Consider the following 144,179-nt stretch of genomic DNA (forward strand, 5'->3'; position numbering starts at 1 on the left):
CTTATCCAAGGTTGATTTGCCATTTCATGAACATTATGTGTTCGAGAAGATTTCGAAGAAACTATTTCCTAAAGCAGCTAAGTCTAAGGGCCCACTAAAGATAATCCATTCAGATATCTGTAGACCCTTCAATGTACATGCCAAAAATCGATGTCAATATTTTGTCACTTTCATTGACGACTACTCGCACTATGGATATGTGTATCTCATCTCACACAAATCTAAGGCTTTTGATTATTTTCTTAAATATAAAGCCGAGGTGGAAAATCAGCTTGAGAAAAAGATTAAAATCCTTCGATCTGATAGAGGTGGCGAGTATGCATTTGAAACGTTTAAATTATATTGTGAAAATGTTGGAATTATTCGGCAATACATAATGGCTTACACTCCACAACAAAATGGTGTTACAAAGATAGGGAATAAGACACTATTGGACATAGTTAGATCGATGATGGCATAAGACAATCTCTCTACCATATTCTAGGGAGACATACTATTAACAGTCATTTATGTCCTTAATAAAGTCCCATCCAAATCCATTCCTAAGACCCCATATGAGATGTGATCTAGGAGGATTCCTTCTCTAGCCAACCTACATCCTTGGGGATCTTTAAGATATGTTTTACTACCTACTCCGCATACAGGTAAACTTGATAGTAAAACCATTGAATGCGTGTTCATAAGGTACCCTATGCATTCAAAGGGATACGTTCTAGTTTATGAGGACCATGGACGATGAATTGAGATAAAATCTCGTGACGTGACCTTCGTTGAAGATAGATACCCCAGCTGAATGAAGCAAAAGTTTCCAATAGAACTTTTTGAAATACCCGATGTATCTCAAGAGAGTGGGAGTTCTGCTTCTCAAAATGATGATGCTTTTATAGTTCGTCAGGACAGTGAGAGGACATCTTAACAGGCTCCTGAGTTACGTCAAAGAGAAAGATGATTGATTCCCTGAAGGTACTTCAATATTGAGGGATAAACATTCTCTTGTGTTGCAATTGATGATGAACCTGATTCGTATCAGGATGCATCATTATCTTCTAACTCGGCCAATTGGGGTGAATGCTATGGAAGAAGCGATCGCTTCCATGGAAAAGAATAAAGTCTGAAAATTTTTTGATCTGCCTTCCAATTGCAAAACGATAGGTAATAAATAGGTACTAACGATCAAAAGAAAGGCAGATGGTACAGTGGACAAGTATAAAGCACGATTAGTTACTAAAGGTTTTACACAAAAAAAGGCATTAATTACGAGGAGACCTTTTCACTTGTTGCAAATTTCTCCTCAATCCGCATGATCTTATCCATTGTCACAAGTTTAAACTTAGAATTATATCAGATGAATGTAAAGACTACATTCTTAAATGGTGACTTGGATGAAGCGATATACATACAACAACCCATGGGTTATGTGGACAAAAAGCATCCAAAGAAAATCTGCAAGTTGTTAAAATCTATCTATAGGCTGAAGCAATCTTCAAGACAGTGGTACATAAGGTTTCACTTAGCCATCACTACTTTTGGATTCCTAATGAGTGAAAAATATCATTGTGTATATATGAAACAGTCTAGAAGATCTTTTCTGATACTATCTTTATATGTAGACGATATCCCGCTAGCTGGTATGACATGCAATTGTTGATATTGACTAAAGATTGGCTATTCTCAAACTTTGAGATGAAAAACCTCGGTAAAGCCAACTTTATTCTTGGGGTAAAAATCATCAAGGATTGCCTTAAGAAATTTTTATACTTGTCTCAAGCCACCTATATACAAAATATCTTAGAGTGATTTAGGATGGAAAATTCAAAAGCTGTTGAAACCCCTATGGATAAAGCTACCAAAGTTAGACAAGAAATCATGTACCCAGACTGAAGTCGAGAAATTGACTTTCTCTTCAATACCTTATGTAAGCGCAGTAAGGAGCTTAATGTATGCAATGCTTTGCACCAGACCGAATATTAGCTATTTAGTTGGGATAGTTAGCCATTATCGGAGTAACCCAGGACAGTCTCATTGGCAACCTGTCAAACATATATTCCATTATCTCAGAGGGACAAAAGACCTATTGTTGTGTTATGAAGACACAAGCCTCAAGCTCAAAGGATATTCTGATGCTGCTTGGGGTAATGACGCCAACAAGGAAAAGTCAACTTTAGGATATGTATTCTTACTCGAAGTAGGAGCTATCTCATGGTGAAGTAAGAAACAGACAGCCATAGTTCTTTCATCTATGGAGGCCGAGTACATTGCATGTTATGCTGCAATTCAGGAGTGTGTATGGGTTCTTAGATTTTTACTAGGTATATGTATTGGACCGAGCGTTCGTCAGCCTATATCACAACAGATAGACAGTACTTCTGTCATTGACTTGGCGAAGGACCCTAAACACCACCAGTCTAAGCACATTGAGATCAAGTATCATTACGTCCGCAATCAAGTGAGAGATAAGAAGGTTGCCCTCAACTACATTCCTACTAAGGACATGATGACTGATCCCATGACGAAACCTATAGCCAGAGATCTATTTCAGGTTTACGTCAGGTAGATGGGATTGAGGAAAGCTTGAGTGATGTACTTATTTTTGGTACCTTTGATCCTTCATTAATGAATAAAACATTTCATTTATTCAGTATTAAACGTTAATATAAACTACATATGTAGATCATCAGCATTTACCTTGAGATCATGTAGGATTTATATTTTTGTCGGCAGGCTGGTCACCCACTCGCATGGGTTGACCAACCTTGAATATACAAGAGAGGTACATTTGGGGTCATGTTCATACATTGAGGTATGGACTTTTCTTTATTGTGAATGATAATGGATAAGGATATGAGTGAGTCGTATCTGCCTACAATCTTAAAAAGATTGAAGATGATACTGATAAAGTCAAATAACGTAATCGTACCATTCCTTTTTCATGTGATCAATATTATGGGTTATGAGATGAGTCATACCACATGTAGAATGACCTGCATATTATAAACCCGACACGACATGGATTGTAGCCACATGCGACCTTTTACCTAAAGTTTGTTTTGATTCGATCTAATCGTTGCAACGTGCGAGTAGTCAGTCCCGTGGGTGACTCTCTATGTCCTTAGCTACCCTCCTCTTGTGTATAGGAGGATGAGATTGAGTGTCGCTACTTTAGTATACTATGACGAAATGTCCTTGATTGGCCAGACTCAATTACGCTACGAAAGTGGCTTGATTGATTCCAAATTACACATCTGCGTGGGGAAGATCCCGTGACAACTACACTAAGTTTCTAGAACTATAAATACGCACTTAAAGACTTATCTGCCAGTAGTATTGAGTTGTTTTTATTAGACTTTTGCAAATAATATTTTTTTCTTAAAAGCATATATACAAGTATTGCTTTAAATTGATTTTAGTTGAAGTTTGTGAAAAATCGAGTTTTTAGAATAACTCAATAAGTTAGATAAGTGCGTATGTTGGCCGATTACTCTAGATCAGGAGTTAACTCCATCCGGTGTGGTCATGCAGACTAGGATAGGCACTGCAATGCTTGGGTTATTGAGTATTAGTTAAGTGGTCACTTAATACTTAAACACTTGTGAGAATATTATGGTAATCCAGTTGGTCCCACGCCTCTGATTCTTTTGATCATGATGTTTGGTCTTTGATTGTTATTAGGTGAGTTAGATGGACAAATTTTTTGAATGCCTATCCTACTATATGATTGAGTGAGAGATGTTGGACATAAGCCTGTGGGGCCCACTGGTGTGCAATCACTAGTGGGTTGATCCCATGAGTTTAGGCCTCTTCCGGCTTCTTCCTTTCAATTAAGATTTCAAATTCAACTTTGAATTTGGTTTTAGATGAGAGATAGGGATAAGACCAAATAAATTCTGATCTCATCCAAACTCCCATTTTTACTATATAAAGGATGAGGCTCTCTTGTGAAAAAACATTAAGGAATAACGAGAGTAAAAAGAGAGGAATAGTGTATACAATAATTTGTCCATTTAGCTTGTCCTTGGGATGATCTAATCCATAGATCGTGATCTGGGTCCATCTATACTGTAGAATTATAGAAGCGAAGAGACCCATCTGCTCTAGTAGTAAATAGGTGGGTCATTGGATTTGGTGTGTTAATCTTCAACTTCGTGAAGGTTCCACATCGTGTAGACCGTCTGATGTTGAGGGCTCACACTTTCGCGCTTCCTAACAGAAATCATTCTGAGTGTTGAGTTGGGCTACGAGTTTTAGAACTATATGATGTTGGTTCTTTATCCGAAGATTCTTAGCTAAACCCTTGCAAGCTATAGAGGGGGAGTTTAGGGAGTGAGGCTCTTCACAGGTTCGTGTGTAACAAGATGGAAAACTAAAGCAAACCCACCACTGGTAGCTCACAGGATTAATCGGACACACTACAAGCAACTGAATGGAATTGCTAGGTATCGGGTTGGTTTAGTTAGGATCATGGTTTTCAGGCTCGGAGACTTGGATGACTTGTTCATTCTCGAGTTGGGAGGTGTATTGGTGTGACCATTTCCAAGGATTGTGTTTAAAAATTAAAAAAAAAGAGGTTACAATAGCGATGTGATTTGTTATGCGGTACAAGGCTGTAACGCCTATTGTGAAAAAAAAAAGGCCCATGATGGACCTGTAACAGTTATAATAGGTCGATATGGACGTGATACATTATTTTCCTTTAAAAAAATTTAATCGTTACAGCCATTATAGCCCATACCCTAACGGCCACCATTACTGTTGTTGAATAGCTTGCTAGCAAGTTGGGGTTGATGGTGACCTGTGGTATTGGATCGGAATGGGTAGTGCCAAATCTGAGTCAACTCATCGGAGTCACAAATGACTCAGACAAGTCTTAAAACCATGGTTAGGATTTTTCATCTATCATGTCCTACATTCTTAACCGTCTAATGAAATTTATTAATGAACAAATGTCGAGGAAGGAAGAGAATATCAACCAACTTCAAAGTGATTTACAAGAGTGTATGAAGGAGCTGACGATCATGAAGGGGATACTGTTGAAAGTGACGGAGGAGAGAGATTTGATGTGGGAGGAAGTTAAGTAGCACCGTGAGAATAACATGTTGCTGAACTACCAAGTGAACTCAATGAAGAAGAAGATGGAAGCTCTCGAAGACGATATGCTTATCAAGGAAGGCCAAATTACAATACTGAAAGACAGCATCGACAAGAGGCTGTTTGACATCCTCTATTCTTCTAAGTCTGTAAGAATTCACAACACTGCAACGAATTGATGATAAGAGGGATTAAAACCCGTGTTTGATTTTCGTAGATATATGTCTGTACAACTCGTGTTTGTTATGATTTTTCTTCCTTTGTTATTCTTAGGGGACAAGCGGAGTTGTAAATCAATGTCATTTGTCTAATACACATGAAGAATACAAACTATCATTATTTTGGGATGGAATTGTGAACTGTTATGTGGAAAATCTTATTTAGTTAGATTGCTTGGATTGGTTTGTAACGAAGTTTGGGATGATAGATGTAAGATGAATTTTCAAATCAGGTTTCTGTTGGGTAATGGAATTGTGAATTGTTATGTTGAAAATCTGATTTAGTTAGATTCACTACAAGAAAATTGGCTTTTAGCCACAATTTTTTAGTCTCAGTTCAAAAAATGGAGACTAAGTGTGCTTTTTAGTCTCGATTGCTAAGGAACCGAGGCTAAAAGTTTATTTTTTGCCTTGGTTACTAAGAAATTGAGTCTAAAAGTTTACTAGTTTGTCTTGGTTGGTGAGAATCCAAAACTAAAAGTCTATGATTTTGCTTTGGTTGGTGAGGAACTAAGGCTAAAAGTATAGTTTTTTGCCTCGATAAGAAATTGAGGCTAACAGTTCACTATTCTACCTCAGTTAGAGGCTAAAAATTTATCATTTCGACTTGGTTGGTGAGAATTTGAGGCTAAAACTTTGTCATTTTGCCTCAGTTGGTAAGAAACTGAGGTTAAAAATTTACTAGTAAGAAACTGAGGTTAAAAGTTCACTTTTTAGCCTTAGTTATTAGGAAATTGAGGCTGGAAGTCTACCATTTTGCCTCGGTCAGTGAAAAACTGAGGTTAAAAGTCTACAATTTTATCTCAGTTAATAAGAAACCGAGGCTTAAAGTGTACCATTTTGCCTCAATTGATGAGGAACTGAGGTTAGAAGTGTACCATTTTGCCTCAGTTGGTAGGAAATTGAGACTAAAAGTGTACTATGTTGCCTCAGTTAGTGGGGAACTGAGGCTAAAAGCGTACTATTTTGCCTCAGTTGGTGGGGAATTGAGGCTAAAAGTGTACCATTTTACCTCAGTTAGTAAATAACCAAGGTTAAATTTTCACTTTTTAGCCTTAGTTTTCAGGAAATTGAGGCTAAAAGTCTACCATTTCACCTTAGTTTGTGAGCAACTGATGCTAAAAATTTTCTATTTTGCCTCAATTTATAATAAATTGATGTTAAAAGTTCATTATTTTGCCTGGGCTCGGGTACACCTATTAAATTTCTCCAACAATTGGTTATAATTGATCATGAAAAATCTATAACTCATGAATCATGTTAATCAATCTGTAAGGTGCTTGACACAAAAAAGATCAAATGAGGGTATTTGGTTGTGGATATAAATCGGAGCTAAATTGCTACGGCTTTAATACATAGCTAAAAGAAACTATAGCTAAAGTGATCTTATGGTCTGAAAGGGGCTCAATGGGAGCCCACTGCAATGTGTACGCTTTATCTAAGCCATCTATCCTTTTTTATAGCCATTTTGTGGCATGGGCCCAAAAAAAGAGACATATTAAAGGTTCAAGTGGACCACACCATAGGAAACAGTGGAAATTAAGTACCTATTGTTGATTTGTGGTGTGATCCTGAGCGTTCGATCTGCCTCATTTTTTGGACGGTACCCTAAAAAAGTAGATTTCAAAATCAATGGGAGGAGTGGATAAATTGAGTCCGGATCCTCTGTTATCAGGTCAACAGAGAACTCCTGATACCCTAATTCTCATTGGTCCACGTCACCACTCATTAAAAAAATAAAAATAATAAAAAACAGCTTCGGACGCCAAACCATTAGGGTAACAGGAATTCTCTGTTGACCTGATAACAGAGGATCCCGACTCGGATAAATTACGTACATCACGATGGGCACACAGAGCCCCTGACATGACCGTCCGTCTCTACCTCTGCGTGGGGTATTACCCAATACGCGCCCATTCTTTGAGTGGATAAACCCACCATTTTCCTCTCAAATGGAAGTTTGGAAAAAACCCACCAAGCTCTCTTCCATCGGACTCTCTCTCTCTCTCTCTCAGGCTTCCATTCCAGTCTTCTTGAACAATCCAAGCCCTCTCAGGAAAATGCAGTCCTTCAATCTCTGATGGCATTTGAAGGAATGCATTTTCCTTCAATCTCTGATGGCATTTAATGGTTAAGGTTTTCTCTCGCGCCTCATGCTAAGGTTTTCAGCGCCTCTCTACCTCGATCGAAAATGCCGTCGCACAAGAACTTCCGCATCAAGAAGAAGCTGGCGAAGAAGATGAGTCAGAACAGGCCAATACCACAGGTACAACGCGAAGCGCAGGCACTGGCGCCGTACAAAGCTAGGGTTCTGAGGCCCTTGAAGGTTTTCCCTTTTTATATCGTCGAATTAGGGTTTTGATTTTTCGGTAAAAGACATGAAATCGCAATCTGTATGGTTTCTTTCTTCTATTACTCCTTTGATATTTGCAGGAAACGTGATGTAGACTGATTTTTCGGTAATGCGATTGCCAAAGGATGGAGTGAGATGTTGATGTATCGTTTATAGTTTCAATAGTTTCAGTATTTTTTATTAAAAAAAATCTCTGATGGCATTTTCATAAATTTCATAGCATTCCTCTGTCGTAGATCTTGTGCTAAATGCACGAACTGATTATCTTTAAAAAAAATTTAAAAATACATGATATCGTTAGGGCCTGTTTGGATGCCTGTAAGTTGGGTAAGTGGGAAGTGACTCACAGGGAAGTCAGTTACAGGTGGTGTTGGGGGAGAAAATTCACCTGTAAGTAACTTACAACCTGTAAGTCACTTACAGGCAAATCTACCAAAAAACTGCAGGGCGATGGGGGTGAGAAGTCACATCCCTGTAAGGGCCTGTTTGGATGCCTATAAGTTGGGTAAGTGGGAAGTTACTTATAGGGAAGTCACTTACAAGTGGTGTTTGGGGGAGAAAAATCACCTGTAAGTAACTTACAACCTATAAGTCACTTACAGGCAAATCTACCAAAAACTGCAGGGGGATGGGGGTGGGAAGTCACTTACAGGCTCAACGGTCAGGTTTTTAAAAAGAGGGGAAGAGGGAGAAACGCACCAACCCACCAAATCTCTCTCCGTCTCTGCAATCTCTCGCTGCAGTTACTGCCTTTCGTCTCTTCTCCTCCTAAAACGGTAGGGTTTCATCTACCCTTTTTTCCTCCTTTGAAAACGGGAGTGGTTTGACGTTACTCTATAAGGCACGCTGGCATCCAAACAGTCACTTATACGCACCTGCGTATTTTTTCACATGTGTCATGGGCCTCCAATCCGAATGGACCATGTGATGCAACATCCCATGAAACCGTCAGGGACTGTGGCCTGTGGTTGGTGATCCCGTAGATCGTTTATCTGGTTGGTCTCACTGTGGCCTGTGGTTGGTGATCCTGTGATGTACTCGCAGTGTTGGTGAATCTCTTAGATTGCACAGTTAGAATGCAAGTAATTTAACAATCTACATCAGTGTTTGTGAATCTCTTAGATCCTGAGCATCAAACTCCTCAGTAGAGAATGAGAAAAACTTTGATGATAGAGTGGGATTGATGATGCGCTGGCCCTTGGAAATTACATCAGATTGCACAGTTGGAATGCAAGTAATTTAATTACTAGATTTTCTATTAATGTTTTTAAATTTATTCTCAATGCTTAAATTGAGTTATTACTCCATATTATAGATTTTTTGAATTCGTGGGCCCACTTTTATAGCCCACTTGATGATTGTTTTAGCTTAATAATTATCTCAAATATTCATCTTGATGGGCTTAACAAAATAACATATTTGATCCCATGTTTTTTATATGATTATAACATTTTAGAACGATTCCCCAATCTAAGATATGCTCGATGTGAATATACAGCTTTCTACTTAAAAGTAACTTACAGGTTATCCAAACAGAAAAAGTAACTTACCTGTAAGTGACTTACAACTTACATCCAAACAGGTTACCTGTAAGTAACTTTCACCTGTAAGTGACTTACAGGTAAGTCACTTACAACTTAAAAGAACTTACAGGCATCCAAACAGGCCCTAAGCCACTTACAAGCTCAACGGTCGGATTTTTTAAAAGAGGGGAAGATGGAGAAACGCACTCTCCCTCTCTGCAATCTCTCTCCGTCTGCAACGACCGCCCTCTGTCTCTGCAATCTCTCTTTGTCTGAAACGACCGCCCTCCCTCTCTGCAATCTCTCTCTGTCTGCAACGACCTCCCTCCCTCTCAGCAATCTCTCTTTGTCTGCAACGACCACCCTCCCTCTCTACTCCTCCCCAAAACGGTAGGGTTTGATCGCAATGTTTCCTTTTCTGCTTTGAAAACGGGGGTGGATTAGGTGTTACTCGTACACATGCTCACCCGTGCACGTGTGCACGTGTGATCCTTTCCACACGTGTCATGGGACTCTAATCCGAATGGTTCATGTGATGAAACATCCCATTAAACCTCCCTAGGGACCAATTTTCACTCTGATCTAAAACTCCGGTGGGCCATAGAAAAGTGATATGAAAATCAAAGGAGAAAACTGTTTTCTTTTGCCATGGCCCACAAAAGTTTTGGATCAATGTAAAAGTTGAACCCTGTGGGTTTCATGGGATGATTCATCACGTGGACCATTCAGATTTTGGACTAACATAGCTTATTATGAGTTCTCAAAAAAGTTCTCACAAGAACTTGTGCCAACTGCACGGCTAAGCATTTTGATGGTAGGGGATCGGGTGCTGAGTAAACTCTGTGGGATCCACTGTGATTTATGTATTTGATCCACCCCATCCATCCATTTTAATAACAAACTCTGTGGATGGTTTAAAGTAAGACATGCCCAATGGTATATATACAATGGTACAATGTACACTCATTAGATGGCTGGTTTGTTTGATGGAGGTTACCTTTATTCATGATCCATTCATAGTGCACCAGAAATATGATCTGGATCACTAGAAGGTGGGTGCACCTACATCGTATGCTACTTACATATTGTGTTGCTGCTGTGGTTTGAGAACAAACTGCCAATTTACCTTTAAAAATTCATATGTTTTTTCCAAGTAAAAAACAGTACAGAACGAGTGTATACTCATTTTAGGATTATCCAAATCTCATGTGAACCCCACCACAGAAACAGTTGTGGCTAGTTTAATGAACCCATGGGCTGTTTGCCTATGGATTCTTTTTATGCATTTATTTATTAATATATTATGGTGGGCCGCACAAATCTTATCCTAAAATGCTCCCTTGGATTCTTTTAATGCATTTATTTTTTAATTTTTATTTAATTATTTTCATGCATTTGGATTCTAAAAATTGGATGATAATGATAATTCTGATTTTGTTATATATGGACCATTTATGCTTAGTGGTATGTATTTCATCCACTTTTATGGCCCACTTGATAATTAGTTTGGCCTAAGAATTAGCTTAAATATTTACTTTATGGGCTTAGTAAAATTACATATTTGATCCCATGCATTTTTATATGATCATAACATTTTGAAACAATTTCCTAATCTAAGTTCTGCTCGATGTGAATATACAATTTTTTACCTGTAAGTAACTTACGGGTTACCCAAACAGAAAAACTAACTTACCTGTAAGTGACTTACAGCTTACATCTAAACAGGTTACCTGTAAGTAACTTTCACCTGTAAGTGACTTACATGTAAGTCACTTACAACTTAAAAGAACTTATAGGCATCCAAACAGGCCCAGTGTTAGGGTTTTTTTAATTTATTGTTTTCCTTCTCATTTTATTTCTGGATGAATCATTTATTCATGAACTAGTAATTACTGATTCTCATGATATGAACTGTTTTGTGAATGTGCTTGAGACATGAGGATGATTGTAAGATTAGAAATAGGATGGGCATTCTGTCTAATGCTGCCATCTCTCCTCAACTAAGGTGAGTTGCTCTCTCTCCATGCCTTAGCAGATCACTCATGCTCTGAGGTTCTTTCCACCGAGTTTGAATTTCATATGCATTGTCATCAGCTAGGGTTCTTTTTTAGTAGAATATGATAACATTTTCAGGGTTTGGTGCTTGAACCCTGATTCATGGAGAACTTATTGAAGATTGGGATTTTTACCTGGATTTCTTAGTGTTTTTTTTTTGGCAGATTCATGGAATTTGTTCAGTTTGATTGAAAATTTTGTGCTTTTGTTTTTACTAAATTTTCATTTGTTTGGAAAATTATGAAAGATTTGGTTTTCAATTGTTTGGAAAATTGTTTAGGTCAGTTTGATTTTCATATTAGGATGGATGCATTGTATGGAAACATTAGACACTCTGAACAACTCACTGGTTACTATCCATTGTCTTCTCACACAGGTGGCCCACCTTATGGACTAGCTGGATTGTTATGCCACTGCATCAACTAAAGTGGTAGACACTCACATGGTTTTGTAGATATTGTTGCATAAGGAATATGATATTTATTTATTAACTATGAACATGAGGTGTTGTTGTGACTGCTTGTTGCTCTTTAATGCATTTATTTCTTTGTGATGTTTGTTGCTCTTAGAATCCAATGAGGTGTTCAATAGATTAGTACTTAACACAATGAACTTCCCATCATTTAACATTTCTATGCTTTTCCAAGTTGTGACTGCTATTAGAAGCTTGGCAGCCCACCTCTACGCTTGGCAAAAATATACTTTTAGTAGAACTGCATTTACTTGGAGGTGTTGACTCTATCTTCTTGCTCTTGGCTCCATATTTAGCTTGTATTAGATCTCATCTGTTAGGAGTTAGATTTTATCGGTTGTTGGCTGCTATTAGAAGCTTGTGGAGTTCGGGTTTTGGAATACTGAAAAACTGTGTTTGGAGTCTTAAAAGCATCAGTTTAACTGAATTGTAGACATAAATGTGTTGCCTGCAGTTTCATATGTTTTTCTCATAGTTTGTGTGTTTTCCTTATTTCAAATGCTTCTATCACTTCATTTTTCTTGCATTCTGCCTTTTGGTTTTGCACTTGGGATTGTTTCTGTTCTGCACATGAGTGTATAACAATGCACCCTGAATGCAAGTAACTATAGTCTGCTGTGAATGCAAAGATCAAATGGATCATACCACAGGAAACAGTGGGGATAATGATTTCCACCGTTAAAACCTTGCTAGGCCTCACAGTGATGTTTATTTGTCATCCAACCTGTTCAGAAGATCATACAGACATGGATGAACGGAAAACACAAATATAAGCTTTAAATTCTGTTGTTTCTAGCAAATTGATATGCTCTCTCTCTCTCTCTCTCTCTCTCTCTCTCAAGGAATAGGGGTATCAGCTGCAGCAGAAGAATGGGAACTGTAGGAGCACATCATTCAAGCTATGGCTGAAGTCCTGCAATTCGATGTTGATATGTCAGGTTAGCTTCCCCAATGTTATTAATTGAGGAAAGTGGGAAAATTTCAATGGCTCATGGTGTGATGTGGGGTCAAAGATGTACTGGGACATGTGGGCTGACTGTTGGGAGTCTCTTTTGGGGATACGGAAGTAGTTTATTCAGGATGTGATGTTGCAGATTTCATCCAAGTCAAAGGCAACTTCAACAAATTGAAATCTTTTGTGGTTAAGATCATTCCATGGGATCCATTGGGTCAGACTCTATGTTATTTATTGAGAGATAATTCCCATTACCTATTATCCTAGTTCTGTGTATGGTCCTCACATTGTATCTGTTGTGGCTATAGCTTGGGTTCTTCAATAAAATTGCTTCACCTTTTAAAGTGAAAAAATAACAATAAAATTATTGATAGGTGTTACAACAGCGACTGAATATTTGGATAATTTTAAAGGACTAATCAATTTGCTGCTATTCAACTTTCCCTATTAGACTCGGACAAGGTTGTCTTCTCACTGGTGTCTATGACACGCTCATTGTTGTCATTTTCTGTTCTGTCCTTTTCACTCCAGCATGAAGCTATATTTGGGAATTTGTCAGACTCACTGTTCATGTCACCTGTTGATCTTTTTTTTTTAGGTGAAATATCCAGAGCATCCATCATGTTGACCTTCTTTTTTTCTTTTTTCTTTTTTTTTTTTTTCTTTTTTTTCCCACCACCTGAATCTATATTCATGCGGGGAAAATTACAATTTCGGGCGGGCAACACAAAAAACAGCGCCACACCTATCATATATGCCCAACCAACTCAAACTAACTAATTGAAAGAAACAAAAACCCCTCAAACGACGCGACCCAGAGCTTTCAGTGACCTCGCAAAACTGCATAGTGAATTCCGCCATGAAAACTCCAGCAAGCACAACAAAATCTGCACAAAAGCTTCTAAGAGAAACACCAGGCAAACAAAACTCCAGCTCACTCCCTCGCATCCCAGCCACAGAGATCTTTCTAGCTCCTCTGCTACTCAGGCAACAATCAAAACCAATAGCCAGATGCTTCTACCTTGCCTGCATTAACAACTAAACACCTACACAAACAACCAACAGACAAGCCATCTGCAAGCGGCGATTTGAAACTGCCCAGCCATCCCACCCAAACCAGCCGCCTCTGAACACAATCTGCCACCTCACACCCAGCCACTAAACATGAGCCATGATTAAGCCAACAACAAAATCAAAGAACCTCCACCACCAAAAAGATAAAAGTAGGAACGGGGCCAGCAGCCGAAGCCTGGTGCAGTTAACAGCCTCTGCAAGACTACCCCCCAAACAGATTGCCATGACAAAGCAATCGACAGCAGCGATCAAGACTGAACCAGCAGCAGAGCCCGCAACCTTGTAGCAATAGAAGACCCTTTTTTTTTTCTTTTCGTTTTTTTCTTTTTGCATACACATGGTCTAGGACAATCTGTGACTACCTGAGAATGGATTACATGAATAACCTTGTCACCTGTTATCTTATGTCTTCTTTTTGTTACTCTGGTAGTACTTCATGGCCACGAGCATGACGGTGGACCAGGTGCTGTTCAGAATCAACTTTCTGCTCTATGCCACCTTTATTACCGAACCCTTCAGACATAAAAGACTAGCACTACCAATAAGGTTGTTTAATCTCTTATGTTACTTGGGGAGAATACTCAGGCCGTTGGATACTATCTGCTTGGTAGTGCTTGTTTTCTATGTTATCTCACCACCTTCTCATGTTGTATGTTGGATATAGTTCTTCAGCTATGAGTACTGTAGAGAGAAGTCTTTCGATGACCCATTTTTATACCTTTTATTTTATGCCCTTTTTTGCTGACAATGCCCTTTGGAAAACAAAGGATTTGCTCTCTGCTATTTAACGATGTTTTTGTGTAGGGTTTGTTATACTTTGTTTCTTGAAAGGAATTTGATGCTTGTGCGAAATCAAGAAGGACATCAGTGTATGTGATTAATTATTCTTCTTTTGGGTAAGTAGTTTCAGACTTTTTCTGTGCTGTTTTCTTGTTCATCTATGAAAAATGAAATAAATCAATGGGTTTCCTTATTCAGATACATTGTAGAAGCCCTGGAGATGTTGTTGATGCCCATGGCAAAAGATGGTACTGAGGCTCTTGGCTCAATGGGAAATGATGCTCCTTTGGCTGTGATGTCTAATGAAGAGAAACTTACATTTGAGTATTTCAAGCAGATGTTTGCTCAGGTTACAAACCCACCGATTGATCCGATTTGAGAGAAAATAGTCATGTCCATGGAGTACATGATCGATCGGTCCAGAAGAGGACCTTACTGAAACGGTTCATGTGGAAGGCTATGTGACAGTTCATGTGCATTTGCAGTTTGTTTTGGATACTTTAAATAGATTATTAATTGTTTTGTTGGTATTGTGCTGATTGTTGTCTTGATGAATGTTAAATGGGTGAAACATACACAGGTTCAGTCATTGGTTGATTATGATATTGTTAGCTTCGGTTGATAGAAACCAAGGCTAAAGATGGATTTAGTATCGGTTGGCATCAACTGAGGTGAAAAACTATATTTAGCCTCGGTTATTGAGAAATGAGGTTAAAAACTGAATTTAGCCTCGGTTGATTTCAAAAGAGGCTAAATTCATCTTTATTCTCGGTTTTGCCTTAGTTATCTAAATAGAGACTACAACTCCCGTAGCTAAAGGATTTAACCTTGATTGTTGAGAACCGAGGTTAAAAATAGTTTTAGCTTTGGTTGGAGGTAATTGAGGCTGAAATTTGGATTTAATCTCGATTGAAAACAATGGAGGTTAAAATTTTGATTAGCCTCGTTTCAAGATAACTAAAGCTAAAAAAGTTCTTTTAGCTTCACTTGAAGAACTGAGGTTATAAAAGCCTTTTTAGCCTTGGTTGCTAAAACCGAGGCTAAAGCCTTTAGCCATGGGGATTCCAACCTCGGTTAGGATAATTGAGGCAAAACTGAGGCTAAAAGCTTTAGCCTTAGTTTTTATCCTTTTTAGTTACAGTTTTGAACTGAGGTTGAAAATTCCTAACCTTAGGTTGGGTTGGATTGGGTTAGGGTTGACGTATAGGAACCTTGGGTTGGGCTAGTGTTGAGTACCAACCTAACCCAACCTGCCCGACTTTTAGCCCTAGCTTTAGGACCAAGCTACATCCAGCACCATTTATGGTTTTCACAGTTCGGGATGCCCAGCTCTATTGAACATGAAAGGAATATAATCGTAATTTGAGAACTACTTATATGCTAAGGTAATTGGAAATTTGGTCATTTCCCATCTATTAAACTAAATACTACAATTCAATCAAATATTGGTGATTAAAGGCAACCTTTAGTGTTGTTCTTCAAATTTACAATACTATTTTTTCTAGAGCTGATTGAAACTTCTAGAATTGCTTTTGAAAAATCTTATTTATAGCATGAGAGCTAAGTTGGGAAGATGCATGGAGTGGTGACTTGCCTCTTAATATTTCTTTCCTGACTAATGCTAGTTTGGCCTAGACTGTAGCATTATGATTGACAGATGTTATGAGACATGTGGTGAGTCAGCAATGTGGACTCCACCTTGTTGGCGCTTCTTTAGGGATGATGAGGTAGACGAGTACACCGCTCTCTTAGAGTGGTTTCATGCTTGTAGGCCTTAGATTGGTGAATGCGTTGATTTGGACTAGAGACAAGTCAACTTGTTGCTCTTCAATTGGATCCTTCTATGTCATGCTTCAGAAGGGTGGAGAGAATATAGGATAGATGACTCATATGTGGCACTAAGGGGTCCCTCTTATGAGTAGAAATAGAATTATGATGATCAACAATTTTCAAAAGCACTTTATAGTCATTCCAATGCTTAGTTCGGTTAACCATCTTCTTATTCATTACCCTTCTGCAAGCCAAGTATGAGCTTATGTTTTTTATTTATCTTGGCACCTTTTTGCAATGATCACTGTTCACAACCCCAAGTGTAGGGTCGCGATGCAGTAATAATCTTGGTGAGACCGAGGTCGAATCCACAGAGACTGAACTTGTGTATCTTCTAAAAGTAACGAGAAGTAGAACTAGAAGAAGATGAAAATCTAAATCTGAAATATTTGATAAAGTGATTTTGAATAAGGTAATTAAATCTTATAAATTTAAATGTGGTAACTAGGGTTTCCAAGGATCCACTTGTAGCAATTAGGAGGTTACGTTGCTTGATTCAAGGACACAACTGGAATCAGAGTCTTATCTTATCCAATTGGTAAGAAGAGATTTGTCAGATCTCTGAACTTTTCATGGATCTAATCATCAATGGATGAGAGTTGTGAGGATTTGGAAGTGATTGCATTACCTAACCATGCTCAGGAGACAAAGCAAACAATATGATTTACCAATCATACAACCAATTATAAGAGAATTATGAAGGTTAGGAAGGATTTCATTATCCTACCATGCCCAAGGGACAATGGTGAACAACAGGACTTACTAATTTCACAATCTAAATTTAGGAAAAGAAGATATTTCAAGCTATTGCAGATCTATTGTAATTTGTTACAACAAACCATTAAAAACTAAAAATATTCCTTCATAATCAAATTAGAATCCAAGAGAGTTCAACAAAACATGAATCAAAACCATGCAAACATCCCAATCACGCTACAAGCTTCACCTCTTAGCCCTAGCTAAGAGGTTTGGCCAACCATATACATGATTGAAGTAAGAACTCTTAAATAAAACATCAACTAAGGAAGAAGAAGAAAACTCTCGGACGGCGGCTCCACCCTTTTGCTCCACTCCTTAAACCCTAGAAGATGCCTAGGAACATCCTAGGGACCCTTATTTATAGTTTTGCAACTCCAACTTTCACACCGAGTTGGAAAAATTCAAAAACTGTCTCAAATTTTCGTAATTCATGTGTTGTTTGCGTAACCTTAGATTGGTCGAGGACAACCTTTGACTGGTCAAAGATGACGGGAATTTAAAGGATTTTGTTGCTGGAGTTCGAGTCGAGGAATCTTCGACTGGTCGAGCAGGATCCTTCGACTAGTCGAGGATGGACTTAAACTAGTCAAGGGATGCCGATTTTAGAGTTCCTTTTCTTCACTTCAAGTCTTCAATACTCTTCATTCCTCATTTGGTTTTCTTAGATCTTTGGCATGTGACTTCTTCATTCTTGGTCTCATAAGATCCATCATTGGCTTTGGTGATTTTTTAGTGTTAAATCCATGCTTTTAGCATCCTTTTCAATCAAAGCTCTTAAATTCACCTTGCAACACAAACATGATTAAAATAAAACATTAAGTATTATCATGTTCATAAAACCAAGTAATAAATGGGGGATAATATGCAATATTTGACCCTCAATAATCGCTGTAGTGTTGATTGGGTTGTATGTCATGTTTGAGATAACTATTGTAGAATGAGTGGGGAAGTAAGGAATGAGTGGAAAAGATGCAATTTCCATTTCAATCTTTGCTTGATTTCTTTGTTGTTTTGTTCATGACACTACCTCAACGCTTTTTTTTATATTATTATTTATTGAAATCTTTTTTTATCTTTCAAAAAAAAAAAAAAAAAAAAGGACAATCAAACTAAATGAAAGTAAGAATAGGTATTTTGAATATGGGTACATTATAGAGCCAACAATGGGCATGGTTAGCCATTTGGTTTTGAGCCTCGCTTACCCCACTTGAATGGGCTCAAGCCTGATTTTCAGCACCCCTAACCATGGATTTAACACTCGTTTAAGTAGCATTCGGTGCAAATGATCCAGTTCGACACCACCAATCCCCCTTCATCCTTGACTCAATGAGTCATTTGACTCAGAGTTGAGTAACGGAGTCATTTGACTATTATCGTCTACCGATTTTTAAGTCACTCTAAAATGAATTAGCTTCAGGCCCAATATACATCCAGTATCATTTATAGTTTTCATTCATATTTAATAAAAAGATTCAATTGTCAAGATTGTCTCAATAATCAAATTGCTAAAATATTTCAATATGCGTATTTGTTTATGGGCTTGTCCCATCCAATTCCGACCAATCATATGAACGGTATGGATCATTGAACTGTTATAATTGTGGTGGGACTTGTTTTGCAATACAAGGCTCTGTAGTGCCTATTCTGGGAAAAAAAAAAAAGCTGGTAACGGACCTGTAACGGCCACAATGGCCCATACCCTAACGACCATTGTTGCTGTTATTGAATAGCTTGCTAACCAAGTTGGGGTTGGCAGTGACCTGTGGTGGTATTGGATCAGATTGGGTAGTGCCGAATCTGGGTCGACTCGTCTGAGTTGCAAATGACTCGGACCAGTCTTAAAACCATGGTTAGGATTTTTCATCTATCATCTCCTGCATTCTTAACCATCGGATGAAATTTATTAATGAACAGATGTTAGGAAGGAAGAGATTATCAACCAACACCGAAGTGATTTACAAGAGTGAATGAAGAAGCTGACGATCGCGAAGGGGATACTGTCGAAAGTGATGGAGGAGAGAGATTTGATGTGGGAGGAAGTGAAGTAGCACCGTGAGAATAATATGCTGCTGAACTACGAAGTGAACTCAATGAAGAAGAAGATGGAAGCTCTCGAAGACAACGTGCTTATCAATGAAGGCCAAATTACAATACTGAAAGACAGCATCGACAAGAGGCCGTTGGACATCCTCTACTTTTCTAATTCAATGCAAGAATTCACAACACTGCAATGAACTGATGATAGGAGGGATTAAAACCAGTGTTTGATTTTTGTATATATATGTCTGTACAACTCGTGTTTGTTATGATTTTTCTTCCTTTGTTATTCTTAGGGGACATGCGAAGTTGTAAATCAATATCGTTTGTCTAATACACATGAAGAATACAAACTCACATTGTTTTGGGATAGAACTGTGAATTGTTATGTTGAAAATCTAATTTAGTTAGATTGCTTGGATTGGTTTTCAATGAAGTTTAGGAGGATAGATGTAAGATGGATTTTCAACAATCTGATTTAGTTAGATTGCTTGGATTGGTTTTTAATGAAGTTTAGGAGGATAGATGTAAGATGGATTTTCAACAATCTGATTTAGTTAGATTGCTTGGATTGGTTGTTAGATGTAAGATGGATTTTCAATTCAGGTTTCTGTTTGGCGTTTCCAACTGGGTTTTGCCTGACAGGCATTCTAGCTGAAATTTGAAGGTGTCCAGCCTTCTTAGGTGTTACCTTGGGGCCCACCTTGATGATGTGTTGTATATCCACGCGCCGTCCATCTGTTTTTCCAACTCATTTTAGGGGGTGGTCCCAAAAATTTAGCAGATTCAAATCTCAGATGGATCACACTACAGGAAATAGTGGTGATTGAATGCATACCATTAAAACTTCCCAAGGTCACTGTAAGTAGATCCATAATGTTTATTTTCCATCCTATCTGTGATAAGGTTAGTCAGACCTGGATGAAGGGACAAGATCAGCTTGATCCAAAACTTTGGTGGCCTGCAAAAAGTTTTTAAGGTCATTCACCACTTTTTCTAGTGGTGTGGTCCACTGGATCTTTGGATCTGCTTAATTTTTTGGGAAACGTCCTAAACTGAGCCGTAAAAATGGATGGGCTGTGTGGATATATAACACATTTATCAAGGTGGGCCCCACATGGTAGGGGTAACACCAGATTCGCCCCTGCCTTTAAGACGTGGACGTGTCACACTGGTGTGACTCGTCCGAGTTGACTTGGCATGGTTCGATGGAGAGAGAACACTTGTACTGACGCAGTTGGTAATAAGTGTGAGCTGGGGGTGACTCATGAGCCATACCGAGTCAACTCCGACACGATATGGTTCGGATTGAGAAAGAGATAACTTTGTATTATTTTGTATACTACGAAATTGGGCTCGGATTGGGTACTACTTTGTGGAGCCCGCTGATCTATATGTTTTATCCATGCCGTCCATCTATTTTGAAAGTTCATTTTAGGTCATGAGTCAAAAGAAGGAAGCAGTTCGAAGGGTCAAGAGGACCACACCACGTGAAACAGTGGGGATTGAACTCTTACCGTTGAAAACATTCTAAAGCCCACCGTGATGTTTATTTGCCACCCAACCTATTCATAACGTCATATAGACATGTATGAAGGTAAAACATAAATATCAGCTTGATTCGAAACCTCTGTGCCCCCGAGAAGTTTTCAACTGTAGGCTTTAAATCCTCACTGCTATATTTGGTGTGGTCCGTTTGAGTCTTCAATTTGTCTCAATTTTGAACTCGGGCCCTAAAATGATCTGTCAAAATAGATGGACGGTGTGGATAAAACATACAGATCACAGTGGGCCCCACAGAACTTCCGACATGACCGTCCGTGTCCAGATAGGTCCTGGTAGTACCGATCCGGTCTACTCGTCGGCGATAGTTTAAGAAACAAAAGCAAACATTTTCAGCTGTCCATTTATTTGGTCCACCGTGTTCCACTAGGCGAGTGGAATGGCCTAATTTCTAGGTCATGGCATTGATCAATGGAACCCACCTGATTGACGGCTCAGATCTCTAACACAAGCCATCGTGTGGATGGGTTGGGCTACAGGCGCGTCAGACTCGGACCAGCAATTGGATGTGCATCCGATTTAGAAGGCCAAAGTCCCTGTTTATTGGTAGCGGATTGGGTGGTGTGCCACACACTACGAAACTCGGTGGTGTAATGATGTCACCAAGTTCTATGGGTCCACACCGTCCATCTATTTTGATCATTTCAGGGCATGGGTCTAAATTTTTTAGATCTAAGCTGATAATTGGGTTTTCTCTTCATGCATGTATATGTGACCTTATGAACACGTTGGATGTCAAATAAACATCATGGAGTGTGCACGCTAGAGGGAGGATTTTCAAGGGATGAGATATCGACTCTCTTTTTTACTGATTGAATCGCTCAAAGGTTTTTATTTGGAGGTAAAAGAGTATTATATTTGATGAGAGTCGCCACTAACCAATTATTATTATCCTACCATTGGTTAGACCATGTAAAAACGTTTAGAATTGTGAACCTGAAAATCTTTAACCCTAGGATGACTTGTGAGTTTGCGTTTTAGATATTCCAAGGTACCGCAGTTATAGAAAGAGAAGGTATTAGGCACCCACTCTGTCTGTATAGGTGTATGGTCTTTACTTCCCAAGATCTGATTAAATTTTAAAGAATAAAACTAATTCTCATGTGCAGAAAATGTAATGTGATGAAATGACAATGGTGATTGATCGATTTGAATTTCCAATGGGTAAGATTCGATTATATCGGTAAGCTGCAGAGGATACGTTGGAAACGATCGAGTGTAGAGTGCATAATATGTACAAATGTGATGTATGAGATGATTGATGTTGTATCAATGTTATATTGATGTTTATGATAAAACGACGGCTATTTAGATTATATCGACAAACTGCAGAGCATATGCCCGCCATTCAGATACAAAAAAAAATGATGAAATGCAATATATATGACAAAACGATGGCTAATTGGCTAAGGTTTCTGGTGGATCTGTTCCGATTATATCGGTAGGCCTCAAAGCATACTATCGCTAGTTAGATATGAGAAAATAATGAAATGCAATATAATGATGATGTGTATAAGGAGCAAATGGTTTGAGAAGGGAATGAGTGTTGTATGATGCTAATGCTTTGCTTTGATGAAACTGATTGAAGCTTAAAATGTCGAATGGATGTAAGTATCGCAAGGCTAGATTCAGTGGCTCAGATTTCAACTTAGGTGGCTCAGGAGGTTTAAACTCTGGTTAGGCTAGGCTAGACAATAGTTGGGCTCTTTCTCTCACTCTCACTTCTCCTTGATGTAGGCTTGGCTAAATGGCTAAGTCTAAAGGATCTCTGGATAAAAAGGGATGCTTCTTAAATCTACTGGATGCTTGAAATGATAAGAGGAGGCTATAGTTTTCTGGTAATTGCTGATAATCTTAGGGGCAAAAGGTGGTTGAACGGTTATGATTGGCATCATCTCATGTGTTGGATGAAGTGATAAAATGATAATTTTGGGCAAGAAAATGGACATTTAGTAAATACACCTCAAACACACGCCTAGGGTTTGAAAAAGGTAGATTTCACATACTTAAGGGATGCTATCCCAAAGAGGGGGAGTGCCACATGACCGGTGGCAAGCTGGTTGCCACTGGCCCCCACTTGGACTTCCTGCTTTGCCAGATAGCCTCCTCCAAGCATGTGGATGCTCTGCTGTGAAAGTTGTTGCTTTGAGGTTTTGCATATTTCTCCGATTGGGCTTGGTTTTGGGCTTTAGTTCGAGTTTGATTTTGGACTTAAGCGGTGAGTTGACTAGATTGTTGAATTGGATAGGCTGACCAGATGAGTTGACTCAATGAGTTGACTAGGTGAGTTGACTCATCAAGCTAAATCAAGATTATAGGGTTTTAAGTTCCCAAGGTTTAGGGTTATGTTGATTGGGTTATCTTGCCTCGGTTGCACGAGTTAACTATATTGAGTTTAGAGTGTAGGATTAGGGTTATTAAGATTTAGACTTTTTGAATTAGTGTTTAGGATTGGGGTTTGGGTTGACCATCCATTCGTTCAAACTCAATCAACTTATCACCGTAGGTGAAGTGTTAGGAAGGTTTCAATAGTGGGTGTCATTGTCCCACTACTTTTTGTGGTGTTCTCCACTTGATCTTTTGACCTTCTTCATTTTTGAGCCAATGCCCTAGAATGATATGACAAAATGGATGGACGGTGTGGATATAACACATCCATCGTAGTGGGGCCAACTAACTTGATGACGTGAACACACCACCACTCGGTACACCACATAATCCGCTTCCCGATGTATCACATTTCAGTACGTTGGGATGTATACAACCTATCCGATACTACATTCTGACTCATCGGGAGGCCGGCAGGGAGTTCCTACGATACAAAGTCCTGCGTGGCCCATTATGATGTCCATGTGAAATCTAATCCGTCCATCAGTTTCAGCTTCTAATGTTAGGACGACAATCCAAAACTAAGGCAGATACAAGACCTGAGTGGGTCATAGCTTCAATGATCGGCACCGTTTAGGTGATGGGCCTATCCTTGGATGGAGGTGGTTGAAAGATCAAAACTTTTAAATTGTCATATTGACCTTTGGATTATCTGACCTTTTGTCTCTAAAAATGCACGGTGTACTAACCTTGCAATAATCAAATGGCTAAAATATTTCAAGATAAGATTTGTTTACGGGCTTGTCTCATCCCTTGTCGACACATCATATGAACGGTTTGGATCATTAAAAAGTACCTAATCAAACTGTCATAGTCCCCGTGTATCATATTTCAATACTGCCAGATGTATTCTACTAAAGCTCCTCTTCAATCTTGCAATACTTTCCTTTGTATTATACTGACCCAGGTAGTTCTCTTTCATCTGTACGTGCGGATTGCCGGTGAGCACAGTAGTTCTGGGAAGGTGTGTGGGGCCCAAAACGATTTCTATGAAAAATCCAATCCATCCATTTGTTTTTCAAGTCCACAATGGGACAGGATTATAAAAATTAGTCAGATCTAATACTCCTGCGGGCCACACCAAAAGAAACAGTGGGAATGGAACATACACTGTTGAAATCTTCCTGAAGCCGGACCATGATGTTTATATGCTATCCAAACTGTTCACGGGTTATTACCACTCAGATAAACCGTAGGCACAAATATCATCGTGATACAAAATTTCTGTGGCCCCCACAGTTTCCAATGGTGAGCATTCAATCCCCGCTGTTTTGTGTTGTGTAGCCCGAAGGAGTTTTGGATCTGCCTGGATTTTTATAATCCTATCCTATCGTGGTCTTGTAAAACTGATGGAGGGACTGGATTTATCATGAAAATCTCTGTGAGCCCCAGGCAGCTTCTGACTCCACGAATTTCCTGTGCAATCTGGAGGGGATTTGGTGCGGCCGCGCACTTACCCAACACTTTGTGACCCTGACTGTGGGGCCCACTTGATTATTGTGTTGCTGTGCACGCCTTCCACCCGTTTTTCCAGCTCATTATAGGGCATGAGCTCCAAAATGATGCAGAAACAAATTCCAAGACCCGCACCTCATGAAATAATGGTGATTAAACTCTAACCATTAAAATCTTCCCCGGGCCCACCTTAATACTCACCGTATTGTTTATTTTCGATCTAACCTTTTGATAAGGACACACAGATATGGATAAAGGGAAAAACAAATATCAAATTGATCCAAATATTTTTTGGTCCACAAGAAGTTTTCAATGCTGGGTATTCAATCCCTAGTTAGCAGCTCATTTGATATTTTGATCCGCTTCATTTTAAGTACCATGCCCTAAAATGAGCTTGAAATACTGATGGACGGTCTGGATATGCAACACATAAATCGGGGTAGCCCCACCCAAGGCCTCGCCAAGTAAGCCATCCACGGGGATGCGGATTGCGTACTGAGTAAACTCTATGGGTCCACCATGAATTACATATTTTACCCAGATCCATCCATTTTAACAGATAATTTGAGGGCTCTGGACCAGAAAAAAAAAAAAGTATATCCAAATCTCAAGTGGACCTTCCCCCGGGAACAGTATGAATTGAAATTCTATGGTCGGAAATTTCTTGGGGCCACAGAAGTTTTGGATTAATCTGTTATTCGTGTTTTCCCTTCATCTATGTTTGTGTGATTTTATGAACAGGTTGGATGGCAGATAAACATCACTGTGGGCCCTACTAAGGTTTCAACTGTGGAAGTCATTATTCCCAATGTTTCCTGCGGTGTGGTCAACTTGAGCTTTGGGAATGCTTCAATTTTCGGCTCAGCAACTAAAATTAGCTGGAAAAACGGATGGACGGCGTGGATAATCCACAAACATTCGGAGGTAGGCCCAACCAAGTTTACTCACTACGATAAATGCCTACTGAGTAATTCCGTACGCAATCCGATTTCGTTACCCGGGGCTAATCGGAAGCGGATCGCGCAGTGAGTAGCTCACTACGCTTAGCGTACTGAGTAAACTCCGTGAGGCTGCTCATGATTTATGTATACTATCCGTTCCGTCGATTCATTTTATCAGATACTTTTAATACATTTAAAGTTTGATATAAAAAATAAAGCATATCCAATTTTCAAATGGACTACACTACACGGAACAGTTGAATTGAATGTCTACCATTGAAAAATTCTTGGGAGCCACATAAGTTTTGGATCAAGCTTATTTTTGTGGTTTCCCTTCATCCATGTGTGTATGATCTTATGAAAAGGTTGGATGACAAATAGACATCACTGTGAGGCCTAGAAAGATTTCAATGGTAGAAATCATTATCCCCACTGTTTCCAGTGGTATGATCCACTTGATCTTTGGATATGCTTCAATTTTGAGATCAACCCCTTAAATTACATGGAAAAACAAATGGACGGTGAGGATAAACCACATATGTTCAAGGTAGCCCCAACTGAGTTTACTCAGTACGATAAGAGCACACTGAGTAACTTAGTACGCAATCCGATTTCGGGCTCATCACCAAGCGATCCGAGTCCTGAAAAATCGGACCCCATTTGCATGCGATTGGCCTTTGCAAGATGTTCCTTCGCTTGGAAGCTAGGTGGGGTGCACCTTGACGTTTATAATAAATCCATCCTGTCCATCCATTTTTTCTGATCATGTTAGGACATGATGAGCACAAAAATGAAGTAGATCGGTCAAAAACTCAAGTGGGCCACACGGCAGGAAACAACGATTTTTGAATGTCAACCATTGAAACATTAGTGGGGCAATAAGATTTTTTTAATCAGACTAATATTTTTGTAATTTCAGTTTATCCCCTTAGGAAGGATCTTATGAACAGTATGAATGGCATATAAATATCACGGAAACCGGAATCGGATTGCGTACTGAGTTACTCAGTACGTACGCTCTTATCGTACTGAGTAAACTCAGTTGGGCCCACCACCAATGCGTGTGGTTTATCCACGCCGTCCATTCGTTTTTACAGGTCATTTTATGGGTTCAACCCAAAATTGATACATATACAAAGATTAAGTGGACCATACCACTGGAAAAAGTGGAAATATTGATTTCAACCGTTGAAAACTTTCTATGGCCCCCAGTGATGTTTATTTGTCATCCAACCTGTTCATAAGATAAGAAAGACATGGATGAAGGGAAGAAACAAATATCAGCTTGATCTAAAACTTCTGTTGTTCTCGAGAAATTTTCAATGGTAGATGTTCAATTCACACTGTTTCCGATGGTGTGGTCCATTTGAGGTTTGTGTATATTCCATTTTTTGGGTGAAGCCCTACAATTATGTGTTAAAATAGATGGACGGAGTGGATATAATGTATGAATGACACTGGGGCCCACGGAGTTTACCATACTGAGTTACTCAGTACACAATCCGCTTCCACGGAAACCTAGGGAAGTTTAACGCTAGTCATTTCCCTACTCATTTTAATTTTTCTGTAGTTCGGCTCTCTTAGTTTTTTATGTTGAAAATTAGTGGTTTAAAAAATAATTAAAAAATGAAAATTCAAAATTTTCAAAATTTCGGGATTTTCCCGCCAAAATACCTTTTTGAATTTTTAAATTAAAAAGTGCGGTGTGTGTACTTTGTCCCACATTGAAAATGCAAAGAAAAGTTTTGTGGTTTATATGAGATGTTGAGAAGGGTATTCTTACTTGGAGCTTTTTGGAGGAGATGAAACACGGGTTGCGTATTCCAATGCGAAACACTGAAACACACGCACCCACGCACGCGCGCTCGCGCTCGGGCTCGGGCGTGGGCAGTGTGGATGTAGTGGCGTTAGATGACGCACTTTGCACTTCGCACGTGTCGCAGAGTGGTCGCTCCCTCGCGACCTTACACGAACCGGTGCGACCTCGGTGCAATCGCGGTGCGATGGGTTTGGTCAGAGGGCGATGTGGATCTGAAATGTTGAAAATGAGTCTGGGTTTTATAGGTGACTGAGAACGGTCGGATCTTAAATCTGAAACGTCCAGCCGTTTCTTAAACGGATAGCTACCTTCAAAACACAACGGTCCAAAAACGGACGGGCCAGGATGATCCAACGGTCAGATCTACAGATCTAATGACCACAAACGTCTGAGATTAATGGACAACGGCCAGAAACGTTTTTCAAACATTCTGGACCATTGAATACCACACAGCAATGGGTCTAAACCTGAGACCTATATAAACTGGACCATTCCAGTCCGATTTCATCATCTCAACACACCATCTCCCCATCAAATCAGATACAGTCCATAGCTTCATACTAGAATACTGTTATCATCTCCATAGTCTAAGTCTGTCAGAATAAATCTACTGCGTTAAAATTGTTCCATAGTGGACCTATCGTGATTGCTGCACGCTGGATCCAGATAAGGCTTGTCTTATCCTAGAAGCAATTAGCTTGTAACCCATCAGCAGTTGATAAGGGGGCGAATCACGCTTTAAGGACAGCGTATTTTATACGTGATTCAGCCTAGTGATAATTTTATTTATTTTATTATTTATTTTTCGATGTATTCAAAAGAAGTTTTTCTAACAATCTTAAAGCGTGATTATGGACACCGAAAGTGTTGCATCAATCAAATTGATGAACCAGGATCTGATCCGATTGGACCGATTCGATGGTTCAAATTTTACTAGATGGCAGGACAAGCTGAAATTCCTGCCAACCGCTCTGAAGATCTTCTACATCTTGGACCCAACTCTCCAGCCTCTGCCTGAAGCAAAGGACACTGACACTCCAGAACAGATCGCTACTAGGATCAAGCGACAAGAAGATGAACTGCTGTGTCGTGGCCACATCCTCAATGCTCTCTCTGATCGATTGTACGATTTGTACACGAGGACCACATCAGCAAAAGAAATTTGGAGCGCACTGGAGTACAAATACAAGGCTGAAGAGGAAGGTACACAGAAATTTCTAATTGCTAGGTATTTCGACTTCACTATGGTAGACAATCTACCGCTGCTTGCCCAAATCCAAGAACTGCAGCTTATTGTAAATAAAATAAGCCATAAAAATCGATCTTCCTGAATCTTTTCAAGTCGGAGCTATAATCGCAAAGTTGCCTCCGAGCTGGAAAGACTACAGGAAGAAACTACTGTATAAATCCGAAGAGTTCACCCTAGAACAAATCCAGAAGCATCTTCGTATTGAAGAAGAATCTCGTAACCGAGACAAAAAGGATGACGCTAATGGTGCATCCTCATCCAAGGTGAACGCAGTAGAAAAGACATCCCAAAGTAATACCTATAAGAAAGCTGATTCCCTTAAACCTAACAAAGATCAAGGAAAATTCAAGAAAACCCAAAAGAAGAAAAACGGCAAACCTAAGGGAGCTTGCTATGTCTACGGCAAGACCGGACATTTCGCCCGAGTCTGTAGGGACCGAAAAAAGCCTAAGAAAGAGGCTAATGCAGTAGACGATGAAATCGTAGCCATGGTCACAGAAGTAAACCTACTTCAAGAGAAAATCCCTGGTTGGTGGTATAATACAGGTGCCACAATCCATGTATGCAATGATCGATCTGTTTTCAAAACCTATGAAGATGAGACCAATGATCAAGAGGTTCAAATGAGAAATGAAGGACGATCGAAAGTTGTAGGCAAAGGAACCGTGGAATTACTCTTTACCTCTAGAAAGAAGGTAATCCTGACCAACGTACTGCATGTCCCAGACATAAGAAGGAATCTTGCCTCAGGGGATCTCTTAAGTAAGCCTGGGATTAGAGTTATGTTTGAATCAGGTAAGCTGATCTTGTCTAAAAATGGAAACTTTGTGGGTAAGGGATACGCTTGTAATGGGATGATCAAACTCTCTTTAAATGAAAAGAATTTCTGCTTACATGATTGAGTCTGTAACGCTATGGCATGGTAGACTAGCTCATATTGGCTACAGTACCATAAAACTCATGGCTAAGAACGGCCTAATATCATACAATGATAGTGACAAAAATAAATGTGAAGTATGCATACGGTCTAAAATAATCAAGAAACCATTCCCTAGCATTGAGAGATCATCTCAAATATTAGACCTAGTGCATACTGACATATGTAAACTAAATAGCGTTCTTACCCGTGGAGGTAAAAGGTACTTTATAACATTTATAGATGATTGTTCGAGATATGTATATATATATATATCTTTTAAAATCGAAAGATGAAGCATTTAATGTATTCAAGATCTATAAAGTTTAAGTAGAAAATCAATTAGATAAAAATATTAAAATCCTTCGTAGTGACCGAGAAGGAGAATATTTCTCTAATGAATTTTCTAACTATTGTGAAGAACACGGCATAATACATCAATGCACAGCACCTTATACACCACAACAAAATGGTGTAGCAGAGAGAAAAAATAGGACGTTAGTAGAAATAGTCAACTTAATGCTAATACAATCACAGTTGCCATTAAACCTATGGGGAGAAGCGCTGTTAGCTGCATGTTATGTTTTAAACCGAATTCCATCTAAGAAAACCAAGACCTCTCCATACGAAATATGGAAAGGAAGAAAACCAAACATAGGGTATCTTAAAGTGTGGAGGTGTCTTGCATATTGTAGAACTCCAGAACCTAAAAGAACTAAATTAGGATCAAGAGCTATCAAGTGCATTCTTGTAGGATATGCACAATATAGTAAGGCCTATAGACTTTTAGACTTAGACTCCAATGTAATCATAGAGTCTAGAGATGTAGAGTTCTTTGAGAATTCTGTATTCACGGAGGAAAAGAATGCTGAGATTCAATCTCCTAATGAAAATATAAAAGAAACACAAATAAAAGAGAAAACTCCTAGTGAACCTCGTAGGAGTCAAAGAGCAAGAGTAGAAAAGACTCTTGATCCTGATCAAATAGAATCTCAACGACTCTCTTTTTATCTAGTTGAGGGTGATAGAGAGAAGGTGATTAGAAAAATACTTATGGTTTTGACTATAGAAGATGAACCTAAAACCTTTAGTGAAACTATGTCTTCAAAAGACTCCGCCTTTTGGAAAGAAGCCATTAATGATGAAATGGATTCTATAATATCTAACCAAACATGGAAATTGGTAGATCTACCTCCAGGTTCTAAACCAATAGGTTGTAAGTGGGTATTTAAGAAAAAATATCACACAGATGGTACAATTCAAACTTTTAAAGAAAGATTAGTTACTAAGGGTTTTCGACAGAAAGAAGGAATTGATTATTTTGACATTTATTCACCAGTACCTCGAAAACATCAATTAGGATCTTATTCGCTCTTGCTTCCATACATCATCTTCATATCCATCAAATGGACGTGAAGACAGCATTCCTGAATGGTGATCTCGATGAGGAGGTTTACATGGAGCAACCAGAAGGGTTTCTTCTACCAGGAAATGAAAGAAAAGTATTTAGATTGGTAAGTCTTTGTATGGATTAAAACAAGCACCAAAACAGTGGCATGATAAATTTGATTCTAAAGTTCTGTCTTATGGTTTTGAACACAATATTGCTGATAAATGCATATATTCAAAAGTATGTAATGATTATGTTGTAATCATATGCTTGAATGTAGATGATATGTTAAATATCAGTAATAAAATGGAAGGTGTAACTGAAACCAAGAAGTTTCTCTCTTCAGTTTTCAAATTGAAAGATCTTGAACAAGTGGATACTATATTAGGTATCAAAGTTAAAAAACATAGTGGGGGTTTTGCATTATGCCAGTTTCATTATATTGAGAAAATAATAAACAAGTTTAATCACTTGAAAATTAAAGAGGCAAGGACCCCATTTGATCCAAGTATCAAGTTAAAAGAAAACAGTGGAAGAGCAATTACACAACTAGAGTATGCTAGTGCTATAGGTAGTCTTATGTATGCAATGCAATGCAATGCACAAGACCGGATATAGCATACACTGTGAGTAAATTAAATAGGTTTACAAGTAATCCAAGTGTTGAACACTGGAAAGCAATTAGTAGAGTTCTAGGTTATCTTAAAGAAACCAAAGAACTAGGGCTATTTTACTCAGAATTTCCAGCAGTGTTGGAAGGATATACCGATGCAAGTTGGATATCGAGTTTAGGGGACAAAAGTCCACTACAGGGTAGATATTCACCCTAGGAGGTGCAGCTGTATCTTGGGGATCCAAGAAACAAACTTGTATAACGCACTCAACTATGGAATCTGAGTTCATAACTTTAGCTACTACAGGCAAAGAGGCTGAGTGGTTAAGGGATCTTCTTTTAGAAATCTCATTTTATGCGAAGCCTATACCGGCTATTTCACTTCATTGTGATAGTAAAGCTACTCTAGCAAGAGCCTATAGTGGTACCTATAATGGGAAGTCCAGGCACATAAGTTTGCGACATGACTATGTAAGACAATTAATTCAAGATGGAATTATTGCGATCTCATATGTAAAATCAACTAATAACTTCGCTGATCCTTTTACTAAACCTCTAACGAGAGAGGTAGTAAGGACAACATCTAGAGGGATGGAGTTGAAACTCTTTACTTAAAGTTTCACCAGTGAAAGAAACCCAACCCTAAATTAGAAAATCTCTAAATATTGGGTTTAATAGGTAACAACAATTCACTGATAAGTGAAAAGTTTCAGCACTAAATAAATTGATAACCTCATCCAGGATGATAGTGCTGGCCGTTATAAAGAGGAATGAGTATTGAACTCTTAATGAATTCCAGTCAAACAAGACAAGTGTTTTTAACGGAAACACTGGAAGAATTTCACCTATGTGAACGTAGAAGTGGTGTCGCTTCTCATGAGACTTAGAGTTATCTTGGGATCGTTCATGAAACAGGATAAGCACATGGCCATTAAAAGTGCTAAGCGAGATTATGAAGGAATACCTAACGCATAAGCTATTATGTGTGTAGTATTTTCGGTTATATCATAAAGGAATAACTAGTTCAATGCTACGGCAACCAGAAATTTCGAAATAACTTTAAAATGCTTACACTAAGGAAATATTCAAATCGCAAGATATCTTTCTTTATGCATAATAACTGTTATTATTCTAGCAGAGTTTTCATTATTTTAAAAACTAGTGGGGGATTGTTGAAAATCAGTGGTTTAAAAAATAATTAAAAAATGAAAATTCAAATTTTTTAAAATTTCAGGATTTTCCCGCCAAAATACTTTTTTGAATTTTTAAATTAAAAAGTGTTGTGTGTGTGCTTTGTCCCACATCAAAAATGCAAAGAAAAGTTTTGTGGTTTATATGAAATGTTGAGAATGGTATTCTTACTTGGAGCTTTTTGGAGTAGATGAAACACGGGTTGCGTGTTCCAGTGCGAAGCACTGGAACACACGCAAGCGCGCGTGCGCTCGCGCTCGGGCACGGGCATGGGCATGGGCACGAGCGTGGGCGTGGGCAGTGAGGCAGTGTGGCTGTAGTGGCGCTAGATGGCGCACTTTGCACTTCGCACATGCGCATCGTGTCGCAGAGTGGTCGCTCCCTCGCGACCTCGGTGCGATAGCGGTGCGATGAGTCTGGTCAGAGCCTTAGGGCGGTGTGGATCTGAAATGTTGAAAATGAGTCTGGGTTTTATATGTGACTGAGACCGGTCGCATCTTAAATCCAAAACGTCCAGCCGTTTCTTAAACGGATAACTACCTTCAAAGCCACAACGGTCCGAAAACGGACGGGCCAGGATGATCCAACGGTCAGATCTACAGATTTAATGACCAGAAACGTTTGAGATTAATAGACAACGGCCAGAAACATTTTTCAAACGTTCTGGACCATTGAATACCACACAGCAATGGGTCTAAACCTGAGGCCTATATAAACTGGACCATTCCAGTCCGATTTCATCATCTCAACACACCATCTCCCCATCAAATCAGATACAATCCATAGCTTCATATTAGAATACTGTTATCATCTCCATAGTCTAAGCCTGCCAGAATAAATCTACTGCATTAAAATTGTTCCATAGTGGACCTATCGTGATTGCTGCATGCTGGATCTAGATAAGGCTTGTTTTATCCTGGAAGCAATTCACCTGTAACCCATCAGCAGTTGATAAGGGGGTGAATCACGCTTTAAGGACAACGTATTTTATACGTGATTCAGCCTAGTGATAATTTTATTTATTCTATTATTTATTTTTCGGTGTATCCAAAAGAAGTTTTTCTAACATTTGATGTAAGACCCGTGTCCTAATCCGTACCATTCCGTTGGCTTCCGCGGTCCTTCCGGTCAAATTTCGGCAACCTTCGCACCGAATTCGGTGTTTGCGCACGATCCTAAGCCAGGTCCCGCGCACCGACATCGGCTCGATCTGAAACTTATGTCTTGACGATCGCGTCGTCGCCGCGGTTCCAACGCCGTGACTTGCGCACCGAACCGATACCCAGGTAAGAAGATGCCGATCAGCGTTTATTTCGAAGAAACACCACGCGTTGCGAATTTCGAGGGAATCTCTACACAATTAGTCCCTCTAATTAACCATAAATGCAACCATACCTCAAAGTACTTCACCCATTCCCTCTTTTTCCAAAAGTTCACCATCTTTCCACCTCACCATTCCTCTTTTCTCATTTTCAACCTCAACCATCCCTCTTCTCCACCAATTTCAAACTAAACCATACCTCTCATCACTCCTTTCTTACAACCATCACTCCACCCATCCCTCCATCCATTATTTCTATCTCTCCCTCTCATTCTCTAGCAATTTTTCCAAATCCCATGAGAAATTTCACTCATCCAACACTCCCTCTCAACTTCAAGTGTGGCCCACCCTCTCATCTCCAATCTCAACCATTCATCCTTCATCAATCTCCATTAAAAGTGAAGGTAAGGAGCTAAGGAGTCCAAGGGAGCTAGGAGAAGGAAGATAAGGTGGGTGTTTTTCCATTAATTTAAATTTTAAGGCCCACTTGTTGGTGGGACCCATTTGGATGTATGTGATTTAATCAAGAGGGCCCATAGTGGCGGGGTTCCTCTATCTCACCGTGTATCTCTCTCTTTATCTCTCTCTCATTCTTTCTTTGTAATGGTGTGGATCCCACCGATAGGTGTTACATCTCCTCCGTCCATCTACATCAGACGGTGTGGCCCACTCTATTATAGGTGATGATCCGCACCCTCTACTGTTGGGATGGGTCCAATGCATCTTTTTATATGTATATATATATATATGTATGTTATATTTTATATAATATATGTATATAAAATATAATATAATATGTACTTATATATATATACAATATAAGGTAAACATTAAATGTATATGTATATATATATATATTGGTGGGCCACATTCACGTGGGACCCACCACATTTTTTTTGGAATATATATACAAACCGTCCAGCGTCCCTGGACGCTGGACGTTGCAACTTTGGACAAAAAAAAAAGAAGAGAAGGAGTGGTGGGCCTCTCATGCAGGCCCCACCTTAATGTTTCTATACAATCCAAACCGTCCATTCTCTTCCTCAGGTCACTTAAGGCGTTGAACCGAAAAATGAGATTGATTTGGTTTTCTGGCGGGCCGTGATATAGGAAACAGTATCCCTACCTTTGATTTGCTCCCTGATGCTCCTGTACATCTGAAAAAGGTCAATATTGGACTCTATGGGTTGGTATCAAGCCACAGAGACCAATGGATGGAGTGGATCGTACTAAAGCGGGCCCCACCTAGGAAAAACTGCAGAAAAACCGTTTTTTTCAAAAAAAAAAAAAGGGAAAGAAGCAAGCAGCAGTGCTGCTGCTACTGCCAGCGCACGTACAGGCGCTGCCTGCGCTGGCCACCAACGGGCGGACGGGCTGGGGGCTCACGGCCCAGCTGTGGGCCCCATCTTGATGTGTCTCGACAATCAACACCGTGCGTTTGATGAGTACCCTCAGTCCACGCGTCCACGTCAAAAATCAGCCTTATGCGGAACGCAGGTGGGCCACACCATCTGAAATCATATGAAGACATGTCTAAACATATAGAAGCACTTGGTGGGGCCTACCTGAGTTTTGGATGCAAGTGAAACTTGATTTGGACCCTTAAAATTGTGGGACACACACAATGAATGGGCTGGATTGTGAATCACATCTCGGTGGGCCCCAAAACAACAAAAAAAATAAAAATAAAAAAATATATATATGTATAGGGCAGCGCCTGCTGCCACTGACGGGCGGGCGGCCAAGAGGCAGGGACCCACGGCTCCATCCGTGGGCCCCACCATGATGTATATTTTGTATCCACACCGCCCATTTGGTGGGCCACTATTTGACATGGACCCCCCTCAAAAATCAGGCCAATCCAGCGCTCGGGCGGCCCACATCACAAGAAACAGTGTGAATTGAACTCTACCATTGAAACCCTTTCTGGGTCCACAGAAGTTTCAGATCAAGCTGAAAATTGTTGTTCCCCTCCTCCCTTGCCCGTGTGACCTTATGAATAAGTTGGATTCCAAATGAACATTTCAGTGGGCCTTACCCAAGGTCCAAGTGACCTTATGAATAGGTTGGATTTCAAATAAATATTATGGTGGGCCCTAGGCCCATGTGGTGGAGCCATATTGATGTATTTCTGGCCGTTGGGGAGGCCCACCTTGATATATATATAAGGCCCATGAGGTTAGGCCCATTCGACGTATTGGTGGCCCGATGTCGAGGCCCACTCTGATATATATAAGGGCCATGTTACGAGACCCATTGTGAAGTTTTCAAAGGCTCATGGGTTATGGCCCATTGCAATGTACATAAGGCCCACTAATGCGGCCCACTTGACTTATATAAGGCCCATATGAGATGGCCCATTTGATGTATCTGAGCACTATGGGTCGAGGCCCAATGAGATGTATATTAGTCCATTGCAATGTGTGATTTCCTATGGTTTGTGCAATGGTGCTTTATGGCGGGCTAAGCCTTGGGAACAATGTTGGTTTGACGTCCACATTGTAAGGACAATGTTGGTTAAATGTCCGCATTGTCACACTCCTTAAGGCCACTGATAGGTTCATACTTATACTCTGCAGGCCGTCTAGGCCCATTTCTGTGATACGCAGAGCCCATCCCTATATGCATGTTTAGTATAGATCCATGGTTCATGATCATTCGCATCATATGTATGCCTGACGTGAGGAGTGACCGATCATAGCATATGCCTTTGGGCAGACTGTTTATGGGCTCCCTGATAGGCGGAGTTGCCCCATATAAGTGCATGGTACATACAGACTGTTGCATGACTGATAATGTGACTCATGCACTTGCATTTGTGTGATTATAGTTACTATATGCCCTAGCGACATCAGGGCCATAGCCTCCACAGATACATCGTGGATGGCAGGATTGGAGACCGGAAATATTTGATTCTAGCATACGGGCACCATAGATGTCCCTGGGTGAAAATCCCTAAACCCGATGGTACCAGAGGATGACTCCAATGTCGAGACCGAGTGGATATATGAGCGCACGAGGGCCGAATACCAGGAGGCCGCGTCTCCCACTGTGTCGTGGTCGGTTGGAAAGGAGTGTGGCCTTACTCGCCCGAGGGTAGGGGGCAATACTAGGCTGAGTTTGACCAGCTCGTGAATGGGTCCGCTATCGACGTGCCGGATAGGTATTGGCAGACTATTGGTCAGGCGGATAGTGAGGTTTCTTACGCTCATTTGGACTGTGCGGCTAGGAGAGCGACAGTGCCATTTGGAGTGTATTGAACCCCGGTGATTATCCAGAATGAGAACTGTACTGATACATGTTGAGGATTGGCATGCTTGAGTTGCATCTTGCATCGCATGGCCGTGTTATGGCCGATAGCATTCATATCTTGCACCGCATAGCCTTGGTACGGCTGATTGCATTCATGTGCTCATCATCATGATTCTGCATTACTCTGACCTTGCATTTTGAGCACGTCTATATTGCGCACACACTTACACCACCCTCTAAGCTTTCCATAAGCTTATGCACGATTGATGCGTGCAGGTGACGTCGCAGCCATAGTCTGGCCATAGTTGGAGCGTGCAGCCGAGCTTCTGGAGTTTTGTTTCTTTTGTTGCATTGTATTTCCCCTTCTGCCGCATTGTACTCAAAAGTTTTTGATCATAGTGGATTTTGTGGTGGTGTTCTTGTGGTTATTGTTTGTGGGTTATGCTTTTGTTATGCTCATTATGAATCAGACTGATGACTTGAAATCCTCCTTGTAGTATTCCAGGATCGGAACCTGGTGAATGGGTGCCGGGATCCGAAAATGGGGTTCTACGGAGGCTGTTGGCGCCGGATTCGGCGATCGGGAATTTTGTGAGCCCGGTTTCCGAGTTCGGGGCGTGACATTTGATCTATCTAATTTTTTGAATCATGATATAACTTGAGCTGAAAAAAATGATAGACGGATTAGATTTTCACAAACTTCACGGTGGACCCCACTTAGTTTATGAGAACATGAACTTGTTTGGAAAGGTTGTCACGTAACTAACCTCTAAGAAATATAAGGAATTTTAAAATTCAAGTAAGTTTGGATTTTATCTCTTAGGATGAATTTATCTATAAATACAGAGCTAAAACAAAAAGGATTAATCAAAGATCTTGCTCGAGAGAGCGAAATATGAAGGTAATTAGCTGTATTTCTATCTTTCTCATCTAGTACATCCAGTTCGATTAATGTCGTGTGTATGGCGACCTTACCAGGTTGAAGGAGCGGTTGGCCCTGACTATGGCCATGGGCGAAGCATTTGGGATTCGTTACCCAGGTAATTTGATCCATCTTGTTTTTGGGTTTGGTCTATCTTGTTCTGATTAGGGTTTTTTTTTTTTTTGCATGTATTATGAAATTTCATGATATTATCATATTTGGTAACAGTAAGAGCAACCAAACACACTCTAAGCAAGTATTATTTTTATTGTTTTGATGTTTTAGGTGCATATATGATTTTTTGATGGTTTGTTTTATTTACCCAGTTGATGATCTTTATTTGTTTGTTTGTGCGGTTGGGTATTATACGTATTAGTTTTTTTACTTCTAAAAAGCATTGTGCATGATTTTGCAACGTGGGCCATTGATCAGTTGTCTTGCAATGCAGATAGACAATGTTTTAAAAATATATTACAAGGAATAATATTAGCCTTTGGTATTGTGCCTGATAAATGGATGGTCAAAAAGAAGGAAGAACAGTAGACATTAAATTGTCCAAATATATATGTCCATTGGTGACATTTCATTGGCCCATCCGACATGTTAGAGAGGGGCCCACCAAGTTTCAAAAGTTGGTCATCCTCTCGCATGTGTCTAGCGTTGGTGTATGTGTACCTGGACCGATTAAAGGATTCCGATTATCACCCTCTCACGATTAATGTTTATACGCATTGAGAAGTTCTATGATGTTCTGGCTCGGTAAAACACTTAATATGCCGTCAAGTTGTGCAAATCACTCGTATAAGTCATAGTCACAAAATCACATCGTTTGAACAATCATATTCTTTAATTCGTAGACACTTATTTGTTAAAATAATCATCCAAAAAATATTCACCAACTTGATTTTTAAATAATTAAATAACGGTAAATTTTGATCCATGACACATCTAACATTAAATATTCAATAATATGTATCTCATGTATGCAATATCTAAGTGCTTCATGTATCATCCATCACACGCCACAAGAGTATCAAAGGTTTTTCTCCTGTAGAATACACATCCTGTATCTCATGTATGCAATATCTAAGTGATTCTTATATTATCCATCACACTCGACAAGAGTATCAAAGGTTTTTCTCCGGTAGAATACATATCCTGATTTGGTTGGATTCATGTATCCTATGGATCACTCCTATCAACCCATGTATTAGAATTTAAAATTTGAAACTTGCATTTTGAATCGGACTCTAGATTTGTGTTTAGATTGAGCGACCCAGGTAACACTAGTGGGTGTTCATGGTGGGCCTTATGGTTAGGGGAAACATACTAATGTGTTACCCTGGTAACACTTAATCTGCTTCCCTTCTTTCGAAGGTGGGGGCCATCCAATTAATTAATGATTATATATACAACCATGGCCTCACATGACAGATTAGGTATCAAGACTTTTTACATCACCTGATTTTGGCAGACACCAAGCTTCTGAGTCCCATCATGGTTTACATGTAAAATCTACTCCATTTGGTTTCCTCTTTGATTCTAGATTTTTAATTAAAAAATTAATAAAATCAATAAATCAGGTGGGCTACAATTTTTTTTATTCTAGCTTCCATATATTCTATGAGTTAGATTTTTACATGTTCAATTTCAATCTTTTCTTTTTTCTTTTTTTTTTTCCTTTTTTTTTTCGTTCTTAAAATTTGAAAATTTTTTAATTAGACAGGAATTGTTGCAAATGGTGCAACCGCAGATGTTTCCATTGATGAGTACCATCGCTATAAGGTCCTAAGTGTACAATCCTTTTTATGTAGCCAACGATGTATGCATATGTGTACATATATATTTATATATTTGTCGATTAATTTTCGATATAACAAATTGAACATGCACAAATTGGACATGCTTGTTTGTTATATGTCTCATATAAATTTGTAGATCAATTTTCAATACAACAAATATTGTTTACATACTCACATGAGGTTTAGTCCACTAAGGCTTGGATGATGATAATGATGATGGCCTATCCTTTTATGAAATTTAAAAATTCTATTAAGAGCATAAACCCCAAAAATTACACTAATAATCAATCTTACTATAATGAGTTTGCATAATGATGTGTTTTGATAAGTGTTTAATACATGTTGCAGGAAGATATTGATTTGATGGTAGATATGAACATGGATGCCTATAGGTTCTCCATTTCTTGGTCAAGGATTTTCCCAGGTTCTTAAACATAGAAAATCTCTCTCTCTATATATATATAAATATAGATTCAGTTAGTCAATGGTAAGATTTGATTGGTCTAGCCTTATGTGACATGGTTATGTACGTATTCAATCGAACAACTTTCAAACATGCTTTATGTGGCCTCATTTCTAACAGCATATGACCTAATTAAATCTTGTCATCGCAGCCTCACCCAATCATACTCACACACATATTAGATACACACAACTACATATATCTCTCATAGCATAGATTGTTTATGATATACAGAGGGCACGGGTAATGTGAATGAGTAAGGGGTTGCTTACTATAACAAGATGATCGATTATACGATCGAGAAAGGTATTTTTATCTCTCCATCTCTTTACATTTTTTTAAAAAAATAATTCACAACTAGTTGATTGTGCCACTTGACATGTGTATGTGTATACATGTATTTTAATGACATGTGTATGTTAGTGACATACTTTTATTTTAAAATGATGATAATGCAGACATTACTCCTTATGCCAATCTCTACTGTTATGATCTCCCTCAAACTCTTGAGGAAAAATACAAAGGCTGGCTCAGCAAACAAGTTGTGTAAGTTTCTTATCCTAATAATCTCGTGCACATGTTTATAAAGGGGAAACATACAATACCGACATTCTCTATGGCCCAAAAGAAATATATTGATCACCAATGGAAACCAGACATTGCTAAATGGGGGGCATGCCCAAAAATGTAGTCCACGTTAAATACAAACCTTAAATCTTCAATTGTAATCTTCAGTTGTGTTGTGTTGACTCAAAGACTCACTAAATTTTAGGATTGTTAAATTATGATTTTAACTCAGCACAAAACTTTTCAAAGTCTTGACCCAAAATATAGTTTGCTGAGTTTCTAGATAAATTATGTCAAGTTAAGAACTAGTTAGCAACTTTTACAAAGATCATATGATTTTGGCATACTCAAAGATTCTAAAATTTGAATTTAAGTCAGCACCAAGTTTTAAATTTTAGGATTGTTAAATTATAATTTTAACTCAACACCAAAATTTCCAAAGTCTTGGCTCAAAATCTTGTTAATTGAGTTCAATCCGCCGAGTGTCTAGAAAAATTATGTCAAGTGATGAACTAGTTAGCAACTGTTATAGAGAATGAATTGATTAAAGTTTGTGTGGTGCAACAATAAAGATTTTGCAGATTACGTAGATTTATGCTTCAAGATGTTAAGTCACCGAGTGAACAACTAGTTTATGTTCAATAAGCCACGTGTTGTCTCAAGCCTGGGCTACGATGATGAGAGTTTTGCCCCAAGGAGGTGTTCGACGCCCTTTCGAAATTGCACATCTGGAAACTCGGCTACAGAGTCATACATTGTAGCCCACAATTTAATTCTTGCTCATGCAGCTGTTGTGCGACGATATCGTCAAAAGTATCAGGTAAATGTAAATCTAACGTATGTTTCCCATTTCCTATCATTTTCTTATGATTGGTTGATTATTTGATAATTTTAATTTTTATGGTGTTAATATTTTAGGAATGCCAGAATGGGAAGATTGAAATTTTGTTGGATTTTATTTGGTATGATAATCTCACTAATAGCATTGATGATGTTACAGCGGCCCAAAGGGCAAGAGATTTCCACGTTGGTTGAGAAGTACTATTTTTCTAGTCTAAAAATCTAAAGAGACCCACTAGTAATTTAATAGGTCTCAACATGGATAGCCATGATCAAACTGCTGATCAAATGGGCCCAAGATCGATGGTTATGAAGAAGTGTCTCCTAGCCATTTTGCTAGACATTGGGTTGATTCACCCATTATTAACTACTTAAATTTAGTGGGGTAAATCCAATTAATGGTTTTAAATTTATAGTGTTCCCCTTGTTAATCCTTTTATACTTTTTAGAAAAAGAAAAAGAAGAAAAGAAAATTATTCCCTTTTTATTAAGGGAGATTAATGAGTTCCTTTTTATGATTTTTCTTTATGGGTCATTGATGTAAATTCACAGGTTTATGCATCCGATAGTCTATGGTAGATATTCGCATAACATGCGCCAAATCATAAAAGAGAGGCTTCCAAAATTCACTAGTATTCAGGTGAAGAAGGTGAAAGGTTCCATCGAATATGTTGGCATTAACTAGTATACCTTAAACTATATATATGATCCCCATAATGCGAAACCGGCCCATACTAATTAGAATTGCGGATTTGCAAGTAAGTCTCTTTTTCATCAACTTCAATTTTCTTTGGACTTTTTAAGCCATATATGTAGTGACTTCTCTAATATATATATATATATATATATATATAGCCTTTGATTTATAGGCCTTGTCAATATGCAAGTATTAGCTAATATCATTGCATGGATTTGAAACAAGTGTAATTGTAATTTGGATACCTTATTCATTTGAGAAGATATAGTGACACGTGGACGATCTCCTACTTCCTCATTTAAGTTATTGCATTTCATTTCAATTCATCATTCAAACACTCCTAAGGTATTTTAAATGAAATCCCATTTCATGGTTGTGACGTTATTTTAATTTATGATTTTTAATCATGAGAGAACCAATCCACCTGATGGGAATGTCTCACACAATATATTATAAAAATAAATAATAAGATCATATTGAATTTTACAATTTCGTGTTGTTGAGTTGTATTGATGGAAGAATGAATTAATTTAGGCACACTCAAACTAGCTCTACATTGTTCCTTGGGGTATGTACAATGCTATCACCTATGTGAAGGAAACATACAACAACCCAATCATGATAGTATCTGAAAATGGTAAGAACGTCATCTTTAAAAAAACTAGATATTTGTTTATTGTAACAAAACAGAGACATACTTGACTTGGTAACTAGCTTTTATACATGCACCTAATGTTTTTTAATCATTTGTCAGGAATGGATGATGCGGCCAACCTTACACTTTTGAATAGTGCGCACGAATGGACTCGAATCAATTACTACAAGATCAATTACGACAAAGATTACATACTCAATATGAAGAAGACAATGGATGATGCAGCGAATGTTATTGGCTACTTTGCATGGTCAATGATTGATAACTTTGAGTGAAAATTTGGCTTTGCGTCAAGGTTCAGACTGCACTACATCGACTATAATGACAACTTAAAGCAAATTCCAAAGATGTCAACGCATTGGTCCTAGTAGCTTATCTATAGAAATCATAAAAATTAAGCAAAGGCACCACTATTGCGCCCTTTCTCTTTTTATACATGCACCCAAATTTTTTCTTTACTAATTTTGGTGTACATAATACTAGTGTATCACCAAAAATTCAAGTACCGTTGGATTTTATCTATACGAATAGATTTTTCTATCTATAAATACAGATATAGAAAAAAGGTCACTCAAAGGTTTCGCTCAAGAGAGTGAAATATGAAGGTTATTAGCTATATTTCTATCTTTCTCATCTTGTCCATCTAGTGTGGTGTGTTTGGTGACCTTTAAGACATTGGAGGGATCACAAGAGAGAGCTTTCCGTTGGGGTTTGTGTTTGGCACAGCGACATCGGCATACCAGGTCGAAGGAGCGGCTAGCCCTGAGTACGACCATGGGCCGAGCATTTGGGACGTGTTTGTTCATTACCCAGGTAATTTGATCAATCTTGTTTTTGGATTTTGTTTATGTTGTTCTGATTGAATATATATATATATATATACTATGATATTTTATAACAGTAAGTGCAACCAAACACACTCTAAGCAAGTGATATTTTTATTGTTTTGATGTTTTACGTGCATATATGGTTTTTTGATCATTTATTTTATTTACCAAGTTGATGAGCTTTATTTGTTTCTTAGTGTGGTTGGGTATTATATGTATAGGTTTTTACGTCTAAAAAGTTTTGTGCATGATTTTGTAACGTGACCCATTGATCAGTTGTCTTGCAATGTGGATAGACAATGTTTTAAAAATATATTTCTAGGAATAATATTAGCCTTTGGAATTGTGCCTGACAAATGGATGGTCAAAAAAAAGGTAGAACAATAGTAGACATTAAAATGTCCAATTATTTGTCCGTTCGATGGATCCAAATTTCAATTAACCTTTTGATCAATGAATAATGGGGCCCACTTGTGTGAACTGAAAGCTTGTATTATACAATCAATGTGCCCGAGCATGGTGATACAGAAGTGGAATCAGTGGCTGTAAGATGATGACATTTCATTGGTCCATCCGACATGTTGAGAAGGGCCCACCAAGTTTCAAAAGGTGTTCATCCTCTCACATGTGTCTAGCAATTCCAATTATCACCCTCACATCAATGTTTATACTAGTATGCATTGGGAAGTTATATGATGTTATGGCTGAGTGAAACACTTGATATGCCATCAAGTTGTGCAAATCACCATATAAGTCACATTCCCAAAATCGCATTGTTTTAACAATCATATCCTTTAATTCGTGTACAATTCTTTGTTGAAATTAGGCATTTGGATATTTTCAATCTTAACCATCCAAAAAATATTCATCAATTTGATTTTTAAATAATCAAATAACTGTAAATTTTGATCCATGACATATCTAACTTTAAATATTCAATAATATGCATCTCAAGTATGCAACATCTAAGTGATTCGTGTATCATCCATCACATACCACAAGAGTATCAAAGATTTTTCTCCTGTAGAATACGTATCCTGTATCTCATGTATGCAATATCTAAGTGATTCGTGTATTATCCATCACACTCGACAAGAGTATCAAAGGTTTTTCTCCTGTAGAATACATATCCTGATTTGGTTGGATTCTTGTATCCTATGGATCACTCTTATCAGCCCAATGTATTGGAATTTAAAATTTGAAACTTGCATTTTGAATGGGAATCTAGATTTGTGTTGGGATTTAGATTCGGGGTCTCACGTTGATGTATGTGTTGCATATCCACCCCGTCCATCAGTTTTTTTCCACTCCTTTTAGGGCACGGTGTCAAGGGAAAACACAATTATCAAGTTAATCCCAAAACTTTTCTGAGTTTTTAATAATTGGAATTCAATCCTCACTCAGTGGTGCACTTTAGATTTGATCTTCTTGATTTAGGGGGCTGTTAGCTAAAATGAGCTAGAAAAACTGATGGTTAGTTTGAATACAATAAATACTTAAAGGTGGGCCCTATGGTTAGGGAAACATACTAATGTATTTCCCTGGTAACACCTAATCTGCTTTCCTTCTTCTGAAGGTGGGGGCCATCCGATTAAGGATTTATATATACATGGCCTCACATGACATATTAAGTATCAAGTCTTTTACATCACATGATTTTGGCGAACACCAAGCTTGTGTGGCCCATCATGTTTTTCATGTAAAATCCACTCCATTCATTAGGTTTCCTCTTTGATTCTAGAATTTTGATTAAAAAAATCAATAAGATCAATAAAAAAGGTGGGCTACAATTTTATTTTTTATTTTTTATTCTAGGTTCGATATATTATATGAGTTAGATTTATAAATGTTCAATTTGAATCATTTTTCTTCTTTTTTTTCATTGTTAAATTTTGAATTTTTTAATTGGGCAGGAATTGTTGCAAATGGTGAAAACGCAGATGTTTCTGTTGATGAGTACTATCGCTATAAGGTACTAAGAGGACAAGATTGTTTATATAGCCAGCGATGTATGCATGTTTACATATATATTTTTATATTTGTCCATGAATTTTGAACACAACAAATTGGACATGCTTGTTTGTTATATGTCTCATATATATTTGTAGATGAATTTTCAATACAACAAATATTGTTTATATACTCACAAGAGGTTTAATCCACTAAGGCTTGGATGATGACAATGATGATGCCCACCCTTTTATGAATTTTGAAAATTCTATTAAGAGCATAAACTCGCTTAGATGATGATAATGATCATGACCTACCTTTTTATGAATTTTGTAAATTCTTTTAAACCTCGAAAATCACACATTAATCAACCTTAGCATAATGACTTTGTAGAATGATATGTTTTGACAAGTGTTTCATACATGTTACAAGAAGATATTGATTTGATGGTAAATATAAACATGGATGCTTACAGGTTCTCTATTTCTTGGTCAAGGATTTTCCCAAGTTCTTAAACATAGAAAATCTCTCTCTATATATAACTCTCTCTTTCTTATATAAATATAGATGGAGCAGGTGTGATGTGGCTCTTGTACGTATTCAATCGAACTATGGCTTAAACATAGAAAATCTCTCTCTATATATAATTTTCTCTCTTTCTTATATAAATATAGATGGAGTAGGTGTATGTGGCTCTTGTACGTATTCAATCAAACTATGGCCTAATTAAATCTTGCCATGCCAGCCTAACCCAATCCTACTCACACACATATTACATATACACAACTATATATATCTCTCTCTCATAGCATGAATTGTTTACGATATACATAGGGTGTCACGCCCCAAACCCGGAAATCGGATTCACAGGAATTCCGATCGCCGAATCCGATGCCGACAGCTTCCGTAGTACCCCATTCTCAACTCCTAGCATCCAGACGCCAGATTCTGATCCTGGAATTTTACAAGGAGGATTTTTATTTATTTATTTATTTGTACATTGAACTCGTAATAAGTATAACCACAAGATTACCCAATTCACAAAGGCAACATCATCATCACATATCCACTAATATAATCATTTGAGTACAATGCTGAAAGAGAAATACATAAATCGAAAATCAAGCTCCAGAAGACCGCTACACGCTCCAAGCTCAACACTGCTGCAACCTAACATCACCTGCACGCATCTATCGTATATACGCTTATAGAAAGCTTAGATGTGGTGTAAGTGTGTGCACAAGGTAAGTGTCAAGTATTCAACACAATTTCATAATCATACAATGTCGAAATAGGCGCAAGGTCATAAATCATACATTATCAGAGTAAGCAAAAATACTGACAAGTCCATGAGTCAAACAATATCAGAGTACGCAATACAAATCAACTATACAAATAAGGAACAATATCAGAATACACGATACAGATCAATTATACAAATAAGGAACAATATCATATGCCGTATCTAAACTATATAAATGCAGAAACACAGGTAACCCAAAATGCCATATGTCGCGAATGTAATGCAATATGAGGTGCGAATGGAATGACCATGCTAGAGTGCGAAGTCGGGATGATAGTACGTATTATCGCAGGCTACGAGATCTATCACAAGGAAATTCTATCCAAACCAGTCTCATACCTAAATTTGGATAGTCAGACTCAATGTGGTAAACCCCTGATCTTAGGTTAGTCGCGCGCCCCAACCAAAATCCTTGGCATTACAAACGTACATGTAACAAATAGTTGTGTACCACCAGCCCGAGTGGATAGTGAATGAATGAATAAATGAGTATGCAACTCCTGCTCAATAAGTTCACATATCAGTGCTATTCATCTCTAGGATCATCACCGGGGTTTAGTACACTCCAAATGGCACTGCCTCTCTCCCAGCCGCACAGTCTAATTGAGCGAAGAAACCTCATTATCCGCCTGGCCAATTTTCTGCCAATACCTATCCGACACGTCGATAGCGGACTCATTCACGAGTTGGTTAAACTCAGCCTAGCAATGCCCCCTACACTCGAGCGGGTAAGGCCACACCCCCTCCCAACCGACCACGACACAGTGAGAGACGCGGCCTCCTGGTATTCGGCACTCGGGCGCTCATGTATCCACTCGGTCTCGATGTTGGGGCGTCCTCTGGTACCAAGAGGGTTTAGGGATTTTCACCCAGGGTCATCTATGACAGCCCGATACTAGAACAAATTTCCGGTGCCCCGTCTGGCCATCCACGATATGCCTGTGGAAGCTACGGCCCTGATGTCGCTAGGGCATACAGTAATCATAATGCAAGATGCGTGAGTCATACAATCCAGTCATGTATCACCCTGCGCATACCGTGCGCTCATGTGAGATAACCTCCACCTATCAGGGAGTCTCATAACAACATGCTTAATGACATATGCAATGATCAACCACGTCTCATAACATACATGCAGATGATGCATATGGGCATGTATCATGATGTTATGCTGTCACATACTCATAATCGGTATCAACAACTGACCTCGACAATGTGGACATTTAACCAACATTACCCCCAAGGAATGACCCTCATGAATCCTAACATATAGTGGACCTATGACCTCACACAAGGGCTAAATATACAACACCATGGGCCTCACTCAAGAGTTTAATATACGTCATGATGGGCCTCTCACATGGGCCTAACATACATCATAATGGGCTTCATCGCTTGGCCCTCAAATGCATCACAATGGGCCTCATCACATAGGCCTCGTATACATCACATTGAGCCTTAAACAAGGGCAGAATACACCATAACAGGCCTCAAATACGAGCCGCATATACATCACATTAGGCCTCAAACACGGGCAAAATATACATTACAATCGGAATCCACAACTGGTCACGATGATTGGCCTTGATCGATAATCGGCTAATCGGCCATGACAATTATAATCGACAATCGGCAACGATAATCAGCCTCGATCGATAATCGGTCAATCGGTCACGACAATCATAATCGGTAATCGGCCTCGATCGATAATCGGCCAATCGGCCATGATAATCATAATCAGTAATCGGCCACGATAATCGACATCGATCGATAATCGGTCAATCGGCCATGACAATCATAATCAATAATCGGCCACGATAATCGGCCTCGATCAATAATCGGTCAATCGGCCATGACAATCATAATCAATAATCGGACTCGATTAACAATCAGTCAATCGGCCATGACAATCATAATCGGTAATCGGCCACGATAATTGGCCTCGATTGACAATCGGTCAATCGGCCATGACAATCACAATCGGTAATTGGCCATGATAATCGGCCTCGATTGATAATCGGTCAATCGGTCATGACAATCATAATCGGTAATCGGCCACGATAATCGGCCTCGATTGATAATTGGTTAATCGGCCATGACAATCATAATCAGTAATCGGTCACGATAATCGGCCTCGATCGATAATCGAAATCAGCCTCTACGCAAAGTAGGATCTATAGATAAACAACCGATTAACCATAATATAAAGATCGGTCCTCGGCCGTGGTTATATCAAATCCGATTACGTGAAACCATCCGTCTAGGGTGGATGGGGCCCACTTGTCTGGGTTAACCCACAAGAGGATTATGAGAATGGGCCTAACAATGCCTAAGGGAAGGTCTCAATGTGGACATCCAACCATCATTGCCCATCAATGTGGACATCTAACCAACATTGTTCCCAAGGAGTGGCCCACATAAGGGATTCATACACAACGTATCGGCCACACATACATCATGATGGGCCCCATTATGGGCCTCTCATTTATCACGTTGGGCTTCATACAAGGGCCTCGAACGAATCACAATGGGCCACGCCCATGGGCCTCGAATACATCACAATGGGCTTCACCCATGAGCCTTGAATACATCAATTGGGCCTCGCCCATGGGCCTCGAATACATCATGTTGGGCCTTATCACATAGGCCGGAAGTTTATCACAATAAGCCGTATTACATCAAGCGGGCCGCATCCATGGGCTGCACCAATGGGCCTCGACACATGGGCTATAAACACAACAAGTGGGCCGCATCAATAAAACACGTACATCATGGTAGGCCCACTGTCCCATGATGGACGGTGTGGCAGATACATCGCCAAGGTGAGCCCCACATCCACGGATGGACGATGTGGATACAATAAATAAATCAAGGTGTGGCCCACGTCAAAATGGATGGACAAAGTAAATACAACATGTTCATTATGTGAGGGCCACATGGACGGTGTGAATATACAACATATATATCATGGTGGGTCCCACTATGATGTGGGTGAGAACTTGAATTACATCTAAAATCATTTCAATAGTGGCAGGTGCATCATGTATATCACTGTACACTATCATTCTATGGAGCACATGGCCTACTATTGATGATCGGCACAAATTAGCACCATTCAAACATTATCCATGTAAATCGGCACTGTCCAACCATTGTCCAGCACCGTCCAACATAATCTGGACGGTGTGGATTATAATAAATAAATCAAGGTGGATCCCGCATGGGACCACCATAATATAATATTATATATATATATATATATATATATATATATATATATATATATACATCCTAACCTCCTGTAATACCATTAGAGAGAAAAAAAATAATAAAATAATAAAAAGAAAGCATATCTTAATGTTTTCACCGTGTGAGCGTATTTCACATACATCAGGTGGGCACCCACTGTCTAGATGATGGATGGCTGGGATAAAACACATAAGTTCAAGGTGGGCTCCACACACCAGCATCACAGCAGGCCCACATGAATGAACGGTTTGGATGTGGCACAGCCTCACGTCTAGACCCACAGAACTCGTTGACGTCTTTCACAGCAGCTGTATAGCTGGTGTATTCGTACGCCAGCCAATCCTCATGCAGGTGGCTCCCACGTGGGGCCCACCATAACGTTTATCTTTCATCCAAGTCGTTGATAAGGTCACACAGACCCTGATGAAAAGGAAAAACAAATTTCATAATGATCCAAAACTTCTGTGACACTAAAAAGGGTTTCAATGGCAAACTTTCAATCCCACTGTTGTTGATGGTGTAGACCACCTGAATGCCGTGAATGGCTGATTTTTAGGACATACCCATGCCTAAAGGGGACCCATCAATTGCACGGTATGGATGCTCCAAATGCATCATGGTGGAGCCTGAGGTGGGGTCCACTCTCCCTGCCCGTTTTCCCAGCGCCAGGACGCTGCCCGCTACTAGCGTCCGCAACAACAGCAGCGTCGACTTATTTTATTATTATTATTATTATTATTTAAAGAATTTCATAGGTGGGGCCCATGTCAGGAGGATCTACTCCACTGGTTGGGTCCCTAGGCTCCTGATGGGTCTAACAAGCCTACTATTGGGTGTGTTTTGATGCACAGAATACCACAGCAGGCCCTAACAATTGAAATCACCCAAAACTATTGTTTTCTACAATATGGCCCGCCAGGGATTCAGATTGACTTCTTTTTCCGGCTCAACGCCTAAAATGATCTAGGAAATAGGATGGGCGGTGTGGATTAGATACATACATCAAGGTGGCGCCTGTATGAGTGGCCCACCCAAAAAGTTTAAAATCAAACTACCTTTTTGGCGGTGAGTACACCTCACTGTCTGTCTGATCACTCTTCACAGCGTCCAGCGTCCAGGGACGCTGGACGTGTACATATTTATCAAGGTGGGTCCCACGTGTGGGGACCACGGCTAGTGGGTCCCATGTGAACATGGCCCACTTGATTTGTATCAATATGATATTTATGTTTTCCCATCATCCAGAGGGTAGAGCTCACATGGCTTTGACGACCATGGGGTCCATTTGATGGACGGTTTGGACATGACGTACACTCATTAAGTGGGCCACAAAATAAAGGAAGGAGAGAGAGAGAGAGAGAGAGAGAGAGAGAGAGAGAGAGAGACACCCACCTCTAGATCAACTCCTTCTTCCGCCTATGCAATCTAGAGCTCCAAGGGGACAATTTCGACGGTTGAGATGATGATCCAAGGGTTGGATTGGGTGGTAGGAAGGTGGGCCACACTAAGCTCTCATGTGGGGGTTGAGACATGGGTTGCTTGTTTATGGAGAATGAGAGAAATGAGAGAGAGGTGGAAGAGAGAAAGAGGGAGGTGATGGAGTGATGGGGAGGGGGATAGTGAGTGATGGGTAAATGTACTTAGTTGTAACAGAGAGTTGACTTTAAGAGAGGGGTGGTTGTACTTGACATTGATTGTTGAAGTGATGTGATATGTCGTAGAGATTCCCTCGGTGTTTGCAACGTACGACGTTTTCCTCGAACTGAACGCGGGCCCACATCTCTTGGCCTAGGTATCGCCTCGGCGCCCGAGACGCGGCATCGGAACCGCGGCGACGACACGGTTGTAAGGATATAAGTCTCGGGTCGAGTCGACTTAGATATACAGGACACGACTCAGGACCGTGTGCAAATACCGGTAACAGGTCGAGGGTTGCCGGAATTCAACCGGGAGTACCGCGGAAGCCTATGGAACGGTACGGTCTAGGATACGGGCCTTACATAGGGCATGGGTAATGTGAACGAGAAAGGGGTTGCTTACTATCACATGCTAATCAATTATATGATCGAGAAAGGTAAATTTATCTCTTCATCTCTCTATATTTTTAAATTATTCACAACTAGCTAATTATGCCACCTGATGGAGCTTGATACACACCCCTACCTTAAATAATTGGAGGGGCCCACTAATCTTTTAGAGATCCTAAAAATATGGAGCTAATATATATGTATGTTAGTGACACACTTTTATTTTAAAATGATGATAATGCAGGCATTACTCCCTATGCAAATCTCTACCATTATGATTTCCCTCGGGTCCTTGAGGAGAAATACAAAGGTTAGCTCAATAGACAAGTTATGTAAGTTTCTAATCCTAACAATCTAATGCGCATGTTAATAGAGGGAAAACATACAATGCTTGATCGAGATTTTTTATGGCCTAAAAAAAACATATTGATCACCAATGGAAACCATACAATGCTAAATGGGGGGGGGGCCCTAAATCTTCAGTTGTGTTGTGTTGATTCAAAGGCTCAACTAAATTTTAGGATTGTTAAATTATGATTTTAACTCAGCACCAAAATTTCAAAATCTTGTTAATTGAGTTCAGTTTGCCGAGTTTCTAGATAAATTACGTCAAGTGAAGAGGACCAATTAGCGACTTTTACAAAGATCATATGATTTTGGCATGTGTCTTCTATGATGGGGTCTACGAAACTGGTGAATTGATCAAAGTTTGTGTGGTACAACAGTAAACCATAAATATTCAATTATTTTGTGTTGACTCAAAGACTCTAAACTTTAGGATTGTTAAGTTTTGAATTTAAATCAACGCCAAGTTTTGAATTTTAGGATTGTTAAATTATGATTTTAACTCAACACCAAATTTTCCAAAGTCTTTGCTCAAAATCTTGTTAGTCGAGTTCAGTCCGCCGAGTTTCTAAATAAGTGATGAATAGTTTATGTGGTACAAAAGTAAAGATTTTGTAGATTACGCAGATTTATGCTTCAAAATGTTTGGAGATTGAGTGAAGAACTGGTTTATGTTCAATGAGCCACGTGTTGTCACAAGCCTAGGCTACAATGATGGAAGTTTTGCCCCCAGGAGGTGTTCAGCGCCCTTCAAAAATTGCACATCTGAAAACTTGGCAACAGAGCCATGCATTGTAGCCCATAATTTGATTCTTGCTCATGCAACTGCTGTGTAACGATATCGTCAAAAATATCAGGTAAATGTAAATTTAACTTATGTTTCCCATTTCCTGCCATTTTCTTATTATTGGTTGATTGTTTGATAGTTTTAATTTTTATGGTGTTGATATTTTAGGAATGTCAGAATAGGAAGATTGAAATTTTATTGGATTTTATTTGGTATGAGCCTCTCACTAATAGCACTGATGATGTTGCAGCAGCCCAAAGAGCAAGAAATTTCCATCTTGGTTGGTAAGTACTATTTTCCTATTATAAAAATCTAGAGGGATCCACTAGTTATTTAATAGGTCCCAACATGGATAGCCATGATCAAACTGCTGATCAGATGGGCCCAAGATCGAAGGCTATGAAGAAGTGTCTCCTAGCCATTTTGCTGGATATCTTTTTTTAGCCCACTGATTCAAGGGTAGTGTTCGCCTCATTAATCCTTGTGTTTTTTGGAAAAAGAAAGAGAAAGAAAAAAAGATTATTTCCTCTTTATTAAGGGAGATTAATGAGTTCCTTTTTATGATATTTCTTTGTGGGTTATTGATCTAAATTCACAGGTTTTTGCACCCTATAGTCTATGACAGATATTTGCATAACATACGCCAAATTGTAAAAGAGAGGCTTTCAAAATTCACAAGTAGTCAGGTAAAGAAAGTGAAAGGATCCATCAATTACGTTGGCATTAACCGGTATACCTCAAACTATATGTATGATCCCTATAATGTGAAACCGACCTATACTGATTATATTGGAGATTGGAATTGCGAATTTGCATGTAACTCTCTTTTTTATCTTCGATTTTCTTTTCACTTTTTAGGTGACTTGTCTAATAATTTTTTTTTGAATGGTTGATGATCATAACGGTGTGCCCAATTGGACTAAGAGTAAGACATTCTTTCTAAATTCATAGCCACTTTTTTTTAAAAAAAAAATTATTATATTTTTATTTTTATCAAAGTAAATTTATATTTTATTAGTCTTTGATTTATAGGCCTTCTCAATATGCAAGTATTAGTTAATGTCATTGCATGGATTTGAAACAAGCATAATTGTAACTTGAATGCTTTACTCATTTGAGAAGATATAATGACGTGTTGATGATCTCCTTCTTCTTCATTTAAGTTATTGCATTTCATTTCAATTCATCATTCAAACACTCTTGAAGGTGTTTTGAATTAAATCTCAGTTCATGGTTATGATTTTATTTTAATTTATGATTTTTAATCATGAGAGAACCAATCCACCTAGATGGGAAAAAAATTCATTGTCCCACACAACATATTATAAAAATAAATAATAAGATCATACTGAATTTTATAATTTCGAAGTTGTTGAGTTGTATTGATGGAAGAATGAACTAATGCAGGCACACTCAAACTGGCTCTACATTGTTCTTTGAGATATGTACAATGCTATCACCTATGTGAAGGAAACATACAACAACCCAGTCATGATAGTATCTGAAAATGGTATGAGAAAATTCGTTGAAGGGTTGGCATCACCATTTACCATGCCATGAGTGATCATCCACCTAAGGCTTAACCACATAGAAATCAAACCTTTGGCAGGCAACACCTATTAAAGTTGATTATCTTATTTTCCTGCATAATTTGCCTAGATAATTCGAGGTCTTCACTCGCTTCAGCAGGATTCCACCACCATCATCCAAGAGAAACTCTTTCCTCATTATAGTTTCTCAGTGAACAGTAACGACGTCCCCAGACAGTCTAACCCTAATTCATACCAGCTTGCAAAGTACGTACACAGTAGATATCATAATGAGGTCAGATCATTCCACAAATGCATATAGTGCAGCCCATCTATACACCAACACACATGCCAAGCTAGCACACACATTAGAGACCGACGCACCACCATGTACAGGCCCTGTCCCAAAAATCAGGTTACTCTGCATACTTTCTTTTTTTTTTGGTGCGTGTGGAGGCGTACACTCTACTCATCAAGATGCCCATAGTGGTGGATGAAAGCAAACAGAGACATGAAAAAATGTCTTCACAGTCCATTTGTTTTGTCTACTATGCCCCACATGAGAAGAGGACCCATCTATTTTTTAGCCAAAGCATCTACATGGAGAGTCCCCAGTTGGATTGCTTCGACAGTCACTATATATGCCAACTTGGCACATGTGATGATGGGTAGATTGCATTATACGTGTGGCATTAGCAAACATCTTACAAGATATAGCATACATGTGCTACAGATGTTTATGATGTACACAGATATACCTTTTCTATGAATGAATAAGGTGTATGAATGGCTATGTGCATGTATTAGGTATCATCAGTGGTGAAGTTTGCATTTTCACAAGCTTTCTGGCTTCCACACTGCAATTTTTTACTTGTCCTCATTTAGTAAAAACAAAGCAGCATTCACCAGAAGTCGCTGCTGGAAATCACAAAAAATGGACTGTTTCAGTGTCCTCTCGTTTGACAAAAGAAACATGTACTGTGGAAAATTTTGGAAGTACAGAAGTTCTGCAGCAACCAAATGCTCCATTATCTAATTGTATAAACTTAATTGTTCTATATTAAAATATGGCACAGCAACCACACAGACGTCTAGGAACTGTACTGCAGCAGCATCCACCTCCTCCCAAACAGGTGCAAATATCTTGAGGATGAAACTGGTTGCATTCCTTGGTTTGCGTTCTTCTAAATAGCCCTGAATGTTTGATCAATGGAATGGGAAATGGAAGGTCCATCTTTGTAATTTTAGAAAAGGTCGAATCATCGACCAACGTCATACATCATTTGGGGCTCAACCTCTAATTGCACAACTCTCACAAAGTCGCTATGATTGCATCATTCTATATGGTCAATCCTTTATACTAGAAAAAAGGCTTAATCATTGTACATCATGTGGGGCCCACCTTTGACTGCCAATCCCTTGCAAGGATCACATTGAACTAATAATATCAACCATCCAATCAAAGAATGGAAAATGAATGGCCTATATTTATTTACATTAGAAAAGATCTAATCAGTGATTTAGACAGCCTATTATGTGGGGTGCACTTTTGAGCTTAGTGAAGAAGAGTAGAGGAGGCAACTGCATTAGAGTGGTGTGAGAGAGATGTAGAGAGAAGGATGGGGTACTATTGTTTTATAAGTTTATCCAATTGTTCTTGGGAATTTTTCTCCAGTTTTTAGTTGGGGAAATAATTTCCATGAAAAGCTAGGAAAATGGGATCCTTGGAGCATATTTGGATAAATGGAATCCAGGGAAAAGAAAGAAAAACAATAGTTATCTCATGAATCATGGATTCCAATTTTTCTTGTTTGGTTAGGAAGTGAAAATGTCCTATTCCTCTCGCAACCATCACCCAGCTTCCTGTGTCAAGATTCCAAATTACCAAAAGCTTAATGTTCCCTGTGTGGAATCCAGCCTTTTCTTAGTTGTCCAAACAACACATTATCACAAAGGAAAACCTTTTTCCTTTTCCGCCAAACATTTTTTTTTTCCTGAAAAAGCTGGGAATTTTGTTTCAGTGAAAAAAAAAAAAAAACCAAGTAGGACGACTACGGGATATTAGGTGACATAAATGAGAACGCTGCAGCAATTTTAGCTCCTGTCTGCATAGGAACTTGGTGGTAACTGCCAAATGAAATGGTAACAATAGAGACAAGTGTTCTGTCAATGGCTTCAGGCCAACAGCTCCTGCAGGGAACGAAGGGATACAAAAAATATGCAATATTGATTTGATTCATGCTGCAAATTTTTCAGCAGCAGACCATATTAATAAGACAAGCATACTGTTCGAATTCAGTTGTACCGAAGGACAAAATACAATCAACATAGACCAGAATTACTAGAGGAAAACCACATCAGGGAATATATGTGTATAGCCTATATCAGCACGAAGCGTGAAGCATAGAGCAACAGATTCGGGTGCAGAAATGGGGAAGCATATGTTTGAAACTGTTAGCAAGTATGAACAGCTAGGAAGCAGGAGTAGAAGCATGGGTCCTAACCAGTGAACAAAATGTCAGCGATATTATCGATAATATCACCGATATCATCAGTATCCCCGGGTTGGTGATACAGGAACCCCCAGAAAATTGTTTATTTTAGGCATCGGTAATTTTATCATCGATATCGCCAATATCTCGCCATTGTATCAATATAGTGAAAATATCGTACTTGCCCTCAGGCTATTTATTCCCTGCATCGGCGATAGAATCAATATTGTTGCCAACATAGCGATAGGACCTGGAAAACATGCATAAATGTTGAAAAAATAAAAAATAAAACAATCAGGAAAATCATTTTTTTGAGAGATTCTTTTAGGGAATCTATCGTGAGGTGAATTTCAACATCTATTGGATTTATTTCATCCAAAGCTTGGATATTGGGGGAGATTTGACGCAACTCAAGTGGGGGTGGGCCAGATCTTCCAAGGTGAATTTCTTGCAAAAAACCATTTTTTTCATAAGATCTAAGCATGGATTTCAACCCAAATCCATATCTATGCACGATTCTCATGCATTGACATGAATTTGAGTAGCAAATCTCAACATTTGGGACTAGAAATTGGGGGAAAATGAGAAAATTATATTTTCCTCTATTTTCTTCCCTTGGCATTGGCAATAATATCAACACATGTAACAATGCCAACACTACAAACACTGGTCCTACGTATGATCTGAAGTGGGAGCGGCACCTAGTTTGATGGATCATGCAACAAAGGTTCTGCAGCCTCAGATCCTACAGGAACTGGTAGCAAAACCAACTGCCTGATTCTGCAGAAAGTGACTGGAATATGCTGTAAGAAATTTTGTTGGTGCGGCATTTCCTGATTTGATACCCCAAAAGAACTTAAAAGCATCACTAGGAATGACAGAAATTCAAAGGGGAAGTGCAACAAATATATATAGAGAGGGTGAGAATTCACCCATAAGAAAATTCATATTTAAGAAGAATCAGAAGAACTTCTAGGGTTTTCTCTTCTACCTTGTATTTATAAACTATTTTTGGTTACTGTGCATGCAGAATGAAGAGTCAGTGGCTGAAGTTGAATAGATTCTGAAAATTGCTTGGGAATTCCTGCAAGTAAGGTCTGCAATAGCCCTAAACTGATTCCGACCCCTTTACTGATGCTGTAAGAAACTCTCTATAAAACAAAAGCCCCTTGAGCTGCAAGGAAGTCTCTAGTCAAAATAGAGTGGCGTTCTCGGGTACAGGACGACCATTCCTGGTGTAATGCATCATCAGGCCCTCACAAACTTTGTATGTTGAAGATCCTAGAATACCAAGATTTCTTTCAAAGAGAACTGACACCCATGGGCAGCACCATACCATTTGTTTGCATTGTTACAGGAAGCCGCCAGCAAAATCGCAAATATGGAAAAACCACTATTAGTGGTTTTCCCATTTATATGATTTGGTCAGCATTCTACTGCAAAATGATGGGCACACAGCTGATGTGGCACCCAATAGCCCCATCTGTCCTCCAGAAAGCAAGTACACCACTAGACCCCCACCCCCATATTCTAGGATCTTCCTACCAAACAAGGCATAAGATATTAGGCCATCCAGATACAATGCCAAGAACATTCGTCTCTCTTGAACGGCAACTAATGACAAGATTTATGAGGGATTTTTTTCAAAAACGTTGTGAAATATGCCGCCAAAGTGATTGAGTAGCCATTTTTTGTCAGAATGAACGGATTGCATCCAAAGAGGTAAGAGCAATTGGATGAAGAGCTTCTACAATACAATCAGTTTCTAGTATGTATAACTAGGCGCATGGTTTGATGATCCAAGCCACTGATATGATGGGGCCCACCTTGGATGAAGCTCATGCATTAAAAATCCCTTGGATTGGAATGAACCTGACCATTGAATATTTGGACCTTCACTATACATGTTCTTAACCATCTATTTCCTAGCCACCAAGGGCTAGGCTTATCACATCTAGGAGAATTTTGGCTCATGGTCCACCAAAAGCAGGGACAACCACACAATTATAAACAGTTTGTATAAACTGAACTATGGGCCTCATTTCTACAAATGGAAAACCTAAGCATACCATTACCGTTTAAAAATAAAAAGGTTCAGGCCAAGCCTTGTATAATAACTCTTTCTGATATACTTGGTCAACTGGATGATTTAGAAAATCTATGTTGGCTAGGTTTTGATGAGTGGTTTTAAATATAGTAAACTTTCAAAAACAGCTTGTGATGAAGAGAAACATTATATTTCTCATCCTAACTTCGCAAAAGACGCATTTCATATGTTGATTGATGATGGATTGCTTGCTCAACATGTATGATGGTTCTTCATGCTGCTACTCAGAACTGGCAGAAATAAGTGTAACAAACCTTCAGAGTTAAAAGAATCCAAAACAATGGTGAGAGATGGTTCGTGTTGGTCACCTTTCTTTTCTTCCCCATGAGCCTATGATAGCAACAAACACAATAACACAACTGATACCATTTTGGTCCAAGGTGCTCTATTGACTTCAATTGAATCGTGAGCACGAGTGTCAGGGCATGGGTCATATGGCTTGGAATCATCCCAAGAGGCCAACAAGATTGACGATTAAGCTCAACTCACTTGGTTTCATCAAACACTATGGCAGTGATAAATCTTTGAATATCAGTGTCAAGGGATGTATTGACTGGGTACAAAAACGTAATGGACTTTTATCGGAAAAGTTCCTGTATCTTTCCTCTTTTTAAGCTTTTTGAAAAGGTATTGTGAAATTTAGGGGAAAAAAAATGCAAAACACCAAAATCTATCAGTTTTTGGTGTTTAATGGTGCATCAAACCATTCTTTGGTAAGAATGTTGCCTGATAACTTGAATTGTTGAGAGTCAACCAAATATGACCGAATCAAACAAATGAAGCATGATTTGGTGGATTAGGCCCACTACATTGAAATACAACCAAAAGAAGAAGACAAATGAAAAGGAAGGTTATGGATTATCCCATTTTCCATTTTTTCCTAGATGGTCCATTCTACTTGGATTCGTTGAATCCCACTCAAATCTTGTGTTTTGATCCTCAAAATAGGCCTAGATCTAGTCCAAAATGAGTTTTTAAGCTTCTTCAATGGCGGAATTGTGGAAAGAACCAGAAAAATGAGAAGAAAAATAAAATTCAAAGCAGAGCATTTACAGACATACTATAGCACCAATATAAGCTGATATGAAAACTTCTTTTTTTTTTGTTGCAACAGATGCATTTAACCCTTGTCGTGTAACTTGCCAGTATGGTGAGATAATCATACCCTAACCGATTTCTAAAACTTTGGGTAGAGATGGTGGCGTTACATGATATTTTGTGAGCAATTTTTATGAAATCATACACGCTATCATTGAGACTTGTACTTGTCAAGTGTACCTTCAAGGAGGCCAGATGTCAGAGAATAATGTCCCATGCAAATTGTAGAATTGTCCTAATGAAAGTCTCAATAATGAAATTATTAACCCATGACAGCACACCTTCCCTTCTGAAATGATACAACCATTTTGAAAGAAATGACCTCCCTCTCTCCGTCTCTCCCTCTTAGATTATTTTCCAATCTCTTCCCTCCAAGATATCCCATTGGAGATTTCCCTCTCAGATATTTGCCCACCTCTTCCTTCTACGATATCCATTGAAGATTTCCCTCTCATATATTTGTCCACCTCTTCCTTCTAAGGTATCCCGTTGGAGATTTCTGAGCTTCTCCTCAATTTTGGCCAAGATCTTCAATAGTGATCAATAAAAAAGCAGGGAGATTAAGCATGGACATGATGAGCCTGATGTACCCATCTAAAGCCAGTTAAAACCTCCAAGCAACTCGCACCTTTTAAGCCAGTTAAACCTTCTCTCAAAAATTTCACTCACTGGATTCCACATAGAGAAGGCTCTCAAAGTTGGTGCCAAACAGGAGAGGGGGTGGTCTAAATGACTAATAACTCGACTAGAATTCTTGGTCTAAATGACTAATAACTCGACTAGAATTCTTGGTGCACTGCAACGTCAACAATTGTGCTTTTTCTAATGATAGCCAAAAGACCAAACAACACTAAAAAGTGTCCTATGTAATGCAAGCTTTAAATTGATTGGCATCACAAAAGATGATTATGCATTTATGAACTGCAGGTGAGATATCTCCCTCCCAAAGTGTCCACCTCTAACATTCCAATACACCCACGTCCATTGTGCCCAAGGCATTAAAAGATGGTTAATAAGGGTGGGAACCATAACACATTAAAGGGCTGCAACGGTAACAGTAATGGTAGTTACGGCCACCATTACCATTTTTGAATGCCTTGATTGTGTCTTGAGTCAATTTTCTCAGACTTTCCACAACAATTGAGTGGAGAAAAGGGTGTCCCATTGGCACAAGCCCTAGAGCTTAAGAAGCCATTTAGAGATCAATAAACAAGCTTAAAGAAGTGAACTAAGTAGACACAATCGTCAATTCCACTTTATCCATTTACTTTTAAAACCCATCCTCTTTCAAAGAAGGAAGAGGAAGGAAAACTCAATATGGTCATACACCGTTTCATATCAACCTTCCATTGGAACCTCACTTCCTTCCCTTCGACCCACTTGTTGGCAACAACGATACAATCCAAAATTTAAGACCATCCACAAATACTCCTTTGAAGTGCAAATCAATTAGGCTCACTACTCACTATATAATCTCTTACCAAAGCTAGAGGGCCTAGAATTGGAGGTGTCCATAACATCCTTTTACTAAGGATTATGAAATATTGCATTTTGACCCTTCGTTGAGCTAACCACTTACATGGAACTCTTTGAAAACTTTCATCAAAACATTATTATCAACACGGCCTCATCCAACTAGTTGGGGTCCGCTTTATAGATCCTATTTTCCCAATCATTGTTATCAAGATAACTAATTCTGCCAAGCATATTTAAAATTGGAAATTTCATGATTGAATGGAAAAAGTTTTACAATCGGCTATCCACCTAACATCAACCCCATACCTTTGCATAGGCTTTGTTCTGGCTGGTGCATCACTTCCACATGTAGTTTTCCAATTTTGTAATCATATAAAGCAATTAATCTTATCAACACAACCTCATCCAACTAATTGGGGTCCACTTTATAGATCCTATTTTGCCGATTGTTGTTATCAAGATAACTAATTCTGCCAGGAAATCATGATTGCATGGAAAAAGTTTTACAATCGGCTATCCACCTAACATCAACCCTGTACCCTTGCATGGGCTCTGTTCTGGCTGGTGCATCACTTCCACATGTAGTTTTCCAATTTTGCAATCTTATAAAACAACTAATTTATGTATGATTGTCAATGAAAGAACACTTTTATCAAATCATGTTTCAAAAAGTGCAACATTTTTAGAAATTGAAAAAGATACTTCCAGACCATGGGGTTTTATTGTCCTACAAAGAAAAGATGGCCTCCATAAACTGTTCCTCAACGAAACACTATTCTAACGACTCAACTTTAGGAGATGGGCATCGGTTCTCTTTAGGAGATGGGAAAAGATCCGCTTTTCGAAAGATATTGGTTAGGTGAGAGGATACTTCACGAAGAGTTTCTGAGGTTAGCAAAGCTAGCTACGGATGCTGATATCACTATAGATAAGTGTTACTCAATCTCAGGTGGTGGTGTTGCAACCCATACAATTGAGAATGAGCCCGACTTCAAAATACACTTCCCAACTCCCAACTTGGCTTAGTAGAGATGAGATAGTATGGATACAAGAGAAGTCAGGTTCATTCTCAATTGTCTTTCTATAGACTACATGGTTGCTCTCCTAGAGTTCCTCCTCTCCATACCTCCTTTGAGTGGCACTACGATGCCCCCCCTAAGGTTGCAGCTTTCACATGGTTGGTGGGGAGGAACAGCGTACTCACGGTAGATAACCTTCAGAAAATGAAGATGGTGATCCCTAACATTTGCATGAAGTGCATGAAGACCACACAGTTTTTATTCTTTGCGCCTTCACTAGTGGATTGTGGGAAAAGTTCTTGAGTCTATTTAATGTTATGTGGGTAATACCGAAGTCTATGGTGTTCTTTTATGTCCTAGGGTGTGCGCATTGCTTATGGAAGGAGAGGAATAATAGATGCTTCCGAAATCAAAAGGTTGTTGAGGTCTTTAGAAAGGCCAAGTCAGATGAAATCAAATGGACCTTCAATATAAAGGCCCTTGCTGAGTTTCCTATTTTGTTTGATCCTTGGCCTAGGTTATCTTCTACGAGCCTTTCTTCTAACCAAAGGCTAGAGATACAATTCTACCTCCTGGTGTTCACCACCCAATGGAAAAACAAAGGCGATGCAACACCTTGTTAGAAGGATTTGTGCCACAAGTAATAGACATGATGACTTCAGAAAGCCGGAGGTTTTTTTTTCCACATTTGGTGAAGAAGAAACAATAATATGTTTAAAGGCGATGAACATTCATGAAATGAGGACAATGTAGAAGAGAAAAACAGATAAATTTGTTCACTTCACCTCTTCCTTTTTGCCTTCAATTAAAAAAATAAATTTGAAAGCAAGCACTAGAGCGTTAATTTCTTCTTTTTTCCCTAAGCCGCCACTAATGGAACCCCTAAATCTACAGTAAAAATTCCAAATTTTAGAATTGCCATAAGAGAGAAGCTTAAGTACTAGGGTCTTTTTTAATTACGATAAACCTAATAAGTATTTCTACAAACCTTGACAACTTTTGCTAGGTATTTCTTTTCAATTATAGAGTCATACGACACCATTGATCATTGCAAAAATTGCACAAATTGGTCTCTTATTGTTTGATCATCACCTTAAAGCTTTAATCAATAGAACCAATTTTATGAGCTGAGACTCAGATTTGAAACACACTTTTATAGTAGAAAATCTCAAATCTCAAAAACTACCTAAGATCTTAGATGACAAATCAACAACACCTAGAATTAGTTGATAAGTGAGAACCTTTTGAAGTAGCAAACTTGTCAAGTCATGATGCATAACTCAACAAGTATGGCTTGATTGTATGGGTCTTTTGCAATGGACTAAAACACCATGACTCGGATGAGTTTCGTTCAACTTTTTTGAGTCATTGCGTCACATAGAAACTTAGCAAGCTTAACAAGTCAAGTCCATCTTGGATTCAGAGTCTCCAAACTCTTGATATAAAAATGAGTTGATTCAATTCAGTCATGGTACTAACTTGGAGAATGTTCCTACCATGGTCTCCAAGCCTCTAGGTTAAACCAATGTATAATGCAACAGTATGGGTCGGCATATCAGCCAATTTCTTTCAACTTCAGAGTCATCGAGTCATATAGAAACTCAGCACATTTGGCAAGTCAAGTCCATCTTGGATATAAAGTCTCTCGACTTTTGAAATAAAAATGGGTTGATTCAAGTGAATCATGAAATCAACTCAGAGAATTCTCATACAATGGTCTCCAAGACTCTAGGTTAAATCAATGTATAGCGCAATGGTATTAGTCGGCATATCAGCTGGCCAATATGTTGCGGGCTGTACCAGCCAAAACGGGCCTCGTATCAGCCAATATGGCCGTGTACCTTCCCAAAAAATTCTTTTGGGGAAAAATCTAACAAAGTTATTTGTAAAATTCTAAAATATGTGTAACGATCCCAAACATGTAATTTTTTGTTTTGGACACACATTTTATGGTGTAACAAGCCATTCATTGGTAACAATGTTGGCTGTTGGGTAGTGTCAGATTGAACTACTTTCAGTCAACCAAATAGGCACTAATCAAATGTTAAGAAAGCACGATTTTGTTGATTTATATATATATATATATATATATAAACTAAGATAGAAAAATGAATGATGGCTTATCCCTCCTACTGATATTTTCCCAAAAAAGGTCTAATCCGCCTCGATGCATCAAATTGTACTCAAAATTTCTGATTGATCCTGAACATATGCCCAGATATAGTTTAAGATTACTTTCTAAGTTCTATTCATAGTTGAAATGAAGAAGTAGAAAAACGATAACAGTCATATTGGCACAGTAGTGGCACCACTACACAGAACACCAGCCTGTATCAGCCAACACTGGCCGATAGCCCGATACAACCCCTTTTTTCATAATGGACCAACTCAGCCCCACTTAATGGGAGGAAGACCATTTCCTTTACATATCGGCCAATGTGTGTTCATTTTTTAATACTATGGGTAATACCCTAGAGGAAGTCCACTGAATCAAATTGGAGCCTATCTGTTTATTAAATGATCCTATTTGATAATAACCAGTTCTCTTCTACTAAAGCTCTAGAGTCTGGAACTCCCTCATCCAAATGGAAATAAAACCATCAGATGTACCTAATTGAGGAAATAAAGACGAAGAGCTCGATAGATTTCCACTATCTCAGGAAACAATGATTTAAAGCACATACTGGATCTCGACTGTTCTTTAAGGGTTTGTTCCAATCACCAGACCAGCCAATCACACTTGCACTCCCCATTTTGCACTAGGGACCGAACCACCAGACCAACTAGTTACACTTCCTTTCCCCATTTTGCACTAGGGATCAAACCGCTGGACCAACTAGTCACACTCACCTTGCACTAGGAATTTCTTTCATTTATATATATATATATAAAAAAAAGCATATAATCTAATATATCAGTGGTTAACCAACATGGTTTAAGGGTGGTATGGTTCATTTTGGGGGCTAATTCTGGTCTAAACTGGTTGGACCGCCCAGTACAGTCAGGGTCTTTAAACATTATGCTATAGTTATTAATTAAAGCCAAAGGGAAGGAGCTTCCTTTTCAAATTTATTAGAACTTATTTCCTCTCTGCAATTAGTTGGCAGAATGATGAGGACATTGGAACTGAGGCTGGAAAGCTAAAGCTTGCAAAGCTCAGTGGAGATAGTCCCTTCTTGATAATTATGTTCGCTTAGAAAAGGGAGGACTCACCAAGTCTTTCACAAACTATCCAAAATATCAGAAAGCAGTTTTTCAGGCATAAAATGTTGGTGTAGCAAATTATACTTGCTCAAAGCGTGAAGCGAGGCATAAACAAATTCAAGTGGGGAGCAGGAAAGACTAAGGTCAAAATTTTGCAACTACAAATAGCTAGGAAGCGGGAGTAGGAATCCATGGGAGCTGCACCTAAATAGAAGGATCATGCAACTAAAGGGCGCATGAAAATAGTGTGTCCATGCAACACGGCTTGAGATAGGAATTTGGTTGGGTATGCCGATTCAAAAAGTAAAGGCGTTACAATCAGCATTTGAAATATCGGTATCGCGTTACGTATTGCACATGGATATGTATTGGTTATTACATTCGCATGGGATATATCGGTTGTATCAAGTAATGTATCGTTGTTGTTGGAAACATTAGGAAATCGGTCAATTTTTCAATGAAACTTCAGTGATTGTTAAAAAAGGCATCAATGCACGCTTGAAAATCAAAACATTACAAAAAAGAAGTGCACATAAGAGGCTTTCTTTGTATGGGTTCCTAATATATGCGTTGTCTAACTAAATTGATGCAAGTATATTCAAAGTCTATTCATATAATTTATAAATGTAAGAAGACGTGTGGAAACATAAGCAATACATTCAAAAGCAAAAGAAAAATATCACTAGATCAGGTTACATACATGTTTGATTTTATATTTGGACACAGATTGCAGCCGATTTGCGAGAAATTAGAAATTTTTAATTTTTTCAATTTTCCGAAACTCAGCCCACTCACTCTAAATCTTGAAATCGAAGCTCCCAATCCATGATTTTTCATGCAAAACATTTGCATGAAAAATCATGGATTTGTAACAATTTGACACTGATTAAAAATGATTTATAGAAAAAAGGATAAAAAATTGAAAATGCTCACCAGATCAAACATGTGAGATATACCCCACCACTTGTGCATTTGTATCGCACAGGTGGTATACAAGATATATCATGGGATATATCGGGCGATATCGTCGATACTTAAAACACTAGTTACAATCACCAATATGTATGCTTGAGCTTGATTTTGCTGAAATGCTTGGAGCTAGCGCTCGGATTGGTGCACTCTAGACCCACTAATGAATGTCCCAAAAGATGTCGAGACTAGAGTAACAACTCCTTGATGATCCATAATTTTTAGCAGTTAAAAGGATGGGTTTTGGCATGGGGAGATTCTCTTGACTAATTTCATACTCTTCAAGGAACACCTAATGCGGACATCAGAGTGTACCAGCGTTGCCGTAGGAGAGCCCCAGGCCCTGGCCCAACCCAGCCCACACTTTATTTGGGTGATCACTACTTGGGCCTGGCCAGTGGGCCACTTTGAAAACCCCATGTGCATAGGATGTGCATCATGAAGGCCCCAAACTGGGAAGATGCACATGGGCTACATTATTTGGAGTGCCAGGATAGTTTTTGAGAGTTTTGGTTGAGATCCGACCGTTGGATTGCGTCCGATCAAGTCATTTTTTCAGTTTTTAGTGTTCATTTATGTTTTGTTACTTTTCTACACATTTTGGTTGGTTTGGATTTCTTAGTGGGCCCCTAATTTGCTAGATTTTAAAAGGGGCATGTTGGTCATTTTACTTTTAATGTAAAAATTCTATTTGGGGGGGGGGGGGGGGGGAACGTCCAACTCTAGGGTGGGGAAGAGTACACGCTTGTTTTCTAAAGAGAAGCCTTTCTTTCTTCCGTGCGACTTGGAAGAACCCTCCATGAGACTTGGAGCAAGGTGGTGAGATTCCATCTTTTTGTGGGCGTGCGACTTGCTCACGTGTTTATCTTCTGCAAGGTATGGTCTTTCCATCTCCTTCAACTCCTTTAAAAAAACGTCTTTGATCCTATCTAGCCTAAATCCTTCAATCCATTGCGCCCAAAACCTCGACACCCTATGTCTTTGCCTCTCACATAAAACTTACCCTAGACCCTCTCCCAATTTCCTCCCACAACCCTCAATTCCCAAATTACAAATTTATCCCACCCCATATCGCATGTGATCTTCATCTCCTCTAAACATAGTTTATGTGGTGGAGTATGGTAAATTCTGTGTGTGTATGAATCTGCCCATGAGTATTTTGTTGATATTCTGTGCTAAGGGGTTGTTCTAACAACCTTGACATCCCGCGAATTAATCTTTATATGATTGTGTGCATGTGGGGATGATTTCTAATGAAATGACATGAAGTTTTGCTTGCTGAAATTACTGTTTGGTGAATTGTTTTGCTGAAATTATTGTTTAGCGGGCTTGGCCCATAACCCACAGGTCCTAAGATCTGTATGCTTTGAATTGTCCTTTGACTAATCTCCTGTGATACATGACATCCATACATGTATCCTACATCATTTTTGGTATTAGAGAGAAGGTTTAGTATAGAGTATTTGTGAGTCCCATATAAAGTTAGGGTCTTTTGTGTGCATGCATATAGGTTGAGATTGCATCTCATATAGTGTTTAGGCCACACCATTAGGATAGTAAATTTGAACTGAAGTCTAGGGTTACATTGGGTACACCCCGTGCCCTATTGAATCAGTTTTCGTATCAGTCCTAGAATTAGTTTCTTCCTTTTGAATGAGTCCTTACATTAAAGTTGTCTTAGGTGTTTCGCGATATGGCAACCGCAAGTAATAGTCGTGATCCCGACCCTATATCTCAACATATCCTAGCACAACTACAAGCCATCACGTCTAGGCTAGATCGTCTTGAAACAGCCATTGAGGAGCAGCGCACAACGACAGAATCCAATAAGCGGCGCCTTGCTGACCTTGAGGATCCTGGTGATGAGCATGAGCCTCAGGCTGAGGTATTGGAGCGTGGTGGTAGAAGGGATCCCACACCCCCAGTAGAGCCAGCTAGGGCTCCCATAGCACGTCCTACCCCTCGGAGAGAGCCTGTTAGGGATTATGCGAGGGGGCATGGCCCAGTAGTTGGTCATGCAGGGGTGCGTCCTCAGCCACCTCGGTTTGAGTACCATGATCGACATGATGTTGAAGACCGTGTCATGAGAGGTATGAAAGTCGATGCGCTGAGCTTTGATGGTCAGCTGGACCTTAAAAGTCTTTGTCGACTAGTTGACAGACATGGACCACTTTTTCGAGTGGCATGACATGCCTGACGACCGTCGAGTGCGGTTCGCCAAAATGAAGTAGTCAGGCTAAGTCTTTTTGGCTGAACTATAAGCGCCGACTTGAGAGGTATAGGCAACCTCCCATCATACTATGGGCCAATATGAAAGAGGCCCTGAGGGAGATGTATCTTCCCCTGTCATACCACCAGAAGCTCATAGATCAGTGGCAGTCCCTTCGCCAGGGGAACATGTCAGCCACAGATTATATTGCTAAATTTGATGAGCATATGTGCGGTGTGATATCCAGGAGGACCCCATTGTGACACTCTTGATTTAGGATGGGACTCCGACCTGATCTTCAGTACGAGCTGCTCACTCACGATGTTGGCACCTTGGATCATGCCTACCAATTGGTGCCTGAGTCGGTAGTAGCACTCCAGCGCTCTCGACGTATGGACTATCGAGATTCCAGTTCTAGGGCTCCATCTCAGGGTATGAGACCTAATTATGGGACTCAGTCCAAACCATCCTCCTTTAGTCAACCCAATCCTAGAGATTTCAAGAGTAAGGCCATTGAGGGATCAAGTTCAAGAGGAGGTGAGCCTACAGAATGCTACCAGTGCAGCAAAATGGGTCATTTCGCACGTGAGTGTCCCCAAAAGGTGCGAGGAAAGGCCCTTCTGATTAAAGATCAAGGGGAAGATCATAATGACCAGGGCGACTATAAAGAAGAAGAGTATCGCCCTGATGTGGGTGCTAGTGATGAAGACGATGGGGAGACTATCCCACTTACTATAGTCAGACATATCCTAACTCAGGCTAAGGACCAAGATGACTAGCGTCGTTCTACTATTTTCCATACTTACGCCAAAAGTGGGGAAAAGATTTGCAAAGTCATTGTCGGCAGTGGAAGTTGTGCAAATGTGGTCTCCGCTAGCACCTTGGATCGTTTGGGCCTGAAGCCCACTCCCCACCCTCAAACTTATAAAGTCTCTTGGGTCGACAACTCTTCCATACTAGTGTCCTAGTGTTGTCTAGTGCCTTTGGAGTTTGGATCCTATAAAGACACTGTGTAGTGATGTTTTGCCTATGGATGTGGGACACATCATCTTAGGTCGGCCTTGGCTCTTTGATAAGGATGTCATGATATATGGTCGTTCAAATGCATGTACATTCTTACACGAAGGCAGAAAGATTATTTTGAAGCCTCTACCTCCCAAGAACATCCAGGCAAAAAGAGGAGACGTCAAGAAGGGTGATACAAAAGAAGTGAGGAAATCTCAAACTAAGTCTCTTCACATTATTAATGCGAAAAAATTTGAAAAAGAGGCTATAGAGAGTTTGGAGGTGTATGCCCTAGTGGCAAGAGAGGTTACACCAGAGGTTAGGGCAGAGATCCCGTCTAGGGTGAGTCCAGTTCTAGAGGAGTTTAGTAATGTATTTCCTAAGGACTTACCAGATGAACTTCCACCGATGAGAGACATCCAGCATATCATTAACTTAGTCCTTGGGTCTACTCTCCCGAACCTTCGTCACTACTGAATGAACCCGACCAAGCATGCCGAGTTGAAGAGGCAAGTCAATGAGTTGTTAAGAAAAGGATTCATTCGAGAGAGTTTGAGTCCATGTGTTGTGCCTACACTCCTCACACCCAAGAAGGATGGCACGTGGCGCATATGTGTGGACAGCCAAGCAATTAACAAGATCACAGTCAAGTATCGGTTTCCTATACCGAGGCTTGATGATATGCTCGTCATGATGGTAGGTGCCACGAAGTGTCGTCCAAGGGTATGTGTGCGGATCCTGAAAAGGTCCAGGCCATAGTGAGTTGGCCAGAACCATGGAACATTCATGAGGTGCGTAGCTTCCACGCCTTAGCTACCTTTTATCGTCGGTTCATTAAAGGCTTTAGTTCCATCATGGCACCCATTACCTATTGCATCAAAAAAGGGGAGTTCCAGTGGACCAGTGCAGCCTCTAAGGCATTTAAAGACGTAAAGGAGGCATTTAAAGACGTAAAGGGCCAAGATGGTTGAGGCCCCTGTCATGCGACTTCCAGATTTTTCTGAAGTATTTGAAGTGGCATGTGACGCCTCAGGTGTGGGAATAGGGGGAGTACTAAGTCAGGAGGGACACCTAGTTGCCTATTGCAATGAGAAACTAAATGAGGCAAAATAGAAATACTCCACCTATGACAATGAATTTTATGCGATGGTGCAGTAATTGAGGCATTGGCGCCGCTATTTACTCTTGCATGAGTTCGTCTTGTTCTCTGACCACGAGGCCTCCCGATATTTAGGCTCTCAGAAGAAGTTGAAACCTAGGCATGCCAAATGGGTCGAATTTCTTCAAGAGTACTCGTTTGTTCTCAAGCACAAGGCCGGAGTTGAGAACAAACCCGCGGATGCCCTTAGTCGTAGGGTTGTGACTCTCCATTCTCTGAGAGTAGAGGTTACGGGTTTTGACCAGTTAAAGACGAATATCCTGAGTGTCCGGACTTTGGAGAGAGATGTGTCACTTCTAGAGGATCCCACGAGGACAGACAGTTTGTCATTCATGATTATTACCTGTTTCGTGGAGATCGGCTATGCATTCCTCGCACGTCCCTACGGGATTTCCTGATATGGGAGCTACATGCAGGTGGTGTAGCTGCCCATTTTGGAAGGGATAAAACAATAACCCTTGTTGAGGACCGATTTTACTGGCCAAGTCTCAAGCGAGATGTGGCTAGAATTTTAGGGCAATGTCATACATGTCAACTAGCAAAGCAAAAGAAACAGAACACAGGATTGTATACTCCTTTGCATGTGCCATATGCCCCTTGGGACGATCTTAGTATGGATTTCGTGTTGGGGCTTCCCAAGGCTATCAAGAAGCACGATTCCATATTTGTCGTGGTGGACCGTTTTTCCAAAATGGCCCACTTCATTGCATGCTCCAAGTCGTCGGACGCCTCACACATTACTCGAATCTTCTTTGATGAGGTTGTTCGATTGCATGGTTTGCCGAAAACTATAGTGTCTGACCGGGATGTCAAGTTTGTGAGCTATTTTTGGAAGACACTGGCATATTATGGGAACTCGTCTGCAGTTTTCTTCGGCATATCATCCTCAGACTGATGGCCAGACTGAGGTGGTGAATAGGAGCCTAGGCGACTTGTTGAGATGTCTGGTTAGTGATCATATTAGGACTTGGGATGCAGTCTTGCCAACTGTAGAGTTTGCATATAATAGTTCAGTAAATAGGTCTACGGGTAAGAGTCCGTTTGAGAATGTTCTTGGTTATAAGCCTAGGAGACCTATAGATTTGATTCCCATGTCTGTGTCACGTCGTCCTTCTAAGTCCATTGAGTCCTTTGCACATTACATGCATGATTTACATAGGGAGATTAGACAAAGGATTAATTCAAGTAATATAAATTATAAACTTCAAGCAGACATGCACCGTCGATTCAGGGAATTTCAAGTGGGTGATGAGGTCATGGTCCGTATTAGGCCATAGCGAATACCACTTGGTGCCACTAAGAAATTACATGCCCATAGCACAGGACCATATAAAATTTTAAACCATATGGGTCCCAATGCGTATATTCTCGAGCTTCCACCTACATTGAATATCAGCTCTACATTCAACGTGGAAGATATCGTGCCATTTAGAGGCCCACCTCATGATCCACACCTTGAGCCTCCCACTGATCAGTCCCCTAACCCATGCTATACTTGAGCCTTCCTCTTAGCCTGCACCCCCCATATCATCTGTACACATGAGAGAGCAGATCGAGGACATTCTGGATGAGCAGATAGTGTCTACCCGCCACAGTGGATTCCAGAAGTTTCTCGTCAAGTGGAAGGATTGACCTACATCAGACTGCACGTGGATTACAGAGGCAGAGCTACAATGGCTTGACCCCAATATACTAGAGCGTTATAGGAGTTTTGTCTCACCAGTGGCGAGACTTTCTCAACCGGGGAGAGTTGATGCGGACATCAGAGTGTACCAGCGTCATCGTAGGAGAGCCCTAAGCCCTAGCCCAACCCAGCCCACACTTTATTTGGGTGATCACTACTTGGGCCTAGCTCGTGGGCCACTTTGAAGACCCCATGTGCATAGGATGTGCATCATGAAGGCCCCAAACTAGGAAGATGCACATGGGCTGCATTATTTGGAGTGCCAAGATAGTTTTTGAGAGTTTTGGTTGAGATCCGACCATTGGATCGCGTCCGATCATATGGTGGCCCACCATGTGATCAAGTCATTTTTCAGTTTTTCGTGTCCATTTATGTTTTATTATTTTTCTACACATTTTGGTTGGTTTGGATTTCTTAGTGGGCCCCTAATTTGCTAGATTTTAAAAGGGGCATGTTGGTCATTTTACTTTTAATGTAAAAATTCTATTTAAGGGGGAGAAACATCTGACCCTAGGGTGGGGAAGAGTACACGCTTGTTTTCTAAAAAGAAGCATTTCTTTCTTCCATGCGACTTAGAAGAACCCTCCATGAGACTTGGAGCAAGGTGGTGAGATTCCATCTTTTTGTGAGCGTGCGACTCGCTCACTTGTTTATCTTCTGCAAGGTATGGTCTTTCCATCTCCTTCAACTCCTTTAAAAAAATGTCTTTGATCCTATCTAGCCTAAATCCTTCAATCTATTGCACCCAAAATCTCGACACCCTATATCTCTGCCTCTCACATAAAACCTACCCTAGACCCTCTCCCAATTTCTTCCCACAACCCTCAATTCCCAAATTACAGATTTATCCCACCCCATATCCCACATGATCTTCATCTCCTCTAAACATAGTTTATGTGGTGAAGGAGTATGGTAAATTCTATGTGTGTATGAATCTGCCCATGAGTATTTTGTTAATATTCTGTGCCAAGGGGTTGTTCTAACAACCTTGACATCATGCGATTTAATCTTTATATGATTGTGTGCATGTGGGGATGATTTCTAATGAAATGACATGAATTTTTGCTTGCTGAAATTACTGTTTGGTGAACTGTTCTGCTGAAATTATTGTTTAGTGAGCTTGGCCCATAACCCACAGGTCCTAGGATCTATATGCTTCGAATTGCCCTTTGACTAATCTCCTGTGAAACATGACATACATACATGTATCCTACATCAACGCCCCATGCCGTTGGAGATTTAAGTAACATCAATGATGAGGTTTAGGAGTTATCCTTTCCTCAAATTCCTTGTGGATCCAGTGACGTAGAATATAACCTCGCTTTTTTAACTTGATAAAATACTAAAATTTCATTAAAGAAAGCGAAATACAAAGACCATAGATTTTTTTCTTTGAGAGAGATAAGCCACTTTATTAGAAAGCTTGCAAGAAGTGAGAAAATAATACAACAAAAGGAAACGACAAAGGACTAAAAATAAGGCTGGCTGAAGCAGCCTTTACATAAAGACCATAGATATGTCCAACAGTTATAACTATGGTCGTACTCACTAGGCATTACTTAGTGTTTCTCAAAGAAAATGGACTTCGTAAAATAGACAGGAAGGGAACTTGTTTAGAAATAGCCACCATTGCATGATTTAGTTTACTAACAAAGAATCCATGTTTACTGCAAAACAGTCAATTATAACTGGTGATATGAAGTTTTTGCAACACAAAAATGCAGTGACTTCTAATCAAGTGTAGAATGAAAGACTGAATTGATGGAAACTCCAATAGTGCACTAGAAAGTCAAGCTGATAATGGTGAATATATTGAAGTTCCAATCAGTTAATACCTTTACAAGACGATAACCCTACATATACATCATTTATATGTGGCTCCCAAAAATAGAATTGATCCAAAATCCTTCAGAAGTCAAGTGCAAGTTGCTGGGTTATTCACATGGCATCAGAGATCCATTCTATGGGAGATCAGAATCTTGATTATAAGTATGCAAAGGACTAATATAACATACTTCCATAAAAACTTTATGCACAGTTGAATAACATGCAGAGGTGAATATCATGCCATTACAAACAAATTTCCTTCTGTATGACCTAGCACACCATATAAAGACCATATCAACAATTATTCTCATTAGAACTAGCAAAGCTGCACCATGTATCCCCAGAAAATGACATTGTGTATATTCTCAGAAAAGATGCTGCTTAGGAGCTTAAACATAAATCATCACCTCAGGTCCTCAGCTTGGGAGGGTACTAGAGACGGTGAATTTCCTAACAATTCTTTGATGCTATATATTTATAACATAGTATCATCAACAGGCCAACTTATTGTCTTCATAAGTAGAGACAAAATAGTAATAATGGGTCTGTTCAGAGCCCATTACAGTGCTACCTGCATTGAAATAGGAGCATTTGAATACACTGTTTCTTGTTTGGTGTGAGAGCATGCTATGTTGTTTGCATGCTTATTAGCATAATACTATTTCATCACTAGCTTTAATCTGCATATTATTGAAATGGTAGGATTCCCAGAAAAAAAAAAAAAAACTGTAATCCAGCTATGTTGGTAAGGCATAAAAAGTGGAGATGACCGTGATGGTAATCAAGGACAGATGGTTTGTGCACACATTCAAGAACTTGTACTCATGTCACCATTAATCAAAATAAACCGTTCAAAACACTGGACCCATTGTAGATGGAGACAACCTTAAAAAACTAATCCGTGGGACAATCTTCATCCTTTGATGTATTGCCTACAGATAGTTACGAAGAGAAAACATCATTTATCTATATTCAAGTGACCTGGGATTTTTCAATCGGAAATTTTGTTTTTTTTTTCTTCTTCTTCTTTTTCTTTTTTCTTTTTTTTTTTTTTTTTTGGGGGTTGAAATGGTCCATCAATAGTTTAATAGATAGATCAACGGACAGAATTACCCTATCCATGCTCTAAAATGAGTTGTATTATTTGTTCAAAAGTAGAGTCTTTAATGTAAGTTTACGTGAATTCAGGAGAAAGCTATTCTGTCAGTTTTGCACCATTTAAAACTTGTTTAAACAGTGGTTGCTCTTCAACCTTACATGGAGCCCTACTTGATTTCAACCATACACATGGTATAGTTGCACAGCAATTCAAGCCGTCCAAGTCACTGACTCAACAGTATGGAGCCCTGCTTTGTTTCAACCGTACACATGGCATAGTTGTTCGACAATCCAAACCATCCAAATCAATAGAGCCCCACTTGGTTTGAGCTATACACATGCATAGTTGTACTACAAACTGAACTGTCTAAATTGATGACTCCACTACAGGGGAGCCCCACATGGTACACGGACCAGATTTCACAAAAGTACACAATGTTGGAGTGTGTAGCATGATTCATGTATGACATATTGATTATGTCATCCAAACAATAGATTGAGATGTTCACATAGGCATATACCAATAAGTAGTGTCATTGCCAGACACCAAATATCCATTATAATGATAATTATAATCAGTGTTCGCAGTATCGATACTATCGCCAATATTATTGTTATCACTGGCCAGCGACACGATATCCGCAGGAAAACCCTCGGAACTTTTTATTTTTTATTAAAAAAAAAAAAAAAAAAAAAAAACAGATTTCTATCCATCTGATATTGTACCATTTTTTGTTTGGCGATATCACAGATATTATCTGCAGATTTATTCCTTTTGGCTTGCATAATTACCCAAAAAAAAAAAAAAAAATCCAAAAGAAAAAAAAAGAAACAAAAGAAGAAGAAACAGGAAAAAGCTTTGAATTCAACAATCTCGATTTCTTACCTTTTTTTGCTTCAAATAGAAGTAAGATTCAAATTGCGTACGAGGTTTCGACGTGAAATCTGCCAAAAAATCCTATAGATTTGGGTTTCAATGAGGGAATTTGGGAAATTTGGAGAGATTTTAGGGTTTCGGTCCTTCTGGAACCCTTTTCTTTTTCGAAAATCGGAGAGGATTAGCTACTGACGGGTTGAGTGGCAAGATTCGCAACTAAAGTGACGTCAACAAGTTTTGTGGGCCCCACCATGATGTATGTGTTGTATCCACACTGTCCATCATTTTGGAGAGACCATTTTAGGTTATGAGACAGAATGAGGCAGATCCAAAGCTCGAGTGGACCCCACCACAGAAAACAATGGAGACAATGATGTCCACCATTGGAACCTTCCTAAGGCCCATCATGAGATTTTTTTTGTGATCCAACCTGTTAATAAGTTAACACGAACATAAACAAAGGGAAAACATAATAATTAGCCTGATTGGAAACTTTTGTGGCCCCTAAGAAGTTTTTAATGGTGGCCATTCAATCTCCATTGTTTTTTGTAATGGGGTCCACTCGAGCTTCAGATCCGCCTCATTCTTTGGCTAATGCCCTAAAACGATCTCTCCAAAATGGACAGTGTGGATATAACACATTCATTATGGTGGGCCCACAAAACTTGGTGACATCACTTTAGTAGCTAATCTAGCTACTCGACTGTTGTGGTACGTGTCGTGCAAAGACGAGCGCTGACGCTCCTCAGCTCCGAGTTGTACGAACGGTCCAAAGGAGATCAAAGTATCATGCCCCCCAAAATGATGTATTTATTATATCCACACTGTTCATTCATTTTCCAAGATCATTTTAGAACATTAGCCCAAAACTGAGTCATACCCAAAGCTTAAGTGGAACACACCACAACTAGAAGTGGGGACAATTATTCTCACAGTTAAACCATTTGTAGGGCCCACCATAACATTTATTTTCCATCCAATCTGTTAATAAGGTCACACAGACCTGGATGAAGAGGAAAAACAAATATCATATTGATCCAAACCTTTTGTGACCCCTAAAAGGGTATCAATGGTAGATGTTCAATCGCCCATTGCTTTTTACAGTATGGTCCACTTGATCTTTCAATCCGTCTTATTTTTAGGCTCAAGCCTTATGACAAGCATGCCTAATGGATGGACGGTTTGGATATAACACATACGTCATGATGGGACCCACAGAACTTGGTGACGTTAACACACTCCGCTTCCCCTTTTGTGTGGCGTTAGCTCGAGACGAACTTCCTGTGCGGCCTGTGGGGTCCACTTGATGTATATGTTTTATCCAATATGTCCATTCAATCTAGAAGATCATTTTAGGGATCCAATCTATCCATTCAATCTAGAAGATCATCTTAGGGATCCAATCTGTCCATTCAATCTAGAAGATCATTTTAGGGCATCAATCAAAAAAAAAAAAAAATGGGACTCTTTTAAGGCTAAAGTGGATCACACCACATGAAGTAGTGGAGATTGAATGCTTACAATTGTAACTTTTCGGTAGGAACAAGTTTTGGATCAAGCTGATATTTATTTTTTTACCTTCATTTAGGTCCATGTGACCTTATGAACAGGTTGGATAAACAAATAAACATCAAGATGGGCCTTGCAACGTTTCAAACAGATTGGATGGCAAATAACTCAATCACCACTATTTAATGTGGTGTGGTTCATTTGAGCCTTAAATTTAGGATCATGCCCTAAAACGACCTGTCAAAATGTATGGACGACGTGGATAAAGCACATATAATATAGTGGGCCCCATACAGTCCCTAATAGGTCCATCCATCTCTTGCTAGGTACCGGTGAAGCCCAACTTGGTTGAGACCTTCGAAACATCGATGTGGGTGGGACCCTTGACTGTAGGGGCCACCTTGATGTATGAATTGTATATCCACGCCATTTATATGCTTTTTCAACTTATTTTAGGCCATGGTCCCAGAAATGAATAAGATAAAAGTGTCAGGTGGACCACATTACATGAAAGAGTGGTTAATGACCATTGAAAACCTTTTGTGGGCCACAAAAGTTTTACATCAAGATGATATTTGTTTGTCTTTCATCCAAATTCGTATGACCTTATCAATTGGTTGTGTTTTCATATATGTCTTGATACATATATAAATGTTATACATCATATTTGAATATAGTGGTCCTAGTTCAATCGGACAACGCATTACTTATGACCCTATACAAAGGAAACTTATTATGTGCACTTCTGTTTTTTTTTGAGATTCCATGACTTAAAAGTGTGCATTAAGGTCTTTTTTAATAATCCCTGAAGTTTCATTGAAAAATTCAACCATTTTCCCAATGTTTCCCCATGTTTCCCAAAAAGTACGATAAGTTACGCGATACAAACGATATATCCCGTGCGATAACCGATACGTATCTGTATCCCAAGGGTGCGATATATTGCGCGATACCGATATTTCGAACACTGATTATAATCATTTTAAAATAACTATATCCAGGCAACAGTGACACGAACAACATCATGCCATGGCACGCCCCAAAAGGGCCCTATATTCATAAATGTAAATATCCTAACCAACTTGAATGAGAAGCATGGTTTTAATGCTCAATGATGCATACTTAGAATTCAAATAGAAAACATATTAGTCTTATGACTACTTTACCAGTAAAGCTCCTATCAAGGGGATGCCAAACTAATTGACCATCTTATTAGTCAGATTTTTCCTCTGATGGTCAAAAATGTTTAAGAGTTTTTCAATTCTACAAACCAATCTGTACGAATTCAAAGCCATTATCCAAGCTAAACATGCACTATGTTATATTACCCCAAAGCTAAATATGAATCAGAAAAATAAAAGATGACAATGAGAATTTGCAAAATCATCAGGAAGCCAATTTATGCAATATTACCCGAGTACAGGTAAGGTATTGTGCACATGTACACCAAGGATCAGGTCCTCACAATCCAAATTCTCAGGATGCATACAGAAAGAATGGGTCACGGCTCATGAGTATAGTCAGGGTAAAAATACTTTCCTAACACTATCACAAGTTGAATTTGTTGCCTAATTAGTGATTTACTAAAAAGTCTAGCTAACAAATCTAGAGTTCAAATCCCAATAGTTCTTGATATCAAGCCTAAGGAGGAGGATTTGTCCTGTGCTTACGAGTATCCAAGCAGCATCTGACTAGGGCAATCACCTTTTTTTTAAAAAAATAATAGAAGGAAGAAAAACAAAGAAGCCCAGAGTACAGCATTTGACAAGAGTAAAATTTATAATTAAAAAAGTATGATCACAGAAAAAGCAGGAAAAAAAAAAATATCCAGAACTGACAGGAAATCGACAAAGAATCTACGCCTGGTGAGGAAACCCAACTTGAGGCAGAAAAGTGAACAAACATTACAACAGGCATCATCCACCTTTGCTTCAAACCCAGTAAAGAAACTGGACCAGGTGAGGATTACAAAGGACAGAAACAGCATATAACTTACTCTGGTGAATTTGCATCTCACCAGCATTTTATCACATATTTAACTAGTATCAAAGAAACTTTACATGAATATGCACTTAAATGTTGCAGGAATGATGCATATCGATAATCATTTGATCATGTCTTCTATCATTTTTACACAAAAAAAAAAAAAAAAGCCGCATCAGCTAAATCAGGGGAACAAGAGATTATATACCTACTAGAATGACCAAAGGGAAGGAAATGCATTACAAATTCAATATTCAGTTTGATGATGCCAAGATATTAAGTATATAAAAGAGAATTTCTTTTGCATGACTACAAAAGTCAGTTGGAGGAGGAGATCAAATGGCGACAGCAGTCCAGAGCCATGTGGCTCAGTGAAGGGGATAGGAACAAAGTTTTTTTCACAAACTTGCTAACACCAGGGCGAGGAATAATGACATTCATAACATTGTGGTGGACAGGGCCAGGTTGGGGGAAAATACAAAGTTACACTACTGTTCAATTCTATAATGATCTTTTAGGCAAGAGTTGGGTTAGGCCAAGGCTTGATAATTTAGCCCTCTCAGCGATTTCTGAAGAGGAGATTACATCTCTTGAAAATATGGTGTCTGAGGATAACATCAAGGTAGTAGTGAATGCTTTGGGGTGGGACAAGGCATCGGGGCCGGACGGTTTCCCCTTGCACTTTTTCCAGGAATTTTGAGAGTTGATGAAAGGCAATGTGCTTGCCTTTATTGTCAAGTTCTTCGAAGGCTATTGGCTTTCTTCCGAATTGGGAGCTTCATTTATTGCTTTAATTCCAAAGAAAGAAGGGGCGGATAGCTTGCAGGACTTCAGGCTCATTAGTTTGATTGGAGCTCCTTATGAAATCCTAGCAAAAATTCTGGCAACTACATTCCGTACGGTCCTAGGGCATCTTATCTCCAATGTCAAGGTGCATTTGTTGAAGGGAGACAGATTTTGGATAGCACGCTAATCGCTCATGAGTACATTGACTCTCACCACAAGGCAAGAAGGGTCTGGTTTATAAGATAAATATTGAAAAGGCGTATGATCATGTCAACTAGGACTCTAAGATCATGTTGAGTCGACTCGACTAAGATGCTAGGAGAGGTGGAGACCCATTAACTAGGATCAAGAACTTGGCAGACCGCACACAAACCCGGTCCGCCAAAAGAGCTTTTCAAGTCCTCGGGAGGGAATAGGCAAGGGTATCCATTGCAATCATTCTTGTTTGTGGCGGTAGTGGAAGCCTCTAGCAAGATGTTGGACAAAAAGGTTTATATGCCGCGTGAACTTCAAGTTTCTCACCTATGGTTTGTGATGATACTATTCACTCATGATGTAGGTGTATCCATGGTGGACAACTCAAGGAAGGGTATCCGGTGCTTCAAAGTTGTGTCGGCCCTATAGGTGAATATTCTCAAAAGTTAAATGTTGGGTATCGGCACTTCAGAGGAGGTGGTGAAGATGCTAGCGGAGGTGTTCGGCCATAAGGCCGGGTCATTTCCTTCATCTTATCTAGGCCTCCCCTTGTGCATTGCCAAGCTTGCAACGCATTTGTGGGATGATGATTGAGAGAGTTGAAAGGAAGCTGTCTTCATGAAAACATCATCATCTTTCCTTTTGACGCAAATTGACATTTATCAAAGCAAGATTACCAAACCTTCTGCTTTACTTCTTACCGCTCTCCAAATGTCTAACAAATGTTTTGAACAAATTGGGGAGGCTTAGGTGTGATTTCTTATGGCAAGAAATAGATGAAGGGAAAAAAAAAAAAAACAAGTTTCATCTAATGAAGTGGAAGAGGTATGTGAACCATATGAGGAAAGGGGTCTGGGTATTAGAAAGTTGGTTTCTATGAACACATCACTTATGGGTAAATGGCTTTGGAGGTTCGGTAAGGGGGGTGGCCTCTAGAAGGAAGTAATTGCTAAGAAGTTTGCCATTAAAGTGGGGAAAAAAAAAAATCTTCTTTATACATGGGCTATGGGCTTTCCAAATTGGGGAGAAGTTCAAGGGATTGGGTTTTCCCTAGTTGATGATAAAAATATCAGGTTTGGGGAGGATGCGTGGTTGGGTGAGAGAACTCTTCACGAAGACTTCCCAAGGTTGGTCGGCTTGGCCATGAATGCGGACGTTACCATCGATCTATGCTTTTCGGCTTCAAACAAGGGTGGTTTGGACCCCTCCTGACCGCATGAATCTTTTAAAAGAGGAAGAGGTGGAGTTCATTAACTTGTTAAAGCGACTTTTCTTGGTAACAGACCTTTTGAGACGACTAGATATTCAATGGTTTGGATCAAATAAAAGTTATGGAATTTTTGGTTGGGTCCTTTTACATGTTGATCCATGGGCTTTCTTCAAGAAATGAGAGCACAACATTCGATTCTATGAGGCCCCTTCCAAGGTTGCAATATTGGCTTGGTTGGTGGGTAGAAAGAAGGTGCTAACAATTAACAAACTTCAAAAGAGAAAGATGATGATTATCAATGCCTACTTGCTATATTTGCAAAATCAGGAGTCGGCCAACCACTTACTCAGTCACTAGCCTTTTGCTAGAGTTGTGAGTGCGGTTCTTGGTTATCTCGGCGTCTCATAGGTGATGCCAAATTCGATAGCGAGCTTCTCCCTCTCTTAGCATGGGGGTGGAATTAATAAGAGAGAAAGGGAGTTACGTAGGTTATCTTTATCAGCCTTTGGGCCTTGTGAGGAGAGAGAAATAATCATTGCTAAACAAAAGTGGGGTGGTTTCAGAGATTTTAAAAAGGGCAACGTTGGATGTGAGGGATTGGGTGACTGGGTCTTGAATTCTTGATGTTCTTGGCAATTGTTCCCTCTCTTTTGATTCTTGGTTTGCTTTGTATTCTTTTGGTCGCTTAGGCCCTCTTGATCAATAAATTTGTCGCCCTAAAAAAATAAAAAATAAAAAATTTTTTTAAAGAAGAGTGGTAAGTGGTAACTCCACACTTCTCAAAATCCATAACACTAATATAGATATATGGCTATATTCCATCCAATTCACGTTCAGTTATGTGATTTTTTTTTTCATATGGATTTTAAACCATTAAACTAATTTTAGTTCATCAAAACTAACTATTAAATCGTGTACTCATAGCATGCTCTTTTTAATAGAACTTCTAATATTTCCAAAAAGCAATGTATCAAAAGTGTAACTTAAGCAGCTGAAATGAGGATGTTGAGATGAGTGGCAAGATGAGGAAGGAAAGAATTAGAAATGATTGATTAACAAAATTGCACCAATAGATGGTTTGGTCATGTGCAACAGAGACCAAGAATTGCATCAGTTAAGATTGGTACAAGTTTAAGGCTCTAAAAGGGTAAGGGGAAGGCCCAAAAGGACATGGTTAGAGGTAGTAAGAAAACATTTGATGACCTATAGTCTAATTGAAGCTATGTTCCTCGATAAAGTGGAATGGCAGAACAGGAGTCATGTAGCCGTCCTACTTGATTGGGTTAAGGCTTTAGATGATGATGACAAGTCTATTCAAAGTATGTTCTAGAAATATCATTCACTACACAATCTTTGTGGTGAGATAATGTATGGCATTCCCTCTATATGAAAAGAAGTAAAAGATTTTTCTTTAGAAGAAAAAGAAAGGTCAGGAGTTCATAATATGACCCTAGTGACAATAGGATATGGTAGACCATGTCATAAAGTATCCACAAAGTATCTTGTACCAGCATCGTTACTTACCATGTGGATACAATAGGTATGCTACAAATTATTTAAGTTTTTGAGCACTAGGGTGGGCCTTTGCCTCTGCTTGGCTAAAATTCATGTCCAACTTTTATAAGCAACAGAATTATTTTAGAAAATAAACAAAGAATACATCATGGAAGTGGAAAAACTCCTTTTTTAGTGTTTTTTTTTTAAAAGTTTTTTTTTAAAAAAATCTTTTTTGGACATTAGAATTTCTTTATTTAAAAAACCAAGAAAAAGAAAACATGAACAAACAAAACGACTCACGACAAGCCTAGTGGAAGAAATATCAGCCAAAAAATTCCACAAGCAAGACCCCTATATTAGCCCCAAGGATCACTTATCTCCAATCATTGAGAAGGTCTTTAAATATGCTATAGGAATTATTCAAGTTTTTGAGCATTGGGGCAGGCCTTTGCCTCTATTTGGCTAAAATTCATGTCCAACTTTTATAAGCAACAAAATTATTTTAGAAAAGAAACGAAGAATACATCAAGGGAGTGGAAAAGCTCTTCTTTTTTACATCAAAAGTGGAAAAGCTCTTCTTTTTTACATCAAGGGAGTGGAAAAACTCTTCTTTTTCTTTTTTTCTTTTTTATTTTTTTAATCTTTTTTGTACATTATAATTTCTTTATTTAAAAAACAAAGCAAAAGAAAACAGGAACAAAACAAAAAAAAAGACTCGCGACAAGCCTATGGAAGAAATATCAGCCAAAAAAGCCGACAAGCACGACCCCTGTATTAGCCCCGAGGATCACTTATCTCTAATAACCGAGAAGGTCTTCTAAAGCCACTCCCAAATTTCACTGAAAAATCCATGAGACCATTCACCCTCTGTTATCTTTAGCAAATGATACTGCGCAGGATTCCTCAATCAAATCATAGTTCTCTACAAACATGAATTAACCTTGGCCCAAGAGATGACATTGGCTGAGTAACCTTCAAAAATGACCAGGAAGACTTTAAATCAAGCGACCATCTTTGACTACATGAAGCAAAGAGGTGGCCTATGCCCACTTGGAGTCTTCATGCAAATGGGCCATTGAACTCAACAACTACAAAGATCATACTGTTTAAGTTGGATTAATGAGCAAGAGATACCGTTGGATTTGGGGTCATCCACAACCCAATAGCAATAAGCGGGAAGATCTTAAACAAAAGAGAGCACATGAATGCCTCTTTCTATTCAAAGATCATTCTCTTTTTTTTTCCTATCCATGAAACCCACAAAACTGCAGACACCAGCACAAACCAAAGGGTGCACCGACAACAAGGTATTCAATAATAGTAACAAGGCTGTAACGGCCAATCTTATGGCCATTGATATGTTAACGGCCATTATGGCCCTGTAAAGGTCAAAAAAATTAAAAGAAAGAACTATATTGACCTTGCTTTGAAAGAGCCTTTTTTTCCGGAATGATTGTTGGCTTGTTGCATCCTTGTATCGTGTCCCACCTTTACCATTACATAACCATTTTTTAATACCATGCCTGATAAAGCCCCATGTAGGCATGAACCACTCTGAAACCAAATCAAGAACATTATTCGAGAATATTGAAAGCCACCCCAAATTTTGCCAGAATATCAACCTAGACTTCTTTCTCAACCTTATGATGAATAATTACATGGATCTTTCCAAGAACACAATAATACAAGCGGTCAACAGTCAATATCTTATTGATACAGGCATGCAAAACAAAGGCTTTCATCTTCAGGGGAAAAGCGACGTTCTGAATTTTGGGAAAAGGAGTAGAGCTACTAGGTATGGTTAACCTTAGCTAGCTCCTAAATAGTGAACGAATAGAGAAAATCCCGTCCAATGGCAATAACTAAATATGCCTATCAACACCTACCCGACCTAAAAGAACCTCCGACAGTCTAGCAAAGCTCCTTAAAAGCAAGAACTAGACAATTACTACATCCAAGGTGTTCCAAAACGGTGATGGTAACAGCCACCATCATTACTGTTATGATACGGGTCGTAAAGGCCGTTATAGCCTTATTTATTTTTTGAAAAAACTGTTATAGGACCATTACAGGGCCGTTACAAGGCTATTACAGTCCGTTACAAGGCCGTTACGAGCCATTACGGACCGTTATGGCCTGTTTTTTCAGTAACGGCCGTAACGGCCATTTCAACCTTGTAACGCGTAATGATTATGACTATTACCATTACGTAACAGCCGTTACATAATCGATTTTGAATACCTTGACTATATCTCTAGAAAAAGTTATCAACAAAGCCACCTCTGACTTTGAGGGACAATATCACTTATAAATCTTCAAATGCATTCACAAAGTGATGCATCCCAACACCATGTGTCCTCCGAAAAGCAAACGGTGGCATAGCCATTACCCACCTTGAAACGAAGATGAGTATGGCAAAAATGTTGGGCAAGATATCACTATCCAAATATGCAAAGCCGAATCGTGAGAAGCACGCTTGATGGCCCACCCATTGCCTGCAATATCATATTTCGCTGCAAGTAGCTTCCTCAACAATTATATCCAACCTCCACCACCATAGGCAAAGAAAGGTAACATTGCACAATCAAACATCTTTGATGCATTTTATTTTTTAAGAACAACATTTTATTAAGAAGATCACCAAACGCGAGAAAAGAATAAAACCCAACACAACACAAGACCCCGACAGAAAGGACCAGCCATTTCTGGCACCCCATATCACCCAAAATACAGCCATGATTAGAATTCTCCACAATGCCTTACCTGCTCCAATTCCTCTCCCATGTCAGCAGATTTTGGCATAACCTGGGCCATAGGAAATAAATCCAAGAAGTGACCCTAGACTGTAGCAACAAAACGGCAATGGATGTAAAGGTGGTCAATCGTCTCCTCACTCTCCATGTACATTAAGCAAACGTTGGGGGAGAACAAGAGTTCTTCTTTGAAGGTTGTCAACCGTGAGAAACCTCTTTCTTCCAACAAACCAAACAAACACCGCAACATGAGGTGGCGCTCCATAGAACAAATGATGGAAGGCAGACGTTGGAAAATGGCAACCTAACTCTACAATGATGCTACATAACGATTTGAAGGAAAATTGTCCCACTCAATTTCTATCTCAAGAAATGTTGTCCTTCGACTGAGTTGTTGGCTTAATAGAATTAACGAGATCCAACAATCCTGTAATCTTGCCAATCTCGTCTACCCACATGTTTCTCCTAAATAAGGGAGACCACACGACTTCTGATTCATGAACAAAGAAATAAGAGACCACGTGACTTCTGATTCACGAACAAAGAAATAATCCACAACCACGGCGAAATGATCCGAGTTTAAGCTAGCAATTATTGAAAAATTTTCTTGAAATGTTGTCTCCACACCAGAAATCTATCCAAAAGCAGATTCACCTTTAGTTTCCAAGCTTGAAAGACATGCTGCTATGAACAAGATGTTTCGTGGCCGCTATTGCTTTCCATATTCTTGAAGTTCTATACAACGAGGATCTCTTCACGAACCATCCCCCTTCATGACTTTCATACTTGCGAGCAACAAGCTTCCTCCACCTGCTTCCCTCTTCTATTGAGAATCTCCAAATCCAATTGCCCAATAGAGACAAATTGGAAGGAACCAAAGGTTTCACCCCCCCTTCTTAAGGTTCATGCTTAAAAGCAACAAGCTTCCTCCACTTGCTTCCCTCTTCTATTGAGAATCTCCAAATCCATTTGCCCAATAGAGCGAAAATGAAAGCAGTCTCCTCCCCCCCCCCCTTTCGAGGGCTTGCAAACCTCGTCCCACGTAAGAAGGTGAAACTTCCTTTCAGAACTCGCCGCCCTCCAAAAGAAATCTCTTCTCATCTTCTCAAACCTCTTCAACGCAGAAGTTGGGCATTTGAACAGAGACGTAAAGAACATTGGCATGTTAGAGAAAACCGCCTTAAGCAAGGTCAATTCGCACCCTAAAGAAAGATAGCAGCATTTGCAAGAAGCTAATTCCCTCTTGATCCTCTAAATCACTTTGTTCCATAAATGTTTAGTCGACTTCCTAATGTAAAGATGCAGTCCAAGGTAAGTGCATGGGAACTCTCTGGGTTTACATCCAAAGATATTAGCAAGAGAGGCAAGCTCCTCACTCTCCACATGAACACCCAACATCTCCAACTTGGCGACATTTATCTTGAAGCCCAAAGTCGCTTCAAAACACAACATGATTTTTCGAAGGTCATCTTTGATGCATGGTGTGCAAAAATGGCTATGTAACAACCGTTACGGCCATGATCTAACAAAACAGTAGACGCTACCATGCGTTACGAAACTGCAACGGCCATCATGGAAAAATGACTTGTAACGACCCGTTAAAGGCCAAGGTATTTCGTATCGGTAACAGTGGCCGTAACGGTCACCACCATTACCAATACGGGTATCGGCTGTAACGGCCGATATGGGGGCGTAATGACTATTACGACCACCGTAACGGTTGAAAATTTTCTTTTGCCCGAAAATGTCTTTTAAAAAATATTTAGAAAATCAAGAATAATGTAAATATTCCAAATATGTATTCATTTTTTGTTTTGAACATGTTTATGGTAGTATAACGGTCCACTCTTTTGGTGAGAGTGTTGTATCGGGCTGTCTAGTGAATTTGTGAACATGATCATATGTATCTAATGTTTACATATCACAATCAAGCATTAAAACTACAAATAAGAAAATTTGCATAAATACTACTTTTTCAATTTTTTGAAAAGAAAAAAAGGCAATCAGAGCTTCTAGTCGCTCAAATCACTTCAATCTAAAATATAAAAAACTATAGAAAGAGTGGTCGAAATCTATGGCAAAATGATCTAGGAGAGTTTTTGGAATGAGGAAAGGAAAAAAAAAAAAAAAACGTGGGGGGAGAAATATGGATTTAAATAGAAAAAAAAAAATGGTCGTTTTTCGAACGTTATGGGGCTAACGACCCTTACGGCGACCGTAATGGCCCATATAGTCCCAAAAAATCAATTGCCTCGTTTCACCCCCGTATCGCGTAACGGTCATGGTTGTTACCTATACATACCGGCATTTACGGGCATATCGTAACGGATACAGAACACCTTGTTATAAGCCAATGTTGGTTTTTTTTTCAAAAAGTAAAAGAAAAAAACAAAAAGTCCATGATGTCGTTAAGGCCCGTATCGTAACAACAACGACTGAGGCCATTACGGCTACCGGTACTGTTATTGAATATCTTGTTCTGATCCCAAATCCCTAAAGCACAATAGTTTGCACACCGCGGTCCAAGCACCTAAGTGAAATTTATATGCACTTACATTGTCATCCCACAAAAACTTTTTGGTGTCGATTCAATCTTTGCAGAAACCAACATCGGACATCCTAGCATAGAAAAGATAAACAAGTAAGCTCACTCATATTGACTTAACTAGCATCCTCCTCCTAAGAGGGATCTTCCCCTTCCATGTAGCTAACTTATTGTTAAACATTTTGATGACCGGTTACCAAATTCCCTTTCCTGATCTACCAACAATGGGAAACCTAAATGCATGATTGGGAAAGGAGCCACCCCACATACCTCCTTCCAAGCAATAGCATCGCCCTCCCCACTAGTTTATGGAGTCAAAAACTGACTCTACCCCCTCCTTCAAAATGAGTGATACAAAGGAGGGTCCAATTAGTTTGCCCTTTCGTGAAACTCCCAAATTGTTGCCATCAAGTCATATTCAATCACCTCCCAATAGGGGTCGCAGTGAGTCAAGAAAACTCGCAAGTCAACTGCCCGACCCGCTTTTGAGGTGGGTTTAAGCCAAGCTAAGCGGGTGACAAGTCGGACTCGAGCTCAGGCTAGAATTCTGACCCATTTAAGTAAATGGGTCAGGCTTGGACTAAACCCCACCCGACCCGTCCCAAGCATAAAGGTTATAAAGGGGTTGGGCCAGATAACCCAACCCGACCCAAAATCTAAAACAAAATAAAGCATAGATTTTTATTTTTTTTTAATGTATATATTCACTATCTAGGCTACGTTGTGCATGGCCTTAGTGTCACATTCCATTCTTAACCTGAGTTGGGTCATGGCGAGTTGTGTGGGGTCAATCGAGCCCGACACATTTACTTGGATTTTTATGTGGATCGGGTCAGGTCAAAGGGTAAATGCATCATATGTTGGGTTTGGGAAAGAATTATTGGCCCATTTTATAAATGGGTCGGGCTTGGGCTGACCCCGACCTACTACTGCCCCTACCTTCCAGCATACCTAAAAAAATACCTAGTAGAAAACTGCCAGGGCCAAGTGCTAAATCCCCCTTTTGACCGAAAAATCATACTCCATTTTGTCAAGCTCAAAAGGAGCTCATAGATCCACCGCTTGATCAGCTAAGATGGTGATGCAAGACACATGATTTGATGCTAGCATGCAACATGGAGATTATGAAAGAGTCCATAAAGTAATTCAATTAACAAAAGATGCTAACCTACCAAGTAATTAAGAGTAAATAATAGGAAATAAAATTTAATTTAACCTAAATCACATGCCCGCATGCTAAGAAATCACATATATCAATTAATGAAGGATAGAACTTCCAATTTAGCATAAGCACGTTCCACACTAAATGGACAGATTCGTAGGTTTTATGATTAGGGTTAGGAAAGGGAAAATCTAAAATATGGAGAATTAGGGTTTATGGGAATTGGGGATTTTGGAATTAGGGTTTTTAAAAATTGGAAAAAAATAAGAAATTGAAGATCTAGAGTTTAGAAGGTTTTATTGGAAGGGAAAAGAGAAAGATATTAGATGAAGAGAATACCTTTCGAAGAAGAAGAATGAGAGAGATGTACCGTGGAATTCACCACCAAACAAGCTTCTACCCTTCCACAATTTAATCAGAATGGAGGATTTTTTTAAATAAAAAAACTCAAGAAAATAAGGAGGAAAATTCCTTCACACAAGAGAGCTCCACTCTTCTTTTTTTTTCCTTCTCAATAACACCACTAGGGTTGGAACTCCACCCCTCATGCTTTTATAATAAAAAATTCAGAATTAAAATCCAGCATAATTACAACTATGACACTCAAGTGGTCCATTGTCCAAAATAAGAAAACTAAAACATATATTATCAATCTCGACCATCAAATAACTCCTAAAAATTCCAAAAACCATAAAGAAAGCAAGATCAGAGTCCAAGGGGCCCAGATCTAAAAGATCTGGTGGCCCGATGGCCTAATCAACAAAATCCAACACGAAATAGAAATCCTATGACTAAAATGGTCTCCTAAGCAGCCCACAAGCATCATCCCAAGGTGGGGTTTTCCTGATGCACGTCCAATGCATGTAGGGTCTTTAAAATGGCCCGACAGGGCTCATCTGAAACTCCTCCCTTTCACGAAAAAAGTTGCGCTGATGTGGGTGGTCATCACCATCTCTGGTATACCCGAGTAGGTCCTCTGATGTCCCTACTCGGAATTAAAATTCAGCATAATTACAACTATGCAACTCACTTAAGTGGTCCATCGTCCAAAATAAGAAAACTAAAACATATATTATCAATCTCAACCATCAAGTAACTCCTAAAAATACCAAAAACCATAAAGAAAGCAAGATCAGAGTCCAAGGGGCCCAGATCTAAAAGATCTGGTGGCCTGATCGACAAGATCCAACACGAAATAGAAATCCTATGACTAAAATGGTCTCCTAAGCAGCCCACATGCATCATCCCAAGGTGGGGTCTTCCTGATGCACGTCCAATGCATGTGGAGTCTTCAAAATGTCCCGGCAAGCCTCATCTGGAACTCGTCTCCCTTTCACAAAGAAAGCTGCGCTGATCTGGGTGGTCGTCTCCATCTCTGGTACACCCGAGTAGGTCCTCTGATGTCCCCATCAGATGGCATCTAAGAAGATACTACCCAGCAGTGCTGGAGATGAAACTCTTCCAAGAAGGCAGCCTGAAAGTGTTCAACAAAAAAGGAACACATCTCTGTTCTATCCAATAGTCTCCTTACCCACTCTAATTAAGGGAAATCTAATTCACACTCCTGTGAGGCCTAGCAACTTTGTGATTGTAAGCCATGTTAAGGTACCCCTACTTAATCCATTTGTCTCTTCTTGGATAATAGCAAGCTTAGCCTTTGCTTCTTTTGTAGCAACTCCATCAAGGGTAGCACACCCACACACTCCTTAGATCTATCAAACTCAACAATCCTCTCAAGGATAGCCTTCGTCAAAGCCTTGGCGTGGATAAAAACTTCCTTGCTCCAAACCCTACGCGAAAATTTTAGGAATCTAAGCTTCTTGTTGAACCTAGATCCAGCATCTCCCTCAACCGGGCACTCTTAAAAGAGATTTTTTTTTTCCATGACCTAAGCATCAAGACATGATTTAGTTGGTAAGGAAGAAATATGTTATTTTTTCTCCTAAGCAATGGAAAAGAAACGTTTAGAAATGTGGTAAAGCAAGGATAGTCCCCCCAATACAACTTGTCAACCTCATTGCACCTTTCTTAACTACAATTTTAGCAATCTTACCCACATAAGAAAACAGTATATTTGACCTAGAATGTCATGCACAATTCTATCACATTTCTAGAATATCCAAGAACCTTAACCCTTCCAAAAAGGTTGAAGATTAATTACATGAACCTCCAACCAAGGTGTCCCATTTTGAATAATGCTTTGGACTCATGCTCTAAGCCCTACTTCCAGTTGTTTGTACCCACTAACATCTTTAAGCGGATACGTTCTGCTCCTGCACCTGAATTTTTTGCTGCTTCACTTCACAGATTATGCACCTGTCAATTAGACAGTGCGCAATCTCCACAAGGGTTGCCCCACCAAACTCACAGAACAAAAAACACTATTGCTAATTGACTAAAACAATTGTCCATATTTGGGCACAATACGGTTTGAAGGTGCTAGAAGATCATAAAACTAAGGGCACACTTGGATCCTAGCCGTTGAAGTCTTGGGGGTTCTAAATCCTCATATTTTCACAAGTATTGTGTTTGGTTCCAAGAGGGGCTTACAAACCCTAGAATTATAAATCCCCTAAAGAACCCATAATCCCCAAAATTGGGGAATTCGAAAGGAATTTCTGACTGCAAGGAATTGCAATTCCCCTCTTCTTGTACACAGTCCCCTCACCCATGACATGCCTACTTGGAAACTAGTCTCTGAGTGTCTGTCAAGGAATGCACCAATAGCGTCATTGCACAACTAAGAGCACGAGTTTTTTAAACATTCCACTTCACGACTCCCCAAGTTCCTGCAAGTTCCAACTCCCAACATCAAAACAGACCCTAAGCCCTATCATGCTCTTTTAAAGTACTATCTATATCAGTGTTTTGAATAGCATACATAGCGTAGCTACGATGCCAGGTAGCATTAGCAAATAGTGTAAATCTCCTTTAGCGTATGCTACAAGGGTCATAATGTATGTAGCATACATGTAGCGTACACTACTTTTTTTTATAAATGATAATTGTATTTTGTATTTTGAACTTAATACTATAAGCCTGTGAAATTTTAATTTCTTTTTATACTTGTGACTTGTGGTTTAAATTAGACATTAATTGATGTGACAATGATTTGATTTGGTTTATATATGCGGATTGGCTTTTGATAAATGCTAATTAATAACTTGTTTAAACATGCTTATACTCAATGTTTTAAATATCATTATCACATAATGTCCCGCATCCTTGGGATACGGGAACATATTGGTTACCACATGGGATATGTCGGTTGTATCGCGTAATGTATCGCTGTTTTTGGGAAACATGGGAACATTGGGAAATTGGTGGAATTTTTTAAACTTCAAGGATTGTTGAAAAGGACATCAATACACACTTATAAATCAAAACATTACAAAACCAAAAAAAAAAGGTGCACATAATTGGGATTTCCTTTGTATGGGGTCCTAATATATGCATTGTCCAACTGAACTGATGCAATTATATTCAAAGTCTATTCATATAATTTATAAACGTAAGAAGACATGATTGGAAACACAAGCAATACATTCAAAAGCAAAAGAAGAATCACTAGATCAAGTTACATACATGTTTGATTTTGTGTTTGGATACAAAGATTGCAATTGATTTGTGAGAAATTAAGAAATTTCGAAAAATATCCAAATTTTTGCAACTTGGCCCATCTCCCTAAATCTCGAAATCAAAACTCCAAATCCATTAATTTTTCATGGAAAAAATGAAGAATCATAGATTTGTAACCATTTGACATTGATTTAAAGTAATTTACAACAACAAAAAAAAAAGTATCGGATATCGAAAATGTTCACCAGATTGAATAGGTGGAATATATCGACACTACCTATGCATTTTGTATCGCACAAGTAGGATACAAGATATACCGTGGGATATATCGGTCGATATTTAAAACATTGCTTATACTTGAAAAATGAATAATCTTTTAGCCATTTTTATATTTTTTTCCTTACTATTTATTATATTTTTCTATTTTAAATTTTAAAATAGAAGTATTATATAGCTTACGCTACTTACGCTACAGAAGGTTGAACGCAACGCAACACGCTACCGCTATTTAAAACACTGCTATCAAGGTGTTCATAATAGGTTACGTAATGGTAACGGTGATAACCGTTACGTGTTACGAGGTCGAAATGGTCCTAACAGCCGTTATAGAAAAAGCAGACAGTAACAGCCATGTAACGGTCCTGTAACAGATTTTTCAAAAAATAAAAAAGGGTTGTAACGGCCGTTACGGCCCGTATCATAACGGTAACAGTGGTGCCCGTTACGGCCACCGTTACCATTTTGGAACACCTTGACTGTTATATATATATGAGTAAGACATTGAAAATTGAAACACCATATTTTGTATGACATGGTAACCCCACATTTGATCCTCTTAATTTCAGAAATCAAAGTGTATTGCAAGTTTACAATAGATTTCTAATACGACTGTGAGGTAATACAGTCCTTTCTCGGCAAAAGAAGAAAGGGATAACACGGAATATCAATCGACAACTCGAAATAAAGCTGACAATATCCTCATTTTGCTCCCATCATCTCTATTATGTATAACACGAGTAGCCAAAGACAAATTGTCCCCACAAATAGTTTTTTAGACCATCCAAAACTTTGAGATATTGAAGTATGGTGACTGGATTTTCTATAAAAATGAGGATATTTATGTAATTTAAATGTGAAGGCCTCTGTGTCTTCAACCATTCACACAACTTTCAGCTGATTACAATACGTTGTTGTATATAACCTTATTTTACACCTACTGTTTGTGGATCATCACAATGCCTTTGTGAAATTGAACCCATCCATCAGTGCTGACCCATCATGAAAGTGGGACATCCTAAGAACTGAGCCTACCCTAGCATTAGATGACTCACAAAGTGAATGTGGATGTTTTTGGATGGTTCTGCGCTTTTTCTATGGAATAGCCCACCTGACAATCAAATGAGCCTAATTTTTGGTACATCATATCATCATGGTCGGATCCTTCAAAATAAATCATATTGTCATGGTGGGGGTGCACTTTATCCACTAATTAGATGTCCTTGAACAGCATTGAGAACCACACAAATGATGAATAGATCAATTGTATGTTTTGAAAACAATCTCCTCTCCAAGTTTCTTTGCAAACCATCTCCCCTCTACACATGTTGCACATGCCACTTTCTCTAGTTTGAATAAAAGGAACTCTATCTGAGCCTAATAATACTCTTTTTGCACATTTTCAGAGGGAATATGTTGACCTATGTCTCAACCACAATCAGGTCTGAAATGAGTCTTCTGTGACCCATGCAAGACCTTGCCTCATCCATTTTCAAGTTGTATGCAACTCAACAAGTATGAATACTAAAACATTCAAGATATCCAAAACTCAAATGTTCATAATTAAGTTTGAATGCTAAAACAGTCAAGATATCCAAAACCCAAATGTTCAGATTTGTTTACTGAAATATGAGAAGCATTTTAAGAAAGATGGATCCGCTTACACAATCACAGATGTGACTGCAAGATTCTCAAAAAGACTAAGAAGAAATGAAACTCCAACATAGAAGCTAGGGCTGTAATCGCAATGTGTAACATAGGATGCTGATCAATAAGCTTGGAGATGATAGAGCACTTACAGGAGTTCCAGAAATATTACCATTCAAGCCCCTATAGAAAGACAACACACACTTTTATACACTGTTGAATAGAACAGACACTCATGGACACCCCTGCCCATCTCTATTTAAAATAAACACAAATTGAGTTGGGAAAAAAAAAAAAAAAAACATATAAAGAATGACATTGAAGAAGACAATGCAGAAGACTCACCAAGTAATGCTTTCACAGCAATGGTCAAGCGCCCATCCATCTCCAGAGCAAAAGGCCTCAAGAACCATGAAAGCAGGGATCAGATGTGATTTGAGTGTTATAGAATAGGTATGGTAAACAAGAAACATTCAATCTATCATGCAGAAAAGTGAAAGAAGCATGACATCATGATATTTTATCAATATTTCATTGATTCTTTTAGTGTGAAAATGTGTATGATTCATACTGAATGTTAACCTCTATCACTTCAGGAGGAAGTCTATAGACACTAAAACTCCGGTAATTTAATAATATCAGACTATCTCATTAGCGGCAGTAAGCTATTTTATATCAATTAGATAGTATCATTTGAGTTTCAACACAAGTGAAAAACTACAATCTTCCAATTATCGCTTCATCAAGTTTCTAGGGTGTCAAACACAGTAAGCATCCTAGCAAACAAACCAGGGTACCTTCATTTGGCTGCCTTCTAGCATCTAAAGCAATGAATTGGTTGCCTCATAGCACTGGAACCCTGAATGAAAGACACAATTAGGCTCTCCAGGATCCACACAAATTGTAAAAAGGTAGACATAAAAATAAAAATAAAAAGATTGATTGAAAAGGCAACATTACAGTGCCTCAGAATCACAAACCAAAATGTAAGGTTCAAGTAGTCAATAATGATTTTCACAAGATAGTAACTAAACACCCAAAAAGAGGAAACATATTCTAGCCCTGGACAATTTTTCTGGAAGTTCAAAGCCAATGAAAAAATTCAACCTCATAGATAGTTACTAGGTAATATTGCCAAGAATTTTTAATGCATGTAAAACCTGCACTTGATGGTAGGAACCAGACTTGAAACAAATGAAATTGTGAAGACAGAAATTTTATAAATCATCACAAAGTCCACCATCAAGAATTGATTACAAGAGATGAAAACGCCTTTGGCGAGTTATCTTACAATAGAAACAGAACATATCCCATTGATAAGAACCGCCAAGTAGGAACATCTCCCAACCCAACATCTGTTTTGTGCTTCATCCATGCCAAAATCTGCATCCAATGCTCTTGGCCCAGCATGACGGAGATACAGACAGATAAATGCCCAATGATTAGATGAGCTGAATATAAATTTAAAATCATAAGGTATATGTATCTAGCTCAACAGCATTTCTGGGGTCACAAAATCAGCATCTGTATTCACTTGCCCGTGATGAATGGATGACTCAATGCCTGAGATACTGTCATCCTCTTTTCTGGATCCAAGACAAATATTCTTTCTAGAAGATCTTTGAAATTGGCTAACATCTTGGGATCCTCGCCAGGGGAGCCTGTAATTAGTGAACCAATATCTTTTGGCTTAATATTGAGAAGTAGCCTCTTCACAATCTGCAAACCAAAATGAAAGCTTATATCAGTTTTAATGTCCACACTCATATGTCGTGTCAGAGTAAGCATGGCCCAGTCGCTTGGTAATGAAAATCCTAAACTTATCACCAGATGTTGCACCCTCAAGCAATTGAGAAGTAGAAGCTCACCTTTTTGGTAACAGGATCCTCCTCTGTAGCATGAAAATTCAAATCCTGATCAAAATGTTGATCAGTAAATGCCCCCTGATACAACAGATAATATATCAGCAACAACGAAAACGAATGAAGTCACAACACAGCTATGCATGTAAATATATTAGTCAAGCTAAAGTAAGCAAAAAAGGGTTGCATCCAAATTTGCTAAGAAAATCAATAGATAGAGAACAATAGAGCCATGATCACATGATCTTCCAGCCCCTACCATCCCTGAGAAGCTCAGACATAAGAATGGGAAAGCAAGTTTTCTTTTAATTAAATTAATACTGCCTTGCATGTTTCAACAACAACCACTACTAGTTCCTTACCTTCCGAAGCATCTTCTTTGGGAAAGAACCCTTCAACTCCATGTGGAGCCGGAGCATGTCATTGTTTGATGGACCCGGGAAAAGGACCTTCCCTGAATAAAGCTCATACAGACAGCAACCAACTGACCATATATCCATGGGATGATCATAAGGCAAGCCAAGAACTGCGACAGAACAATCTAAATCATTACCACATGACATGAACAAACTGTGAAAACACCACAAAAGCAAAAACAAAAGAGAGGATATAGGTCCTACAGCCACTGCTAAAACCACCGTAACAAATAGAGGAGGACAAGCAAGAAGAGGGCTTACTTATTTCAGGTGCACGATAAAATCGGCTCACCAGGTAAGGAGTGATCTCATTTTTTCCAGCAAACATAGCATTGCCAAAGTCGCAAAGCTTTAGCACATTTTTAGCCTCATTTACCTACAGGAAGTAAAAAAGAAACAGTAAGAAGTTGATGTATTCCTCAAAAAGGAGGCGAGACAACTATGTTAAAGACATGGACACTCAAAAGGTAAATAGAACACAGACTAAAGCTGCAAGCTGGTGGCAAACTTAATAATGAAAGACAAATATTTAAGTCATACCAACATATTATCTGGCTTAATATCACAGTGCAGAACGCCGCAGTTTCTAAGATGCTTCAACGCAATAAAAAGCTGCTTTGCATATGCCCTCACAGCAGTCAGTTTAAGGCCAATATTACGGCCAAACTTCTTTAAAACCTCACGAAGATTCATATGAAGAGATTCAAAAACTAAACAAAGATGATTCCGGTACTTGAAACTCGACAGAAACCTAACACAATGGCGTTTGTCCTCAGGGTCTGCTCCAGCTAGCTTTTTCAATATAACCAGCTCTTCCAAACCGGCCTTGTACCTTTGTGATGGAAGCACATCCAGCAGAAGCATCAAAACAATCAGAAGATAACAGTATAGCTCAAGTATCGAGAAATAGACTTAAGTTTCAAAAGGTAAATATAACATTTACACTCACATGGTATCATTATTGCGTATAATTTTTATGGCCACTTCTTCAGGATCACCTTTACCAGCTTTAAGATCCTTTGCACGAACAACAGTTGAAAAAACACCTTTCCCATGAGCTGCAGTGACTTCATATCGACCATCAAGTACTTCTCCAAATCGGTAGCCTGGGGAAAAGATACATAACTAGCATATGATCAAACAAGTCTGATGCAAAAGCTTGATCAGGATTATGCAGCGTTCAATCAAGAAATCCAGTAAAAGAGGGCATTGTAATGTTTCTACCATCTCATCATAGGAGAAGAAAAAGAAGAATCAATAACTTACTGTAGTAACCCTCAGCATCATCCCAATTATCATGAAGGCCACTCCTCTCAACTTGAAAACCATCCCCTTTTCCCTGAAAAAAGTACAGGCAATAAGCATCACTTAGCATTATAGAAACAAAAAAGAATAGAAAAGCACACGAATGAGATTACTATCATTTCCTGTCTCTAACTAACAAAATAGGGCCGTCATTGTTTTAGGTCTATAAAAGCATATAAACAAAAGAATATGATAAATACAATCTATTATGAAGCAAAAATGAGTCAAATGATTCAAGATCACTAAACAGAATATTAAGCACAGGGAGGAGTAAACCAACCTTCTCATAGGTGATGCAGGACAATTAACCACTTGCTCTAAAAGGTCGAACTGATAGAGCATGGCGAATTAATCCCTTTATCTCATAGCCTAGGCCCCAAATCCATGGGTTAGGTCCTCTGCCGAACCCTCCTCATGGACCCCAAATCCATGGGTTCTACCCCCTCGTGGGCCTCAAATCCATGGGTTCTACCCCCTCGTGGGCCTCAAATCCATGGGTTTCGTGAACCGCCCCCGAGTGTGCCCTTGCATCCCACAGGCCACCCCACTCGAGCCCGGTGTGAAAATGCCCCCGCATTAATGGGCCACGAATATCCAGTGCATGATCGGTGTTTACTAGTGGAAATCATTCAAATTACAAATTGTGCCTTTGTTCCATAATTTGGTCTGGCAGTAAGCCAATGGCTTAATGATTACATTCAATAATGGTTATGGCCAGCGAAACGGCCAGCCATTAAACTGTTACGTTAAGGACTATAACGGCCGTTATGGCCCCAGTAACATTTAAAAAAATTAAGAAAAAATCTGAACAAATATTAGATTTTTTTTTTATTGAGGATTCCAAATATGTATGCTTTTCTAGTCTTCAACATGTTTGTTACGGTGTGACAGGCCATTCTTCGGCAAGAATGTTGTCTCAGGCTGCCTAATGATTTTATTAACCTAAGACGCTTAGATTGACTTCAAACTTCCTATATTTAATTTTTTAAATATTTAATATCAATGATTCAATAGAAATAAAGTTAGATTCAATAGAAATAAAGTTATATGAGCATTAATATAATGATGAGACGATTATACATCTACATTTATACAATCAATTTACTCCATTTCCCTTAAGAAATTTAATGAAAATAAAAAATAATTAGGATGAATAGTGTTGGGCTAACATAAGACCACTCAAAGGCCCTCGAATTCCATGCAATCCATATCAATAACACTAATGCATATCCATAGTATCAAGCCGATTTAGGACCCCCCTCAAACACCTCCAGAACAAGCTCGAATTTCATGAAATCTGAGGAAATTTTTAATTTTTGAATTTGGATGAATAGTATCGGGCTGATTTAGGACCACTACGATGCCACCAAAACTGAGAAAGGCGTTATTGTGTTTAATTCTAGTAGTGGACAAATGTCTTCCTGTGGTGTCTAGGCATCTTATCTTACAATTGAGATGTCCTGCACAATGGATAGTCAGCCCATCGTTTGGGTTGCCTATCCCTTAGGTGGTGGCAATCATCATTGTGTGGCAACAGGAAATGGTTTCCTCTCCAATAAAGCCTACTAGCAATTTATTTCCTCTTAGATGTATCCTGAAGAAAAGAGGAAATGTCTCTTGCTACTATAATGATTTCAGGCCCAGTGTTCTACAGAACCCTACCTCTTTAATCAAGACACTAGTCTAATAGCAGTCAAATTCCACACAGTAGCAACAGGGCGTAAGGTATTCCGTAACAATAACGATGGCCATAACAGCCACCATCGTTGCCTTTACAAAATAGTCATAACGGCCATTAATGTCTCTTTTTTAATTAATAAAATTGAAAAACTTGTATTTGCCCCATAACAAGCCGTCATGACATTTACAGGGGGGGCAAAACGGGCCATTGTGGGTCATTTTTTGCATAACGGCTGTTACGGCCCTATTACATGCAACAGTTAGCGTCGTTACCTTTACATAACAGCCTTTCAACACACCATGGCAGGGAGGGAATGTAGTTCATGTCCAACTTCGCTGATTTGCTCTGTACACCTAGCTTGTTAGTTGACGATGGAGTTGGGATCAAGTTGTGGCTGGCACTATGATAGTCTATAGCAATCGGTGGTCTGGGAGATGTTTCAGGTTCTTCCACTACTTTGCCCTTTTTTTCTCTTAAGTTCGTAGATTTTGGAGATATGATTTTTTAATGACTCTATGGAAAACTTCAAGATCGAGGGTGGGTTGATGGGTGGTCAAAGGTGGAGGAATCCTCAGTAGCAATGGTAGATGCTTTCTAGCCGTTGAGGAGCTCCTTGGTCATGACTGGCGTTGGCCGACCTCGAGACGTGCACACATGTCCAAATTGATCTCTCCTTATTGATCGATCCATTTTCACCCATAACAGTACCCCCCCAATTCCGAGTTCGCACATCAAGATTGGGAAGTAAGTCGGTTAAGTGAGGTCGGACATGCTTGTGCGTGGGATGTCGACCCCGCTTGTCATTAATGCTGGATAGGGCGGTGAATGCGAGAATCAGAGCAGATCTGCAATCTTGGTACGATACACTCAAGGTGGCGTGCGTCGGCTTGATGTCACGTGCTGGTATGGCGACTATTCGGGTCTTGGCTTATGGGGTGTTGATGCATAGCGTCTTCTCGAGAGTCAGGTCGACCAGCAAGTGGGAGAGCTACACGTGGCCAGGTGCGGGTGTCAAGGAGCTGTTTTGGCTACCGCATTGAATGCGGACGATTAATGTTGCGCAGCCGAGTTCCCTATAAAAGGGGGACGCCCTAGCAGTGTTACGCCAATTGTCATGCCATCCCTCTGCTTCTCTCTGCCCTAACTGGACTTGGTGATTCCTGGCGAGCCAAACCCTTCTTCTCTGATGAGCTTTGTCCCCTCCTCCCTTCTCTTTGCTTTTTTTTTGGGTCCTTGTCCTCCGATCATAATCTAAGCCAATCATGTCAAATCCATCAAATCAGTGAGAGGAATTAGAGACGTTCCAGCACGATGGGGAACCAGAGGACTAGGACTTGCTGGAAAATCCGCCATCTCTGCTTGTGATGATGAGCAATAAGGATTTTTGGGCATCTCACGGGTCAAGGATGGTTGCTCAGTCCTCGGCTGAGAAACCAATGGATGCTGAGGGGTCTACCCTAGCAATGGGGGAGGCTTGCCAGTCTTCGGCAGTGAGAAAAAACCGGATTGATTGGGTCAACGCTGACGGAATCCAACCTAGTGCGGATCAAGTCGATATACCACATTCCGGACTTATTGGTACTCCGAGCTCCCGCACTTGGCGAAATCCCAAGTGAACCCAAGGATGGCGAGGTGGCCATGTTTCTGGTCGCCCTACAGTGCGGTTTGAGACTTCCTTTCCATCGCATAATCAGGAAGGTTCTCTTGCACTTGGGGCTGGCTCTTGGGCAAATAATCTCAAATGCCCGAAAAGCCTTGGTGGGGTCGTTTATTCCGTGGTTCCAGCTTAGCCAGCCCGAGCTGACCATGAATGAATTCCTCCACCCATACCAAGTGAAGTCCAACCCCCGCCATGAGGGTTGGTATTACTTTTCGGCTTGGTCAAAGACGGGCAAGGCCATTATTACAGACGCACTGACCTCAAATAAGAACTAGAAGAGTAAGTGGTTCTGGGTGTGGGAGGCTCCATCGGCTTATGTGCTATGACCTCGGGTTCCAACCCATTTTGCTCATTCAAGTCGGGTATATCCGAACTGACTTTTCTTTCCGCTTATATTTCTATAGTCTCACTTCTGACTATAGTGGTCTTTGACAATTCTGCCCAAGTATCCTTTCGAGGTGAGCGAGTCAGAGCGCAGTCAAATTGCTGAGGCGAGATCGTTGGATACTAAGTCGAGGTCTTGGAGGCTGTTGATCACGCCCCAGTTGCTCTACCAATCTGGTCTTGCCCCATCTACATCAGGTATATCCAGGTTGACTTAGTCAGGAATCATTTTATCTTTGTCCGTTTGCTGATCATTTACTTTTGCCGTGTAGGGATGCTTGACCAGCCTCGCTCACAAACGTCGTGCTCCTTCTAAGCCTGAACTGGCTCAGAAAAAACAGAAACCACCTCCGAAGAGGAGGGGAACCACCTCCTCATCCACGATAGATCGGTCGAGCCCGGCTACAGCCCCTGTCGCCACTCCTGCCACTACCACTTCAGACCCGCCAGCGGTCACGAAAGTGATCGAGGTCGCCCCATCAAGAGAGGCGGCCCCTATCGTTGAAGCCCAGCCCTCTAACGTTCAGGCAATCGCTCAGCCCCCCCCCCCCCCCCGGGTCGCCGCCCAAGCTCAGGCGAGCAGTTCGGCTGATCGCCAAGAGGGCAAGGCCCTGGGGGCCCTCAAGTTCGCATCCGTCATGACAAAGGGCCTCCTTCTGTGGATAGCTCAGCATATTCTTGATGCTAAGTTCACTAAGGCAATGGAGATGCTCCTAGCTACTGTTATAGGCTAGGTGGCCGCAGTTTTACGCTTCCCTTGTAGTAGTCGCCTTTTTGTACTTAGAGATTTTTTTTCTTTTTTGTTTTTGACATGAGTCCGTTTTTTAATTCAGCCCTATTATCTTGTCTGCCCGTCACGAGATGTTGCGCGTCGAGAAGTGTAAGGAGGCAAAGGCAAGTCTTATAAGGAAGACTGTCGAGTTCGAGCAACTCCGATCTGAGCTCACTGCTCTGAAGATCCAGATGGAGGTTCAGGTAGAAGAGGCTCTGAGCTGAAAGCGATAGGTTCGCTTCTGAAGGAGGCCCAAAAGAAGGCTACCAGATGGATGGTTGAGCTGGCTGAGGTGAAGGTCAGTTTAGGAGCAAAACTGACGAAAGCTAAGGCAACTATCCTGGCAACTCGGCGGCGATTGTGAAGGAGTTTAAAGCCTCCAAGGAATGGGCAGAGAAGGACCTGCTCTATAACCTCGGGTATGATAAGTGCTTTGATGAGGTTCCTACAGGAGTTGGGTCCTCGGCTTCCGGTGGAGTCGAGTCTTCAGCGAGGCTATCCTCAAGAGGTGTCAGGTCGAGCTCGAGGTTATTAATTAATGGTCCGACCTCTTCTCTAAGGGTCGAACGACTGGTGAGGACTTTCTCCCTTACATTATGGGAAGTCCTCGGTAGGCCATATAGTATAATCAATTAATGGTCCGACCTCTTCTCTAAGGGTGGGACGATTGGTGAGAGGATAGTTTTTCCTTGTATTAAGGGAAGTCCTCAGTAGATTGTGTGAACCGAACAATATAGACAACGAGTAGAATTTAAAATTTCCCGACTTCGGGATTTTTATTGTAGATTCTGAATAAGACATGTAAATTCCGACCTAGTAGGTCGATTATTGTAGATCCTGAACGACAGACATGTAGATTCCGACCTTAGATCTGGTCGGTCTTCACCGATAGTAGATCTTCTGATGTTCGGCATTCCATCGATGCGGCAGAGGTCATCCTTATATATTTTCGAGTCGATAGGTCTCAGGTCAAGTAGTGCTCGTTATTCTGTAGGGTCCTTCCCAATTCAGCCCTAGATTCCCTGAACCAAGCTCCTTCGGGTTTTGGAAGGTTCTATAAACGATCAAATCCCTAATTAGGAACCTTCTTGTTCTTACTCGGGAGTTGTAGAATCGGGCGACCTGTTGTTGCCGGGTCACGACCTTAAGTTGAGCGTGTTCCCTTTTCCCTTCGAGTAGATCAAGGTCTAAAGCCATCTACTTGTAGATCCTGAACGGCAGACATCTAGATTCCGACCTTAGATCTGGTCAGTCTTCACGGGTAGTAGATCTTCTGATGTTCGGCGTTCCATGGATGCGGCAAAGGTCGTCCTTATATATTTTCGAGTCGATAGGTCTCAGGTCAAGTAGTGCCCGTTATTCTGTAGGGTCCTTCCCAGTTCAGCCCTTGATTCCCTGAGCCGAGCTCCTTCGGGTTTTGGAAGGTTCTGCAGAGGATCAAATCCCTAATTCGGAACCTTCTTGTTCTTACTCGGGAGTTATAGAATCGGGCGACCTGCTGTTGCCGGGTCACGACCTTAAGTTGAGCGTGTTCCCTTTTCCCTTCGAGTAGATCAAGGTCCAGAGCCATCTGCTTGGTATTTTGACTTTCATCATAGGACCGAATCCGTGCAATAGGGAGCCCCATTTCGACTGGGACAACGACCTCTGCCCCGAAGGCCAAGAAGAAAGGAGTTTCTCTATTAGCCGTTCGGGTGGTGGTCTGATATGCCCATAGGACATATGGGAGTTCTTTGACCCAGGCCCCTTTTGCTTTCTCGAGCTTGGTTCGGATGTATTTCTTAATGATTTTGTTGGCTGCCTCGACCTGATCATTAGCTTGAGGGTGTCGAGGTGACAAATAGGCGTTTTGGATTCCGAGGTTCCCACACATGCCTCGAAACTGATCATTGTCAAACTATCTTCCGTTGTCTGAGACGATCGTAGGCGGGATTCTGTACCGATATATGATATTTTTCCAGACGAAGTCAGTGAATTTCTGTTCAGTGTCTTTGCTAATGGTTCGGTCTCGGCCCATTTGGTGAAGTAGTTGACCGCAATGACTGCGAACTTAGTCTGACCTTTGCCGGTTGGCAGGGGGCCGATAATGTCTATCCCCCATTGGGGGAACAGCCATGGCCGGAAAATGGGGGTTAGCTACTCAAGTGGCTAATGAGGTATTACCGCAAACCTCTGACATTTGTCGCACCTCTGTGTGTATTGCTCGACATCTTTCCGGATAGTCGGCCAAAAGTAAACTTGTCGAATGACTTTATGGGAAAGGGCACGACTGCCGAAGCGGTTGCCGCAAATCCCTTCGTGTATTTCTCTCAAAACATGCTCGACCTCATCAGGTCGGAAACACCTGAGATAGGGCAAAGAGAATCCTTTTTTGTATAAGGTGTCCCCAACTATAGTGTACCGAGCTGACCTGGATCGAAGTCTGTGTGCCTCGAGCGATCTTCGAGTAGCTTACCTTGCTAAAGATATCTAACTATCAGGTCCATCCAGTTCAAGACTGTATTCACTAGAAGAACTGTATCCGGGTCAAACTCATTGATACTCGGCTCGGCCAGGAATTCGATTGGGATTGATCCTGGGATGTCAAGTTCGGACGTTGTGGCCAACTTCACCAGTGCATTTGCTTTGGAGTTTTCTGACCTAGGGATCAAGCTGACGTCACACTTGGAGAATTTGCTCATACGTTACCAGGCCTTTTGTATATAGGCAATCATTCTTTCTTCCTTGGCCTAGTACTCGTTGGCTACCTGGTTGAAGACGAGCTGCGAATCGCTGTGGATTTTTAGGTTCTAAGCTCCCACCACTACCGCCAGCCTAAGTCCAGTGAGCAATGCTTCATATTCTGTCGCGTTGTTCGATGTTTGAAATCCAAATCTTAAGGCATATTGCATGTAGGTCTTATCGGGAGCCTGAAGGACTACCTCAGCCCCGTTGCCCTTAGAATTGGATGAGCCGTCGACGTATAATGTCCAGGTTTGACCACCTGATCGGCCAGTTGATCGGTTTCGCTACCCTGACTGGCTTGCAAGTCATGCCCGCATGCGAGCTCGACAATAAAATCAGTCACTGCTTATACTTTAATGGCAGCCCAGGGCTGATATTTGATGTCGAATTCACTGAGCTCGATTGCCCATTTCGTGAGTCTCCCCGACACCTTAGGCTTCTAGAGCACTTCGCGGAGAGGTAGGTTGGTCAGGACTATAATTGTATGGGCCTGGAAGTAAGGTCAGAGGCGGCAGAATGACACGACCAAAGCCTAGGTGAGCTTCTCGATGTTTGGATACCTGGTCTCGGTTGGGACCAAGGCTTTAATGACGTAGTACACTGATAGCTGTCTTCCTTCTTGCTCTCGGATAAGGGTCGAGCTGACCACTGCTATCGAAACTACCAAATATAATAGTAGTGGCTCTCCTTGATCGGGCTTTAAGAGTAGCGGGGGTGAACCTAAGTAATATTTGAGCTGTTAGAAAGCCAGCTCGCAGTCCTCAGTCCACTCTTATCTTTTGTTTTCCTTTCAACTGTTTGAAGAAAAGGAGACTTATCAGTGGGTCGGGAGACGAAATGGTTGAGGGCGGCAACTCTCCCAGTGAGGCACTGAATTTCTTTCATTGTCCCGGGCGAGTTCATGTCCAGCAGAGCTCGAATTTTGTCGGAGTTCGCTTATATCCCCTTTTGGCTGACCAGAAAGCCAAGGAATTTTCTCGAGCTGACATCGAAAGCGCATTTGTTCGGATTCAGCTTCATCTGATATTTTCACAGGATTGCGAACATCTCCTCGAGGTCGACGATGTGGCATGTAGCTTTGATGCTCTTGACGACCATGTCATCAACGTAGACCTCCATGGAACGTCCGATCTGCTAAGTGAACATTCTATTGATAAGTCGTTAGTATGTGGCCCTAGTGTTCTTCAGCCCGAAGGACATGACCTTGCAGTAGTAGAGCCCCTTGTCGATGACAAATGTCGTCTTTTCCTTGTCGTGAGGATGCATGGCAATCTGATTATAGCCCAAATAAGCATCCATAAAGCTTAGGAGCTCGTGCCCGGCCGTGATGTCGACCAACTGGTCGATCCGTGGAAGGGAAAAACTGTCATTGTGGCAGGCTTTGTTTAGGTCGGTGTAATCAACACAGACCCACTTCCCAGTGGACTTTTTCACCAAGACAACGTTGGCGATCCAATCAGGATAGTAGATCTCTTCGATAAAACCTACTTCGAGGAGCTTGTTGACCTCTTCATCGATGATGGCGTACTGTTATGGTTTAAACACCTATCGTTTCTGCCTCATTCAGTTTGTGGACCATCACTTTTGGGCTGATGCCGGGTATGTCTCGATGGGACCAAGCGAATACGTCGGCATGTCGTCGAAAGAAGTCCATGATCTCATCCTGCGGAGCTGGAGCCAGTGATGAGCCGACCTATATTGTTCGAGTCGGATTCACTGAGGGGGATGGCTACAAGGTCTTCCATTGGAGACCCTCTCGATCAACTCTTCCCGAGGATCAACGGAGGTGATGGCCATCGTATGATGTTGTGTCCTTAATGCCATAGAGTAGCACTAACAAGCTTCCTGCTGATCTCCTCTGACCTACCCAACTCTAGGGCTGTACATCAAGCCGAGTCGAGTTGAGTTGGGCCAAGCTCAGCTTGACTCGTCCGTGCTATACTCGAGTTCAAGCTCGAGCTCACCCTCGAGCTCAACATTGAAGCTTGGCTTGTTTGCCAAAGCTTTCGAGTCAATCTTGAGTCGAGCTAGTGGTTCGAGTCGAGTCGAGCTTGTTCATATGCTAACCCAACCCAAACCGGCACCCGACTCAACCCGGTGCCCAACCCGACCCAACCTAGCCCCCACCCCGACCCAAACCCCAACCCGACTCAATCCAGCACGGTAGGGTAGAGTTTTTTAGTAAAAACTTTTAAGTTTTAACTTTTTTTAAAAAAAAGTTAAACACATTATATATATAAATATATATATATAATATTAAAATATATTACTCGAGCTCGAGCTTCGAGTCGAGTCGAGTTGAAATGCACCATGGTCAAACTCGACTCGAACTCAACTCGAACTTTAGAAAACAAGCTTGACTCGCCCCGAGTTGGCCTTTCAAGCCGAGTCAATCCGAGCTGACTCGAGCCGAGTCGAGCGAGCTTTTCGAGCTAGCTCGACTCGTGTACAGCCCCAGTCGGAAATTTCATTGCAATGTGGTAAGTCGATACCACCGCTCGTAAAGCATTGAGGGACGGAATGGCAATCGACTATAAGGAAGTCGATTATGCTCGTCATCTGATTTTGTCCTTCTCCCGTTGTGATTGGAAGTTGTATGGATCCTCGAATGTGACTCTATCCCTTGCGAATCCGAGCAGAGGAGTTTTGATAGGTCTATAGAAGGCTTCGGCGAAGAGTATGTCGGCCGAGCTGTCGGTGTCCACTAAAATCCGAAACACTTTGCGGTTTGCTATGGTCATGGCCACTACTAGTGCATCATCATGGGGGTGGTGGACACCTCGACCATCCTCCTCGCTGAAGGTCAGTTCGCAGGAGGCCACTTTCTGTTCTTTTGGAGGTCTGCAGGTGAGGTAGACTTGCTGTTCCAAGTTGTTATGGTCAATGCTCCGGGCATAGGCTCTGCGTGCTCGGTTCGAGCCTCCTCCGGCAAGACCGTCAAAGATGGTGCGGATCTCTCCTATAGCTTCATTGTTGTTGCCATTGATGGGTTGCTCGTTCTTCCCTTCTATTGACATACTCTCGCAGATGTTCGTTGCGAATGAGGGCCTAAATTTCTTCTTTAACGTCGAAACAATCACTGGTAGAATGATCGTGGTCGCGGTGGAAGTGGCAGTACTTTCACTTGTCCCGCTTGTCAATGTCAGTCTTCATCCAGTTCAGCCATTTCAAGAGTCGCTTGCCCTGAACTTCCATAAAGACTTGCTCGGGTGTAGCATTAAGGGAGTGTAAGAGCGAATTCGGCTCTCAGGTCGTTTGCTTAGATGTTGACCCCTGCTTGAATCATCATCACTCCTACACTTATTGCCGTGAGCGGATGTCTGCTCTTCCTTTGAGCGTTTCTCCCTGGTCAAGCTTCCTCCATTCCTAGTGGTTTTTCGAGAGCTAAAGAGTTCCTCGACATTGAAGTACTTTTAAGCTCGGTTGAGGAGAACGGCTAAAGTCGTCGGGGGATTATTGCTGAGCGAGAAGAGGAATCTCCCCTCCTTCAGGCCGGCCATCATAGCGGCTATTGCGATCTAATCTGAGTAGCCCTCCACTTTCATTGCTTCTAGATTGAAGCATTTGATGTAGTCTTGCAACAGCTCGTTCTCCTTCTAGGTGATGGTGAGAAGGAGAGTCATTGGTTTTCAACCTTTCTTTTCCCCCAATAAAGTTGATAACGAAGGCTTTGCCGAGCTGAGTGAATGAACTGATGGACTTTGGCTTCAGCTGTCAGAATGATTTCCGAGCTGCTCCTGTCAAGGTTAAGGAGAATGCTCGGCACATTACCGCGGTTGAAGCACCATGGAGCTCCATCCACGCCCTGAAAGATCTATATGCTCGGTCGAGTCCTGAACCTAGAATAGGCAACACTCTACGGCATCTTCAATCTGGGCGGGAGCTGAGTTTGCATGATGTCGTCGGTGAAAGGCGGCTCAGTCTCCTCCAGCATAGCTTCTTTCGAGGTTGGAGCGTATATAGGATAGGCCTATCGTATGTCGCTGATCTAACCTCATAGCTCGTGGAGTTCGGCCTCCCATGGATCCTCATTCTCAGCCACCATTTCGGGGGTGGCCTCTATCTCGGGGAGCCATGTTGCACCTCTTCTTCTCCAACTCATGGCGTAAGTCGGAGGCAGCCAGCGCGGCAGTGCCCAAAGCATGGGAGTGTGTGCATTTAAGGGCTTCGCAGGTCTGCATGTTCCTCTGGGAGCCGACAAGCGCTTGAGATGGTACAGAAACTTCAATGGCTACCAAAGCAACGGCTTCCCCGGCCCCCTGGTTGGGGGGAGGATTCTGTCATTCTAGCATCTGTCTTATCTGATCAATGTTGTTGGTTAGTGCTTCAACCTGATACTCCAGGTAAATGAATAAACCTCCCCTATTCCGAGACCGTTGCATTGGGCCTGTGAGCGTAGAATCAGCCTAAAGTAGGGAGGTTGAGTCTTGATGGTCTACGAGCTGTTCCGCTAACGCAAGGCTGGGTGCAGCACGGCGGTCTGGGCTTTCTTTCTCCCCTTCGCCATTGTTGAGTGATTGTAGATGGTAAGAACGGCTTTCGATGTCGTTCCCACAGACGGCGTCAAACTGTTGATACAGAAATCTGGTTACCCCTTCTGGGACCTTCGAATCATGCACACGAATAAGACAAAGGAGACCCTGGTTGCAGCAAGGGACCCTCCTGGCTGCAGCAGGGGACCTTCCAATGCTTAAGTCAGATAGGGAATCTGGGTCTAGTAAAGAGCAGGGTTTTTAGACGTAGGATTGTGTGACCTTTCACCATTAGCGATGCTCCTATTTATAGGTGAGGAGGGGTGATGACGTAGAAGGCAATTTTCCTGTTTGGTAGGGGCGTGTTGTAGAGGGATTCATATCCCAAATATGTCGTATCTCCCAAGATCCTCGACTGAGATCTCGGGTAGATCCGTGTTGCGGTCATCTTCCAAGATCCTCAGCTGGGATCTCGGGTAGGTACGGCCGGAATAGGTCGGAATCAGTAGGAGCGTGTAGTAGGAGGCCAAGCTTGCGAGTTCGACGTGGCCTATAGGGTTGTTCCAAACGGTGGTTTGCCAACCTGGATTCTTTAATGAATCGCGGTCAAGTTTTCACTTGGCATCGAGCAGATTATCGACCCGCCGACCTGCCCTTGGGAGTCGTATCCGAGCACTGAGACCAAGCTCCTTTACTTAGTATAATATAGACGAAGTCAGGGATGACCATCCTCTTCATCTTGTCGTATGGAGCGGAGTTTCCCTAAGTGTGGTGGCTCGAAGGTCTTGCCTCATGCAGGGTCGTACCTTGGGGGCCCTTACCAAGAGATGTTCCGAGCAGCATCCCAAAAATGGATGGGACCGTGGAAGGGCTCGGCCGTCTTCTAATGACCAAGCTCGAGGAGTAGGCTATTTCTTTAGCAGTGTATTCATTTCTTTATGGCCGTTGAGGAGCTCCTTGGTCATGACTGGCGTTGGCCGATCTCGTGACATGCACAGATGTCCGAATTGATCTCTCCTTATTGGTCGGTCCATTTGCACCCATAACATTAGTAATAATATTAAATCATAGTATTAAATTAATTAGGTTTCTCTTTCTTTATTTTTATACCTAATCTTTCCCTCTTTTCCTATCATTTTAGGATATGTTTGGTCACACCAAATGTCATTAAATTTTATTATTAATCAAATCAATTTGGTGTAAAATATCATGAAATTTCATGATATTTGGTGCAACCAAGCACAAACTTAAAATCTAGGAGTAGACCATAGCTTACACTACCCACTATATAGCTTAAGCATCATGCTTCAGAGGGGTAAGTGTTACGCTACACGCAATTCATTATTTAAAACACTGGAAGTATGTTACTTCAATAAATGGAATCCTAAGGGGAGTGTTCTAAATATCGGTACAACACCCTCAGGATACCAACAAATTGTGGGAGACATCAGGAAGCATTACACGTATAGCATAATGTATCATAGTTTAAGAGGGAAACACTAGTGAATCTTAAGGAAAATGGTAGAATTTTTCAGTGGAACTTCAAGAGACGTTACAAAACACATGATTACATACTTAGAACACAAAACATTGCATAAAAACAGGCATAATGGTTTCCATTATTTAGGGAGCAAACAATGCGTTGTGGGCCATAAGTAAAACTGTTAGTACCTGCAACTTATCATCGATATATTTCAGCTTAGAACTGTCACACACAATTGTTAATAGGCCAACTTAACCCACAACCCATTTTTATAGGAATTTTGCCTTTGAAATTATCCACCATTTGAGCCCAATCCTCAATTATGATTGAATGTACCAGTAAGGGGAGCTAAAGCTAAGAAAAGGCACTGCTATTGTGTAGTTGGCACAAATTAATTTTACATTTTTAGAGCTTTTGGCATATTTTATTTAGTATTTTACTAAATGTGCACGCACATTCACTAGATAGGATGATTCGTTCACATTTTACATCTGTGCATATGCATTATTTATGGCTGCCTGACAACTGCTTCGCTAATGTCACCATGGATGCCTATGCAAGTAATACAAGGACTCAATAAAGAGAATATCCTCAGCAGTCAGCACCAAACCATTTATATGGAAACTGGGGATGCAAAGACAGGGACAGGGGAACCATACTTCAATCCACATTGTGCACTAGTAAAACCAAAAGATATAGTTGCTTTGGAATGAGAATAAAAATGAAATATATATATATGTATGTGTGTGTGTGTGTGTGTGTGGAATGTATCCAGTTGAACTTTGAATGCTAATGAAACAAATGCCTGCTATCAAACAGGAAAGATTCTTTTTTATTGGCCAGTAGATCCGGCAGAAAGATTTACATACTCCAACTGAAATGAAAGACGTTTCCTTTTACAAACAGGAAAGAGGATTGAAGGACATAAGAAAAATGAACTTACTGATTTACGAACTCCAGCAGGTGATTCTCCAAATATGTCATCACAGAACATATCCGCTGATCGCTCACTCTAAAAAAGTCAGTAACATAAACAAGCCACAAGGCATTAGAACAAACAAATTACAAGCTCAGAAGTAGCATGATTTATTATTTTCAGACTCAGAAATTCAAAAGAAAACACCCAAAACCAATAGGAAAATCAACTGAAACTAAACTCAATTGTGCTTTGCAAGATGATGAATACTACTAATAAATCCCGATTAGAAAAACAATCTGCGATGCATTCACCGTCGAGTTTTTTATCCCAATGATTTCAAACTATTGATCATATGCAAGAAATTATAAAAACACCAAATATTTGAGTAGATGATTTACAAACCTTTGGAGTACCGTCCCCAAGTCCCCCAGCACCTGAGCTCCTCTCAAAAGCTGAATTTCCATTTTGAAGAGGTGATTTACCCACAATGAATGATGGATCAGCAACATAAACATCTGAAGAATCATGCTTATTCTCAAGTCTTTCAGGAACTGCCAGACCAGAATTGGCAGCAGCCGGTGGAGAAGACTGCTCTTCTGGATTTTCATCAACCACAGATGCCTTCTCCTCTGGCCCAAGATATAAGAGTTGGAAATAAGTGCAACAAAGATGGAATGAGGTCACATGGTAATATAAAATGTAATAAGCAATGACAATCTTAACATCAATCAAGATTTACCTCTCCCAGATTCTTCATTTTGAGAATCAGCCTGTAGCTGTGACTTCTGCTGTTTATATTTTTCTAGAATTGCTTGTCGTCGTTTTCTGCTCTCCTCCTTAATTCTGTCAACATCTTCCTCTTCCTGCTGTGCAAGCTTCAATGCAACTTTCTCTTCATAGTCTTCTTCTTCATCCTCCTCTCTGCAAAAGAACAAAAAGATGTGATGCGAAATGATTAAGTAAACCAAAGATAATCCCTCCAACTATCATGCAGTCATGACTAGCAAATGCTGAATTGCTACCTTAATGACTTGTCTTTTCCCTCCCCCAAATCATGTCTTCTAGAACCGGGTTCCTTTGCTGATTCTTTAGATCTTTTTTGGTCCCTGTGATTTTCCAGCTCATCATATTTTGGATGCCTGGAATCCTTATACCTATCTCTACTACCATGGCTATCCTCCAAACCACCATATTTATGATGCCTGCTAATCCTATCCCTCTCCATCTCCCTATCTCTATCCCTACCCCTACCTCTATCTCTTTCCCTCTCCCTATTTCCATTCCTTTCACTCTCCCTGCCTCTGTCCCGATTCCACTCCCTCTCTCTCTCCACATCCCTGTCCCTATCTCTGTCCATGTCCCTGTCTCGACTACCATGCCTGTCATCTCGCCCACCATGCCGGCTATAACTATGACTCCGCTCTCTTTCACTGCGCAACACCCGATCCATCTCTGTCCTGTCTCTTTTGTCATGCATATAATCACTATGACGTCTTGCAATGTTCTCACGATCAGAATCATTTCTCATGTTCTCCCTAGAATCAGACTGCTTTCCTCGATCATTATCATCTATATAAGATTTAGCCTCCTGTTCACGAGGATGAACTGTCTGTGATAAGACCCTGTCTTGCACATAATCTCTGGACACAGAGCTCCTCTCTCTTGTATTATCATGGGACCTAGATCGTTTCCTCATGCAGGCCTCATCATGATATCTCTCATAAGATGGAGACTGTCCCATGGATCTTCTGTTTTTTGTGCTGTCCCTGATAGCATTCAATGAATCCGAGTGTCTCCTTGACTCATATCTCACTGAGTTACGTTCTTTATCCTCTCTTTTCCTGTGTTTCGAGTCAGAACTTCCACTGGCAGCTGGAGATTTTGACTTGCCATGCCTTTTGTGATCACTTGATTCAATATCCCTGTAGTTTTTCCCCTCCCCATTGTGCTTTAAAGGGGACCTAGAATCCTTGTGTCTTGAATCCCCTCTAGACGACTTACGACCCATGTCCCCATTGGCAGCAAGCAGCATACTATCGCTAGGCGTCGACTCAGAATGCTCATTGACTACTGGAGATATATGTGCTTTCCTTGAGCTTTTGTGTCGTGGGGGTGATTGTATGGTTTCATTCACTGCAAACTCATCTTGCATTTTAGTGGTTTTCTTATATTCACACAGCTTATGGATGCCTTCTTCTCCAGCATCTACGATTGAGATCGATTTCGTCTCGTCATTCCTAAACTCTCTTGATATACTGTCATCGAGTGGCTGACCATGGTTTTGCTCTTCAAGTTCTTTACCTAAGAAGGTATCTCCCTCACAATGCAACTCCTGAAAGAAATAATGAAAATAAACATGTGAGAAGTATAACAATACAAGGATTACAGAGACTCTGCAAATGTGTAGTTTGAGGGGGGCAACACGCTTCATAATGACTGCAGCCCATGGTTCAGTCATCATGAAAACCATTGACCTGATAGGCCCCAGTGTGGATAGGGGAAGGTCCAAACCTTTTGATCAACGACCTACAAATAGACAACTGAGAAGAAGGAATACAACAGCAATCCACATTCAACTGAAGAGGGGCCAAAGTTAAAGGTTGATCCACTCCAGAATATTTTTGAAGCCTGAAACCAACCTCCTTTCTATTTTTTAACAAATAGATAATCAAAATTTTGGGGTTTCCGTATGGTAATCAGAAATCTTTTGATTCTTCCTCTGAAAACCAGAGGCAAGCTAAATATAAATAATTGGTTCTCTAATCATTTGGAGTAATAGAGACGAGACAGCTAAGGGCCTATGAATCTTCTCATAACCACAGAAGTAAAGAACAGCCATGACTTCAAACAGTGTAAAATACTAACATGTCCTATCCATTGTGTGGCCCATCCAGTAATTGTTCAATTTTTCAACAAAGCAACAATCATCCAGAGTAAAACGTGGCAACATACATAGAATTGAACATGTTAGTTTGCACGGTGCTATAAGAGCTTCAGTAAGAAGCAAAATACAAGGCAGTTAAGGAGGAAAAAAAAAAAAAACACTGACAGTTCACACTCAGATTCAACAAACAAAGCACCGAATGTCCTATTCTTAGAAACTTCAATATGCATGGGACATCCAAAGTGGGCCCATCACATCCATAAAAACCCTAACCCTAACTGAAGCACATAACTTCCGGTACGGAAAATAGAGACAAGGCAGGAAGGAATCGAAACCCCAACCTGTGGATTATTCTCAGGCGATTGAACGGCAGCAGCTTCGTCGGGCTTGATCTCGCCAGATTCGACGTCGGACTCCGGTTTCTCCTTAAGTAAGTCACGGTGGTCTCTATCATACCCTGTTCCTCGTTGCTCCTCTTCTTCCTCGTCGAGAATCTCGCCCTCTTCCTTGTCATCGTTGCCATAGGGCCGTGGCTCAGAGGGGATTGCGTCCACGGTAAGCGGAGGGAGTTCGTTTTCTTCGCCGCTCTTGATGTGGTCGTGGCGATGGTGGTGGCGATGGCTGTGGTGGTGGTGGTGGTGATGGCGGTGGCTGTGGTAGTGCTTGCGTCGCTTTGAGGTGTCGTCGGCTCCGTCGTCTGGAGAAGATCTTCGGTGCTTCTTGTGGGAGGATGGCTCGTCGCTGGCCATGGAAGTTGGATACGGATCAAGGAATTGCGATGTAGAGAAAGGCAGGTTATTTAGGGTTTCAAAGGGGAAAGAAAGAGAGGACGAAAGCGAGAATGGGGATTTTACTTTCGTATCTCTCTATCTATCGTTCGTTCCTTCTGTCCGTCGGGAGTATTTCGAGAGCGGATTAGGTGAGACCCCGGCCTCACCCAAGACGGTGCACCGGCCCTTACCGTAGGGTTTCCGTGGGGCCAACCTTTATGTATGTATTATGTATCCACGCCGTGCATCCGTTTTTACAAAGCATTTTAGGGCAATATCTCAAAAATGAAGCAGAAACAATTACCAGGTGGACCCTACCCTAAGAAACAGTGCTGATTAACTGTCCAACTTTTTAGAGCGCACATTAATATTTATGTAATATTTATTTATCATTAAATAAGTTGATAAAGTTACAAAAGCGAGATGAAGGGAAAAAACAAATATCAGCTTGATTCAAAACTTTCATGGCCGTTAATAGTCAATCACCATTGTTTCTTATGGAATGGTAAACCTGATAATTGGATAGCTTTATTTTTGGCATAATGCCCTGATATGATATCGAAAAACGGTTATACAAATACATAATACATATATCGAGGTGGGTCTCATGAAAATGGCCAACCTGGGTCTCATTGCCCTTTTAACCCAGTTGATTTTACTTTTGGGGCTGTCGATTGCACAAGCAAGAGCCCAGGTATGTAAACCCAGCCTGTAAAGTAAAACTCTAGACTAAGTGGGCATGCAATTCCTATGATAGGGTTGGGTTGGGTTGAAGGCCAGCTCGTGCCTAACTTAACTTTAAGAGGACCTAACCCAACTTAAATCGTAACTAGAGGTGCCCAACCAAAACCCAACTTGAGTTGAATTCCCATGTGCTTACCCAACTCAACCCAACCCAAATACTTTTGATTATTTTCAGCCCAACTTACACTATCAATATTTGCTTAACCCAAATCCAACTCAATTTCAAATTGAGTTAGTATTATCCAACCGCAGCCCTAGCCAAGCACCTTGATACCCTGCCCAACCCAACTAGAAACCAAGTTGCAGCCCTAGGATTAAGTCTGATAAAACATGTGCTGGAGGTTGAAATAGACTGACCCAAGTTCAATCTGGCACAGGCTGATCATGCTTAGTTCGAGCCTGGCCCATTTACACAATATTCCACAAGATCCTTGCTATCCATTGGGGCATTGGGCTTAAAGATCAAGCCAACTAATCATTGGGCAGCACAATTACAAAAGGAAAAAGTATTATAATAAATGCACTTGCATTGCACCCATGCGAGCATATCCTAAAAAAGTTAAGACCCGGTTTGGTACGTAGGCTTAGATGATATTTAGTGGGATGGTATTTGCAAAAGGTAATGAGAGTTGTCTTGGAATTCATACATCCCCGCCTTTTTCCATTCCACATTTGGGACGGAGACAAGTCTCCTGCATTGTCCGGCCCTATTCAATATTGTATCTGTGTGGGAGTGAGTTGCATCTCAAGGGAAGCCTCTTTAGAAGAGAAGGCATCATGGTGTGCTGCATCCAAACACAGCCCCACTTCACACGAACGCGGTTTTGGTACTTCCCAGCTCTTCCCATTCTCGGGACAGGCTGGGGCTTTAAGGGACCAACATGATGTATGGTTTTTATCTACACCGTCCATCCATCTCAACATACAATTTTAGACTATAAGCAAAAAAATAAAAAAAAAATTGCTACAAATCCAAGAAACAAGTGATCCAGACTGGTGATTAAACTCGTACCATTGAAAACTTCATGAGGGCAATCATAAGTTTTGGATCAAGCTAATAATTTTTGTTTCCCTTCATCTAGGTACACATGACCAAATGAACAGTCTTGATGGCAAATAAACATCATAGTGGACCCTAGAAAGGTTTCAACGGTAGGCATGACAATAGCTCCATTGCTTTCAGTGATGTGGTCCACTTGAGCCTTGCGTCTGCCTCATTTTAGAGATCAAAACCTAAAATGATATATAAAAATGGATGGACAGTGGTATGGTCCACTTGAGACTTGCATCTACCTCATTTTCAAAGCCGTCCATCCACATTGCAACCTACCCTCAAATTGTTCTATACAACAATAAATACACTACCTGCATGACTCTATTTTTACATATATCTCTTAACCAAACCGATGGTCCCAACTCCACCTGCCTAACTTGTGGGTCCATCTCACACCCATCGATCCATGTCTCCATATTTGACTGTCTTCAGTGATGAACAAGAATTATAGGCTAATATATTAAGCAAATATAACAAGGTAATGTGCAAAAGGTAAACAAAACATAGTCCAATTGGAGAGGGGAAAGATGTATTGGTCCAAAAGTATGTGTGAATGTAAAGCAGAAGAGGGGAGTTGAGGAAGAGGCTTTAAAGGAGCTAGAGTTTAATTATGACAAACATAGCAATAAAAAGAACTAGGATCGATATGAAAACAGAAACAATTGATGTCCCTATGGTGGGATTTAAGTCCTCTGTCGATGTATCCCTTGCAACCATTATTGGCGCCCTGAATGTTTGATTTAGGTCCTCTATCGATGTATCCCTTAGAACCATTGTTGTTGTCTAACGTTCCACTTGGGAATAGAGTAACGAGGTGGGAGTCATATGCTCTTCATATGTAGCTAGGTGGCCCATGTGAGATGTCTCCACTATTCATTGATAGTTCGAGTCCAATGTTGTACGACGGCTATAATATTTCTCCCACTTGTCCTTTGCACCATTCAAATATTTAAATGAGTGGTGATCACTGCACTTAAATCCTTCTACCTGCAACTATGCCTCCTCTCATGAATAGTATATGCTAGGCCGGCGACCAACAAATACAATATAATACTTTTTGTTCAGCATCTACAACAACAAGTAAAGAAAAATAAAATTGCAAATAGAGAGATAATCACAAAAGATTTACACAATTCTACAGGTACTTTAAGCATACAAGCAATAAACATGACAATAATTAGAGTCCATAAGTTTTTGTAGCACACCCACCACATACAACAATAGCATTCATACAAGTCCATATAAGCAAAGCATGATAACATATTATCAAATCCAAAATAAATCTTCTACTCAAACACACAATAACTAAAAATTATAAATTTGCCTTTTAGGGTAGTCAGAAAAGGGAGAACGAAGTTTCAAAAGACTATAACGTGAAAATAATCTCACGGTATATCTCCACCAAGATTGTCCATGAAATCCAAACTATTTTTTCAGCTAGTCCAACTAACATTCTCCTTATAGGTTAACGAACGCGACTGCAAGATGTTCATCCTTAAAGAGTAAGTCGCCAACATTGAATATATAGATTTGTGTCAATACGTCTATCTCTTCTAACGCACTCAACACTTTGGGCATTTGGTTTGCCTCCTTGCCGTCACCCATGCGAATACTAAATTCATGCATTGGATTGGTAACATTATTTATAAATGTACCAAGTACCTCTCAGGGACTAGCAGCTTGAGTCCCTTTCTTCAAAGTACTACTGCTGCGAGTGTTACCATATCCGAGGTTGGATTTTGAGTGTTGTGATTGTCGAGATTCAAAGACGGGTGACTATCGGTTGAATAGCAAAAATTCGATATGGAGTCGCCTAAATTATCCAAAGATAGGTTGATAGAGTCATTCAAGTCATATGTGTCCGACCATGTCTCGTTCAAATCCCGTTGTACATGGGACAATGAGGCACCCATACTCCTACCTCCCTTAACATATTGTCATGTCGCTTGATTATCTCCAATGATTATAGCTAAGTCATTCATCTAATTTATTCTCTAGCCCCACAATTGTTCTGCACATGGATGGGAATACAACAAAGAACAATGGAAAATGATAAGGAAACCATATAACCATGTATGTAACAGTTTAAGTATATTTTTTAAGCTGAAACTACTATTCATAAAATCACATTTAGATAAATTTGATCTTATCCTCAGCCAGCCATCCCAAACTTCGTCCAGGGCATTCACAACCATTCGCTCGTTATCCCATATGAACCCACTCACTGAAAGCATATCTTTCACATTGTTGTATTCTCTTTTGTGTTACCTCATTCGATTTTGGACATTCATCCAGGTGACACTCACATTTGTTAATTTCATAATTTCATTAGCTACAACTTAGTAGACCTCCCACTTGAATCCATTATCAGCCTTATGCCCTAGAGTAATTTTCTCTAATAAAGTGGAAAATAACTCATCATCCATTTTCTATGTCCACTTAATTTTTAGTGCCCATTTTAAAGGCTCAAATAGAGACTTTTAAGGCATATTCAAAGGTGAGCAACTGGTGGGCAATGGTGAAGTTTCCCGAGGGAACTGTGAAGGTGTCTTTTGAGGGGTTGTCCACATTTAGACATTTTACCTAGAAAATGTAGACACGTATATAAACAGAGAAGCCAATAAAAATGAAACCACGTGGAAGTGATTGCAAAAATATCCAAAAAGTGAGATAGATGTATTGTACGTTCTAATGAGACTATAAAAAGTCATAGAATAATTGCATATAATTTAGATTTAATTAGGCTTATATATTCCTACGATTGCTTTGTGAGTCCGCCCACATCCATTCCGCAATGTCGTCTTGAACTCTAATCCATGCGTCATTCTTGTGCTAGGTTACTTGAACTAACTACTGCCTCTCATTGTTCGTGGAAGCCTTATATGGCGTCGGGTTGCTTTCTATATCTCCTTTAGTTATTGCAGCAGCTAGAAGACTTTCACCTTCATCTGTGTCCAAATGTATGAAATTATGTAGTGCAATACAAACTACTGTAATTTTAACTTGTGTTTCAAAAGAATATTGCACTGTTGTCTTTAAGACTGAAAAACACATTTTCATAACTATGAAACAACGCTCAATTGCATTTTAGATTTGTATGTGATGATAATTAAATAACTCCTTATTTTTCATGTGAGCTTTCCTAGTTAGATACTCTTATAAGTGATAACGAACACCACGGTATAGAGCCATAAAACCTAACAAATGTGCATATCCAGCATCCACAACATAATATTTTTCTATAATATTCAATGTGTGGATATGCTTAGGTTATATTTCAAAAGGAACATTATGACAATTGTGCCTGATTTATTTATGTAATTGTTACCAGATGAAACTTTTAGAGGACCATCAGTACGTGTTAAAGCATTATAGAGCACCCTTACATCAGAAGTCGTTCCCTCCCATCCAACCAAAACATATAAAACCTGCATATTAATTGAATAAGCAGCAAGTACATTTTGGGACAAAAACCCTTTCCTTTTACGAAAGCTCGCATTATTGAACTTAGGTACATGGGCATGAATGTGTATCCTATTAATTACAGCAATGTAGTCTTAGATGAGAATTGCTAAGGTCACATGTTATCTCGTTATGGGTAAAAATGAACTGGTTAGAGAGATGAGGTCGGCTTGGATATTTGTGCACGTCGCAAGGTCTGCTGGCATCAATCCTGACCAAGGAGCTCCTCAATGACTAAATAGTTAGTGATCCACCGCTAGGAGATCTGCCTGTCATGCCCCAAATTTTGAGTACAGAGTGTGCACCCTTAGACCCGAGTTTCAAGTCGTAACTGGTACGCAAAGTGTACTAATTTCATTCTATTATACAATTATTCAGAGGCAAAAGTAATATTCATTTTTATATTTCAACTAGGTCCATTCACACAAATGATTTAAGTACTAACATCCGTCCATTCTCAACATACCTAAACATTCAATTAGCATAAATTAAACATCATTCACCAGTCAATGCAACTTACCAATGAATACTTGCTACATACCTAGAACAATCCAATTAAAAAATCAATCAAATGCTTAAAATTCTACAATTAATCAGATTATTGTAACAAATAAAACTCTAATTAAATAATTAAGAATGGTCCAAATGCGGCAAGTTCCTCTTCTGATAGGTATGGCTACGTTTCACGTGTACCGTGCACCGGTTCAACCATAACTTCTTGTTTCTGCGCCAACTCATCAGCTAATTGCTCATCTGTACAGTTTTTTCATTAATAAAATGTAAGCTAGAAAGACTTGATGAGAAAACTCATCATGGTTCATGCTTATTAGAATTAAAATATAATAGAAACAGAGTATGCACAATGATATAGATGCAATGATGTATGAATGTATCAGATGGAATGATCGTTCATCTGCTTGGGTTGGAGATCGTTAACCCGCATCCACCCATTGGGTAGGTTTCCACCTTTTGGTAGGCTTGATCATAGCCCGCATCTAGTAACGCTTACCATGATCGACATTTCTTATAGGGAGGGCCCCTAGAATTGACCATGCATTATGCAATAAATGATGGATGATGTATGAATGTATCATTTTCATAGCTCATAGATACTTGTTTTGATAAGTGAATTCAATGTACAATTATTATAATTCATGTAAGTTTGTATAGATTATGATATAATTTATTGCATCATACAATATTGCAACAAAACGCTCAAATCAGTACATCAATCAATCAAACGATTACAAATAATTTATTTTAATTCCAATGAATCATGAGACATGTTGGGTCACTCGCCTAAGTCTGGTTGTGTAGAATCCACAAGATAACTATGTTGGTTTGAATTCAGAGATCTTGATCAATTATATCAATGATATTGTTATTCATCTAGTTTTATTACACGGTGAGGCAAACCTTTGATTAACATCCTAGGTGGCTAAACCCTAAATGATCAAATAATTAAAGATTCATATATAATATTTCATTAAATTTAATTATCAAAATTTAAAATTTCTTTTTAAGATTTTGAAATTGAATGTCTAATGATTGATGGGGGTGGTCCATTAAATGGTCAAATCTACCCATATTCTCAAGACAACAATTTATATTTGTTCTATAATGAGCATACATAGTGGGGATTTGATTTGATCTGTCAAATCACCATTTTTAATCTAAGGTATAAATGGTTCTTATAGTTAAATCTGATAAAATGGCCTATCTATTGATCAGATCGATCCAAAATTTAAGGCACTATTATCTTTTGGTGCTTGAGATCAAATGACCCGTTCAGATTTATCTTAACATGGTCAAATTCCATCCATTAAATTTATTCTTAAAATATTACTGATCAGATTTGAAATCATAAAGCATCCTTTTGTTAAAATTTTCTTTACACACCTATACAATGATCGTGTGGATGATCCACAGCATCCATCATATAGATCGGAAAAAAAATTAACAACATAAAGATCTAAGGGTTGGAGCTTCCCTGATCAAGCCTTCTTAGAATCTCCTCTCCCTTTATCTTTAGGGCTTCCCATCGAATCCCTTTTTAAATGAAACTTTTATAAGATAGAATGAGCATATCCTCCTTTATCTCGAATTTGAAAATTTTATGACAATTGATAAAAAAAAAAAATTTATTATTATTATTCCAAGAATCATCCTCCGACCTCACCCGAAATTAGAAGTCGTACTGGTAAGAGTCAACCCTTGACTTCTCTCTCAACCAAGAGTGTCTCTACCAACTCATCTATTAACTTCTTTTTATTTTTTAATTAAAAATAAAATATTTAACTATTTATTTTAGTTTTTAATGCACCAAAATTTAGGGTTGTTACACTGCTTGCCCAATGACCTTGTCCGCCAGGAGTTGAAGTACCTTCGCTTCCTTCGAAAGAGGACGGACATCAAGTTCTTTCACGGTCTCATCCATTTCCGTGCTCTCTCTTAAATCCCCTGGAGAAGTGTCTGGGGAACGATCCCGCACAGGACCAAATGTGGAGCTGCTATACTCGCGCTGCTTGGGACTTGCAGAGGAGTTGCCACACCGTACGATAAGATGAAGAGGATGGTCATCCCTGATGCCTCCAAGACTTCATTAAGGTCTCAAAGGAAGGGAGCTTAGCCCCAGTGTTCGAACAGAGCCTTCACGAGCAGATTGGCAATCTGGTCAGATCACAAGGATTCAATGCCGAAGACCTGATCCCATGACACGAACTGTAGTGTTAGAGGTAAGCCCGACCACAACCCACGAAAGAGCCCAGCTCAAGAAAGTCTTCCTTAGGATGACCGTAAACTTTAAATCATGAGCTTAGCTCGGATGATTGACCTTGGCTACCAACCACATGTGTCTCAAATCTCAACCATTCAATCTTATCACCACCAAGGATCTCAGGAAACGGTTAAGAAACAGTCGTCATCCGCGCCTATTATTCAAAAAGCATTTTCGTCCACGTAACCACTCCTAAGCCTATATATAGAGGCCACATCTACAGTGAAAGGTACGCACCAGCAAACCCCCAACTCTAATGGACCCAGATGGCTTGATTCTGACTTAGGCATTAGAGGGTCCCCTTGCTACAGTCAGGGTCTCCTTTGTCGTCTTCGTGTGTAGGTACGGAGAGGTCCAATAAGGGTTAACTAGATTTCAGCATCAATAGTTTGGCGCCATCTGTGGGAACGACATTAAAGCTATTCTCATCTTACCAAGGTTCTACGATGGCAAAAGGAAGGAAGAAAGCTCCGCCTGCCATTACCGCAGCCATACTTGCTCCATCGGAGTCATCCGCAGATTAAGGCGATCAATCCTCTCAACAATGAGCTGATTTGGCTCCAGCGGCACTTGCACCCAGATCCCATAACCAGGGAGGTCGGCTTGTCTCTCTAGAGAATTGAGTCGAGACTTTGAACAATAATATGAACCAACTGATGTAAATCCTAGAGAGATAGAACCCTCTCCCTAGTTACGAGGCAGAAGATGGTGCTACCATTAAGCAGTCCCGACCTCTACATGACCCCCAATCTCGGACCATAATTAGGGTAGCCCAGCCAGATGCTTGCCTGAACTGTAAGAACGACTACTCTCGCTGCTTCTGACCTGCGTTACACTCTAGAAATTAAAGGCATGAAAAAAATCCAAAGGCGGTAGGAGAAAACGAAGTTCCCTAAGAAGCCGTCATGCCCTAAATTCGGAACCGAGGTACCATTACTTCCCAAGTCTCAAACTCAGGTCAGAGCAACTTCCTCACCACTCGCTAGATTGAACGGTTAGCTAACTTCCCAAACACTGAACCTAGCTCATGGTGGAGGAATTTTTTTTCTTTGAACAATTAATCTGATTAGGCAGTTACACATTTAGCATATGGTATCAACGCATGTCGAAGAGACGAACTTGTTAGACATATCACACATGATATGGTGCACCAGATTAATACTAATGAAGGAAAAAATAGCAAACTCCGATAGCTCATGCATGTATCCTGAAAAAGTGTAAGTCATATGTATGAGGAAACCACAGCTCGTGCGTCTACTGCGTACCAGGAGAAAAACATGTCTTATCAGGGCGCTCCCGTAAAGACATCTAAAACAACCATGAGCATGTTATTAACCAAGTATGTTATCATATGTGAGCAGGTTATCAATTAAGGATGTCGTATAACTACACAGGTTATCATGAACATGACATAAATGTTAGGCATGCCACTCAACGAGCCACCATGAATCATGAGAATAGTCAATCATCATGTGTAAGATAATCAAATTCTATATTCTTCCATAGGGTGTACAATGGGAAGGCAATGACAAAGTTGGCGTGTGGAGTCAGGATGATAGTACGTAGTGTCGCAAGCCATGGGGTCCATCATAAGGGACTTCTATCCAAACCAGTCTCATACCTGATTTAGATAGTTAGACTCAATGTGGTAAACTCCTAATCTCAGGTTAGTCTCATACCTAATCGAAATCATAGTCATCGTGAAAGTGCACATAATGATTTATTTACACACCACCAGCCGAGTGAATAATGGATGAATGAATGCACATGTTAAATGTTAAACATCCCTCATTTCTACGAGTATATCTCCACAACACATAATATACCCCCATCATAAATCACCAACGTACCACACATGGGTAATCTACTATCCTCACATAAGAGTGGGACAACATCCTTCATCATTTGCTAGTATGTCTCCACATAACATAATACATCTCCATCGAAAATCACTAATGTACCACACATGGGTAATCCACCATCCTCACATAAGAGTGGAACAACATTTCCAAAAAGCAAAGTATTAGGCGTGTCAACCCCTACCCATCTAGCCATCGGCTTAACAATGGGGGACCCTGATTTGTTTCTTCCTACCGACCTCAGTAGTCGGAATACTACCCACCTCGACTCGACACACGACGGTAGGTAGGCTAATCACACATCTTCTCTTCCCAGTCCCGACATTGGAAAGGACCCTTGTACCCATCATACTGTGCTCACCCTCACTCGACACACGATGAAAGAGGACCCGATTGGCCAATCTTTGCAGGTTCATTAGAGGATAGGCGTCTCCAATATCAGGATCTAAGCCCGGGGTAGCCATAATGCACCCTTCTCAAACCTTCTCAACAATATCAATACTTGGGCCATCGTAAGGCCTCAACACAATCATCTCATCAAACTAGCCATTGCGCGGTCACCATATAAAACATCCACTTATGAAATATGTCATTCATGAAAGCTCACACAATTAAGTGTATAAAAACAATGACATGTAGATACTTCAACTCCTCTGGACTTTCATCTAGGCATAAGGACCAAAACGAGGGCCCAAATACTACCATACAGACCAACACGAGGGCCTCAAATACTACCATACAGATATGGCTGTTCACGAGTCGAGCTAGCTCGAAAAGCTCACTCGACTCGGCTCGAGTCAGCTTGGATTGACTCGACTTGAAAGGCCGACTTAGGGTGAGTCAAGCTTGTTTTTTAAAGCTTGAGTTGAGTTCGAGCCGAGTTCGACTATGGTGCATTTCAACTTGACTCGAAGCTCAAGTTCGAGCTCGACTCGACTCGAAGAATATATTTTAATATTATATATTATATATATTATATTAATATTAAATATATAAAAAATATATATTAAGTTAAAAAACTTAAAAAAGTTAAAACTTAAAAGTTTTTACTTTTTACTAAAAAACCCTACCCAGCCCTACCCATCCCCATTTCCTCTCTTTTTTTCTTCCCTTACCCTATCGAGCACGAGTAGAAGCCGCAGCTTGTACGGCCGTACCCAGCACGACAACCCAACTACCTGAGACTCTCTGCCCGACCGACTGCCCCTCTCTTTCTCTCTCTTTCTCTCATTCTCTTGATTTCTTCGAGCAACCTGCGCAGCCCACTCGGCGACTTCGAGCAACTTGCACCTAATCCATGACATATGAACAAGCTCGACTCAACTTGAGGTAAACTTGACTCGACTCGAACTACTAGCTCAACTCGAACTCAACTTGACAGCTTTGGCGAACAAGCTAAGCTTCAATGTTGAGCTTGAACTCCTGTATAACATGGACGAGTCGAGCTGAGCTTGGCCCACCTCGACTCGACTCGACTCGATGTATAACCCTACATACGGACCAACAAGAGGGCCCAAGCATAGTACATTGATACTTCTCATCCAATTATATGGAACAAAATGAGGGCCCAAATCAAAACAATATCCAAAATCTCTTAACTCGTCTGGATCATGTCTAGGCATATGGAATAACAAAAGGGCCCCAATTTCATGTTGTGTTCATGCATGCATATAAAATGGATGCTCATGAATCAAATATGTATATCAAACTATCAAAGGCAAAATAAATCAACTTGTCATGTTATGGCACATGAATGCTAAATAGTAAACCCTCGGGTTATAGTCCGTTATCCATTGGAGATGTCCATGTGCACACTTAATCCTTTCTTGATATGGGTCAAATCACGGCCTTAGTACCCATAAGCAATGGGCCTTAACTTGGCTCAATTAAGATTTAATCATCAATCTATAATATGGTCTTATGAGACCCAACTATGTGTATAGGCTACACGATGCATGCCATGTCCATCACATATTGGCTGCATAACACATGCCATAAACATTGTGTGTGAGCTATACATCACACATCATCCACATATCAGAACACATCACATACCATAATCATCTCCTCATGGGCTTCACTTAATAATAGTGCCAATTGGCCCAATAGACCAGGAGCCTAACAATAATCAAAACATCCTTCCCTTGACCATGAAAGTGGGTTCACTTGGCCTCTCATCTAACAGTTACTTGTAACTAGCTTACATCTTAAGTTCCATGGGCAAGTAGGCTTTCATAAGCCCAAGGCACTAGGCCCAACATAAGAATAGCCAATGTGACGCAAATGTTCATACATTTAAGTGTCTTCAATAGCACACTGAGGCTCTATACCTCTTGTGAATACTTAACAAATGACCACTAGGGCTCACATAGTATGCACATACATAAGGTGCATAGGTTATGGTAGTACACAAGTTCTCGCATGCATCATCGTTATCATAAACATCATTCAACATCCAATTCATTGTCACAACCTACATTGTGCAAGCATGTGCATGGAGTACACAACATATAAGATTCACATGCATCATCAATATCATTGCTATTATCCATCACTATCATTCATGCTCTAGGCATTAGTTGTCTGTCATGTATGAGGCTATCCTTACATTCACCAACATTATTTATTTATCATCATCCATGCATCAAGTAAAACATGATTATCTTATCCACGTTATCATCACGACAATCAATATGTGTATTATTATTACTTGGATATCAAGCATTGTGGTCAACTAGCATGTTTAGTTATCATGCATATATATGCATAATATCATCATCATTACCATTATGATTATTACCACTTCATGATTAACATAAAAAATGTCATAAGTACCACAAATAATTACACATCCATCATCAATGCATATGCCATAATTCACCATACATTAAATCATATCTATCATTTCAACAAACAACTCACCATCATCATTATCATGTTATTACATGTGTATCAACATCTCGACCATTAGTAGGTGCATCCCACCTAGTGTGATTCCACATTGACCTTGGACTACACGCAAGGCATGGAGTCTGTAAGTGCTGAAATGATTAAAGTACACTTTAGTTGTCAAATTTCGTATTGTCAAAACAACTTGTCAAGAAATCTTCAAGTCTAGTCTAAGAACAAGAGAAGATCAAGTTCAAGTCTAGTCCAAGATCAAGAAAAGATCAAGCTTAAGATCAACTGATGTTCTAGTAGAAGATCAAGCTTTAAAGAGAAGATGAAGTCAGTGATCATGTTCATGACAAAGAAGTTTAGTTATTTCACACATTTCATGTAATATTAAACCTTAGAAAGACCTTAGCTTTAGGTGCTTTCAAAACTTATTCAAATTGGGTTTTTATACTTGTGTTTGCTTGGAATTCGATCAGCCTAAGGTTTAGTTCAACTAGTATAAGTTTTCTCGGCCAGTCCAAGTTCAAATTGAAATAAAACGGATTTTTTGTTGTAAATTCGACCAGTCGAATTTTCTGTTCGACTAGTCGAAGGAGGACCTTTGACCAGCCCAAGGAATTTTAGCCCAAAGTCCGGTAACTAAATCGGTTCAAATTTTGGGATCTTTGACCAGTCAAAGACTACATTTTACTAGTCAAACAGAGCTCTTCGTCTAGTCGAACTAGGCCTTTGACCAGTTAAAAATTAGATAAATCTTATCTCGCTTAAATCTGAAAATCTGTTGAACAGAATCCGGTGCTCGGGATAGTCGAAGACTGTCTCGGGCTAGTCGAAGATTCAACTTTTTTGCCTATAAATTGAGGTTCTCTCTCAATCCAAAATATCAATTATTATCATCAAAATTCTTCTACAAGAGAGAGAGAAGCTCCAGTTATTAGCAAGCTATTGAACAATATTTATAAATTATTTTTATAGCTTTTATTTAATTACCTTAATCTTAGATTCTGTCATTCTGATTCTAAAGAGAGTGAATGTTACTATTCTTTTAAGATTTAAGAGAATTAACTCAACTAGTCATTAGTTTAAACTTAATTAAAAACAATAAAACCCTAGACCTTTTCTATTTGACTGAACATTGAACAATCGACATTTAAGAAAAGTGATTCTTCGGCAACAGCTTCTGAAACGTCATACACGGTGAAGATAAGTATACCTTCAATTCTTATTTTAGTTTTTTTGAGATAGCCAGTAAATCTCAGTGTAGGTTTTATCTGAGATAGCTTGAAAATCTTAGTGAGGGGTTTGATTGTGATGGCCCGATAAAATCACAAGTGTATCAAGTTTTATAGTGACCCTAAGAAAGCCTTTTTCATAGTGAAAGCCAAGATTACGTGGAGAGTAATTTTGGGAGTGGAGTAGGTGTGGTTGTTTTAGAACAGCTGTTAACACACCGAACCACTATAATTCTTTATGCTTTGTGGTAAATGTTTTTATTGTTTATGTGGTGAATGGTTGTATTTATATTTCAGTTTAAGTTGTGAATGATTGTAATATTTAATTTTATTTACTCTTACAAAGTTTGGAATTTTGATTTTAAAAGTATTCGTGAAATAAGGTTGTCTTGCCTAAACTTTTAGTGAAGGTTGTCTTACGAATCAATTGAAATCAATGTTTTAATACTTAGGCAATTGAGATATTTGATTTATTTATTATTTAGCACTTTATTTGATTATTTGGCATAGTCCTATTCACCCCCCCTCCCCCCTCCGTAGGACTTTTTAAGCTCTCCTTTTTAGGGTCATATAGGTCAAGTGTGAGTCCCACTTGGTGAATCAATAGGCCAACTCAAAGGCAAAAACTTCCAACTATAAGGCTTTCAATGGTGTGGATCTAATTCCCCAACTAAGTAGGCCCCACTAGCTAAAGGAGTAAGTTCAGCACACGATTGTGCCCCACATTTTATAACAAGTATAGTTAATGGGCTTTTTATTGATTCAACATTCTTGTGGTATGGCCCACTTAGGTTTAGGTTTAGTTTAGTAGCGGACAACGGTCCCACATCAAGGGAAGTATACATTGATACATACCTCTAAGGTGGATCTCATAACACAACTGGTCCCCACAACTCCAACGTCAACTAGGAGATAAAATTACAATCCCAAACATAAGACCCAAATGCCAACAATGCATAGATCCCACATCATGTTGGGCTAATAAACCTCATTCGCAAGTAAGATATGAAGGCTCGTCTATTACAACTTATATAATCCAAATGGGCCCATTAATTGTGGCCTAGCTGACTAGCAGTAGTGTGCAAGGCACGCTGCCCACAAGGTAATTGGAATGCCCAACGGGCCTCAAGAGGTTCACCATGATGGGCTTCTTAGTCCCAAATGTCTCTCTTGGTATTGGGCCCAATTGGGCCTTAGATATGCTTCATTTGGATTGGCTTAAGGCCGTATATAACCTAAGAGAAATAATTGGGCAGCAAGGCCTTCCACCAAAGGCTCCACAAGGTAAAAGAACAAGTTTACACAATATACTAGGTGGGTCTTACCATACAAAGATACAACCCGCAAGCAAAAATGCCCACTTAAGATTTTGGGTCTAACACCACCTAAGAGTTCATGTCCAGGGTTTAGACAATTCATTTTCATGGTTTGGATACTCTATTGGATTCTTTGGAAAGGTGGTAGACCCCATGCATGTGGCCCCACATGAAACTTCTATCAAATAGATTTATTTTTATTTTTTTTTATTTTTTTATTTTTTTTTTGCACAGGGTTGGTTCTTTGGTCATCTTCGAGCCAGATTTAAGATCATGTGAGGCCTACTTCCAAAGGAGAAAAATATCTATGTGATAGTTCTATGTATAGGCATCAGAACCCAAAATTTAGTTCTCATTAATCATGCATACGTAAGTATTTGTGAAAGCCCAGATATGGGTGCTTGGGAGAGATGTGCAAAAAAACTGTGCAGGAATGACCTTTGGTCATTTTTAGGCGTGTCCCACGATCAGATGGGTCCACTTTTTGGCATGCCATTAGGTTCCCTTGGTAGCCCTATGTGTGGCCTTCAAAACTTAAAGGGTGTGGTCCACTGGACACACACATATGATTTTTAGCATGAGGCCCAACATGACCATTTTAAATTTCTGCATAGAAATATCTGCACACCTATGCTGGGCCCCATTTTTAGTTCCACTCCACAATTGTATGGGGTCCACTTTGACCTAGATAAAACAATATATCTCTAGTTATTGGGGTAGGTTAAAAGTTCTAGGTAGTGGCTTACTCATATCTTGTACGTGGGTCCCACCATCGAGGTCGAATGATGGCCCCAAAACTTTAAATCCAGACTTGTAGTTTTACATAAATGGGCCCAATCCAACTTGGTAGCCCTTGATGGTCAACTAAACCTCATCATTTAAGATAGTTCTCCACTTTAGTGGGCCCCACATAAGCCCGTACATCCCATAGACAAGTAAATGAGTCCAAGCACGAGAGTGGTCACATAGCTAGCCCACTACTTAGACAATTTCAGCATAAGTATAAGGATAATGCTCATCATGCAAAATCATTTGTGCAGGCTAATGGTTAGCAATCTCAAATTAGAGAATGAAAACATAAACACGGTATACATCAAGGTAAGTCCCATACATTTAGGCTGTATAATCAAGGATAGCCAGCTCATGAACTCACAAACTAGTTAGGATCGGGTTGCACCGCATAGGCCCACTAGTTGCCCCATTTTAGTCTCACAATAACCCACACATCCAGGGCCCTATGGTTGTCCAAATAGATGATCTCATCATGCACATACATCATGAATGGTCCCACTTTGCTGGGCTACACAAGAGGGGCCAAGGACCCAAGAATCACCCCAATGGCTGCCCATGCAACCACTCCTGCCCTATTTGGGCACAACCTACACACACAACTCGGTGGGCCATACATAAGGTGGGCCCCACTATCCAGATGGATGACCCACCAAACTACATGCGTGAAGGTGGGTCCCATCTCCAAGTGGGCCCGTGGCCAAGGAATGGGCAGTGTGGATATACCCACGCCTTTCCCATTGGCGGATGGACGACCTAGGTGAAACATACATCACGGTGGGCCCCACCTATCATTATGCATGAGTTGGATGGCAAACACACACCATGCTGAGGCCCAACAATGAGTGGACGCCACTATAATACCTATCAACATGTTAGAGGCAATAAACATCAAGCACACACACGCCTAACTCTAGCTGTTCATGCAATGGACCAAACACATGCATCGATGGGGTCCATGGTCAGTGGGCCCCATCAAATCTGTCCCATGGCAGCACACATGCACCCACACACCATGGGTGGACCCCACATCCACCAGGGACCCACAATAGCCCACAAAACATGGGTTTCTCCCACCACTTCAAAAGTTGGTTTTGTTGGGACCTCTCACAAGCACAACTGCTCCACCCCTTGGTGGGCCACCTGGTCACTTTCATGGCCAGCAACATGCATACATAGGGGTCCTACACAGCGGGCCCCACTCATATGAAACAAAAGAAACGAAGAGGAAAGGAAGGAGGGGGAAGAAAGGAGGTGATGACGTAGACTCACCTTAACCTCAAGGGAGGTGGACGGCTGACCAGACGGGGGGCTGCTCCTCTCCATTTCTTCTCTCACATCCTCATCTCTCTTCCACTCTCAGATCTCTCTCTAATCTCTTATGGAGGTGGGGGTGGATAGGCGAAGTTAGGAAGAAAGGATAGAAGAAAATGGAGGGGGGCGTGGACGATTAAGGGGAGGGGGCGTCCATGGTGGGTCTCTCTCTCTCTCTCTCTCTCTCTCTCTCCCTCCTCTTTCCATTTCCTCTTTTTATTTTTCTAGCAATGAAGGGATTTGTTGGTAGAGGAGGAAGCATGGGAGCTGGTCATTATGGCTTATGGGATTTAAAAAAATGAAACAAATACATTTTCAACAAAAACAAGAAGAAAGTAAATGCATTTTCAAAAAAACCAATAATGACATGCATAGGGATAATTTCTGAAATGTAATAATGGCAGTTGGGAGGAGGGAGTGTAATAAATGCATGCAAGGAGGGGGGTGACTACCTGGGAGCATGCACCAGGCATGGCCCACCAAGTGGGCCCCACAATAGGTGGGCCACGCACAAATTTGGACAACTTTAATGGTTTTGATGAATTCGGCATATCTTTACGCTCAGGTGTCGGATTGACCCACGGTTTTTGCCATTACGACCGTAGGGACGACGCAGTCCTTATGGAAAAGGTCTTAAGGTCATCCAGGATAAATCACTTAGGTGTGGTGCATGGTCTATCAATGGTGTGGATCCGGACATGTGTGCATTAGCGGTGTTACAAGACTGGGATCCCATAGAAGCGGAACTCAAGGAACTAAGGGGTCAGATTGGTGACATCTGCCAAGCTTACCATACTTAAGTTCCAATATCCATTGAGGCCATTTTAGAGGAAACTGAGCCTCCCTTTACTGATGATATCTTGAAAGCTCAGTTCTCGCCCACATTCAGGATGTCATAGATCGCCCCCTATTCTGGATCCACTGTTCTGACTGAGCATCTAGAATCCTTCAGGGCATTATGGACTCCATGGTGCCTTAACCTCAGTGATGTACAAGGGCATTTTCCTATACTTTGTCAGGATCAGCTCAAAAGTGGTTTCGGCAGTTAAAACCGAAATCCATCAATTCTTTCATGAAACTTAACAAAATCTTCATTACTAAATTTATTGGAGGCAAAGACATGTAAAAATTGGCAACTCACCTCCTCACTATTACTCAGAAAGGGGATGAGCTGCTAAAATATTATATCACATGTGTCATGCCCCAAACTTGAAAATCGAGCTCACAAAATTCCTGATCACCGAATCCGGTGCCGAAAGCCTCCGTAGTACCCCATTCTCGGCTCCCAGCATCCATATGCCAAATTCTGATCATGGGATCCTATAAGGAGGATTTTCCAACATACATTTAACTCGTAATAAGCATAATCACAAGTTTACCCAAATCACAAAGGCAACATCATCATCACATATCCACTAATATAAACATTGTTAAAAGGGAAATACATATATAAAAAATTAAAGCTCCAAAAGATAGCTCCACGCTCTAAGCTCAACTCTACTGTGATCTAACATCACCTGCACGCATCTATCGTGCATAGGCTATAGAAAGCTTAGAGGGTAGTGTAAGTGTGTGTGATGCGCCAAGCATATAAATATCAGAGTAAGTGGAAATACTGGCAATCCATAAATCGTACAATATCAGAGTAATATAGAAACATGCTGGTAAGTTCATAAATACCATCAGCCTTATCCAGGCTATGCGATGTAAAACATAATAAGCCAATATTATATACTAAGGATGCAATGCAATATACAAATCTTGACGAGTTCATGAATGTCGTTAACCTCATCTTGGCCATATAAATGCAGAAACATAGCAACCTAAAACATTATATGTCGCAGATGCAATGTAATACGTGGTGTGAATGAAATGACCAACCTGGAGTGTGAAGTCGGGATGATAGTACGGAGTATCGCAGGCTATGGGGTCCATCACAAGGGACTTCTATCCAAACCAGTCCCATACCTAAATTTGGATAGCTAGACTCAATGTAGTAAACTCCTGATCTCAGGTTGGTTACGCGCTCCAATTAAAATCCTAGCCATTGTGAAGGTCCACATAACAATTAGTTGCACACCACTATCCCGAGTGGATAGTGAATGAATGAGTATAATGCAGAGTATGCTGAAATTGTTGTAATGATCGCTTTAGTTGAAGTGGGATATGCCAATATGTCCTAGAGGGGGGTGAATAGGACTTTTTAATATTTTATGATAATTTAAAATCCTATCAATCTTATCCTGAGAAAATATTCATGCATCAAGATTTCTTTAAAGTAACTCTAATGGCTTCCAAGCCAAATAGAGGATCCAGTTATAAAATTATTTGAAAGATAAACAAGATGCAAATCATAGTTTATGATGGATGTGACTGTGTGTGAGGTGTGATCTCAGATAGTCAAATATGAAAACATTTAAGGAAATCACACAAGCAATAGAAGAAAATAACAATCTCAAACATAGTTATTTTTATAGTGGTTCGACTACTTGTCTACTCCACTTCCGGCGGATGCACTCAACCCTTGAGTGTATCGAATCTCACTAACGGAGGTTTCATAACAGGTTCACCTCAACCCGGAGGTTTCAAATCATGTTCACCTCAAACTAGTACAACCTACACTAAGCTGACTTTAACGTGTCTACACGACACAGTTTATGCCCCACACAAGAGCAAGGGTCAACACACAACACCCAAATTTTAGGCCACACAGGCCAAGGATCCACACAAGGAACCTCACCAGTTTATGCTCCTATGAGCAAGGGTCAACACAAAGCACCCGAGTTTTAGACCACATAGGTCAAGGACCTACATAAGGACCTAAGAGTTTATGCTCTCCACAGAGAAAGGGTCAACACAAAGCACCCTCATGTACACTCTCGCCGGAGGCCTCCTATGAGGACTTGAAAGGGGTGAGAAACACCTTAGAATCTTCAGCTCCCTTAAACCACAACTCAGATGATTTACCAATGTAAGGTGATGGGTTGGGTCAAGGTTGTGATGAAATCCTACTCTATTAAATGTTTTCCTATAGAGGAGATAGAGCGATCCCAATCATCTATGCATTCAAGGCATCCCGGCTTAATGATTTTCCATTAAGGTGGTAGCTGAAGGATCCTTGAATGCGGAAGTTCATTCCCCATTCCACTCTATTGAATGTCAATGATGAGGGTGGATTGGAGGATGAACTTCCCTGAGAGAAAAAGGCTTAGGGTTAAACATACAAAAGCGCTCTGTATTTTCTCTACTAACAACTAAGGGCAAGCTCTAATTAAATAGGTAAAAGGTTCCAACGGATATAAAACGGTCACATTTTTGACAGAGTTCGATATCAACGAGCAGGGTCGATAACATCGAGCGTATACTCTCGATAGCATCAACTAGCCACTCGATTATACAAACTCAACTGTTAAATGCTTTTGAAACATTGTGCCAACTGGTCGAGGAAATTGGACATGCGTCGATGTCATTGGATTTCGAACTCCGATTTCATCGACGCGAGGTTCGATTCCTCGACATTTGAAAATGTGAGAGCACTTGCCTTTGAAAACATTTCAGGTAAGATATGATCGAGCATCACTCGATATCATTGGAATTTGAATATCGATGATATTGATGACAGTGTCGATTCATCGATAATTCGAAGGAATTTTCCTATATGCTTGCTGGACAATTTATGTCCTATTTCGATGACATCGACCATGCCTCAATACGATTGATATTTGAATATTGACTTGATCGAACGACCCTCGATCCAAGAAAGATTAACCTGAAAACTTACTAGAAAGATATGTGTCCCAATCTGATATCATCAAAGGTCTTCTAATATCATCGAGATTTGAATTTTGAGGATATCGAGGAACCCTTCGATATATCGAGGATTACATGATTTGCCTTAGTAGTACTTTGGACACAACAGAAGATGTCAATTTTATCGAGTTGGCTCGATGGACTTGAGATTCAAATTTCAATGATATTGATGAGTCCATCGATTCATCAATAATTCAGTCCAGATATCTTTGTGGTTACTGGACATCTTAGGTCCTCATTTCGATAAGATCGAGTGAGCTTCGAGGACATCAACAACGGGGTTCGATTTCATCGAACCACTTGTCGATAAATCGACAAAGGTAGAAAACTTTAAAGATTTTCTTGATTTTGAAAAAAATTTTCAAGCCAAAAATCCTAGGGTGTTTTATTCAATTTTAAGGGTTTTATTTACTTGGTGTTTTGGGACATGGGATGTGAGGCTAAGGTTTACCTTTGGTGAGTTCGGGCACACATCCTGTTGAGACAGACACTTGATCAATCTTCCTTAGGGCTCCTTTGTCTAGCTGACTCAACACTCACGCTAATTGACAAACTAGGGCACTTTCATATTCAACTCCTGCTCAATAAATCCATATATAAGTACCGTACATCTCTGGGAACATTACCCGGGTCTATTACAGTCACGTAGCTTACCACCCCTATTCAAGTGCATAATTGGGTAAGTGGAAGAGACCTCACTATCCGCCTGTCAATATCGGGCCCGGTTCGTCGATATCGGACCCATTCCTCAAGCTGGTCAAACTGAACCTAGATATTGTCCCCTCACTTAGGCGGGTAAGGTCACACCCCTTCCTAACCGACCATGACACAGTGGGAGATGCGACCTACTGGTATATGTCCCTCATGCACTCATATATATCCACTTGGTCTCGACGTTGGGGCGTCTCTTGGCCACGGAGGTTTAGAAATTTTCACCAAGGGACATCTATGACGCCCGTATGCTAGAAACAAACATTTTCAGTGTCCCATCTGGCCATCTACGATATGCCTGCGGAGGCTACGACCCTAATATCGCTAGGGTGTATAGTATATCACAAAATGCAAGATGCATGAATCACATAGTCCAATCATGCATCATCAATCCTGTGCATACCGCACATTGATGTGGGGTAACTCTGTCTCTCAGGGAATCTCATAAACAACCTGCCCTATGGCATATGTAATGGTCAATCACATCTCAAAATAAGCATGCAGGTGATGCGTATGAGCATGTATCATGATGCTATGCTGTCACATACTCATAATCGGTATTGATAACCGGTACCGATAATAGGCCTAGGCAATTGGAATCGGCCTCGACAATCGGAATCGGTAATCGGCCTAATAAAGGGCCTAAGGAGAGGTCACAATGTAGACATTTAACCATCATCACCCATTAATGTGGACATTTAACCAGCATTGCTCCTAATGAGTGACCCACATAGAGCCAAACGTATAGTGGGCCTTTAGCCTCACACAAGGGCCTAATATACATCACCATGGGCCTTAGTCAAGGGCCTAATACACATCATGATGGGCCTCACCAAATAGGTCACATATACATCATACTGTGCCTCACAAAATGGTTCAGAAATATATCACATTGGGCCGCACATATGGGCCTTTCATACATCGCATCAGGCCTCATCCCATGGCCTCAAATACATCACAATGGGCCTCATATCTAGGCCACATATACATCACAATGGGACCCATACATGGGCCGCATATGCATTACAATATGCCTTAGACATGGGTCTAGAACGTAGGCCTCATGTACGTTACAAAGGCCCACATTGCATGGGCCTCATTTACATCAGGTGGGCCCTGCATACAGCAGGCGGCCCCTTTATGCGGTAAACGGGCCCCACCGAGTGGACAACGTGGAGAAGATACATCATGGTGGACTACTGCCCATGGATGATGTGCATACAAAACATACACTAGGCAGGTCTCGTCCCAGCTGGATGGTGTAGATAAAATACATACATCACGATGTATCCTGTCCCAACTGGACAGTGTGGATATACATCATGTGGGGTTCACACCCATCTGGTCTGAACGGCATGGATATATAGCAAATAAATCATCGTAGGGGTCCACATCCGATGTGGATGGTGTGGATCACATACATCATGGTGGACCCCACTCGAACAGCAGGTGGGTTCCACTGTCCCTATGTGGATGGTGGATGAAACACGTACATCAGGGTAGGTCCCACAGTCACGGCGTGGACATGAGACATACATCACGGTGGATCCCACCATCCTTGCTGGATGGTGTGGATGCCACACATACAGGGCCCCACCGTCCTATCTGAACGGTGGATGGCATGGGTGAAACATATACATGAGGTGGGGCCACACTAGCCAATCTAGTTCTAGACATGTGGGTCCCACCATAAAATTATATTAATATTATATATATATATATATATATATATAGAGGTGGGCCACGCAGATGGACGACATGTATATATAATACACATACCACTGTTGGGTCCCACCATCCATGTACTCGACCGTGGAGATGAAGTATGTAAATCACGTGGGCCCCATAGGTGTGAGAGCCACATCCTCTCATGGGGACCCCACGTCCAGCTTAAAACGGACAGATGGTGCTGATACTACATATACACAAGAGGTGGGTCTCACGTCCTAACTGGATGGACTGATGGTGTGGATGCAAGACATGCATTAATCAGGGCCACACATGTACATTAGGTGGGTTCACATGTGTGGGACCCACCAGCTTTAAAATAAAGCTGATATTTGTGTTGCCTGCCATTAAGACGGTCAGTAGTTTGGATGGTTTGTTGCAGCTGGATGGTCTTGATTTGCTGGATCTGTCCAGCTCTAGGGACCTAAAATGACTTGGAAAAATTGGATAGATGATGTTGATACAATACACCATGGTGGGGTCCACACAGCCAGTTGATCAACCGATATTTGTTTTTCCTTTTGCCATAGTTGGCCTGAAAACAGGCAACAAGGCAGTCCAGCTGCTGGACAGTGGACACCCCACTATTTGGACAGCATGTAGTCTCACTGAATAGCATGGATCATCCATCAGGGTAGGCCATCATTCACAAAAGGAGAGAGAAAGAAGGAAAGAGAGAGAAAAATCGGCATAGTGGAGGGACCCCAGCACTATGGGCCCCTCTTTGCTAGAACATATACATCAAAATGGGTCCCATCAGATGTGGGCCTTAAATTAAAATCAAGATCTACCGCTATGATCACCCACCTTTGTTCATGGACTTCTCCTTCCACTGATGCGTTCTAGAGCTCTAAGGGATGCATTTCAATGGTTGAGATGATCTTTGGAGGGTGGGATTGGATGGTAGGAAGGTGGGCCATACAAGATTTTCCTCTTCTCCCATGGAATGCTTGGACGTTAGGTTGCTTGGGAGAATGAGAGAGAGAGAGGTTATAAGAGAGAGAGAGATGGGTGAGTGATGAGTGTACTTGATAAGTAAGGGTTGTAAGAGAAAGAATTGACTTTGGGGATGGTGTTGTACTTGACATTTGATGTGTGATATGTATTTGATTAATGTGATATATTCTCTTGGGATTTGCAACGCGTGGCATTTTTCTCGAACTGAACGCGGGCCCACATCTCCTGGCCTGAGTATCGCCTCAGCCTGCAAGACACCGGTCTGAACCGTGACGACGGCGCAGTCGCAAGGATACAAGTCTTGGGTCGAGCCGTCTCTAGAATACGGGATACGACTCAAGATCTTGTGTAAATGTCGATTACAGATCGTGGGTCACCGGAATTCGACCAGGAGGACCGCAGAAGCCTACGGAATGGTACGGGCTAGGATATAGGTCTTACAACATGCTTCAATTAGGAAGCGATCTAGGTGGAGGGCTATTCAGATCAAACATCCCTAGCTTCCATGATTGTTGGTATGAAGGAGGGAAGAATTCTCTTCTCGATCAATAAAAATACTTAGATAACATTGACCGACCTTCTCAACTGAGCTTAAAAATATTCCAACGCCGAAGAATTGTTTAGCTTAGCCACACGACAACTCATCCAGACAACGTCTAAGCTGACAACCTAAGAGCAGGTTCCGTTTTTACACCCCTCTAAATGCTATGCCTGAGCAAGCCCTCATGGAAGTTTGGGACAAAAGGCTCTTGAAATGGCCGAATCGAATAAGGGTTGATGCCAACAAGTGGAATAAGCGAAAGTACTGCCACTTCCACCATGACCACGGTCACGCCACCAGTGACTGCTTCGACCTCAAGGAGGAGATCGAAGCCCTCATCTGCAATGGACATCTCCGAGATTATGTCAACAGAAGGGAGGAATGGCTAGATTGAAGGAATGAACAACATGGTAACAATAACGATAACGAGGCTACGGGAGAAATCCGCACTATCTTTGGTGGGCCTGCGGGACAAGGAGATTCGAACCAAGCTTGCAAAGCTCATGCTTGAAGCATCAACCATAACAACCCGAAACACCACATCCACCTCACTTGCAGACCTCTGAAAGAGAAAAAGATGATCCCCTATGAATTAACGTTCACCGAAGAGGATGATTGTGAAGTTCACCATCCCCATGATGTGGTCTTAATTGAAGCCAACCATAGGGTGTTTTGAATTTTGGTAGACACCAGCAATTTGGCAGACATCCTCTTTGCTCTCACCTGCGACAAGATGGGGATTGGAAGATCCCGACTCTGACCTATCCGAACCCTTTTGCACGAATTCGCAGGAGAAAAAGTCACTTTTAAAGGATCTATATAGCTTTTGGTCATTGCGGGAGAAGGATAAAATTAGACTACAACAATGATTGACTTTTTAGTGATCGACTATCCCTCTATTTACAATGTGATCTGTGGTTGACCATCCCTTAACTATATGAGAATAGTGGTTTCGACCTACCATCTCATGATGAAGTTTCTAACCGAGCGTGGTGTCAAATAGATTAGGGGAGAACAATGCGAAGCTCGTCAATGTTACTCCACAGCCTTGAGAGCAGTGACACAACATCGTGCAATGACAATCACTT

At 40.2% G+C, this 144,179-nt stretch overlaps 1 protein-coding gene, 1 long non-coding RNA gene and 2 pseudogenes across 10 annotated transcripts; 3 read left to right on the forward strand and 1 right to left on the reverse strand.

Moving 5' to 3' along the window:
* Positions 1-7,144: 7,144 nt before the first annotated feature.
* Positions 7,145-7,804, forward strand: LOC131227794 (large ribosomal subunit protein eL39-like; annotated as a pseudogene).
* Positions 7,805-8,060: 256 nt separating this feature from the next.
* Positions 8,061-10,322, forward strand: LOC131227796 (uncharacterized). The gene is made up of 2 exons (XR_009162503.1): positions 8,061-8,112; positions 9,322-10,322. It is a non-coding gene; the product is annotated as an uncharacterized LOC131227796 (long non-coding RNA).
* A 3,510-nt stretch (positions 10,323-13,832) lies between these two features.
* On the forward strand, positions 13,833-42,575 carry LOC131226918 (beta-glucosidase 43-like; annotated as a pseudogene).
* Positions 42,576-56,127: 13,552 nt separating this feature from the next.
* LOC131227532 (uncharacterized) lies at positions 56,128-118,072 on the reverse strand. Of its 9 annotated transcripts, none has more exons than XM_058223333.1 (17): positions 117,472-118,069; positions 115,269-116,578; positions 114,986-115,167; positions 114,649-114,875; positions 114,271-114,339; positions 100,113-100,185; positions 99,796-99,952; positions 99,387-99,678; positions 99,108-99,222; positions 98,793-98,956; positions 98,437-98,511; positions 97,860-98,287; positions 97,366-97,427; positions 96,914-96,969; positions 96,721-96,751; positions 75,460-75,530; positions 56,128-57,392 (listed from the first exon to the last, which is right to left on the reverse strand). In XM_058223333.1, the coding sequence occupies exons 1-12, from the start codon at positions 117,877-117,879 to the stop codon at positions 98,099-98,101; spliced, it is 3,261 nt and encodes a 1,086-aa protein (XP_058079316.1). In that variant the 5' UTR covers positions 117,880-118,069; the 3' UTR covers positions 56,128-57,392; positions 75,460-75,530; positions 96,721-96,751; positions 96,914-96,969; positions 97,366-97,427; positions 97,860-98,098. The 9 variants fall into 9 exon arrangements, with proteins under 9 accessions (XP_058079316.1, XP_058079310.1, XP_058079313.1 ...); XM_058223327.1 differs by having other exon boundaries at positions 75,460-75,553; XM_058223330.1 differs by having other exon boundaries at positions 75,460-75,585.
* Between the last annotated feature and the right edge of the window lie 26,107 nt (positions 118,073-144,179).

The sequence above is a fragment of the Magnolia sinica genome, chromosome 15 (genome assembly GCF_029962835.1).
Source record: "Magnolia sinica isolate HGM2019 chromosome 15, MsV1, whole genome shotgun sequence".
Classification (NCBI taxonomy): domain Eukaryota; kingdom Viridiplantae; phylum Streptophyta; class Magnoliopsida; order Magnoliales; family Magnoliaceae; genus Magnolia; species Magnolia sinica.

Excerpts from the sequence above, each read along its gene's own strand:
- LOC131227532 (XM_058223332.1), bottom strand. The coding sequence starts at position 117,879 with ATGGCCAGCGACGAGCCATCCTCCCACAAGAAGCACCGAAGATCTTCT. Across the intron at positions 99,223-99,386 it reads TTAAGCCAGATAATATGTTG|GTAAATGAGGCTAAAAATGT; the intron begins GTATGACTTAAA and ends TACTTCCTGTAG. Across the intron at positions 98,957-99,107 it reads TTATCGTGCACCTGAAATAA|TTCTTGGCTTGCCTTATGAT; the intron begins GTAAGCCCTCTT and ends GTTCTGTCGCAG.